This window comes from Psittacula echo, assembly GCF_963264785.1.
Source record: "Psittacula echo genome assembly, chromosome: 29".
Lineage (NCBI taxonomy): Eukaryota > Metazoa > Chordata > Aves > Psittaciformes > Psittacidae > Psittacula > Psittacula echo.
The window spans coordinates 202,733-338,653 of record NC_137764.1 but is presented as its reverse complement, the minus strand read 5'-3'; the positions used below and the strand labels follow the sequence as shown (position 1 = coordinate 338,653).

At 57.2% G+C, this 135,921-nt stretch overlaps 13 protein-coding genes across 27 annotated transcripts in view; 11 read left to right on the top strand and 2 right to left on the bottom strand.

Annotated features, from left to right (window-relative positions):
- Positions 1–1,061, top strand: part of COQ8B (coenzyme Q8B) — a 4,855-nt gene extending 3,794 nt beyond the window's left edge. The window contains exons 5-8 of one of the 4 annotated variants that reach the window (XR_013958598.1): positions 336–421; positions 508–644; positions 724–805; positions 967–1,023. Coding sequence is in view for 1 of the 4 variants with exons in the window: in XM_080636040.1 (XP_080492166.1) it covers positions 724–761 (38 nt within the window). In the remaining 3 variants the exon portion in view is untranslated. Of the gene's footprint in view, positions 1–266; positions 422–507; positions 645–723; positions 806–966 lie in introns of all 4 variants that reach the window. The other 3 variants (XR_013958599.1, XR_013958600.1, XM_080636040.1) reach the window with 3 other exon arrangements.
- A 1,623-nt stretch (positions 1,062–2,684) lies between these two features.
- On the top strand, positions 2,685–13,292 carry NAPA (NSF attachment protein alpha). Of its 3 annotated transcripts, XM_080636037.1 has the most exons (11): positions 2,688–3,667; positions 5,790–5,869; positions 5,953–6,069; positions 7,589–7,635; positions 7,713–7,790; positions 8,820–8,875; positions 9,471–9,555; positions 11,287–11,391; positions 12,681–12,749; positions 12,837–12,887; positions 12,962–13,292. In XM_080636037.1, the coding sequence occupies exons 1-11, from the start codon at positions 3,555–3,557 to the stop codon at positions 13,061–13,063; spliced, it is 903 nt and encodes a 300-aa protein (XP_080492163.1). In that variant the 5' UTR covers positions 2,688–3,554; the 3' UTR covers positions 13,064–13,292. The 3 variants fall into 3 exon arrangements, with proteins under 3 accessions (XP_080492162.1, XP_080492164.1, XP_080492163.1); XM_080636038.1 differs by lacking the exon at positions 8,820–8,875 and having other exon boundaries at positions 2,687–3,667; positions 12,962–13,103; XM_080636036.1 differs by lacking the exon at positions 8,820–8,875 and having other exon boundaries at positions 2,685–3,667; positions 12,837–13,292.
- A 252-nt stretch (positions 13,293–13,544) lies between these two features.
- Positions 13,545–22,548, top strand: KPTN (kaptin, actin binding protein). The gene is made up of 11 exons (XM_080636035.1): positions 13,545–14,141; positions 15,672–15,754; positions 16,358–16,442; positions 16,562–16,616; positions 17,525–17,600; positions 18,008–18,081; positions 18,549–18,661; positions 18,789–18,887; positions 18,968–19,037; positions 19,833–19,968; positions 20,723–22,548. Exons 1-11 carry the CDS (start codon positions 13,925–13,927, stop codon positions 21,479–21,481), a joined length of 1,767 nt encoding a protein of 588 aa, XP_080492161.1. The 5' UTR covers positions 13,545–13,924; the 3' UTR covers positions 21,482–22,548.
- Positions 22,549–27,787: 5,239 nt separating this feature from the next.
- On the top strand, positions 27,788–37,666 carry SLC8A2 (solute carrier family 8 member A2; the record flags this gene model as incomplete). Its single annotated transcript, XM_080636066.1, has 7 exons — positions 27,788–29,505; positions 32,104–32,207; positions 32,381–32,398; positions 33,800–33,924; positions 33,997–34,096; positions 35,509–35,784; positions 37,290–37,666. The coding sequence occupies 7 exons, from the start codon at positions 27,788–27,790 to the stop codon at positions 37,664–37,666; spliced, it is 2,718 nt and encodes a 905-aa protein (XP_080492192.1).
- A 2,131-nt stretch (positions 37,667–39,797) lies between these two features.
- PSMD8 (proteasome 26S subunit, non-ATPase 8) lies at positions 39,798–45,848 on the top strand. Its single transcript, XM_080636021.1, has 7 exons — positions 39,798–40,103; positions 41,086–41,158; positions 41,883–41,985; positions 42,060–42,225; positions 43,370–43,470; positions 44,270–44,381; positions 44,472–45,848. The coding sequence occupies exons 1-7, from the start codon at positions 39,957–39,959 to the stop codon at positions 44,607–44,609; spliced, it is 840 nt and encodes a 279-aa protein (XP_080492147.1). The 5' UTR covers positions 39,798–39,956; the 3' UTR covers positions 44,610–45,848.
- A 146-nt stretch (positions 45,849–45,994) lies between these two features.
- Positions 45,995–51,394, top strand: YIF1B (Yip1 interacting factor homolog B, membrane trafficking protein). Of its 5 annotated transcripts, XM_080636019.1 has the most exons (9): positions 45,995–46,846; positions 46,936–47,162; positions 47,231–47,335; positions 47,434–47,512; positions 47,608–47,665; positions 48,645–48,800; positions 49,162–49,255; positions 49,753–49,877; positions 51,165–51,394. In XM_080636019.1, the coding sequence occupies exons 1-9, from the start codon at positions 46,819–46,821 to the stop codon at positions 51,262–51,264; spliced, it is 972 nt and encodes a 323-aa protein (XP_080492145.1). In that variant the 5' UTR covers positions 45,995–46,818; the 3' UTR covers positions 51,265–51,394. The 5 variants fall into 5 exon arrangements, with proteins under 5 accessions (XP_080492145.1, XP_080492146.1, XP_080492144.1 ...); XM_080636020.1 differs by lacking the exon at positions 51,165–51,394 and having other exon boundaries at positions 49,753–50,041; XM_080636018.1 differs by having other exon boundaries at positions 45,995–47,162; positions 47,434–47,665; positions 51,165–51,338.
- A 4-nt stretch (positions 51,395–51,398) lies between these two features.
- On the bottom strand, positions 51,399–55,472 carry SPINT2 (serine peptidase inhibitor, Kunitz type 2; the record flags this gene model as incomplete). The annotated part of the gene is made up of 5 exons (XM_080636065.1): positions 51,399–51,569; positions 51,983–52,279; positions 52,947–52,994; positions 53,456–53,614; positions 55,223–55,472. The coding sequence occupies 5 exons, from the start codon at positions 55,470–55,472 to the stop codon at positions 51,406–51,408; spliced, it is 918 nt and encodes a 305-aa protein (XP_080492191.1). The 3' UTR covers positions 51,399–51,405.
- Positions 55,473–56,406: 934 nt separating this feature from the next.
- Positions 56,407–58,173, top strand: PPP1R14A (protein phosphatase 1 regulatory inhibitor subunit 14A). 2 transcript variants are annotated; one of them, XM_080636023.1, is made up of 4 exons: positions 56,407–56,658; positions 57,468–57,542; positions 57,658–57,690; positions 57,991–58,173. In XM_080636023.1, the coding sequence occupies exons 1-4, from the start codon at positions 56,431–56,433 to the stop codon at positions 58,078–58,080; spliced, it is 426 nt and encodes a 141-aa protein (XP_080492149.1). In that variant the 5' UTR covers positions 56,407–56,430; the 3' UTR covers positions 58,081–58,173. The 2 variants fall into 2 exon arrangements, with proteins under 2 accessions (XP_080492149.1, XP_080492148.1); XM_080636022.1 differs by having other exon boundaries at positions 57,462–57,542.
- Positions 58,174–59,573: 1,400 nt separating this feature from the next.
- Positions 59,574–73,829, bottom strand: ZC3H4 (zinc finger CCCH-type containing 4). Its single transcript, XM_080636025.1, has 14 exons — positions 73,335–73,829; positions 67,929–68,148; positions 67,275–67,385; positions 66,909–67,131; positions 66,349–66,491; positions 66,181–66,268; positions 65,220–65,365; positions 64,850–64,957; positions 64,647–64,758; positions 64,332–64,444; positions 63,885–64,231; positions 62,915–63,270; positions 62,563–62,811; positions 59,574–61,670 (listed from the first exon to the last, which is right to left on the bottom strand). The coding sequence occupies exons 1-14, from the start codon at positions 73,499–73,501 to the stop codon at positions 60,319–60,321; spliced, it is 3,735 nt and encodes a 1,244-aa protein (XP_080492151.1). The 5' UTR covers positions 73,502–73,829; the 3' UTR covers positions 59,574–60,318.
- A 170-nt stretch (positions 73,830–73,999) lies between these two features.
- SAE1 (SUMO1 activating enzyme subunit 1) lies at positions 74,000–79,406 on the top strand (the record flags this gene model as incomplete). Its single annotated transcript, XM_080636064.1, has 9 exons — positions 74,000–74,117; positions 75,241–75,352; positions 75,736–75,909; positions 76,311–76,453; positions 76,921–77,023; positions 78,209–78,314; positions 78,650–78,794; positions 79,122–79,191; positions 79,314–79,406. Exons 1-9 carry the CDS (start codon positions 74,017–74,019, stop codon positions 79,404–79,406), a joined length of 1,047 nt encoding a protein of 348 aa, XP_080492190.1. The 5' UTR covers positions 74,000–74,016.
- A 5,079-nt stretch (positions 79,407–84,485) lies between these two features.
- On the top strand, positions 84,486–91,025 carry CCDC9 (coiled-coil domain containing 9). Of its 3 annotated transcripts, XM_080636026.1 has the most exons (13): positions 84,486–84,549; positions 85,019–85,123; positions 85,560–85,649; positions 85,749–85,967; positions 86,334–86,414; positions 86,978–87,160; positions 87,238–87,410; positions 88,247–88,393; positions 88,466–88,529; positions 88,985–89,180; positions 89,272–89,349; positions 90,201–90,250; positions 90,876–91,025. In XM_080636026.1, the coding sequence occupies exons 1-13, from the start codon at positions 84,547–84,549 to the stop codon at positions 90,936–90,938; spliced, it is 1,452 nt and encodes a 483-aa protein (XP_080492152.1). In that variant the 5' UTR covers positions 84,486–84,546; the 3' UTR covers positions 90,939–91,025. The 3 variants fall into 3 exon arrangements, with proteins under 3 accessions (XP_080492152.1, XP_080492154.1, XP_080492153.1); XM_080636028.1 differs by lacking the exon at positions 85,749–85,967; XM_080636027.1 differs by lacking the exon at positions 89,272–89,349.
- Positions 91,026–94,301: 3,276 nt separating this feature from the next.
- Positions 94,302–96,847, top strand: C5AR1 (complement C5a receptor 1). Its single transcript, XM_080636029.1, has 2 exons — positions 94,302–94,363; positions 95,647–96,847. The coding sequence occupies exon 2, from the start codon at positions 95,657–95,659 to the stop codon at positions 96,713–96,715; it is 1,059 nt and encodes a 352-aa protein (XP_080492155.1). The 5' UTR covers positions 94,302–94,363; positions 95,647–95,656; the 3' UTR covers positions 96,716–96,847.
- An 825-nt stretch (positions 96,848–97,672) lies between these two features.
- On the top strand, positions 97,673–109,243 carry DHX34 (DExH-box helicase 34). Of its 3 annotated transcripts, XM_080636015.1 has the most exons (18): positions 97,673–97,758; positions 98,088–98,759; positions 99,974–100,285; positions 100,367–100,636; positions 101,137–101,239; positions 101,330–101,547; positions 101,673–101,847; positions 101,940–102,133; positions 102,235–102,336; positions 102,418–102,654; positions 102,734–102,901; positions 102,986–103,097; positions 103,223–103,329; positions 103,425–103,682; positions 104,062–104,238; positions 104,310–104,436; positions 105,079–105,322; positions 106,070–107,180. In XM_080636015.1, the coding sequence occupies exons 2-17, from the start codon at positions 98,112–98,114 to the stop codon at positions 105,210–105,212; spliced, it is 3,342 nt and encodes a 1,113-aa protein (XP_080492141.1). In that variant the 5' UTR covers positions 97,673–97,758; positions 98,088–98,111; the 3' UTR covers positions 105,213–105,322; positions 106,070–107,180. The 3 variants fall into 3 exon arrangements, with proteins under 3 accessions (XP_080492141.1, XP_080492139.1, XP_080492140.1); XM_080636013.1 differs by lacking the exon at positions 106,070–107,180 and adding an exon at positions 107,951–109,243 and having other exon boundaries at positions 104,062–104,436; XM_080636014.1 differs by having other exon boundaries at positions 104,062–104,436.
- Positions 109,244–135,921: the final 26,678 nt, after the last annotated feature.

Genomic DNA, 135,921 nt, shown 5'->3' with positions numbered 1-135,921 from the left:
CCCCATATCCCATAGAGCCCCCATAGAGCCCCCATATCCCATAGAGTCCCCATAGAGCCCCCATATCCCATAGAGCCCCCATAGAGCCCCCATATCCCATAGAGCCCCCATAGAGCCCCCATATCCCATAGAGCCCCCATATCCCATAGAGCCCCCATAGAGCCCCCATATCCCATAGAGCCCCCCATGTCCCATAGAGCCCCCCATATCCCATAGACCCCTCCTGGGGACCCTAAGCTGGGTTTGGGCCTGGATTGGGATCCCAGGGCCCGGATTTGGGATCCCAGGGCCCGGATTTGGGATCCCAGGGCCCGGATTTGGGATCCCCCCCTTAGATCCCGGTTTCCTGCCTCCGGAGCTGCTGCAGGCCCTGGAGCGCCTCCGGCAAGGCGCTGACTTCATGCCCCGTTGGCAAAGCACCGTGAGCTCCGACCCCATTCCCACCCCATTCCCTATGGAAAACCGGGATTCGAGGGATCCCTGACACCCCCCCCATCCCACAGCAAGTCCTGGACCAGGAGCTGGGCCCCAGCTGGCGGGAAAAGCTCCTGGAATTCCAGGATACTCCCTTTGCGGCTGCTTCCATTGGCCAAGTGCACCTTGGGATGCTGCTGGATGGCACCAGCGTGGCCATAAAGGTCCAGGTCCGAGGCGGGTTTTGGGGTGAAAAGGGGAGGATTTGGGGCTCTTTGAACCCACTTTTCCATCCCGCTTTGCCCACAGTATCCCGGGATCGCCCAGAGCATCCGCAGCGACGTTGAGAACCTCCTGGCTCTGCTGCGGCTGAGCTCAGCCCTGCCTAAGGGTGAGCTGGGAATCCCTATGGAGAACGGCGGGAAAAGGCTCCCAAACACCTTTTTCCCTCCCCAAATCCCCTTTTTCCCCCCCCAAATCCCCTTTTCCCCCTCCCAAACGCCTTTTCCCCCTCCCAAACGCCTTTTTTCCCTTCCCCAATCCCTTTTCCAGGCCTTTTTGCTGAGAAATCCCTGGAAGTGCTGCAGAAGGAGCTGGAATGGGAATGCGATTACCACCGGGAAGCCCAATGCGCCCGCACCTTCCGGTTGGGATACGATGGGGGGGATGGATTCCGGGATACCCAAGGGGGGTTGGGAGGATCCCGCGGGTGCCTTCACGCTTCCCATGCCATTCCCAAGGGATCTGCTGCGGGACGATCCCTTCTTCTCCGTGCCGCGGGTGGTGGAGGAGCTGTCGGCATCGCGCGTCCTCACCATGGAGCTGGGCAGCGGAATCCCATTGGATCAGTGTCAGGAGCTGGCCCAGGACGTGCGGGATGAGGCGAGTATGGGGGGGGGGGGGGGGGTTTATCCCTGAATCCCATCGAATTCCCGCCCCATTCCCATAGATCTGCACCCAGCTCCTGCGCCTCTGCCTGCGGGAGCTCTTCGAGTTCCGCCTCATGCAGACGGATCCCAACTGGGCCAATTTCCTCTATGAGCCCTCCCAGCACAAGGTGAGCTCCCCCCCCCCCCCCCCCCCCATTCCAGCCCCATTCCCGCTTGGATCCATTCCCATTCCCACAGGTGACGCTGTTGGATTTCGGAGCCACTCGTTCCTTCGATGCGGAGTTCACGGATCATTACATTGAGGTTTGGGAGGGAGGGGTTTGGCCTTCCTCCCCCCCCCCTTTTATTCCTAAGTATCCCCGAATATTCCCAGTTTTCCCCCCTTTTCCAGGTGATCCGGGCTGCGGCCGACGGGGATAAGGAAAAAGTGCTGCAGAAATCCCGGGACCTCAAGTTCCTGACAGGATTCGAGAGCAAGGTGAGGAACGATCCCACTAATTCCATCGCACCCCCCCCATTCCATGTGCTCCCCCCCAAATCCCAGGCCAGGGATACCCCTATTCCCGTTCCCCCGCCCCCCATGTCCCCATTGCCCCCATATCCCCCCTGATCCCCTTCATTCCCATGTTCCCCCATATTCCCATGGACCCCATGTCCCCATTGACCTCATATTTCCATTGATCCCCCCATATCCCATTCGATCCCATTCACCCCATCTTCATTGACCCCGTATCCCCATTGATTCCCCCATATCCCCACTGATCCCCCCATATCCCCATTGATCCCCCCATATCCCCACTGATCCCCCCATATCCCCACTGATCCCCCCATATCCCCACTGATCCCCCCATATTCCCATTGATCCCCCCATATCCCCACTGATCCCCCCATATCCCCATTGATCCCCCCATATTCCCATTGATCCCCCCATATCCCCACTGATCCCCCCATATCCCCACTGATCCCCCCATATCCCCACTGATCCCATTCACCCCCTTGCCCCCATTCATCCCGTTCCCCCATAGCCCCCATTCACCCCCACTGACCCCGCCCGCCGCCTCTCCCCGCGCAGGCGCAGGAGGCCGCTCACGCCGCCGCCGTTCTCCTCCTGGCCGAGCCCTTCTCCCGCCCGGCCCCGTTCGACTTCGGGACGCAGCGCACGGCGCGGGGGGTGCGGGCCCTGCTGCGGCCGCTGCTGCGGCACCGCCTGGCCCCGCCACCGGAGCCTTCCTATGCCCTGCACCGGAAACTCGCCGGGGCCTTCCTCTGCTGCGCCCGCCTCAGGGGCCGCGTCCGGTGCCGAGCCCTCTTCCTGCGCCTGCACCGGAGCTACTGGCAAGGCCGAACCCCCCCGCAATAAACAATGGGACCGGCCCGAGCGGGGCATGCGCAGAGGGCGGGGGTACCATGGGGAGGGGAAAGGGAGGGGTAGAGGCGGAGCGTACCATGGGGAGGGGAAGAGGGGGGGTTCAATTGGTGGGGTCTTAGTTAATTGGGGGTCCCCGTTTAATGGGGGGGGTCCTCGTTAATGGGGGGTCCCCACTTAATTGATGGGGTCTTGGTTAATTGGGGGGGTCTTGGTTAATTGGGATCCCTGTTTAATTGGGGGGGTCCTGATTTATTGGGGGGGTCGAAGGACTCCGACCGGAACCGAGGGGTTCCGAAGGACTCCGAACGAGCCCGACCTGTTCCGAAGGGCTCCGACCGGGACCGAGCGGTGCCGAAGGGCTCCAGCCGGGGCTATGGGGCTATAAGGAGGGACCGGGATGCAGGAGCAGGATTTGGGGATGTGCCATTGGGATGCTGAGGGGCTGGAGCCCGGCTGTTTCCTTATGAACCCCCTGGAGAAGGGGATGCGTCAGCACCGGAATTCCCAAGGATTTGGGGTTCTGCCTGGATCCAGGAGCCATTCCCAGAGGAAGCGATTCCAAGCTCGGGTCCCGGCGGCTTCAGCTCCTCCATTGCTGCATCCCTGGGGGGGTATCAGAACATCCAACCCCATTCCCGATGGGATCCTTTCCCAACCGGATGCCTTGGAGCTGCCATTGGAAGGGGGAAGGGATGGGACCGGGATAACGACGGGATAGGGATGGGATGCGGACGTGATTGGACCACGCCCCTCCCGCCCGCGTCACGTGGCACGGTGACGCCGGCGCGTCCCCCGTCACGTGGCGTGGCGGCGTCTTTCCCCTCCCGCGTCACGTGCCTCCGGGGTCGGCCAATGCGGCGCGGCGGGCGGTGTCACGTGACATGGGGAGCGCCAAGATGGCGCAGGCCGGGAAGGAGCAGGAGGCGCTGCAGCTCCTGGCCGAGGCCGACCGGAAGCTCCGTGGGTCCCGCTCGTTCCTGGCGGGGCTCTTCGGGTGCGAACCGGGCCCAATGGGGGCCTAATGGGGTGCAGGGGGGCTGTAATGGGAGTCTATGGGGGTCAACGGGGGCCAATGGGCTCTAATGGGGGTCTATAGGGGTGCAGGGGGGCTGTAATGGGAGTCTATGGGGGTCAATGGGGGCCAATGGGCTCTAATGGGGGTCTATAGGGGTGCAGGGGGGCTGTAATGGGAGTCTATGGGGGTCAGTGGGGGCCAATGGGCTCTAATGGGGGTCTATAGGGGTGCAGGGGGGCTGTAATGGGAGTCTATGGGGGTCAATGGGGGCCAATGGGCTCTAATGAGGGTCTATAGGGGTGCAGGGGGGCTGTAATGGGAGTCTATGGGGGTCAGTGGGGGCCAATGGGCTCTAATGGGGGTCTATAGGGGTGCAGGGGGGCTGTAATGGGAGTCTATGGGGGTCAGTGGGGGCCAATGGGCTCTAATGGGGGTCTATAGGGGTGCAGGGGGGCTGTAATGGGAGTCTATGGGGGTCAATGGGGGCCAATGGGCTCTAATGGGGGTCTATAGGGGTGCAGGGGGGCTGTAATGGGAGTCTATGGGGGTCAGTGGGGGCCAATGGGCTCTAATGGGGGTCTATAGGGGTGCAGGGGGGCTGTAATGGGAGTCTATGGGGGTCAACGGGGGCCAATGGGCTCTAATGGGGGTCTATAGGGGTGCAGGGGGGCTGTAATGGGAGTCTATGGGGGTCAACGGGGGCCAATGGGCTCTAATGAGGGTCTATAGGGGTGCAGGGGGGCTGTAATGGGAGTCTATGGGGGTCAACGGGGGCCAATGGGCTCTAATGGGGGTCTATAGGGGTGCAGGGGGGCTGTAATGGGAGTCTATGGGGGTCAGTGGGGGCCAATGGGCTCTAATGGGGGTCTATAGGGGTGCAGGGGGGCTGTAATGGGAGTCTATGGGGGTCAACGGGGGCCAATGGGCTCTAATGGGGGTCTACAGGGGTGCAGGGGGGCTGTAATGGGAGTCTGTGGGGGTCAATGGGGGCCAATGGGCTCTAATAGGGGTCTATAGGGGTGCAGGGGGCTGTTATGGGGGCCTGTGGGCTGTAATAAGGGTGTATAGGGGTTCAGGGGCCTGTAATGGGTGTCAATGGGGGCCTATGCGATCTAATAGGGGTCTATAGGGGTGCAGGGGACTGTAATGGGGGTCAATGGGGTCTAAAGGGTGTCAGTGGGGGTCTAATGGCCTCCAATGGGCTGTAATAGGGGTCTATAGGGGTGCAGGGGGCTGTAATGGGAGTCTATGGGGTCTAATGGGTGTCAGTGGGGGTCTAATGGGGGCCTATAGGGGTGGAGGGGGCTGTAACGGGGGTCAGTGGGGGTCTATGGGGGTGCAGGGCACTGTAATGGGTGTCAATGGGGGTCTGTGGGGCTCTAATGGGGACCTATAGGGGTGCAGGGGCCTTTAATGGGTGTCAATGGGGCTCTATAGGGGTTCAGTGGGGCTCTATAGGAGCTCAATTGGAATCTATGGCCTATAGGGGTCAATGAGGCTCTATAGAGATTCAATAGGGCCCTACAGGGGTTCAATGGGGCCCTGTAGGGGTGCACTGGGGCTCTATAGGGGCCCTATAGCGGGTCAGTGGGGTTCCATAGGAGCTGCAGAGCCCTCAACGCTTCCACGTTTAAGCCCATCTCCCCCCTGCTTTCCCATGGGATCCACTCCCCCCCCTCAATTCCCATTCCCATTGGATCCCCCCCCCTCAATTCCCATTCCCATTGGATCCCCCCCCCAATTCCCATTCCCATTGGATCCCCCCCCCAATTCCCATTCCCATTGGATCCCCCCCCCAATTCCCATTCCCATTGGATCCCCCCCCCCCAATTCCCATTCCCATTGGATCCCCCCCCCAATTCCCATCCCCATTCCCATTGGATCCCCTCCCCAATTCCCATCCCCATTCCCATTGGATCCCCCCCCCAATTCCCATCCCCATTCCCATTGGATCCCCCCCCCAATTCCCATCCCCATTCCCATTGGATCCCCTCCCCAATTCCCATCCCCATTCCCATTGGATCCCCTCCCCAATTCCCATCCCCATTCCCATTGGATCCCCATTCCCATTGGATCCCCCCTCCATTCCCTTCCCTTCCAGCGGCAATTCCCGGATCGAGGAAGCCTGCGACATCTACGCCCGCGCCGCCAACATGTTCAAGATGGCCAAGAACTGGAGCGGTGCGTCGGCATTCCCGAGCCCCGCGCCATTCCCAATGGGAATTCCCATTGGGAATAACCCCCCTCCCCCCCCGCTATTCCAGCCGCCGGGAATGCCTTCTGCCAAGCGGCCCAGCTCCACCTGCAGCTGCAGAGCAAGCACGACGCCGCCACCAGCTTCGTGGATGCCGGGAATGCCTTCAAAAAGGCAGATCCGCAAGGTAAAAACCGGGAATTCCGTCCCCTTTTCCATAGGGAGCTTTCCCATCCGGCCCCTTTTGTGCGGATCCAATGGGATTTGGCCCCTGGGCGTGAAGGTTTCTGCTTTCTGGGGTGTGATCCCTGCGTTCGGTGAGGGTTGGGAATGGGCCAATTCCAGGCGGGAATCCCGATGGAGAGCAGGTGGTTGGAGGCGGAGGGTTTGGGTTGTGATTCCGGCTTGGATCGCGCCTGGCTTGGCTCCCGGCTGGGAGCAGCTGTTGGGATGGAGGCATTCCAATGGGATGGAGGCATTCCAATGGGATGGAGGCATTCCGATTGGATGGAGGCATTCCGATGGGATGGAGGCATTCCAATGGGATGGAGGCATTCCGATGGGATGGAGGCATTCTGATTGGATGGAGGCATTCCGATTGGATGGAGGCATTCCGATGGGATGGAGGCATTCCAATGGGATGGAGGCATTCCAATGGGATGGAGGCATTCTGATTGGATGGAGGCATTCCAATGGGATGGAGACATTCCAATGGGATGGAGGCATTCTGATTGGATGGAGGCATTCCAATGGGATGGAGGCATTCCAATGGGATGGAGGCATTCTGATTGGATGGAGGCATTCTGATTGGATGGAGGCATTCCAACGGGATGAAGTCATTCCAACGGGATGAAGTCATTCCAATGGGATGGAGCCATTCCAATGGGATGGAGCTGTTCCGATTGGATGGAACCATTCTGATTGGACGGAGTCATTCCAAAGGGATAAAGTCATTCCAAAGGGATGGAGCCTTTCCAAAGGGATGAAGTCATTCCAATGGGATGTAGCTATTCCGATGGGATGAAGTCATTCCAATGGGATGGAGCCGTTCCGATTGGATGGAGCTATTCCAATTGGATGCAGTCTTTCCAAGAGGATGGAGCCATTCCAGGCTTATGGAGCAGCCTCTCGGCCTGGTGGCTCCGGTTCCAAGTTGGGGTATCCCAAAGTGGGGAATGGGATCTAAGCTTTGCCATTCCCACCAAGCTATCCCGGTATTCCCGCTCCCCAGGTCCCTTTGGGATAACCCATGGAATCCCAAGGGATCCTCGCTGGGATCTGGCATTTGGCTGCAGCAATTCCCAATGGGAATGGGAAGGCTGCGGCACCTTGGGATGCACATTCCCAGCCGGAGCCACGGATGGATGGGGAATCATGGAATGCTGCGGGATGAAGCTCCTCCACATCCAGCCCATTCCAATGGATTCCATTGGATGTCAGTGGCGCTGGAGCATCCCAAGCTTCTCCATTCATCCCAGTGTTCCATAGGGAAGAGCTTCCCATTATCCCCTCCATCCCTTCCCGTTTGGAAGCTCCTCCTCATCCCAACATTCCATGCCCATTCCCAAGCCCTTTTCCTGGTCTTTCCCCCATCCCAAGCCCTCAGCCCCCCCCTTCCCTCCCTTCCTTTTCCTTGTATCCCCAATGGACTTCCAGAAGCCGGGATAAGGGCTGGATCCATTGGGATCTGCTCTTGATCCCTACAGAGGCCATCAACTGCTTGCTGCGCGCCATTGAGATCTACACGGACATGGTGAGTGCTTTTCCAGGCCCGCATCCAGCGGGAATGCCGCTCCGGAGGCGGCATTCCCGGTATCCCGCTGCTTCCAGGGCCGCTTCACCATCGCTGCCAAGCACCACGTCTCCATAGCCGAGATCTACGAGGCGGAGCTGGTGGATATCGAGAAAGTAAGGAAAAGTTGGGAATGCTGCGGGATGGGCCCGAAATCCCGGCTTGGATTCCAAAGGGAAGCGCCCGCGAATCCCAGCTTTGGGCCCAAAAGGGAAGGTTGGGATTGGAGCCGGGTTGGGATTGGAATTCCAGGTCCATGGGGATGAGCCGGATCATCCCAAGCATTCCCGCTGTTGGGAATTCCGGCCCCGGGTGAAGTCAGGGCTCTTCTCCATGTTATTCCCAGTGAAATTCCAGCTCCCGGGAATAACCCTCAAGGGGGATCCCGCCATTCCCAGAGGAGCTGCTGGGAGAGTCAGGGCTGGGATTTGTCCTCAGGGAATAACATCGGGAATTGCTCTTAGGGATTAAATGGTGGGATTTATCCTTATGGGATAACAGTGTTGTTCCCTAAGGGCAGTTCCCGATGTTATTCCCTAAGGATAAATCCCAACCTTTAATTCCTAAGGGAATTCCTAATGTTATTCCAGAAGGAAAAATCCCAACATCATTCCCCAAGGGCAATTCCCAATGTTATTCCATAAGGGCAATTCCCATTAGGATTAAAGGATTAAATGTTGGGATTTGCTCTCCGGGAATAACGTTGGGAATTCCCTTAGGAATGAAAGGCTGGGATTTATCCTTAGGGAATAACATTGGGATTTTTCCTTCTGGAATAACATTGGGAATTCCCTTAGGAATGGAAGGTTGGGATTTATCTGTAGGGAATAACATTGGGATTTTTCCTTCTGGAATAACATTGGGAATTCCCTTAGGAATGGAAGGTTGGGATTTATCTGTAGGGAATAACATTGGGATTTTTCCTTCTGGAATAACATTGGGAATTCCCTTAGGAATGGAAGGTTGGGATTTATCCGTAGGGAATAACATTGGGAATTGCCCGCTCAATGTCAGCCTTTGCCCTTGGGAACGCCGCCGGAGCGGTGGCTCCCTTCCCATTCCCGCCCTGGCTCCGCATGGAGCTCCGGCGGCCGCTCCATAGGGAAGCGCTTGGGATTGCTCCAGCCCTTCCCGTGCTTTTCCAGGCCATCGCCCACTACGAGCAGGCAGCGGATTATTACCGGGGGGAGGAATCCAACAGGTGGGAATTGCGGGAATGCCGGAGCCGCGCGATTCCCGACGCGATTCCCAATGCGCAAGCGCCCTTTTTGGGGGGGGGGGGGGTTGGGAGTTGCTGCTCTCCTGCCATTCCCGTGGGATTCTGCACCGGGAAGGGGCTGGCGGCGTTCCCGAGGCCTGGAATCTCTGCCCCTGCTGTGGAGGGGGCTGGGAGGGGTCTGCAATGGGGCAGTGGGGGGTTCCTGGTGGAGAGCGGCATTCCCAGTATCCCTGGTATTCCCAGCGTTCCCGGTATTCCCAGTATTCCCAGCATCCCCCGCATTACCAGTATTCCCAGCATTCCTGGTATTTCAACATCCCTGGCATTCCCAGCATCCCCAGTATTCCCAGCATTCCCAGTATCCCTGGTATTCCCGGTATTCCCAGTATTCCCAGCATCCCGTGCATTGCCGGTATTCCCAGTATCTCTGGTATTCCCAGCATCCCCTACATTACCGGTATTCCCAGCATCCCCGGGATTCCCAGCATTCCCAGTATTCCCAGTATCCCTGGTATTCCCGGCATTCCCAGCGTTCCCGCTATTCCCAGTATTCCCGGCATTCCCGCTATTCCCGCAGCTCGGCCAACAAGTGCCTGCTGAAGGTGGCCACGTACGCGGCGCAGCTGGAGCAGTACCCGCGCGCCCTCGACATCTACGAGCAGGTGGGGACGGGAGCGGCCCCATTCCCGGCAATGGGAATGAGGCTCATCCCCTTCCTTCCCATCCCCATCCCATCCCCATCCCCATCCCCATCCCCATCCCCATCCCATCCCCATCCCCTTCCTTCCCATCCCCATCCCCATCCCCATCCCAATCCCATCCCCATCCCCTTCCTTCCCATCCCCATCCCATCCCCATCCCCATCCCCATCCCATCCCCATCCCCATCCCCATCCCCATCCCATCCCCATCCCCATCCCCATCCCATCCCATCCCCATCCCATCCCCATCCCATCCCCATCCCATCCCCATCCCATCCCCATCCCCTTCCTTCCCATCCCCATCCCATCCCCATCCCATCCCCATCCCATCCCCATCCCATCCCCATCCCCATCCCCATCCCATCCCCATCCCCATCCCATCCCCATCCCCATCCCAATCCCATCCCCATCCCCTTCCTTCCCATCCCCATCCCATCCCCATCCCATCCCCATCCCCATCCCATCCCCATCCCATCCCATCCCCATCCCCATCCCATCCCCTTCCATTCCCCTTCCCATCCCCTTCCCATCCCCTGCTCCATGACCTGTGCCCACACTGTCTCCATGGTATCGCATGGTATTCCTATGATATCCGGATGGTCTTCTTGTAATATCCCAATGGTATTCCCATGGTATTCCTATGATATCACTACGGTATTCCCATGGGATTCTTATGATATCCCTATGGTATTCCCATGGTATGTCGTGGTATTCCCATCATATTCCCATGGTATGCCTATGATATTCTCTATGGTATTCCCAGGTATTCCATGGTATCCCTATGGTATTTGTATGGTATTCCCATAGTATTGCTATGATATCCATATAATATCCCCATGGGATTCTTATGATATCCCTATAGTATTCCCTAGGTATTTCTTATGATATCCCTATAATATCCCTATGGTATTCCATGGTATTACTATGATATTCCTATGGTACCTCTATGATATTCCCATGGTATCTCTGTGATATTCCCATGGTATCCCCATGATATCCCCATGGTATCCCTATGGCATTCCCACAGCATTCCCTGCTATCCCTATGGCATTCCCATGGCATTCCCTGCTATGCCTACGGCATTCCCATGGCATTCCCTGCTATATCCCTATGGCATTCCTACGGCATTCCCTGCTATATCCCTATGGCATTCCCACGGCATTCCCTGCTATATCCCTATGGCATTCCCTGCTATATCCCTATGGCATTCCCACGGCATTCCCTGCTATATCCCTATGGCATTCCCTGCTATATCCCTACGGCATTCCCACGGCATTCCCTGCTATATCCCTACGGCATTCCCTGCTATATCCCTACGGCATTCCCACGGCATTCCCTGCTATATCCCTACGGCATTCCCACGGCATTCCCTGCTATATCCCTACGGCATTCCCACGGCATTCCCTGCTATATCCCTACGGCATTCCCACGCCATTCCCTGCTATATCCCTACGGCATTCCCACGGCATTCCCTGCTATATCCCTACGGCATTCCCACGCCATTCCCTGCTATATCCCTACGGCATTCCCACGGCATTCCCTGCTATATCCCTATGGCATTCCCTGCTATATCCCTACGGCATTCCCACGCCATTCCCTGCTATATCCCTACGGCATTCCCTGCTATATCCCTACGGCATTCCCACGCCATTCCCTGCTATATCCCTTCGGCATTCCCACGGCATTCCCGCAGGTGGCGGCCGCAGCCATGGACTCCCCCCTGCTCAAGTACAGCGCCAAGGAGCACTTCTTCAGGGCCGCGCTCTGCCACTTCTGCATCGATGCCCTCAACGCCAAGGTACCCCCCGGGGCACATCCGGCCTCATCCCGCTCCTTATCCCGGTCCTCATCCCGCTCCCACCCATCCCTTGTGCTCCTCATCCCGCTCCTTATCCCGGTCCTCATCCCGCTCCCACCCATCCCTTGTGCTCCTCATCCCGCTCCTCATCCCAGTCCTCATCCCGCTCCCACCCATCCCTTGTGCTCCTCATCCCGCTCCTTATCCCAGTCCTCATCCCGCTCCCACCCATCCCTTGTGCTCCTCATCCCGCTCCTCATCCCGGTCCTCATCCTGGTCCCCATCCATCCATTGTGCTCCTTATCCTCATCCTGGTCCTCACCCCCATCCATGCCTTGTGTTCCTCATCCCGGTCCCCATCCCGCTCCCCATCCATGCCTTGTGTTCCTCATCCCGGTCCCCATCCCGCTCCCCATCCATCCCTTGTGTTCCTCATCCCGGTCCCCATCCCGCTCCCCATCCATCCCTTGTGTTCCTCATCCCGGTCCCCATCCCGCTCCCCATCCATCCCTTGTGTTCCTCATCCCGGTCCCCATCCCGCTCCCCATCCATCCCTTGTGTTCCTCATCCCGGTCCCCATCCCGCTCCCCATCCATCCCTTGTGTTCCTCATCCCGGTCCCCATCCCACTCCCCATCCATCCCTTGTGTTCCTCATCCCGGTCCCCATCCCGCTCCCCATCCATGCCTTGTGTTCCTCATCCCGGTCCCCATCCCGCTCCCCATCCATGCCTTGTGTTCCTCATCCCAGTCCCCATCCCGCTCCCCATCCATGCCTTGTGTTCCTCATCCCGGTCCCCATCCATGCCTTGTGTTCCTCATCCCGCTCCCCATCCCGCTCCCCATCCATGCCTTGTGTTCCTCATCCCGGTCCCCATCCATGCCTTGTGTTCCTCATCCCGGTCCCCATCCCACTCCCCATCCATGCCTTGTGTTCCTCATCCCGCTCCCCATCCCGCTCCCCATCCATGCCTTGTGTTCCTCATCCCGCTCCCCATCCCACTCCCCATCCATGCCTTGTGTTCCTCATCCCGGTCCCCATCCCGCTCCCCATCCATGCCTTGTGTTCCTCATCCCGGTCCCCATCCCGCTCCCCATCCATGCCTTGTGTTCCTCATCCCAGTCCCCATCCCGCTCCCCATCCATGCCTTGTGTTCCTCATCCCGGTCCCCATCCATGCCTTGTGTTCCTCATCCCGCTCCCCATCCCGCTCCCCATCCATGCCTTGTGTGCATCATCCCGGTCCCCATCCATCCCTCCTCCATTCCCACTTTCCCTCCCTCTGCCCCAGCTCGCCGTGCAGAAGTACGAGGAGATGTTCCCAGCCTTTTCCGACTCCCGGGAATGCAAACTCCTCAAGGTGAGCCCCCCCCCATATCCCACCCTTCCCAATTCCAGCCTTTGGGAATACTGCCCCCACCCCTTCCCTTCCCCTCCTCTCTTGCAGAAGCTCCTGGAAGCCCACGAGGAGCAGAACGCGGACGGATACACGGACGCGGTGGGTCCATCGCCGGCATTCCCGCAGCCGGGAATCAGCCGCGGCCATTCCCACTTCCCGCTTCCCATTCCCAGGTTAAGGAATACGACTCCATCTCCCGCCTGGACCAGTGGCTCACCACCATGCTGCTCCGCATCAAGAAGAGCATCCAAGGCGAGGAGGAGGATCTGCGCTAGGACCCTCCCGGCATTCCCAGTATTCCCAATGCCATTCCCAATGCCTGGAATTCCCAGCCCCCCCCCCCCCAGCTGCACCTATTTAATGGGCTTCCCCTATTCCTGCCCTTTGGAATGGGCCCCTCTGGATCCAATGGGGGGGGAGGAAGAGGGATGCTGCTCCATGGGGCAGGGGCTCTCCTGCCTGTATCCCTCTTCCCAAAGGCAAATAAAGCGGAGCATGAGCGGATCCTGCCCCACACATGGGGGGGGGAAAGGAACCCCTCTGACCCCCAAGTCCCTGCCCCACACATGGGGGGGGAAAGGAACCCCTCTGACCCCCAAGTCCCTGCCCCACACATGGGGGGGGGAAAGGAACCCCTCTTGCCCCACACATGGCGGGGGGGCAGGGACCACGCTCCTGCCCCCCATCCCCATGGTCCCTGCTGGTCCCCATCGCGGCCCCTTAGCCCCGCCCCTTCCCTAAGGCCACGCCCACACGGGGCGGAGCTACCATTGAGTGGGCGTGGTCATAGCACGGCCTCGTCCAATGAGCGACGTAATATGCAAATGAACGTTGCCTCACTATAGACCTGCCCACAGGGGCCGCCAAAGCTCCGTCCACAATGGGGCGGAGTCACCACGCCCATACGTGGGCGGGGCCTCCCAGTCACCCAATCAGATTCTCTCCTAGAACGCCCCTCCCACAAGTGGGAGGAGCCTCTGTTCGCTCCTCCAATAGGCTGTGCCCTCACCGCTCCGCCCACAAGTGGGCGGTGCCTCCCCTCAGGCCGCTGCGCGGCGCAGGCCGCGGCCGGGCCTGGTCCCGGTGCCGGTGCCCCCGTTCCCCGTTCGTTCCACGTTACCGGTTCCCGGTGCCCGATGGCGCTGCCCGGGCGCTGCCCGCTGGCCGAGGACAGCTTCAGCCGCCTGAGCTCGCAGAGTAACGTGTACGGGCTGGCGGCGCTGCCGGCAGGGGAAGGCCCCGGCGGGCTGCTGGCGGCCGCGCTCAAGGGCAAGGTCATTCACTTCCGGTACCACGAGCTGCAGCGGCGCATGCGCCCGCTGGCCAGCGAGCTCCAGTTCACCTACATCCCGGGTCAGCGGGGGTCAGAGGTCACCTACAGGGGCCTATGGGTGTCTATAGGGTGGCTATGGGTGTCTATAGGTGTATAGGGTCTATAGGTCTATAGGGTATCTGGGGGGGGCTATGTGTGTCTATAGGGTGTCTATGGGTGTCTATGGGGGGGCTGTGGGTGTCTATAGGGTGTCTATGGGTGTCTATAGGGTGTCTGTGGGGGGCTATAGGGTACCTGGGGGGGTCTATGGGTGTCTATAGGGTGTCTGGGTGAGGCTATGGGTGTCTATAGGGCATCTATGGGTCTCTATTGGGTGTCGGGGGGGGGCTATGGGTGTCTATAGGGTGGCTATGGGTGTCTATAGGGTATGTGGGGGGGGCTATGTGTGTCTATAGGGTGTCTATGGGTGTCTATAGAGTGTCTATGGGTGTCTGGGGGGGGGCTATGGGTGTCTATAGGGCATCTATGGGTGTCTATTGGGTGTCGGGGGGGGCTATGGGTGTCTATAGGGTGGCTATGGGTGTCTATAGGGTGGCTATGGGTGTCTATAGGGCATCTATGGGTCTCTATTGGGTGTCGGGGGGGGGCTATGGGTGTCTATAGGGTGGCTATGGGTGTCTATAGGGTATCTGGGGGGGGCTATGTGTGTCTATAGGGTGTCTATGGGTGTCTATAGGGTGTCTATGGGTGTCTGTGGGGGGGGCTATGGGTGTCTATAGGGTGGCTATGGGTGTCTATAGGGTATCTGGGGGGGGCTATGTGTGTCTATAGGGTGTCTATGGGTGTCTATAGGGTGTCTATGGGTGTCTGGGGGGGGCTATGGGTGTCTATAGGGTGTCTATGGGTGTCTATTGGGTGTCGGGGGGGGCTATGGGTGTCTATAGGGTGGCTATGGGTGTCTATAGGGTATCTGGGGGGGGCTATGTGTGTCTATAGGGTGTCTATGGGTGTCTATAGGGTGTCTATGGGTGTCTGGGGGGGGGCTATGGGTGTCTATAGGGTGTCTATGGGTGTCTGTGGGGGGGGCTATGGGTGTCTATAGGGTGGCTATGGGTGTCTATAGGGTATCTGGGGGGGGCTATGTGTGTCTATAGGGTGTCTATGGGTGTCTATAGGGTGTCTATGGGTGTCTGGGGGGGGCTATGGGTGTCTATAGGGTGTCTATAGGGTGTCTATGGGTGTCTGTGGGGGGGGCTATGGGTGTCTATAGGGTGTCTATAGGGTGTCTATGGGTGTCTGGGGAGGGCTATGGGTGTCTCTGTGTTTCTATGGGGCATCTATGTGTCTCTATGGGGTCTCTATGGGGTGTCTGTGGGGTCTCTGTGGGGCTCTATGGGTTCTCTGTGGGTCTCTATGGGGTGTCTGTGGGGTCTCTATGGAGTGTATATGGGGCTCTATGGGTCTCTGTGTGTTTTTATGGGGTCCCTATGGGTCTCTGTGTGGTCCCTATTGGTCTCTATGGGGTCTCTATGGGTCTCTGTGGGTCTCTATGGTCTCTATGGGGTCCCTATGGGGTGGCTGCTCCCCGCTGACCCCCCCCATGCCTGCAGTGGATGCTGAGATCGTCTCCATCGATTCCTTCCCCAAGTCCCCCCCCCAGCGCGGGCTCGTCGTGGGCATCACCTTCATCAAGGTACCCCATAGAGCCCCATAGATCCCATAGACGCCATAGAGCCCCATAGACACCCCATAGAGCCCTAGAGAGCCCATAGACACCATAGAGCCCCGTAGACCCCCATAGATCTCATAGAGCCCTATAGATCCCATAGACGCCATAGAGCCCCATAGACACCCCATAGAGCCCTAGAGAGCCCATAGGCACCATAAAGCCCCGTAGACCCCCATAGATCTCATAGAGCCCTATAGATCCCATAGACGCCATAGAGCCCCATAGACACCCCATAGAGCCCTAGAGAGCCCATAGGCACCATAAAGCCCCGTAGACCCCCATAGATCTCATAGAGCCCTATAGATCCCATAGACGCCATAGAGCCCCATAGACACCCCATAGACACCCCATAGACCCCATAGAGCCCTATAGACCCCATAGATGCCATAGAGCCCCATAGAGCCCATAGACACCTGTAGACCCCATAGACCTGCATAGAGCGCTATAGACCACGTAGAGCACCACAGACACCCCATAGAGCCCCTAGAGACCCCATAGACGCCCATAGACCCCATAGACACCCCATAGAGCCCCATAGCCCCCCCCATGCTCACTGCACCCCCCCAGGACTCCGGGGACAAGCCCAGCCCCTTCCTCAACATCTACTGTGACTACGAGCCCGGCTCCGAGTACGACCTCGACTGTGTGGCCCGTGAGTGGGGTTAGGGGCTCAGTTTGGGTCATTTTGGGGGGTTTTGGGGTGATCTGGGGGGGGGGTTAGGGGGGTTTTGGGGTGCCCCCCCCCATCTTTCTCCTCTCTTCCCCCCCCAGAGAGTTGCCTCAACCTGGAGCTGCAGTTCACCCCCTTCCAGCTCTGCCACGCCGAGTGCGTCCCCCCATCCTGTATCCTATATCCCGTATTCCGTATCCTGTATTCTGTATTCCATAGCCTATATGCTATATCCCATATTCCATATTCCATATCCCATCTCTTGTGTTGCGTATTCTATATGCTATATCCCATATTCCATAGTCCATATCCCGTCTCTTGTGTTCTGTATTCTATATGCTATATCCCATATTACATATGTTGCATGCCATATCTTGTATTCCATATTCTATATCCCGTATCCCATATTCCATATCCTGTATCCCATATCCTGTATTCCGTATTCTAAATCCCATATTCAACATCCAATGTCCCATATCATATATCCCGTATTGCATACCCGCTATCCCATATGCTGTATTCTGTATCCCGTATCTTATATGCTATGTCCCGTATTCCATGTTTTATGTCTTATATCCCATATTCAGCGTTCCATATTCTATATCCCATATCCTGTATGCTATACTGCATATTTCGTATTCTGTATCTCGTATCCCATACTTTATGTCATATATCCCATATTCAATATCCGGTATCCCATATCCTGTATCTTATATCCCATATTTGATATCCGTTATCCCATATCACATATCTTATATCCCGTATTCCATATCCCATAATCCATATCATATGTTTCATACTGCATATCCAATATCCCATACACCATATCCAATATTCCATACATCATATTCGGTATCCAGTATTCCATATTTTATATCTGTTATCCCATATTCCATATCCTATATCCCATTTTTCATTATTCCTTATCCCATATTCTATATCCCCTTTTCTATATTCCATATCCCATATCTCATATCCCACATTGCGTATCCTATACCCCATGTCCCATATCCTATATCCGATCTTTATCATCCCATATCCCATACCCTATATCCCGTATCCAGGGTTCGGAGCGGTGACCGCCTCGAGACCGTTTTCCTGCTCAGTGGCAATGACCCGGCCGTGCACCTCTACAAGGAGGTGAGAGCATCCCTGCTCCTTCCCCTTCCCCTTCCTCTTCTCCTATTCCCCCCTTCCCCCCCCTTCCCCCCCCTTCCCCCCCCTTCCCCCCTTCCCCCCCTTTTCCCCCCCTTTTGCCCTCCTTTTCCCCCCCTTTCCCCCCCTTTCCCCCCTTTCCCCCCCTTTTCCCCTCCTTTTCCCCCCTTCCCCCCTTTCCCCCCCTTTTCCCCTCCTTTTCCCCCCCTTCCCCCCTTTCCCCCCCTTTCCCCCCCTTTCCCCCCTTTCCCCCCCTTTTCCCCTCCTTTCCCCCCCCTTTCCCCCCTTCCCCCCCTTTCCCCCCCTTTCCCCCCCTTTTCCCCCCCTTTTCCTCCCCTTTCCCCCCATTTTCTCCCCCTTTTCCCCCTCTTTTCTCACCCTTTCCCCCCCAGAATTCCAGCTCACACCAGTTTGAGGAGCAGCCCATCCAGCGCCTCTTCCCGGAGCTCCAGGACCTTCCCAGCAAGTACAGCAGGAACCGGGAATGGGGGGAATAATGGAAGCTTCCCTCCCCATTCCCCCCCATTCCCTCCCCATTCCCCCCCATTCCCTCCCTATTCCCCCCCATTCCACCCCCATTCCCTCCCCATTCCCCCCCATTCCCACCCCCATTCCCCCCCATTCCACCCCCATTCCCCCCCATTCCCCCCCCATTCCCTCCCCATTCCCCCCATTCCCCCCATTCCCCCCATTCCACCCCCGTTCCCTCCCCATTCCCCCCCATTCCCACCTCCATTCCCACCTCCATTTCCCCCCCCATTCCCCCTCCATTCCCACCCCCATTCCCCCTCCATTCCCACCTCCATTCCCCCCCCATTTCCCCCCCCATTCCCCCTCCATTCCCACCCCCATTCCCCCTCCATTCCCACCCCCATTTCCCCCCCCCATTTCCCACCCCTATTCCCCCCTCATTCCCACCCCATTCCCTTCCAGTGTCCTGTGGCTCCATGTCCTGACCCTTCCCGGTGCCGCTTCCCATCGGATCACGGCCTTTGGCTGCCAGAGCGGCCACGTCCGCGTCGCCCGCGTGGACCAGAGCGGCCCCAGTGAGTCCCAGTGGGAATTCCCACTGTTGGGAATCCTGCCGGCTCCATGGCACCCCCAGGGCTTGGCTTCCTGGTGTCATTCCCACCGCTGGGAATGCCGCCCTGGAGCCTGATCCCGGCTCCGCAGCGGTTCTGCAGAGCTGGAGCATCCAACAGGATGGGCCCATCTCCAAGGTCCTGGTGTTCCCGCTGCCGCCAGAGCCGGATCCCGACACTTCCGGACGGGGTAAGCCCCGTCCTGGCCATTCCCAGGCTTTTCCTGCCGATCCCGGCTCTTCCTCATCCTCCTCTTCCTCATTCCCATAGGAGATGCCACAGCGGAGCCGTGCTTCAGTGTCCTGGTGGCCAGTACCATGGAGCTCAGCGTGGTCTATAGGTACCAGCATCATTCCCATTCCAAATCCCATCATCCTTCCCTTTCCATCCCCATCATCCTCCTCCTCCCCATCCCATCCCCATCCTCTCCATCCCATCCCCATCCTCCCCATCCCATCCCCATCCTCTCCATCCCATCCCCATCCTCTCCATCCCATCCCCATCCTCTCCATCGCATTCCCTCCTCTCCATCGCATTCCCTCCTCTCCATCCCATTCCCTCCTCTCCATCCCATCCCCATCCTCTCCATCCCATCCCCATCCTCTCCATCCCATCCCCATCCTCTCCATCCCATTCCCTCCTCTCCATCCCATTCCCTCCTCTCCATCCCATTCCCTCCTCTCCATCCCATCCCCATCCTCTCCATCCCATCCCCATCCTCTCCATCCCATCCCCATCCTCTCCATCCCATCCCCATCCTCTCCATCCCATCCCCATCCTCTCCATCCCATTCCCTCCTCTCCATCCCATCCCCATCCTCTCCATCCCATCCCCATCCTCTCCATCGCATTCCCTCCTCTCCATCCCATTCCCTCCTCTCCATCCCATTCCCTCCTCTCCATCCCATCCCCATCCTCTCCATCCCATCCCCATCCTCTCCATCCCATCCCCATCCTCTCCATCCCATTCCCTCCTCTCCATCCCATTCCCTGTCCCCTGCATCCCATTCCCTCCTCTCCATCCCATCCTCATCCTCCCCATCCCATTCCCTCCTCCCCATCCCATCCCCATCCTCTCCATCCCATCCCCACCATCCCATTCCCATCTCTCCATCCCCATTCCCCCCTTTCCCTAGGGATGTGCTGAGCCGGGGCCTGACGGAGCAGTGCCCATTGCCAGGCAGTGACCTCCACGACAGCGTCCTCTGCGCCCTCACCCCGGACCTGGACTTCGATGGGCACCCAGAGGTGCTGCTGGGCACCTATGGCCAGGTCAGGATGGGATCGGGATGGGAACAGGGATGCTCCTCTTCCCGTTTGGTTTTCCGTTGTTTCCGGGTTGTTTCCCACTTGTTTCCTGCTGGTTTCCCAGTGGATTCCCAGGTTTTTCCTTGTTGATTCCCAGTTGCTTGTTTCCTGGATGTTTCCTGGTGGTTTCCCAATGGATTCCCCATTGTTTCCGGGTTGCTTCCCAGTCATTTCCTAGTGGTTTCCTAATGGCTTCCCAGTTGCTTCCCACTTGTTTCCTGGTTGCTTCCCAGTCATTTCCTCATTGTTTCCTGGTTGGTTCCTGGTCATTTTCCACTGGTTTCCCAGTCGTTTCCTTGTGGTTTCCCAATGGTTTTCCCAGTTGTTCCTTGTTATTTCCTGGACATCTCCTCATGGTTTCCCCATTGTATCCCTATTGTTTCCTGGTGGCTTCCCAATGGTTTCCCAGTTGTTTCCCAGTGGATTCCCCATTCCTTCTGGCTTGTTTCCGGGTTGTTTCCCATTGCTTTCCCAGTTGTTTCCCCATTGTTTCCCAGTGGATTCCCAGTTGTTTCCGGGTTGTTTCCCATTGCTTTCCCAGTTGTTTCCCCATTGTTTCCCAGTGGATTCCCAGTTGTTTCCAGGTTGTTTCCCATTGGTTTCCTGATTGTTTACCATTGGTTTCCCAGTTGCTTCCCATGGGTTTTCCAGTTGTTTCCCCATTGTTTCCCAGTGGTTTCCCCATTGTTTCCCATTGCTCTCCCGTTGCTTCCCGCAGGAGCTGCTCTGTTACAAGTATTCCAGAGGGGAATTCCGCCTGCTCTGGTCCCGGCGCTTCCCGAGCCCGCTCCTCTCCCTGCTCTACAGCGACCTCACTGGCGATGGCCTGGCCGAGCTCGCCGTGGTCTGCGTGCGGGGCCTGCATGTGCTGCAGGTCAGGCAGCCCCAAACCAGCCCCCAAACCAGCCCAAACCGGCCCCAAACTGCCCAAAACCGGCCCCAAACTGCCCAAACCCGGCCCCAAACTGCCCAAAACCGGCCCCAAACTGCCCAAACCCAGCCCCAAACTGCCCAAAACCGGCCCCAAACTGCCCAAACCCGGCCCCAAACTGCCCAAACCCGGCCCCAAACTGCCCAAAACCGGCCCCAAACTGCCCAAACCCGGCCCCAAACTGCCCAAACCCGGCCCCAAACTGCCCAAACCCAGCCCCAAACTGCCCAAACCAGCCCCAAACTGCCCAAAACCGGCCCCAAACACCCCAAAACCAGCCCCAAACTGCCCAAACCAGCCCCAAACTGCCCAAACCCGGCTCCAAACTGCCCAAACCAGCCCCAAACTGCCCAAACCAGCCCCAAACTGCCCAAACCAGCCCCAAACTGCCCAAAACCAGCCCCAAACTGCCCAAACCAGCCCCAAACACCCCAAAACCAGCCCCAAAACCAGCCCAAAATCACACAAAACCAGCCCAAAACACCCCAAAACCAGCCCAAAACAGCCCAAAACAGCCCGAACTGCCCCAAAACCAGCCCAAAATAGCCCAAAACACCCCAAAACCAGCCCAAAATAGCCCGAACTGCCCCAAAACCAGCCCAAAATAGCCCAAAACACCCCAAAACCAGCCCAAAATAGCCCAAAACACCCCAAAACCAGCCCAGACCACCCCAAAACCAGCCCAACATACCCCAAACAGCCCAAAACAGCCTAAACCAGCCCATAATAGCCCCAAACAGCCCCAAACCAGCCCGAAACACCCAAACCCCACCCAATCCCTCCCATAGGATCCATCCCATCCTTGGCCCCCGATCCCTCTTCCCTGTTTCTCATCCTGGTTCTTTATCCCATCCCTATCCCGCTCTGATGCTGATACCTGGATCCTGATGCCGTTATCCTGGATCCCGATGCCATTATCCCGGATCCTGATCCTGTTATCCTGTTCTGATGCCGTTATCCTGGATTCCAATGTCATTATCCCGCATCCTGATCCCATTATCCTGTTCTGATGCCATTATCCTGGATTCCGATGCCGTTATCCTGCTTCCTGATCCTTTTTATCCCGGTCCCTGATGCTGCTATCCTGGTTTCTGATGCTGTTATCCCTGTTCCTGCTCCCATTATCCCATTCTGATCCCGTTATCCCTGTTCCTTCTCCCATTATCCCATTCTGATCCCGTTATCCCGGTTCCTGATCCCATTATCCCATTCTGATCCCGTTATCCCTGTTCCTTCTCCCATTATCCCATTCTGATCCCGTTATCCCTCTTCCTTCTGCCATTATCCCATTCTGATCCCGTTATCCCGGTTCCTGATCCCATTATCCCATTCTGATCCCGTTATCTCTGTTCCTGCTCCCATTATCCCATTCTGATCCCGTTATCCCTGTTCCTGCTCCCATTATCCCATTCTGATCCCGTTATCCCTGTTCCTGCTCCCATTATCCCATTCTGATCCCGTTATCCCTGTTCCTGCTCCCATTATCCCGGTTCCTGATCCTGTTCTCCTGCTTCCATCCCCAGCACCGCCTGGAACCGGTCGCTCGCTGTGTCCTGGAGCGGCTCCGGGCGCTCGTGGGGGCCCCCCCCCAATAAACCTGGATCCGGCTCCTCCTGGGGACCCCCCCAAATCCTTTGGGATGGGGCTGGGATGATGGGGGTTGGGGTGGCACGGCCAGGATGGATCCATAGGGAGAATGGGGGGGGGGTCACAGGGGGTCAATGGGGGGGGCATAGGGGTCTATAGGGGGGGTCCATAGAGGGGTCTATGGGGGGGGGTATAGGAGGGTCCGGGAGGTCAAAGGGGTCTATAGGGGGGTCCGGGGGGGGTCTGTGTTGTGCATAGGGAAGGTCCATAGCAGGGTCTATGGGAGGGGGCTATGGGGAGTCCATGGGGGGCTCTATAGGGGAATTCATGGAGGGGGTCCATAGGGAGGTCCATAGAGGGGTATGGGGGGGTCTATAGGGGAGTGCATAGAGGGTTCTATGGGGGGGCGTCTATAGGGGGGTCTATAGAGGGGTATGGGGGGGGTCTATAGGGGTGGTCCATAAAGGGATTTGTAGGGGTGTCTATAGAGGAGTATGGGGGGGTCTATAGGGGGGTCCAGAGAGGGGTCTATGGGGGGGTCTATAGAGGGGTATGGGGGGGGGGTCTATAGGGGGGTCCATAGAGGGTTCTTTGGAGGGGTGGTCTATAGGGGGTCTATAGAGGGGTATAGGGGGGGTCTGTAGGGGGGTCTATAGAGGATTCTATGGGGGGGTCTATAGGGGGGTCTATAGAGGGGTATAGGGGGGGTCTGTAGGGGGGTCCATAGAGGATTCTATGGGGGGGGGTCTATAGAGGGGTATGGGGGGGGTCTATAGGGGGGTCCATAGAGGGTTCTATGGGGGGTGTCTATAGGGGGGTTCATAGAGGGTTCTATGGGGGGTGTCTATAGGGGGGTCCATAGAGGGTTCTATGGGGGGTGTCTATAGGGGGGTTCATAGAGGGTTCTATGGGGGGGGTCTATAGGGGGGTCTATAGAGGGGTATAGGGGGGGTCCATAGAGGGGTCATAGCAGGGTCCGCGGGGGGGTCCTGTGGGGTCACAGGGGTCACTGGGGGACTCCCGATGACGTCACGGGGGCTCCCCCGTTCTTCCCCCTCCCCCAGCCGCTCTTTGGGGGGGGCGGGGCCGGGTTCCCCCCCCCCAAATCCCGCCCCCCCCCAAGCTCCGCCCCCCCCCTCGTTCTCCCCCCCCCCCCCGCCCGGCATCGCCATGAAGTGACCGGTAACGGCGGCGGCGGCACCGGGGGGGGGCCGAGCGGAGCCGGAGCCAGGTACGAGGGGGGGGGTTAACGGAAGGGGGGGGGAAACGGGGATGGGGGAGAACGGAGCCGCCCCCCCCACCTGAGGATTGCGGGGGGGGGCACCGGGACCCAACCGGGATCAGTGGGGATCCCCCCGCATCAATGGGTCTGCCCCCAAGGGCCCCCCCCCATCAATGGGATCAATGGGGGGGGTGGGAACCGGGACTCAACCGGGATCAATGGGGACCCCCCCACATCAATGGGGCTGCCCCCAAGGGCCCCCCCCATCAATGGGATCAATGGGGGGGGGTGGGAACCGGGACCCAACCGGGATCAATGCGGACCCCCTCCATCAATGGGATTAATGGGGGGGGGTCTCGCTTCCCATTCCTGTATCCCAGGTAAGGAGCATCCCACCCCCCCCCCGCAATTCCCACCGAGCCGGGGGGGGAACGGACCCCAAATTTGCTCCAAATTCGCCCAAATTTCCCCTGAATTTCCCCAAATTTCTCCCAAATTTCCCTCAAATCTGCCCCCAAATCGCCCCCGATTTTCCTGAAATTTCCCTCAAATCCTCCCCCAAAATCTGCCCAGAATTTCTTCAAAATTCCCCGATTTTCCCTGAAATCTCCCCCAAATTTCCCTGAAATTTCCCTCAAATCCCCCAAAAAATTTCCCCTGAATTTCCTCTGAATCCCTCAAATTTTCCCAAAATTTCTCCACAAATTCCCGGGAATTTCCCTCAAATCCTCCCCAAATTTGGCCCAAATTTCCTCTAAATCCCCCCAAAATTTCCTCAAATTTCCCTCAAATCTCTCCCAAAATTTCCCCCCAAATTCCCTGAAATTCCCATCGAATCCTCCCCAAATTTCCCCCGAATTCCCAAAGAATTCTCCCGGAATTCCCTCTAAATCCCCCCAGGTTTTCCCTAAATTCCTCTGAAATCTCCCCAAATTTGGCCCAAATTTCCTCGGAATTTTCCTCAAATCTCCCCAAAATTTCCCCCAATTTTTCCCAAAATCCCCCCATTTTTTCCCAGATTCCCCCCAAATTCCCAATTCCCGACGCTGGGGACCCCCCCCCCCCCGCCTCCGCTCCCGTTTTCCTCCCTTGGCAACGGTGTTCCCAGCTCCCGGAGCCGGGATTTTTCCTCCCTTTTCTTTCCCATTTCCCCTCCATCCCCATCCTGGAATCGAAGCCGGGATTTGGGAAGCAGAAAACCGGGAATCTCGGTCCTTTGGAGCCCAATTTTCCTGGGAATCGGGGTCCTGGTGACCCCTCTGGCTCCATCCCATTGGGAATCTGCCGGGATTTGGGGTCTACGGATACCCCCATCCATCCCCATTGAGGCTTTTCCTCCTCAACCCCTTCATCCCAAGGAGCATCCCATGCGATTTGGGGCTTTTCCCATTTCATTCCCATTTCCGGGCTCCCCAGATCCTTTGGGAATGGCCCCGACCCTGTCCTGCCCCTGCCCTTGGAGCCCCTTGGGGGATATTCAGGATCTGGGAGCAGAATTCCCGCTTGGAACTGGGGCTTTTCCCACCCAGACACGGTCCTGGAGGCTTCCCCAGCCCATTGATCCCATTGGTCCCATTGATCCCACTGATCCCATTGATCCCATTGATCCCACTGATCCCATTGATTCCACTAATCCTACTGATCCCATTCATTCCATTGATCCCATTGATCCCACTGATCCAATTGATCCCATTGATTCCACCAATCCTACTGATCCCATTCATTCCATTGATCCCATTGGTCCCATTGATCCCACTGATCCCATTGATCCCATTAATCCTACCAATCCTATTGATCCCATTGGTCCCATTGATCCCACTGATCCCATTGATCCCATTAATCCTACCAATCCTATTGATCCCATTGGTCCCATTGATCCCACTGATCCCATTGATTCCATCCATGGCAGCCTGGGGTTGAGGGTCAATCCATGGGGCTGGAGCTGGGAATAGCTGGGAAGCGACGTCCGCATGGAGCAGGACGGGGAATGTGGAGTCATGCAGTGGGGTGTCGCCTATGGGGTGTCTATGGATGTCTATAGGGTGTCCATGGATGTCTATAAGTGTCTATAGAGTGTCTATGGGATGTCTATAGGGTGTCTATGGATGTCTGTAAGTGTCTATAGGGTGTCTATGGGATGTCTATAGGTGTCTATAGGTGGCTGTAGGGGGTCTGTAGGTGGCTATAGGGTGTCTATAGGTGTCTATGGGATGTCTGTTGGTGTCTATGTGGTGTCTATAGATGTCTATAGGGTGTCTTTGGGATGCCTATGGGGGCCTATAGGGTGTCTATGGGTGTCTGTAGCATTTGTATAGGTGTCTATAGGTGTCTATGGGGTGTCTATAGGGTGTCTATATGGTGTCTGTGGGTGTCTATAGGGTCTGTATAGGTGTCTATGTGTGCCTATGAGTGTCTCTGGGTGTCTACAGGATGGGTGTCTATAGGATGGGTGTCTATAGGGTGCCTGTAGGTGTCAATAGGTGTCTATGTCATGTCTATGGGTGTCTATAGGGTGCCTGTGGGTGTCTGTAGGGTGTGTATGGGTGTCTGTAGGTGTCTGTGGGTGTCTATGGGGTGTCCATAAGTGTCTATAAGTGTTCACTGGGTGCCTACGGGTGTCTGTCTATGGGTGTCTATAGGTGTCTATGGGTGTCTATAGGCGTCGACAGGTGTCTCTAGGTCTCTATGGATCCCTATAGGTGTCTGTGGGTCTCTATGGGGTCCCTATGGGGCTCTATGGGTCCCTATGGGGCTCTATGGGGTCTGTTTGTGGCTGTTCCTGGTCCGGGTCCCCCCCCCCGCACCTTTTTATAGCCGTTGCCATGGGAACCGCGCCGTTGCCAAGGAGGAGCTGGGATCGCCCACGCACTCCCCCCCCCCCCCCCGGAAAGCCACGTGACCCACAGCGTGGGGAAACACACCCCCCCCTTGCCCGGGACCACGTGACCCACGGGTGGGACCCCCCCCCTACCTGGACCCATAACTGAGCATTGACCCACGGCCGTGGGGCCAGCCCCACATTGAGCATCCCCCCATGGCCGTGGGCCCAGCCCCACAGCTCCATCCCTGCCCCACATTGAGCATCACCCACATTGAGCATCACCCCACGGCCATGGTCCCCATCCCCACACCTGCATCCGAGCCCCACATCTGAGCATCACCCCATGGCCCAGCATCACCCCATGGCCGTGGTCCTCATCCCCACACCTGCATCCCAGCCCCACAGCTGAGCATCACCCCATGGCCCAGCATCACCCCATGGCCGTGGTCCTCATCCCCACACCTGCATCCCAGCCCCACAGCTGAGCATCACCCCATGGCCCAGCATCACCCCATGGCCCAGCATCACCCCATGGCCCAGCATCACCCCACGGCCGTGGTCCTCATCCCCACACCTGCATCCCAGCCCCACAGCTGAGCATCACCCCATGGCCCAGCATCACCCCATGGCCGTGGTCCTCATCCCCACACCTGCATCCCAGCCCCACAGCTGAGCATCACCCCATGGCCCAGCATCACCCCATGGCCCAGCATCACCCCATGGCCGTGGTCCTCATCCCCACACCTGCATCCCAGCCCCACAGCTGAGCATCACCCCATGGCCCAGCATCACCCCATGGCCGTGGTCCTCATCCCCACACCTGCATCCCAGCCCCACAGCTGAGCATCACCCCATGGCCCAGCATCACCCCATGGCCGTGGTCCTCATCCCCACACCTGCATCCCAGCCCCACAGCTGAGCATCACCCCATGGCCCAGCATCACCCCATGGCCGTGGTCCTCATCCCCACACCTGCATCCCAGCCCCACAGCTGAGCATCACCCCATGGCCCAGCATCACCCCACGGCCCAGCATCACCCCACGGCCGTGGTCCTCATCCCCACACCTGCATCCCAGCCCCACAGCTGAGCATCACCCCATGGCCCAGCATCACCCCATGGCCCAGCATCACCCCATGGCCCAGCATCACCCCACGGCCCTGGTCCCCAGCCCCACACCTCGAGCACGCCCCCACCGCCCCTCTTCCCTCCCCGCAGGCGCCATGGCCGCTGCTCGCTCTCTTCCTCTCCTCCTCCCTCTCTTCCTCGCGGCGCTGAGCCCCGGCGCCGGCGCCGCGGTGCCCGACGCCAACGGCACGTGCCGGGGCTCGTCCCGCTGCCAGCCGGGGGTGCTGCTCCCGGTGTGGCAACCGCCGGACCCTTCGGCGGGCGACAAGGCCGCGCGCGCCGTCGTCTACTTCGTGGCCATGGTCTACCTGTTCCTGGGCGTCTCCATCATCGCCGACCGCTTCATGGCCTCCATCGAGGTCATCACGTCCAAGGAGAAGGAGATCACCATCACCAAAGCCAACGGCGAGACCAGCGTGGGCACGGTGCGCATCTGGAACGAGACCGTCTCCAACCTCACCCTGATGGCGCTGGGCTCCTCCGCGCCGGAGATCCTGCTGTCGGTCATCGAGGTTTGCGGCCACGACTTCCAAGCGGGCGAGCTGGGACCGGGCACCATCGTCGGCAGCGCCGCCTTCAACATGTTCGTGGTGATCGCCGTGTGCGTCTACGTGGTGCCGGCGGGCGAGAGCCGCCGCATCAAGCACCTGCGGGTGTTCTTCGTCACGGCGGCCTGGAGCATCTTCGCCTACGTTTGGTTGTACCTCATCTTGGCGGTGATCTCCCCCGGCGTGGTGCAGGTGTGGGAAGCGCTCCTCACCCTCGTCTTCTTCCCGGTGTGCGTGGTGGTGGCGTGGGCGGCCGACAAGCGCCTCTTGTTCTATAAGGACGTGTACAAGCGGTACCGCGCCGACCCGCGCAGCGGCATCATCATCGGCACCGAGGGCGACGCGCCGAAAGCCATCGAGATGGATGGGAGCGTCCCGGCGCCGCCGCCGCCGCCGGAGCAGCCCGAGGACAAGGAGCAGGATGAGGCCCGCCGGGAAGTGATCCAGATCCTGAAGGAGCTGAAGCAGAAGTACCCGGAGAAGGAGCTGGAGCAGCTCTTGGACATGGCCAACTACGCGGCGCTGCTGCACCAACAGAAGAGCCGCGCTTTCTACCGCATCCAAGCCACGCGCATGATGACCGGCGCCGGCAACGTGCTCCGGAAGCACGCGGCCGACCCTTCCCGGCGCATCCCAACGCATCCGGATGCGCCGTCGGATGCCGAGGACGAAGGCTGCGGGCGGATCTACTTCGAGCCGTGCCTGTACCATTGCCTGGAGAACTGCGGCGCGGTGACGCTGTCGGTGGCGTGCGAGCACGGCGCCGGCACCAACCGCACCTTCTACGTCGATTACCGCACCGAGGACGGCTCGGCCAAAGCCGGCTCCGATTACGAGTACAGCGAAGGGACTTTGGTGTTCAAACCGGGCGAGACGGTGAAGGAGCTGAGCATCGGCATCATCGATGATGACATCTTCGAGGAGGACGAGCGCTTCTTCGTGCGGCTCCTGAACCTCCGCGTCGGCGACGCCGAGGGGATGTTCGAGCCAGATTGCGCCGAGCATCCCAAAGGGAAGTTGGTGGCGCCGGCGCTGGCCACGGTCACCATCCTGGACGACGACCACGCCGGGATCTTCGCCTTCCAAGAGAGGATGCTGCGAGTGAGCGAGGGGCAGGGCTGGGTGGAGGTGAAGGTGACGCGCGGCTCCGGCGCCCGCGGCACCGTGCTGCTGCCGTACCGCACCGTGGAGGGGTCGGCCAAGGGAGGAGGAGTCCACTACGAGGACGCGGTGGGGGAGCTGGAGTTCCGCAACGATGAGACCATGTGAGGGGGGTGTGGGGTATAATGGGGTATGGGGTATGGGGTATGGGGTATGGGGTATGGGATATGGGATATGGGGTATGGGGTATGGGGTATGGGATATGGGGTATGGGATATGGGGTATGGGGTATGGGGTATGGGATATGGGGTATGGGATATGGGGTATGGGATATGGGATATGGGGTATGGGGTATGGGGTATGGGATATGGGGTATGGGGTATGGGATATGGGGTATGGGGTATGGGGTATGGGGTATGGGATATGGGGTATGGGGTATGGGGTATGGGATATGGGGTATGGGGTATGGGGTATGGGATATGGGGTATGGGGTATGGGATATGGGGTATGGGGTATGGGATATGGGGTATGGGATATGGGGTATGGGATATGGGGTATGGGGTATGGGGTATGGGATATGGGGTATGGGATATGGGATATGGGATATGGGGTATGGGGTATGGGATATGGGATATGGGGTATGGGATATGGGGTATGGGATATGGGATATGGGATATGGGGTATGGGATATGGGGTATGGGGTATGGGATATGGGGTATGGGATATGGGGTATATGAGGTATGGGGTATGGGATATGTGGGATGTGGGATATGGGGTATGGGATATATGGGATATGGGGTATGTGGTGTGGGATATGGGGTATGGGGTATGGGATATGGGGTATGGGATATGGGATATGGGATATGGGATATGGGATATGGGATATGGGATATGGGATATGGGGTATGGGATATGGGATGTGGGATACGGGGTATGGGATATATGGGGTATGGGATATGGGATGTGGGGTATAGGGTATGGAGTATGGGGGATATGGGATGTGGGATACAGGGTATGGGATATGGGGTATGGGGTATGCGATACATGGGGTATGGATATGGGATACGGGATGTATAGGGTGTGGGGTATGGGATATATGGGGTATGAGGTATATGGGATATATGGAGTATGATGTATATGGGGTGTGGGGTATGGGGTATGGGATATGGGGTATGGGATATGGGATATGGGGTATGGGATATGAGGTATGGGATATGGGGTATGGGATATGGGATATGGGATATGGGGTATGGGATATGAGGTATGGGATATGGGGTATGGGATATGGGATATGGGATATGGGGTATGGGATATGGGGTATGGGATATGGGGTATGGGATATGGGATATGGGATATGGGGTATGGGATATGAGGTATGGGATATGGGGTATGGGATATGGGATATGGGGTATGGGATATGAGGTATGGGATATGGGGTATATGAGGTATGGGGTATGGGATATGTGGGATGTGGGATATGGGGTATGGGATATATGGGATATGGGGTATGTGGTGTGGGATATGGGGTATGGGGAGCTGGAGTTCCGCAATGATGAGACCATGTAAGGGGATGGGGATGTGGGATGGGGGGATGTAGGGATATGGGACATGGGGAACTGTTGGGGTGTCACTGGGTGCAGAGGAGTGCTGTTGGGTGCCATTGGGATGCACTGGGATGCTATAGGGGTTCAATCAGGTGCCATAGGGTGCCATACAGGTGCAATGGGGTGCAATGGGGTGCCATAGGGGTGCAATGGGATGCACTGGGATGCCATAGGGGTGCAATGGGATGCACTGGGATGCCATAGGGGTGCCATAGGGGTGCAATGGGATGCACTGGGATGCCATAGGGGTGCAATGGGATGCAATGGGATGCCATAGGGGTGCAATGGGATGCAATGGGATGCCATAGGGGTGCCATAGGGGTGCAACGGGATGCCATAGGGGTGCCATAGGGGTGCAATGGGATGCCATAGGGGTGCAATGGGATGCACTGGGATGCCATAGGGGTGCCATAGGGGTGCAATGGGATGCACTGGGATGCCATAGGGGTGCAATGGGATGCACTGGGATGCCATAGGGGTGCCATAGGGGTGCAATGGGATGCACTGGGATGCCATAGGGGTGCAATGGGATGCACTGGGATGCCATAGGGGTGCAATGGGATGCAATGGGATGCCATAGGGGTGCAATGGGATGCACTGGGATGCCATAGGGGTGCAATGGGATGCACTGGGATGCCATAGGGGTGCAATGGGATGCACTGGGATGCCAAAGGGGTGCAATGGGATGCAATGGGATGCCATAGGGGTGCAATGGGATGCAATGGGATGCCATAGGGGTGCCATAGGGGTGCAACGGGATGCCATAGGGGTGCCATAGGGGTGCAATGGGATGCCATAGGGGTGCAATGGGATGCACTGGGATGCCATAGGGGTGCCATAGGGGTGCAATGGGATGCCATAGGGGTGCAATGGGATGCACTGGGATGCCATAGGGGTGCCATAGGGGTGCAATGGGATGCACTGGGATGCCATAGGGGTGCAATGGGATGCACTGGGATGCCATAGGGGTGCCATAGGGGTGCAATGGGATGCACTGGGATGCCATAGGGGTGCAATGGGATGCACTGGGATGCCATAGGGGTGCAATGGGATGCACTGGGATGCCATAGGGGTGCAATGGGATGCACTGGGATGCCATAGGGGTGCCATAGGGGTGCCCTGGGACGCGCTGTGGTGCAATGTCGCTGTCGGCCGCAGGAGGTCGCTGCGGGTGCGCTTGGTGGACGCGGCGCAGTACGAGAAGCGGGAGCGCTTCTACATCGAGCTGGGGCCGCCGCGCTGGATGAACCGCGGCATCTCCGGTGCGAGGGGCGGGGCCTGAGGGCGGAGGGGGCGGGGCTTGGGGGGCGAGGGGCTGGGATTGGCTGGGAAGAGGAGGGGCTTGGGTGGGAGGGGCGGGGCTTGGGTGAGGAGGGGGCGTGGTTTGCGCGCGGCTCCGCGGGGGTCTCACCGCCTGCCGCTCCCCCCCCCGCAGCTCTTCTGCTGGCCCAAGGTAGGAGCCAATGTCCCGATCCTGATCCCGATCTGATCCCAGTCCTGATCCTGATCCCGATCTGATCCCAGTCCTGATCCTGATCCCGATCTGATCCCAGTCCCGAGCCTGATCCTGATCTGATCCCAGTCCTGATCCTGATCCCGATCTGATCCCAGTCCTGATCCTGATCCCGATCTGATCCCAGTCCTGATTCTGATCCCGATCTGATCCCAGTCCTGATCCTGATCCCGATCTGATCCCAGTCCCGAGCCTGATCCTGATCTGATCCCAGTCCTGATCCCGATCTCATCCCAGTCCCAATCCTGATCCCGATCTCATCCCAGTCCTGATCCCGATCTGATCCCAGTCCCGATCCCGATCTGATCCCAGTCCTGATCCTGATCCCAATCTGATCCCAGTCCCGAGCCTGATCCTGATCTGATCCCGATCTGTTCCCAGTCCCGAGCCTCATCTGATCCCAGTCCCGATCCTGATCCCGATCTGATCCCAGTCCCGATCCTGATCTGATCCCAGTCCTGATCCTGATCCCAATCTGATCCCAGTCCCGATCCCGATCTGATCCCAGTCCTGATCCCGATCCCGATCTGATCCCAGTCCCGATCCTGATCTGATCCCAGTCCTGATCCTGATCCCGATCTGATCCCAGTCCCGATCCCGATCTGATCCCAGTCCTGATCCCGATCTGATCCCAGTCCCGATCCTGATCTGATCCCAGTCCCGAGCCTGATCCTGATCTGATCCCAGTCCCGATCCTGATCTGATCCCAGTCCCGATCCTGATCTGATCCCAGGCCTGAGCCCAAGCCCGGTCCTGATCTGATCCCAATCCTGATCCCGATCTGGTCCCAGTCCTGATCCCAATCACGATCCTGATCCCAGCCTTGATCCCAAGCCTGGTCCTGATCTGATCCCAATCCCAATCCTGATCCCAGTCCCGGTCTGATCCCAATCCTTATACTGATCCCAATTCTGATCCCAATCTGATCCTGATCCTATACTGATCCCGATTCCGATCTGGTCCCAATACGGATTTGATCCCAGTCCTGATCCTGCTCCCAGTCTGCTCCCGATCCTTATACTGATCCCAATCCTGATCCCAATCTGATCCTGACCCTTTCCTGATCCCGATCCCAATTCCGATCCCAATCCTGATCCCAATCCCGATCCTATCCTGATCCCACTCCTCCTCCTTCTCCCAATCCCAATCCCTCTCCTGCTCCCGTATCCCCATGCCCCACTTGTGTCCCTCGTGTGTCCCTGGCTGTCCCTAGGCCCCATGCCCCACATTGTGCCCCACACCATGCCCCACACTGTGCCCCACACATTGTACCCCACACCGTGCCCCACACCGTGCCCCACACATTGTACCCCACACCGTGCCCCACACCGTGCCCCACAGCGGAGGGCGAGCGGCAGCTCTCCGCGGAGGAGGAGGATGCTCGGCGCATCGCTGAGATGGGCAAACCCGTCCTGGGCGAGAACCGGCGCCTGGAGATCATCATCGAGGAGTCCTACGACTTCAAGGTAGGGGGGGCACCGTGGGGCAGGCCCCATAGCCCCATAGCCCCATGGCCCCATGGCCCTGCCCCACCACAGAACACAGTGGACAAGCTGATGAAGAAAACCAACCTGGCCACGGTGATCGGGACGCACTCGTGGAGGGAGCAGTTCCTGGAGGCCATCACTGTCAGTGCAGGTGGGGCCATGCCATGGGGACATCACCATGGGGCATCACCATTGGTTGCCACCACGGACCATCACCACCATTGGATACCATCACCATTGGGCACCATCATCACCACTGGGTACCAACATTAGGTACCACCCTGGAGCATCACCATGGGGCACCATCATCACCATTGGGTACCACCACCATTGAGTACCATCATCACCATTGGGTACCACCACCATTGGGTACCACCACCATTGAGCACCATCATCACCATTGGGTACCACCACCATTGGGCACCACCACCATTGGGCACCATCATCACCATTGGGTACCACCACCATTGGGCACCACCACCATTGGGCACCATCATCACCATTGGGTACCACCACCATTGGGTACCACCACCATTGAGCACCATCATCACCATTGGGTACCACCACCATTGGGCACCACCACCATTGAGCACCATCATCACCATTGGGTACCACCACCATTGGGCACCACCACCATTGAGCACCATCATCACCATTGGGTACCACCACCATTGGGCACCACCACCATTGGGCACCATCATCACCATTGCGTACCACCATGGACCATCACCATGGGACACCATCATCACCATTGGGTACTACCATTGGGTACCACCATTGGGCACCACCACCATTGGGCACCACCACCATTGGGCACCATAGTCACCACTGGGTACCACCACGGACTATCAGCATGGGGCACCATCATCACCATTGGGTACCAACATCGACCATCACCGTGGGACACCATCATCACCATTGGGTACCACCATTGGGTACCAATATGGAGCATCATTGTGGGGCACCATCATCACCATTGGGTACCACCATTGGGTACCAATATGGAGCATCATTGTGGGGCACCATCATCACCATTGGGTACCACCACTGGGTACCACCACCATTGGGTGCCATCATCACCATTGGGTACCACCATGGAGCATCACCATTGGGCACCATCATCACCATTAGGTACCACCATTGGGTACCACCACCATTGGGCACCATCATCACCACTGGGTACCACCACTGGGTACCACCACCATTGGGCACCATCATCACCACTGGGTACCACCACTGGGTACCACCACCATTGGGCACCATCATCACCACTGGGTACCACCACTGGGTACCACCACCATTGGGCACCATCATCACCACTGGGTACCACCATTGGGTACCACCACCACTGGGCACCATCATCACCACTGGGTACCACCATTGGGTACCACCACCATTGGGCACCATCATCACCACTGGGTACCACCATTGGGTACCACCACCATTGGGCACCATCATCACCACTGGGTACCACCACTGGGTACCACCACCACTGGGCACCATCATCACCGATGGGTACCACCATCGGGTACCACCATGGACCACGCGCGCCTCCCGCAGCAGGGGAGGAGGAGGAGGAGGAGGAAGGCCGCGAGGAGCGCCTGCCCTCGTGCTTCGACTACGTGATGCACTTCCTGACCGTGTTCTGGAAGGTTCTGTTCGCCTGCGTGCCCCCCACCGCCTACTGCAACGGCTGGGCCTGCTTCGGCGTCTCCATCGTGGTGCTGGGGCTGCTCACGGCGCTCATCGGTGACCTGGCCGCGCACTTCGGCTGCACCGTGGGCCTCAAGGACTCCGTCAATGCCGTCGTGTTCGTGGCGCTCGGCACCTCCATCCCTGGTGAGGAACAGGGATGGGGATGGGATGGGGATGGGATGGGGATGGGATGGGGATGGGATGGGATGGGAATGGGATGGGGATGGGATGGGGATGGGATGGGATGGGAATGGGATGGGGATGGGATGGGGATGGGATGGGATGGGAATGGGATGGGATGGGAATGGGATGGGATGGGGATGGGATGGGATGGAATGGGAATGGGATGGGATGGGGATGAGATGGGATGGGGATGGGGATGGGGATGGGATGGGGATGGGATGGGATGGGAATGGGATGGGGACGGGATGGGAATGGGATGGGATGGGGATGAGATGGGATGGGATGGGGATGGGGATGGGATGGGGATGGGATGGGGATAGGGATGGGGATGGGATGGGATGGGGATGGGGATGGGGATGGGATGGGGATGGGGATGGGGATGGGGATGGGATGGGGATGGGATGGGGATGGGATGGGGATGGGGATGGGATGGGAATGGGATGGGATGGGATGGGGATGGGATGGGAATGGGATGGGATGGGGATGGGATGGGGATGGGATGGGGATGGGATGGGAATGGGATGGGATGGGGATGGTATGGGGATGGGATGGGATGGGGATGAGAGCCAGGTGTGGATGGGGCAGTGGGTGTTGGGTGATGGTGCCGGGTCCATGTCCCCATGCCCATGGTGAATCCTCTGCCTGTGTCCCTGTGTCCTTGACCCCATCCCATATCCCATACCCCATCTCCCACATCCCATACCCATTCCTACACTCCATACCCTGTATACCCCATCCCATCCCCATCCCCATCCCATCCCCATCCCCATCCCCATCCCCATCCCCATCCCCATCCCCATCCCCATCCCCTCCCCATCCCATCCCCATCCCCATCCCCATCCCCATCCCATCTCATCCCATCCCCATCCCCATCCCCATCCCATCCCCATCCCCATCCCCATCCCCTCCCCATCCCATCCCCATCCCCATCCCCATCCCATCCCCATCCCATCCCCATCCCATCCCATCCCCATCCCATCCCCACCCCCATCCCCATCCCCATCCCCCTCCCATCCCCATCCCCATCCCCATCCCATCCCATCCCATCCCCATCCCCATCCCCATCCCATCCCCATCCCCATCCCATCCCCATCCCATCCCCACCCCCATCCCCATCCCCATCCCCCTCCCATCCCCATCCCATCCCCATCCCCATCCCATCCCCATCCCCATCCCATCCCCATCCCCATCCCATCCCCATCCCCATCCCCATCCCATCCCCATCCCCATCCCATCCCCATCCCCATCCCATCCCCATCCCATCCCCATCCCCATCCCCATCCCATCCCCATCCCATCCCCATCCCCATCCCCATCCCATCCCCATCCCCATCCCATCCCCATCCCATCCCCATCCCCATCCCCATCCCCATCCCCATCCCCATCCCATCCCCATCCCATCCCCATCCCATCCCCATCCCCATCCCATCCCACCCCCTTACCCCCCATCCATCCCCCCCCCTGCAGACACCTTCGCCAGCAAAGTGGCCGCCCTGCAGGACCCTTGCGCCGACGCCTCCATCGGCAACGTCACCGGTTCCAACGCCGTCAACGTCTTCCTGGGGCTGGGCCTGGCCTGGTCGGTGGCCGCCGTCTACTGGGCGGCGCGGGGCCGGCCCTTCGAGGTGCGCGCCGGCACCTTGGCCTTCTCCGTCACCCTCTTCACCGTCTTCGCCTTCGTGGCCATCGGCGTCCTCCTGCTGCGGCGCCGCGGCGCCATCGGCGGCGAGCTGGGCGGCCCCCGCGGGCCCAAGCTCCTCACCACCGGCCTCTTCCTCGCCCTCTGGCTCCTCTACGTGCTCTTCGCCAGCCTCGAGGCGTACTGCCACATCCGGGGCTTCTAGGGCGGGATACAGGGATGGGGGCGAGCGGGTCATGGGGGGCAATGGGGTCATGGGGGTGAGGGGGTGAGGGGGGAGATAGGATAATAGGGGTGATGGGGGTAATGGAGGCATTGGGGTAATGGGGGTGATGGGGGAGATAGGATAATAGGGGTGATGGGGGTAATGGAGGCATTGGGGTAATGGGGGTGATGGGGGAGATAGGATAATAGGGGTGATAGGGGTAATGGAGGCATTGGGGTAATGGGGGTGATGGGGGAGATAGGATAATAGGGGTGATGGGGGTAATGGAGGCATTGGGGTAATGGGGGTGATGGGGGAGGTAGGATAATAGGGGTGATGGGGGTAATGGAGGCATTGGGGTAATGGGGGTGATGGGGCGATGGGGGAGATAGAGCAATGGAGGTAATTGGGGTGATGCAGGGAGATAGGGTAATAGGGGCAATGGGGGTGATGGGGCAATGGAGGTAATGGGGGCAATGGGGTAATGGAATAATAGGGGTGATGGAGCAATAGGGGACATAGGGTAATAGGGGTAATGGAGGCAATGGGGGCGATGGGGGAGATAGAGCAATGGAGGTAATTGGGGTGATGCAGGGACATAGGGTAATAGGGGCAATGGGGGTGATGGGGCAATGGGGGCAATGGGGGCAATGGGGGCAGATAGGATAATAGGGGCAAGGCGGCTATGGGGCCATGGGGCGATGGGGGTAATGGGAGCAATGGGGGACACGGAGACATGGGGGTAATGGCAGTAATGGGGGCAATGGGAGTTATGGGGGCTATAGGGACAATGGGATCAATGAGGGCGATGGGGACAATGGGGGGCAATGGGGACACAGGGACATTGGTGGCAATGGGGTCCCCCCCATGTCCCCTTTGGGGTCCCCATGTGCCCCTGATGCCCCCCATGTCCAATGGCCCCCTTGGGACCCCCCCAATGTCCCTATGGGGTTCCATTGTCCCCGTGTCCCTGTGGGGTCCGCCTGTGCCCCAGGACCCCCAGATCCCAATGTGGGGCCCGTGGGACATGATCCATGGACGTGTGTTGGGATCCATGGACTCACATGTTGGGGGTCATGGGACATGTGTGTTGGGGGTCATGTGACACATGTTGGGGTCCATGGGACACACGTGTTGGGGGTCATGGGACACGTGTGGGGCTGTTGCTGTGGGTGCCACAGAAGAAACCCCCCCAAGAAACAGCCTCAGCTCCGAGTGTGGTTGTGACTGCGCCGCCCCATAGCACCCATAGCACCCATAGAGCCATAGCCCTATGGCACCCATAGCACCCATAGAGCCATAGCACCCATGGAACCATAGCCCCATAGCACCCATAGAGCCATAGCCCTATGGCACCCATAGCACCCATAGAGCCATAGCACCCATGGAACCATAGCCCCATAGCACCCATAGAGCCATAGCCCTATGGCACCCATAGCACCCATAGAGCCATAGCACCCATGGAACCATAGCCCCATAGCACCCATAGCCCCTATAGTAAGCCCTGAGTTGCCCCGCGATGAGGTCGCAGTGACATCACACCGCCCCTACAATAGCATCACAGTGACGTGATAGGTGACGTCACAAAGCCCCTCCTCTCACCCGTTGGGTGAGGTCACAGTGGCGTCACACCGCGCCCCTCCGTATATGGTCATAGTGACGTCACACCGGGGCTCCCTACCACGTGTTGCGGGCAGCGTGACGTCACACGGCCCCTCCGCGCGTTCCTGCCCGTGACATCGCCGCGCCGCTGCTGACGTCACCCCCCGGGAATTCCCGCCCCACCCCGCCGCTCGGAGCCGGGCTCTGCCGTAAAGCGCGGCGGGGAAGTGTCGCGCACTGGTGCCATGACGAGGCTGGTGCTGAACGGCGCCTAGGTGCCGTAAAGCGCGGCCGCAGGGTGTCGCGCACTGGTGCCATGCAGGGCTGGCGCTGAACAGTGCCGGTTTGCCGTAAAGCGCGGCGGCACGGTGTCGCGCACTGGTGCCATGACGAGGCTGGTGCTGAACAGTGCCGGTTTGCCGTAAAGCGCGGCGGCGGCGTGTCGCGCAGTGGTGTCATGACGGTGGAGTGACTGGTGCTGATCGGTGCCGGGCTGCCGTAAAGCGCGGCGGCACGGTGTCGCGCGCCGGTGTCATGACGGTGGAGTGACTGGTGCTGATCGGTGCCGGGCTGCCGTAAAGCGCGGCGGCACGGTGTCGCGCGCTGGTGTCATGACGGTGGAGTGACTGGTGCTGATCGGTGCCGGACTGCCGTAAAGCGCGGCGGTGGCGTGTCGCGCAGTGGTGTCATGGCGGCGGCGGGGCTGGTGCTGAACGGTGCGGAGGCCGCGGCCGGGCTCCAGGCCGCCGCCGGGGTCTATGAGCAACTCAAGGGCGAGTGGAGCCGCAAGAGCCCGAACCTCAGCAAGTGCGGGGAGGCCCTCGCCAGGCTCAAGGTACCGGGACCGGAACCGGGAGGGAACGGGGCCGGGCTGAGGGCAGCGGCAAGGCCGCGGCGGGAGGGAGGCCTAAAGGGGTCCGGGGGGGGGGGGTAACAGGCGAGGAGGGGGGGTTAAAAGGGGGGGTAAAAGCAAGGGGGATAAAAGGGGGGAGGTAGAAGGGGGGGTGAAAGGCGAGGAGGGAGGTAAAAAGGGGGAGCAAAGCTTAAGGGGGGTACAAGGGGGGGTAAGAGGAGGGTGTTAAAGGGGGGGCGAAAGGGAGGGGGGTAAAGGGAGGAGTAAAAGGAGGGGGGCAAAAGGGGGGTTAAGGCAAGGGGGGTAAAGACAAGGGGGTAAAAAGGGGGGTAAAAGGGAGGGGGGTAAAAGGGGCAGTAAAGGTTAAGGGGAGTAAAAGGGGTTGATAAGAGGAGGGTGTTAAAGGGGGGTAAAAGCGGGGGGGCAAAAGGAAAGGGGTAAAAGTGGGTTAAAAGGGGGGGTTATGGCAAGGGGGGTAACGGGGGGGTAAAGACATGGGGGTCAAAAGAGAGATAAAAGGGAAGGGGGTAAAAGGGGGTAAAGGTGAAGGGAGATAAAAGGCGGGATAAAAACAAGAGTAAAGGCAAAGGGGGGTCAAAAGGGGGGGTTAAAGCCAAGGGGGGTGCTTGGGCCTGGGGGGGGTCCCTGTGTCCACGGGGGGGCGCTGGCAATGGGGGAGGTTGGGTTGGGTTGTTCCTCATTCCCCAAAGGCTTTAATTGCCCCTTGCTCACCACTCATTAAGGGCAGGCCTGAGGGATGCGTCATGGGGGGGGGCTGGATGTGACCCCCCCCTTTGTATCTGCCCCCCCCTTGTATCTGCCCCCCCCTTGTATCTGCCCCCCCCTTGTATCTGCCCCCCCTTGTATCTGCCCCCCCCTTGTATCTGCCCCCCCCTTGTATCTGCCCCCCCTTGTATGTGCCCCCCCCTTGTATGTGCCCCCCCCTTGTATCTGCCCCCCCCAGCTGGCGCTGCTGGAGCTCAACTTCCTGCCCACCACCGGCACCAAACTGACCAAGCAGCAGCTGATCCTGGCGCGTGAGTGTGGCTTTGGGGGGGGGCAGCAGGCACCCCCACCCCCCTGTACCCCCCAAACCCCTCAGTGCCCCCCATTCCCTCTCCTTTCCCCCCCCCCTCCCTTTTCCTCCCTTCCCCCCATTTCTTCTTTTTCCCCCTATTTCCTCCCTTTTTCCCCCTTTTTCACTGTTGTTCCTATTTCTCCCCTTCATTTCTCTCCTTCCTCCCTTTTTCCCCTTCATTTTCCCCCCCTTTCTGCTCCATTCCCCTTTCATTCCCCCATTTCTCTGCTTTTCCTTCCTCTCTTTTTTCTCCTTTTTTGCCCCTTCCCCATCCTTTCCCCTTTCCTCTTCATTTCCCCCCCTTTTTCTCCCCGTTCCCACTCATTCCCCCTATTTCCTTCCATTTTCCCCTTCTCTTCACTTCTTTCTCTATTTCCTCATCCTCCTTTCCATTTTCTTCTCATTTTCCCCCTATTCCCCCCTTTTTTCCTCTTTTCTGCTCATTCTTGTCTTTTCCCTCTTTTTTCCCCACATTTCCCCTTTTTCTCCTTTATTCCCCCCTTTTCTCCCCATTTCCCTCTTTTTCCCTTTATTCCCTCCTTTTCCCCCCCATTTCCCCCTCATTTCTCCCTTCTCCTTCCCCTTTTCTCCATATTCCCTCCTTTCCCTTCCCTTTCCCCCTTTCCCTGCCCTTCCCCCCCCCATTCCCAGCATTCCCCCAACCCCATTCCCACCATTCCCAGGGGACATCCTGGAGATCGGGGCCCAGTGGAGCATCCTCCGCCGGGACATCCCCTCCTTCGAGCGCTACATGGCCCAGCTCAAGTGCTACTACTTCGACTACCAGTGAGCGCAACGGGAGCCAGCGGCGGGGTCGTTCCCATTCCCAACCTCATCCCATTCCCACCTTTATCCCGCAGGGAAGCGCTGCCGGAATCCGCCTCCAAGCACCAGCTCCTGGGCCTCAACCTCCTCTTCCTGCTCTCCCAGAACCGCGTGGCCGAGTTCCACACGGAGCTCGAGCGGCTCCCGGCGCCCGACATCCAGGGCAACGTCTACATCCGGCACCCCGTGTCCCTGGAGCAGGTTGGGGGGGGTCTCATTGGGGTTTGGGGGGGGGTTGAAGGGGTCTTGTTGGGTTTTGGGGGGGTCTAATTGCGTTTTGGGGGGGTTCTGTTGGGTTTTGGGGGGTTCTGTTGGGGTTTTGGGGGGGTCTTGTTGGGTTTTGGGGGGGTTCTGTTGGGTTTTGGGGGGGTTCTGTTGGGTTTTGGGGGGGTTCTGTTGGGTTTTGGGGGGTTCTGTTGGGGTTTTGGGGGGTTCTGTTGGGTTTTGGGGGGTTCTGTTGGGTTTTGGGGGGTTCTGTTGGGTTTTGGGGGGGTTCTGTTGGGGTTTTGGGGGGGTCTTGTTGGGGTTTTGGGGGGGTTCTGTTGGGGTTTTGGGGGGTTCTGTTGGGGTTTTGGGGGGTTCTGTTGGGTTTTGGGGGGGTTCTGTTGGGGTTTTGGGGGGGTCTTGTTGGGGTTTTGGGGGGGTTCTGTTGGGTTTTGGGGGGTTCTGTTGGGGTTTTGGGGGGGTTCTGTTGGGTTTTGGGGGGGTCTTGTTGGGTTTTGGGGGGTTCTGTTGGGTTTTGGGGGGGTCTTGTTGGGTTTTGGGGGGTTCTGTTGGGTTTTGGGGGGTTCTGTTGGGGTTTTGGGGGGGTCTTGTTGGGTTTTGGGGGGTTCTGTTGGGTTTTGGGGGGGTTCTGTTGGGTTTTGGGGGGATTTGAAGGGGTTTTGTTGGGATTTTGGGGGGAGCTGGTTGGCTTTTGCGGTGGTTTTGTTGTTTTGGGGGGGGTTCGTTGGGTTTTGGGGGGTTTGAAGGGGTTTTGTTGGGTTTTGGGTGGAGCTGGTTGGGTTTTGGGGGGATTTGATGAGTTTGGGTGGGTTTGGTTGGGTTTTGGGGGGGTTTGAAGGGTTTTGCTACGTTTTGGGGGGGTTTGGCTGGATCTAATTGGCTTTTGGGGGGGTCTTGTTGGGGTTTGGGTGGTTTTGGAGGAGCCTCGTTGAGCTCTGCGGGGATCTTGATGGGTTTTGGGGTCTCTCGATGGGATCATGCAGGGGTTTGCTGCCTTTCGGGGGGCTCCCGTTGGCTTGGAGGCCACCCTGAGGTGCTGCTGGGTGGCTTTGGCTCCGTTGTGGGGTTACTTTGGGCTGGTTTGGGTCACTTTGGCCTCCTCCCTCCCCTGTCCCCGCAGTACCTGATGGAGGGCAGCTACAACAAGGTCTTCCTGGCCAAGGGCAACATCCCAGCCGAGAGCTACACCTTCTTCATCGACATTCTCCTGGACACCATCCGGTGACACCCCCAGCCCAGCCTGGCCCCCCCTTCCTGCCCCCAAACCCCCTTTAGATGCCCTAAACCCCACTGTGATGTCCCCAAGCCCCTTTAGATGCCCCCAAAGCCCCTTTAGAAGCCCCAAAGCCCCTTTAGATGCCCCCAAAGCCCCTTTAGATGCCCCCAAAGCCCCTTTAGATGCCCCCAAAGCCCCTTTAGATGCCCCCAAAGCCCCTTTAGATGCCCCCAAAGCCCACAGTGGTGACCCCAAACCCCATTTTTGCTGCCCTCCAACCCCCTTTAGATGCCCCCAAACCCATTTTGCTGCCCCAAAACCCCAACTTGATGTCCCCAGCCCCCCTTTTGCTGCCCCAAACCGTATTTAGATGATTCCAAACCCCATTTAGATGCCTTCAACCTCTCTTTAGATGCCTCGAAACCCGTTGTGCTGCCCTCCAACCCTGTTTAGGTGCCCCCAAACCCCATTTAGATGCCCTCAACCCCCATTTTGCTGCCCCAACCCCCATTTTGCTGCCCCAACCCCCATTTTGCTGCCCCAAACCCCTTTTAGATGCCCCCAAACCCCTTTTAGATGCCCCCAAACCCCTTTTAGATGCCCCCAAACCCCTTTTAGATGTCCCCAACCCCCTCCAGATGTCCCCAACCCCCTCCAGATGTCCCCAACCCCCTCCAGATGCCCCCAACCCCCATTGTGCTGCCCTCCAACCCCCTTTTGATGCCCCCAAGCCCCCTTTTGATGCCCTCAACCCCCATTTTCCGGCCCCCAACCCCCCCCCTTGATACCCCCAACCCCCCCCAGGGACGAGATCGCCGGCTGCATCGAGAAGGCCTACGAGAAGATCCTCTTCAGCGAGGCCACGCGCATCCTCTTCTTCACCACGGCCAAGAAGATGACTGACTACGCCAAGAAGGTGCTTTTGGGGGGGGGTCCCACCACCCAAAAAGGGGGGGAGGTTGGTCCTGGACCCCCCCGTTGAGCCCCATTGTGCTGTTGCCTGCAGAGGGGCTGGGTGCTGGGCGCCAACAACTACTACAGCTTCAGCAGCCGGCAGCAGAAGGCCGAGGATGCCACCATCCCCTCCACCGAGCTGGCCAAGCAGGTCATCGAGTACGCGCGGCAGCTCGAGATGATCGTCTGAGGGCCTTGGGGGGCTCGGGGTCACCTATGGGGGGCTCGGGGTCACCTATGGGCGGTCCAGTGTCACCTATGGGGGGCTCAGTGTCACCTATGAGGAGCTCGGGGTCACCTATGGGGGGCTCGGTGCCACCTATGGGGGGTCCAGTGTCACCTATGGGGGGTCCAGTGTCACCTATGGGGGGTCCAGTGTCACCTATGGGGGGCTCGGGGTCACCTATGGGCGGTCCAGTGTCACCTATGGGGAGCTCGGGGTCACCTATGGGCGGTCCAGTGTCACCTATGGGGAGCTCGGGGTCACCTATGGGGGGTCCAGTGCCACCTATGGGCGGTCCAGTGTCACCTATGGGGGGCTCGGGGTCACCTATGGGCGGTCCAGTGTCACCTATGGGGAGCTCGGGGTCACCTATGGGCGGTCCAGTGCCACCTATGGGCGGTCCAGTGCCACCTATGGGCGGTCCAGTGTCACCTATGAGGAGCTCGGTGTCACCTATGGGCGGTCCAGTGCCACCTATGGGCGGTCCAGTGTCACCTATGAGGAGCTCGGTGCCACCTATGGGCGGTCCAGTGCCACCTATGGGCGGTCCAGTGTCACCTATGAGGAGCTCGGTGTCACCTATGGGGGGCTCAGTGTCACCTATGGGGGTCTGATGTCTCCTTTGGGGTGTTTAACGTCACCTATGAGGGGTCCAGGGGCACCTATGGGGGGGTTCAAGGTCACCTCTGGGGTGTCCAATGTCTCCTTGGGGGTGTTCAGCATTTCCTATGGGGTGTCCAATGTCACCTATGGGGAGCTCAACCTCACCTATAGGGGGTCCAGGGTCACCTCTGGGGTGTTCGATGTCTCCTTTGGGGTGTTCAGCGTCTCCTATGGGTGATCCAGTGTCAACCGTGGGGTGTCCAATGTCTCCTATGGACGTGCAACCTCACTTATGGGGTGTCCAATGTGCCCTGTGGACATCCAACATGACCTATGGGGCATCCAACCTCTCCTTTTGGGTTCCACCACCTCTTTTGGGTTGTTCGCCTCCCTTTCGGGCTGTGCTTCACCTCTTTTGGGGTTTTCCACCTCCTTTTTTGCCTTCCTCCCCCCATTTCATGGCGGTTCCGTGGCTTTTGGGTGCTTCAAAGGTTGCTTCAACCCCAAGGGAGCATTGTGGGGACCCCCCCCCGACCCCCGGGTATGGGTGACCCCCAGCCTTGTCCCCTCTGTCCACCTGCAATAAAGCCCAGGCTTCTTCTAGGCTGTGTGATGAGCATCTATGGGGCACCATGGGCACCCCAGTAACCCCTATGGGGCACCATGGCCACCCTATTAACCCCTATGGGGCACCATGGGCACCCCAGTAACCCCTATGGGGCACCATGGCTACCCTATTAACCCCTATGGGGCACCATGGGCACCCCAGTAGCACCTATGGGGCACCATGGCTACCCCAGTAACCCCTATGGGGCACCATGGCCACCCTATTAACCCCTATGGGGCACCATGGCCACCCTATTAACCCCTATGGGGCACCATGGCTACCCCAGTAACCCCTATGGGGCACCATGGCCACCCTATTAACCCCTATGGGGCACCATGGGCACCCCAGTAACCCCTATGGGGCACCATGGCCACCCTATTAACCCCTATGGAGCACCATGGGCACCCCAGTAACCCCTATGGGGCACCATGGGCACCCCAGTAACCCCTATGGGGCACCATGGGCACCCCAGTAGCACCTATGGGGCACCATGGCTACCCCAGTAACCCCTATGGGGCACCATGGCTACCCCAGTAACCCCTGTAGGGCACCATGGCTACCCCAGTAACCCCTATGGGGCACCATGGGCACCCCAGTAACCCCTGTGGGGCACCATGGGCACCCCTATGGCCATGACACCAGCAATGGGGCCACCATGGCCACCACAGCCCCGCCATGGCCACCATGGGCCCTTACGGCCATGGCATCAGGCCTGGGGGGGGATGCTCTGTTGCCGTGGCAACCCCAGCCCCAAGCGCCATGACAACGGGTCCCGCGCGCCTCCGTCGCCACGACAACGCCGCACTCCTGGGCGCCGCCATTTTTACTCCGTGACTCCTCCCCTGTATACGTCACTTCCGTTCCCTCTCCCACCGGTGCCAACCTGTTCCGCCGGGCGAACCAATCAGGCGCCGCCGTACGCCCGTACGTAAGCCTGCGTGTGACGCAACCGGAAGCAGACGGCGGATGGAGCCGGGACGGGCGGCACGGCACCGTGAGCGCTGCGGCCATAGCGGGGCTGGGGGCGAGGCCTCGGTACCGGGCCCGGGCCCTTCCCGGCCTCACCGCGGCCTCTCCCCGCAGCCCCCAAGCGCCGGGTCCCGCGCATGGCGGACCCGCACCCGCTCTTCGATGACACCAGCGCGGCGGGACCCGGCCCCCACCGGGCCTACGGGGCTCCGCCGCCGGCCTCCGCCGCTCCAGCGCCGTTCCCGCCGCCTTCCGCCTTCCTCAGCGAGCCCGTGTCCAGCCTGGCCGCCGCCTACGGCAGCAGCTTGGCCAGCCAAGGCCGCGACATCGTGGACCGCAACGTGAGTGAACGGGAGCCGGGTACCGGGGCCCGGTTACCGGCAGCCTCAACGCCTTCGTCCCCCTGCAGCTCGACCGCTTCATCCCGGTGGGGCGGCTCAAGTATTACTTCGCCGTCGACACGGTTTACGTGGGGAGGAAGCTGGGGCTGCTCGTGTTCCCCTTCGTGCATCAGGTACCGGGAGGGGGAGCCGGTACCGGGGCTATGGGGGGCGGCGGGGGGTGTGAACCGGTACCGGGGCCTCACCGCCCTTCCCCTCCCCTCCACCGCAGGACTGGCAGGTCCGGTACCAGCAGGACGCTCCGGTCGCCCCTCGCTTTGATGTCAATGCCCCCGATCTCTACATCCCGGGTACGGCCCTTGGGGGGTACCGAGCCCCTTGGGGGGTACCGAGCCCCTTGGGGGGTACCGAGCCCCGGTGACGTGTGTCCGTGTCCCCCCCGCAGTGATGGCTTTCATCACCTACATCCTCGTCGCTGGCCTGGCCCTGGGCACCCAGAGCAGGTGAGGCCCCCCCCGGGTGCCCCTGGCCCCGTACATCCCATCTCCTCCCTGTCCCCCGTAGCCCCATGGCCTGTGTTCCGCATCCCCGTATCCCTGCATCCCAAATTCCTGTCCCCATGGATCCCCTTGTCCCCATATCCCCCACGTCCTATATCCCGTGTACCCATGCTCTCAATCCCATGGCCCCCTGTATCCGATGTTCCCGTATATCCCCTATATTCTGTATATGCCCTGTATCCCCCTATATCCTCCTGTATCTCCTGTACCCGCTATATGCCCTATACCTACTATACCCCATATATAATTTCTACTGTCTGTATCACCTATACCTTCTATATCCTCTTATATCCGTATATGTTCTATATCCCCTGTATTGCTTATGTTCTCTGTATCCCCTATATCTTCTATACTCTCTATACACTCTATATCGCTTATGTCGCCTATGCTTGCTGTGTTCCCTATATCCTATACATCTCCTATACATCCCATACATCCTCTATATCTCCTTTATCCCCTTGACTCCCTATATCCCCTGTATCCCCATATATCTCAATATGTTCCTGTATCCCCTATACCCCGTATACATTCTATGTCCCATATACTCCTTGTATGCTCTATACCCGCTGTATCTCTCCATCTCTTCTATACTTCCTGTGCTCTTTATATCCCCTATGCCTCCTACACCCCCTATATCCCCTATACACCCTATATGTCTTATATCCCTTATACTTCCTACACCCCCTATATCCTCTATACACCCTATATGTCTTATACGCCTTATACTTCCTACACCCCCTATATCCCCTATACACCCTATATGTCTTATATCCCTTATACTGCCTACACCCCCTATATCCCCTATACACCCTATATGTCTTATATCCCTTATACTCCCTACACCCCCTATATCCCTCTGGATCCCCTGTACCCCTCGTACCCCCTATACTGGCTCTACTCCCTACACCCCATGTACCTGCAGGTTCTCCCCGGACAGCCTGGGCCTGCAGGCCAGCTCGGCGCTGGGCTGGCTCCTGCTCGAGGTCGTGGCCATCCTGCTCTGCCTCTACCTGCTCAGCGTCAGCACCGACCTCAGCACCATGGACCTGGTGGCCATGGCCGGATACAAATACGTGGGGTGCGGGGGGGTTGGGGGCTGATTTTGGGGGGGGGTTGGGTGGTTTTGGGGCTGGGGGGGGTTTAGGGGTGTTTTGAGGTGGTTTGGGGGGGTTTTGAGTGGATTTTGGGTGTTTCCGGGGGGGTTGGGGGTGGGTTTGGAGGTGTTCTTGGGTGCGTTTTGGGGTGCGTTTGGGTGGTTTAGGGGTGGTTTTTGAGGGGGGGGGGGGCTGTTTTGGAGAGGTGTTCATGGGGTCATTTTGGGGTGGTTTTGGGGGAGTTTTGGTGGGTTTGGGGTGGTTTCGATGTTTTTTGTGTGTTTCGGGGTGGATTTTGGGTGGATTTGAGGTGATTTTGGGTCCCTTTCCCCCCCCCCGCCATAGGATGATCATTGGCCTCCTCTCTGGGCTGCTCTTTGGCCGCCCCGGTTACTACTTGGTGCTGAGCTGGTGCTGCCTCAGCATCTTCATCTTCATGGTAACAACGGGGTTGCAATGGGGGGGCAAGGAGGGTAAAAGGGGGCAATGGGGGGGTAACAGGGGGGTAATGGGGGCAATGAGGGGGTAACGGGGGCTATGGGGGGGTATTGGGGGTAACGGGGGCTATGGGGTGTAATGGGGGGTAACAGGGTCAATAGGGGTAACGGGGTTATTGGGGTGTAATGGGGGCAATGGGGGGGTATTGGGGGGTAACGGGGGCAATGGGGGGGTAATGGGGCAATGGGGGGTAACAGGGAGGCAAGGGGGGGCAATGGGGGGATAAGGGGAGGAATGGAGGGGTATTGGGGTGTAACAGGAGCGATGGGGGGGTAATGGGGAGTATTGGGGGGATAATGGGAGTGATGGTGGGGTAACAGGGAGGCAATGGGGGGATAAGGGGGGGAATGGGGGGGTATTGGGGTGTAACAGGAGCAATGGGGGGGTAATGGGGGCAATGGGGGGGGGGCTCCCCCTTCTCCCTCTCCCCCCCCCCAGATCCGGACGCTGCGGCTGAAGCTGCTCTCGGAGGCGGCGGCCGAGGGGGTGCTGGTGCGGGGGGCCCGGAACCAGCTCCGCATGTACCTGACCATGGGCATCGCCGCCGCGCAGCCCCTCTGCATGTACGGCCTCACCCAGCACCTCCTGCCCTGACTGGGGGGGGGGGGGACCCGAAACAGACCCCCCTGCACCCCGAAACACCCCCTTTGTACCCCGAAACACCCCCCTTGCACCCCAAACCGCCCCCCCGTACCCCAAAACAGCCTCTGTGTACCCCAAACCACCCCCCTGGTACCCCCATACCCCCTCTGCACCCCCTTGGAGCCCCAAAACACGCCCCCCAGAACCCTCAAATCCCCCCCCCCCCACTGGACACCAAATGAGACCCCCCCTGTGCCCCCAAATACCCCCTTGGAACCCCAAAATGCCCCCCCTGTACCCCAAAAGAGCCCCCTGGTACCCCAGAATACCCCCCTGCAACCCAAACCCCCCTGACCCCAAAACCCCCCATGGCACCCCCAATCAGACCCCCCCATACCCCCATATCCTCCCTGCACCCCAAAATACCCCCCCCGAACCCTCAATTCCCCCCCCCCCCCCCGCACCCCCCAAACCCAGCCCTCAGCTGCTTCATTCAAGGCTGCCCAAGGAGTTTGGGGTAAGGGGGGGGCCGCTTATGGGGGGGACCCCACTTTTAGGGACAAAGCCCCCCCTTTTAATGGGTGAACCCCACTTTTAGGGGTGAATCTGACTTGGGGGGTCACCCACTTTTGGGGCCAAAATCCCCCCCTTTTTGATGGGATAAACCCCACTTTGGGGGGGGGGGCACCCATTTCTGACCCCCCCCTTTAATGGGTGCCCCCCCCATGCAACCCATTTTGGGGGGGGCTCCTCCTTTCTCCCCTCTCAAATGGATTTGGGGGTGCAGGAACCACGTAGGGGGGGCTGTTTCTTATTCTCTTTAGGCTGCTTCTTGTGCTTGGGGCTGGGGGGGGGCAATGGGGGGGGAGGCAGGGGAATTGGGGTGTCCCCCCCATCTTGGGGGGGATGTCCCCAATTGGGGGTGATTTGGGGGGGTCCTATGGGTATGGGGAGAGTCCAGAACCTCTCACCTTGTGTTTGCGGGGGGGTCGCAGCTCCTTGCGGGGGGCTTTGTCCATTGCAAGGCCGGGGGGGGGGGGGGGGAGGAGGTGAAGCTGCTCCTCACCCATCCAGGGCCATTCTAACGTACACACACCCCCCCCCAGTGGTACCTCCCACATCCATGGCATGAGGGGGTTTGGACACCCCATTTCCCCACCCCCCCCAAATAACATGGAGCCCCCCCCCAATGGATGAACGTATCCTTTATTTGGGAATCAAATCCCGGCTGGATCAAACCCATCCCCATTGATTGATCCCTGGATCAGGTTGATTCAATGCATGGATCACAAAGAGCCGCCCCCCCCCCCCCCCGATAAGGAATTGATGGGAGCTTCCACACCATCACCACCCTCCTTTGGGTACTGAATCCAGGTGGGAAAAGGAAGGGAAAGGGGAAAATCCCGCTACGGGGTGGGGAATATTCCATTATGGGAGTGGAATATCCCATTATGGGGCTATGGGGGGGGGGGAGGCCCCATGGGGGGGTTGCAGGTCCCGCCCCCCCCCTTATAGGGTGTAGGCCCCGCCCATCAGGCGCTCGGTGTCGTCCGTGCGCGCGCGTCCCGCCGGCGGGAACGGCTGCTTCCGCTTCCGGCACCGCCCCAGCGCCGAGGCCGCCCCGCAGCCAATCAGCGCTGAGGCCAGGGCCCCGGCCACGCCCAGCGCCAGAGCTGCGGGAACCGCGATGGGGGTGAATGAATGGGGGTGGGAACCGCGATGGGGGTGAATGGGGGAGACCACAAGAGGAGTGAATGGGGGGGGAGGAACCGCAATGGGGGGGACCCCGCAATGGGGGTGAATGAATGGGGGTGAATGGGGAGGGGGGGGAACCGGAATGGAGTGAATGGGGGGAAGACCACAATAGGGGTGAATGGGAGGGGGGGGCCGCAATGGGGTGAATGGGGGGAAGACCACAATAGGGGTGAATGGGAGGGGGGGGCCGCAATGGGGTGAATGGGGGGAAGACCACAATAGGGGTGAATGGGAGGGGGGGGCCGCAATGGGGTGAATGGGGGGAAGACCACAATAGGGGTGAACGGGGGGAAGACCACAATAGGGGTGAATGGGGGAATCCCCCCCCTACCTTTAATGGAGCTGACCCTGGTCCAGAACCCGCCGCCATCGTCACCTGCGGGAGCGAAGGGGGTGAGCGGCGGCGGGGGGGGAGCACGCACCCGGGAACAGCGCGGGGGGGGGGGGGTTGTGAAGCGCTCACCGCGGCCGCAGCGCTGCCAGCACTCCTCCGGGCTGCCGTAGTTGTTGCGGTTGCCCCGGCAACCGCCGTAAATGAAGCGGCGGCAGCTGCCGTCGTGCGGGCTGTAAAACCAGCGCGGGAAAGCGGCGCGGCACGGCCCGGTCTGCGCGGGAGCCAAGCACTGCTCTGGAGGGGGGGGCACAGAGAGGGCACGGGTATAGGGAACGTATAGGGCATTTATATAGGGCATGTATAGGGCACATATATGGCACATATAGAGAGAACATATAGGGCATATAATGGGAACATATATAGGGCACATAAAGGGACCACACACGGCACGTATAGGGCACATATAGAGCATATAAAGAGAATATATAAGGCATATAAAGGGGACATACAAGGCACATATAGGGCATGTACATAGCAAATATATAGGGCATATAAAGGGAACATATAGGGCAGGTACAGGGCATGTATATAAGGAACATATAGGGCACATAGAAATGTATATAGGGCATATAAAGGGAACATATAAGGCACATATAGGGCATGTATATAGGGAATATATAGGGTACATATAGGGCATATAAAGGGAATGTATAGGGCAGGTACAGGGCATGTATATAGGGAACATACAGGAAACATCAGGCATGTATAGAGAAAAGTATATAGGGAACATATAGGTCATATATAGAGGCATGTATATAGGAAACACATTGGGCACATACAGAGGCACATATATAGGGCATATAAAGGGAACATATAAGGCACATATAGGGCATGTATACAGGGCACCCATAGGGAGCACATGGGGCACGTATAGGGCACACGGGGGGGGGTAGGTGGTTACCGGCATAGCTGGAGGCAGTGCTGGGCCCGGGCGAGGAGCGGCGCGGAGCTGGTGGGGGGGAACAGCACCAAAGAAGCGTTATTTGGGGGCAAAAAGGGCAGAAACGGCTCATTTTGGGGTGGTTTTTTTTGGGGGGAAGAGGCCAAAGCGATGAATGAACCCAATTTGGTGGCTAAAAGCTTAACCCCCCCCCCCCCCGAAAATGACCCGATTTGGGGCGGATTTGGGGGTGTTTGCCATCACAAGCATCAAAAAGCACCTCAAATGCCCCATTTTGAGGTTGTTTTGGAGCATTTTTGAGGCCAAACCGTGACAAATTTCCGGGTTTGGGGGGGGTTGACCCCAAACTGCTCCAAAAGGCCCCAATCCCCCCATTTTAATGCGTTATTCCATGAGTTTTCCTCCCTAAACCAGGATTCGAGCCCACTTTGGGGCTGTTGGCCATGGAACCGAGTGGGAATGATCCCTGTGCCCCCCCTCCCCCCCCCAACGTTTCCCTATGGATTCACCGCAGCTCTCCCGGCATTCCCGCTCCGTTGGGAAGTTGTTGGCGTTCCCGTCGCAGCCTCCGTAGGTGAAGCCCTGGCAGGAGCCGCCGGTGCTGTTGAACCAGAAGCGCGGCACCGCGGCGCGGCACCGGCCCACGGCCATGGGCAGCGAGCAGAGCCCTGCGGGGACACAGCGCTCCCAGTGGGAATGGGATTGGGAATGGGATTGGGAATCATCATATTCCACCCCCCACTCCCCATTGGTTGGGGATGGTGAGGAGGGGATGGGCCTGGACCTGGGATGGGGAGAAGGGACCCAAGGGATGGGATCGGGATGGGATCAGGATGGGGTAATAAAGCAAGGAAGTGGGATCATGGAGCCGAGAATGGGAATAAAGGCAAAAAGGAAGGGAATAAAGGAAAAAATGAAGGAAATGATGGGAATAAAGGCAAGAATGAAGGGAATAATGGGAATGAAGGAAAAAAGGAAGGGAATAATGGGAATAAAGGCAAGAATGAAGGAAATAATGGGAATAAAGGCAAAAATTAAGGAAATGATGGGAATAAAGGAAAAATGAAGGGAATAATGGGAATAAAGGCAAAAATTAAGGAAATTATGGGAATAAAGGCAAAAATTAAGGAAATGATGGGAATACATCAAGAAATCAAGGGAACAATGGGAGTAAAGCCAAGAATGGACCCAAAAATAGAGGCAAGAATGGGAATAAAGCCAAAAATGAAGCAAATAATGGGAATAAAGCCAAGAATGGACAAAAAAAATGGACCAAATACTGGGAATAAAGCCAAAAATGAAGGAAATAATGGGAATAAAGCCAAGAATGGACCCAAAAATGGGAATAAAGGCAAAAATGAAGGAAATAATGGGAATAAAGCCAAGAATGGACCCAAAAATGGGAATAAAGGCAAAAATGAAGGAAATAATGGGAATAAAGCCAAGAATGGACCCAAAAATGGGAATAAAGGCAAAAATGAAGCGAATAATGGGAATAAAGACAAGAATGGACCCCAAAATGGGAAGAAACTCATTAATAAAAGTGAATAATGAACTCAATAATGAGAATGGACCAAATAGTGAGAATAACCCCAGTAATAAACCCAATAATAAGCCCAATAATGAGGATAAACCCAATAATAAACCAAATAATAAGCCAAATAATGAGAATGACTCCATTAATAAACCCAATAATAAGGCAAATAATGAGAATAACCCCAATAATGGGCCAAATGATGAGAATAAACCCATTAATAAGCCAAAATAATTGACCCCATAATGAGAATAAACCCAATAATGGCCCAAATAACGAGAATAACCCCATTAATAAACCCCATAATGAGCCGAATAATGAGAGTAACCCCAATAATAAGCCAAATAATGAGAATAACCCCATTAATAAGCCAAATAATTGACCCAATAATTATAATAACCCCAATAATGAGAATAACCCCATTAATAAACCCAGTAATAAGCCATATAATAATAACCCCAATAATGGGAATAAACCCGTTAATAAGCTAAATAATTGACCCAATAATGAGAATAACCCCAATAATGAGAATAACCCCAATAATAACCCCAATAATGAGAATAACCCCAATAATAACCCCAGTAACGACCCCAAGGCACCAATGGGACCCCCCCAAGGGCCGGGCCTCCTCAAGGCCCTCATAGGCCGCACCCCCCACTTTCCCCCTTCAGGTCCCTCCTCCACAGCCCCCGTTGAGGCCGGGGGAGCCGCGGCCGGGCCCGGCTCCGGGCGCTGCCGTTACCGGGCACGGGGAGGCCGCTGGGGCCGGGCCGGGGCTCGGGGGAGGCCGCGGGGAGGAGGAGCAGCAGCAGCGGCAGGAGCCGCCCCGCCGCCCCGGGCGCCGCCATTGCTGTTGCGTCACTCAGGTGCGCCCGCGCCCCGCCGCTAAGCCACGCCCCCTGCCCGGCGGGCCGCGCACAGGTGAGAGCGAGACCACGCCCACCTCGAAGCCACGCCCGCCTGAGCGCGGGCTGCTGGCTCCGCCCCCTCATTTGCGTGCGGAGCGGGAAACAGCGCTGCAGCGCGGCTGGGGGCTATAAGGGAATATAGGGGTCTATGGGGGATATAGGGGTCTATGGGGGATATAGGGGACGTTAGGGGCTATGGGGGATGCAGGGGCTATGGGTGTTAAAGGGGCTATATGCGCTATGGGTGCTATTGGGCACTATAGGAGCTATAGGCTCTATGGAGGCTATAAGGTGCTTTAGGGGCTATAGGGGGATATGGGTTTAGGCGAGCTGTAAGCGCTATAGGGCGCTACGGGGCTGTAGGGTCTCCCAGCAGCTATAGGGTGCTGTAGGAGCTATAGGGACTGGAGGGCCTATAGAGTTAGAACTTTGGGGGCTATAGGAGAGCTGTGGGCACAATTAGGCGCTAGAGGGACTAGAATTAGGAGCGCTGTGGGCGCTATGGCGCTATAGGGCTCTATGGGCGCTATGAGGAACTATGGGTGCTCTAGGGCTTCATGAGTGCTATAGGTCTCTATGGGCGCTATAGGTCTCTACGGGCACTATAGGGCTCTATGGGTGCTCTAGGGTGCTATGGGCGCTATAGGGTGCAATGGGTGCTCTAGGGTGCTATGGGCGCTACAGGTCTCTATGGGATCTATAAGTCTTTATGGGCGCTATAGGTCTCTATGAGCGTTATAGGGCTCCATGGGTGCTCTAGGGCTCTATGAGCGCTACAGGTCTCTATGGGTGCTACAGGTCTCTATGGGTTCTAGAGGTCTCCATGGCCACTGTATGTCTCTACGGGCACTCTAGGGCGCTGTGGGCGCTATAGGGCTCTATGGGTGCTCTAGGTTTCTATGGGCTCTATAGGTTTCTATGGGCGCTCTTGGGCACTATGGGTTCTATAGGGCTCTATGGGGGTCTCCCTTTGGCTCCGCCCCTTTGTCCCCGCCCCCTGGTCCCGCCCCCTTGGTCCCCGCCCCATTCCCGGCGCCGAGCGATGGCCGCGCACCGCGTGGGGCGGCGGCAGGGCCGGGGCGGGGGCTCCCCGGGGGGGGGGTCCCTCGGGGGGGGCTCCCCGGGGCGCCCCCCGCCCTCCGCCCGCAGCCCCGCGCTGCAGCGGCGCCCGGCCCGGGCCACGGTCAAGTACAACCGGAGGGAGCTGCAGCGGCGGCTCGATACCGAGAGCTGGATCGACCGCGGGCTGCAGGAGCTCTACCGGGGACGGGTACGGGAACGGGAACGGGAGAGAGAACGGGACCGGAACCAGGGGTGGGAGCGATAACGGGACCGGGAGAGAGAACGGGATCGGGACCGGGAGCGATAACGGGACTGGGAACATGGGTGGGAGCGATAACGGGACCGGGAGAGAGAACGGGATCGGGGAGAGAACGGGACCGGGAGCAATAACGGGACCGGGAACATGGGTGGGAGCGAGAACAGGATAGGGAGAGAGAACGGGAACGGAACCGGGAGCGGGATCGGGACCGGGAACGGGATCGGGACCAGGGAGAGAACGCGATCGGGAGCGGGAATGAGAATGGGACCGGGAGCAAGAACGGGACCGGGAACTGGGATGGGAGCGAGAACGGGACCGGAGGCAAGAACGAGACCGGAACCAGGGGTGGGAGCGATAACGGGACCGGGAGAAAGAACGGGATCGGGAACGAGACCGGGGATGGAAAGGGGACCCAACGATAACGGGACCGGGAACAAGGATGAGAGCGGCAACGGGACAGGGAGAGATAACGGGACCAGGGGCGAGAACGGGAACGGGACCGGGGGTGAAAAGGGGAGCCAACGATAACGGGACCCAGACGGGAGCAACAACGGGACCGGGACCAGGGGCGGGATAGAGAACAGGACCGGGGGCTATAACGGGACCAGGACCGGGATGCTCGGCACCGGGTCCCGGCTGGAGAGGGATGTTCGGGACCGGGACCGGTTGGACCGGACCATGGCGGGGGGGGGGGACGACAGACCGATGGGGATGGGGGCACCATTGGGGACACCGGGGCCCCCCCGCGGCAGGAGCAGGAGATACCGGATGAGGTGAACATCGACGAGCTCCTGGAGCTGGAGACTGACGAGGAGCGAGCCCAAAAGCTGCAGGTTTGGGGGGGGGGCTTCACGGGGGGGGAACACGCGTGTTTTGGGGGGGGGCACACGTGTAACCCCCCCCTCCATCCATGGTTGCATCCATCCCTGCATCCATCCCTGCATCCAGCTCATCCTCAAGTCCTGCAGCGCCGACCCCGAGGTATGCACCTATGGGGGGGGGGTGTTTTAAGGGGGGGGCGCAGACAGAAGCAATGGGGAGGGGGCACACACGTTGGACCCCCCCCCCCCTTTGAACCCCCCTCTTTTTGGTATCTCCCCTTTGGCTGCGGTGGCTCCAAACAGGGCTTTAAAAGGCAAAAACATTCATTGAGGGTTGTGCCGGGGGGGTGGGGGGGGGCCTCTTCCTTTTCCGGGGGCGGGGGTAATTAAAGGGGGGGTAATTAAAGGGGGGGTGTTAATTAATGGGGGGGGGGCCTAATTTATCCCTTACCCCCCAAAGGACTTCATCCAACAGCTCCTGGTGCAGCTCAAGGGGCTCCCGAAGCAGCAGCTCCTGCAAAGACCCAGCCCCGAGGACCCCCCCCCATAACCGCGGAGGGGGGGCACCCAAAGGGGGGGACCCCCCCCCAGCACCCACTGGGCTTGTATTTAACCACCCCCCCCAATAAATCCTCATTGTGCTGCATGGGTACGGTGTGACTGGGAGGCCCCCCCATAATATGGGGACCCCCCCAAAATGGGACCCCCCAAAATGGGGACCCCCCAAAAATGGGACTTCCACAATATATGGGACCACCCCCCAAAATATTTGGGACCCCCCCAAGAAAGGGAACCCCCCCAAAAGTGGGGACCACCCCCAAGAAATGGGACCCCCCCAGAATGTGAGACCCCCCCAAAAGTGGGGGCCCCCAAAAATGGACCCCCCCAAAATGTGGGACCCCCCCAAAATGTGGGGAAGACCCCCCCAAAAATGGGACCCCCCCGAAAAACTTGGGATGCTCCAAATAAATTGGGGACCCCCTCAAAATAGGCCTCCCCAAATTTATGACCCCCCCAAAAATTCCCCCTCCCCCCCCAAATTTGGGGGTCCCCCCCAACCCCTTTCAGCTCCATATTTTGTAGGGGGGGCACACACAGGCGGGCCCCCCCCTTTGTCCCCAGGGTCCCCCCATTCACGTCATGAGCCCCCCCCCAAAGCTGTTGATGGAAGAATCCAGATGTTGGGAACAGCTGGCAGGAAGTGCCCCCCCCCCCCCCCCCCCCCCGCGGCTCCATTACATTCCCGGGGGGGCCATACAGGGATCTTCCCCCCCCCCTTCCCAACTCACTTCTATGGGGCTAAACTGAGGGGGGGCACCCCAGAACTGCCCCCCCCGGGGCTGAATGCAATGGGGGGTCCCCCAAACCAGCTGGGGGGGGGAATTGTGTATGCACCGCATACACTCCCCCATATGCACCCCATGCACTCTCCATATGCACCCCAACCCACCCCATATGCACCCTAACCCCCCCAACCCCCCCCATATGCACCCCATGCATCCCTATATGCACCCCATACATCCCTATACACACCCCAAACCCCCCATATGCACCCCATACACCCCTATATGCACCCCATACATCCCTATATGCACCCCATACATCCCTATATGCACCCCATACATCTCTATACACACCCCAAACCCCCTATATGCACCCCATATATCCCTATATGCACCCAAGCCCCCCATATGCATCCCATCCACCCCTATATGCACCCCATACATCCCTATATGCACCCAAGCCCCCCATATGCACCCCATACACCCCTATATGCACCCCATACATCCCTATATGCACCCAAGCCCCCCATATGCACCCCATACATCCCTATATGCACCCAAGCCCCCCCATATGAACCCCAACCCCCCTCATACGCACCCCTATACGCACCCCATCCACCCCTATATGCACCCATCCTCCGGGCACCATTCCCGGTTTTCCAGCCTCGACTCCCGCTGGTATTTACACCTTTATTACAATGGCTCCGGAACACCCCCGGACCCCCCCCAAACCCCCCTGGTCCGAGGATCCATAGGGAAAACACCACTTTAGACCCGAATTCCTTCTCCGGCCTCCTTTTGGGGGGGACACCCCCTCCCCTTCCCCCCGAAATCCCACTTTTCCAGCTGCAAATCCCGCCGGAGCAAAGGAATGGGAGCGGAATAATTTAATGTCAAGAATAGAACCTTTTCCTTCTTTTTCCCTGCTTTTTGGCTCGGTGTTGGGGAAGGGGGGGGAGGGGTGTGTGGAAAGATCCCGAGAATCCCAAAGTGTAAAAATCATGGAATTCCGCTAAAAAAAAACCCCAGGAAACCCAGATGCAACCGGGAAGCGAGGGACACAAAGCCTGGTTCCCACCTTTTGAGGCAGGTTTTGATCCTTAGTGCCCACATTAGGATGGTAGAAAAAGGTGGGAATGGTGGGATTTGGGGCTGAAACATGGCTTTGGGAAGGTGGAGGTGGAACATTCCCGCTTTTCCCCCCCCCCCGGGATGACTTTGATCAGGGATGATTTGGGAAGGGGGGAGGGAAAAGCAGGAAAACGATGGGAATGCCGCTTTGTAGCACGGAGGAAACGCTGATTTCTCTTGGAAAACATGGTTTTGGGAGGGGGGGAAAACTCGGGAATTCCATCGGGAATTCCGTCGGGAATGGGGGGGGGGTGTTATATACAGGCTCTACGGCTAAAGTGAGCGCTAATGGGCTTAAAATAAATGGCCAAGAACCAAAAGAACACCCCAAATCCCAGCACGGCGCTGGGAATAGTTGGGAATCGCTGGGAATCCTACTGGCAGAAGGGTGATGCCGTGGGATCAAAGCCCTTGAAGACATCCTTGAGGGAAGCAGCATCCTGCTGCTCGCTGTCCTGGGCCGGGCTATTCCCAGCAAAGGGGCTCCCGGCTCCGGATTTGGAGCTCTGTTTCACCATCCCATAGACAGGGGGGACCGGGAGGTTATGGACACCGGGATGGGGAGCGCCGGGATCGGCGGCATTCCCAGCGGCTTTGGGACGAGGGCGGTTGTAGCTGTTGTACCTGTCCGTAGCGGATTCGCCGCATCCCTTCTCGGCATCGGGATGCTCCAGAGCGGAGCGCCGGACAAAGAGCGGTTCCTTGGCTTTGGCGGGGGGTTTCCCGCATTCCGAAGCCTTGGAAGATCCCTCGGGAAGGGGCTCGGAGGCTTTGCCGCCCGAGTTGGGAGTTCTGGGATCGTAGAGGCTGATGGCGCTGAGGACGCTGCTCTGCCCGGTGCCCGTCAGCAGCCGCGGGTCATAGGGAGCAATGGCCGGAGCCGCCTCTCCCGCTCCCGGCGCCGGATCCGTAGGTTTGGAAGCTCGGGATGCGGCTGGATCCATGGTTTTGTGCAGCCTGGGATCGGCGGGGGCTTTGCGCACGCGCGGGTCGCTGGGTTTGTCGCTCTGGGGGCTCCCCCCCGCTGACACCGTCTTTAGGATCCGGGAAAGGAGCTCGAAATCCGGGAGCCCCGATGATGCCGAGCCCGACGCGCTGGTGTCTCCCGGCGCGCTTCCCGCTCGCTGCCTGGGATCCGAGAGGGATGCTTGGGATCTGTTGAGGCGAGGATCCAGGGCGGGCATGGATTGGAGGGCGGCCGGGACAGGGATGAATTCCTGCTTTGGGATGGGGAGCGGGATCAGATCCTCGGGGCTCCATAGGATCATCCGGGCAAAGTTGGGCTTGTGGAGGACGACGTCCTTCTTAATGTGGCTGAACTGCTGGAGCTGGGAGCGCGGATCCCGCAGGGAATGGCCGGGAAGAGCATCCAATGGGATACTGATGGGCTTGTCCCGGAGAGCCCGTTCCCCTTCCTCCTCGTCGGGAAGCAGAGGGGGCTTCTGCCCACTGCTGGCGCTGGAATGAGGCTCGGGTTTGGGAATGGCGGAGGGAATGTGGCGAGCGAGGCGGGGGTCGGAGGGTCCCGGCTCTCCGGAGGGATCGGCATTCCGGGATAGGCGCGGATCCCGTAGGCGCGGATCAGCCGGGCGGGCGCTGCTTCCGGCCTGGCCCTTGTGCGGGCGGGCGGCATTCCCGGAGCTCTGCTGCCGGAGGGATTTGAGGATGGAGGTGACGCTGCTCCCGCCCTCGTCCTCGTCGCTGGAATACCAGTTCCCGGGATCGCCTGGTGGGAGGAGGAGGAAGGAGGAGATGAAGGGAGATGGGAAGCACAAGCCAGGTCCCCTCTCCCTGGTCTCAAATCCCCTTCCCAACCGCTCCCGTGTTTTGGTGCGTGACAGCCTCGGCATTCCCTGCTCCTGCCACTGGAATGCTGAGCACATCCCTCTGCCTTTCCCTCTCCCTCTTCCTTTCCCTCTCCTTTTCCCTTTCCCTTTCCCTCTTCCTTTCCCTCTCCTTTTCCCTTTCCCTTTCCTTTTCCCTCTCTTCCTCTCCCTTTCCCTCTCTTCCTCTCCCTTTCCCTCTCCTTTTCCCCTTCCCTCTTTCTTTCCCTTTTCCTCTTCCTTTCACCTTTCCCTCTCCTTTTCCCTTTCTCTCTTCCTCTCCCTTTCCCTTTCCCTTTTTTCCCTTTCCCTCTTTTCCCTTTCCCTCTTCCTTTCCCTCTTTTCCCTTTCCCTCTCCTTTTCCCTTTCCGCCTTCCTCTCCCTTTCCCTTTCCCTCTTCCTTTTCCCTTCCCTCTTCTTTTCCCTTCCCTCTTCCTTTCCCTTTCCCTCTTCCTCTCCCTTTCCCTTCCCCTCTCCTTTTCCCTTTCCCTCTCCCTTTCCCTTCTCCTCTTCCTTTTCCCTCTCCTTTTCCCTCTTTCTTTCCCTCTCCCTCTCCCTCCTTCCCACAGCACACTCCATTCCCATTCCAGCCAGTGCTTCCCACTTTTCCAGCTCCTCTCCCTCCCCTTGGGACACTGGGGATGCTCTCCAAGGCACTCAGCATGCCCTGATCCCTATGCAATTCCTCCTAGTCCTCCTCTTTTCCAACCTCCCACCTGCACAGCTGAAGCAGATCCACGTTACCCCCCCGGCACGCATGGATCTGCCTGGAAAACCTTGGCTTTTCCCACTTGCCTTCCTCGTTCTCCCGCTCCTGTTTGCTGCTCTCCAGCCTCCGAGCCCTCTCCTCCTCCTCCTGCTGCTTCTGCTGGATCCGTAGGTAAAGAGCCCTCTGTGCCGAGGGCAGGAAGTCGGGAATGCTGCCCGGAGGCTTGGCCAGGCCGGGGGGCCCTCCTTCACACAGGGCATCGTGATCCAAGTTGGGATCAGGGAACATGTGCTCCGCCGGGGGCCCTTCCAGGTCCTCGTAGCCTCCGTAGTCATCTGCCAAGGAAAAAGAGAATCCCGGGAGAAGCAAATCCCATTCATAACCCCCTTTCCTGCTCAGCATGCCGGGAATATCCCATCTCCGCTCCTCGGGATGTACCTGGGTCTCCCATCATTCCATGATCCATCTCCAGCCCTTCCTGCTGCTGGTAGAAGTTATCATAGAAGCCTTGGCCGGGTGGACCAGGCGGCATCATTCCGGAATGTGGGGAATCATCCGGCCCATAGGGCATCATGGGGGGGCCAGGACCCATGGGGGGGCCAGGATTCATCCCGGGGCCCATCGGCATGTCCGGGTGCATGTCCGGGTGCATGTCCGGGTGCATATCCGGGTGCATGTCGGGATGCATGTCGGGATGCATGTCCGGGTGCATGTCGGGGTGCATGGGTCCAGGCCCCATCGGTCCCGGGGGTCCTCCTGGTCCAGGGAATCTCGGGGGGGGTGGACCTGGGTGCCTGGAAGAGAAAACAAAGGAAAACGTGGAGGGATGGACTCCGATGTGCTGGGATGATCCCCATGGGAATCTCGGGGGTGGTGGGACACAGCCTGGATGGAGAAGGTTTGGTACCCAAGGCCACATTCCCTATGGAAGCTGTCCCCTCACTATGAGGATGGAGAAGGTTTGGTACCCAAGGCCACGTTCCCTATGGAAGCTGTCCCCTCACTATGAGGATGGAGAAGGTTTGGTACCCAAGGCCACATTCCCTATGGAAGCTGTCCCCTCACTATGAGGATGGAGAAGGTTTGGTATCCAAGGCCACGTTCCCTATGGAAGCTGTCCCCTCACTATGAGGATGGAGAAGGTTTGGTACCCAAGGCCACGTTCCCTATGGAAGCTGTCCCCTCACTATGAGGATGGAGAAGGTTTGGTACCCAAGGCCACGTTCCCTATGGAATATGTCCCACCACAATGAGGGTGATGGGACACAGCTTGGATGGAGGAGGTTTGGTACCCAAGGCCATGTTCCCTATGGAAGATGCGCTTGCCCATGGAACTGGAGGAGCTTTCCCTTCCTCCCAAGCCTCCCGCATGGATCCAAGCCCCTGGGAGGGGGGGCTCAGCACCAACCTGACTCCCAGCTTCTCTGCCAGCTGCCCCGTGGGCCTCACCACGATCTCAAACAGCGACGGGATCTTCTTGTACATGTCCTGCTGCTGCGGGGACAGCGGCTCGTGCATGGGAGGGGGCAGCTGCGGCCCCGGGGGGGGCAATGGAGGTGGAGGAGGCGGAGGGGGCCCCCCAGGCATCGGCCTCCCATTGGGAGATGTTGGGGCCGGGGGGCCAGGGGGCCGGGGGGGGGTCGGGAGCAGCCCGACCCCCGGGGGGGGCTTGGGGAGGGGGTTAATTCCTTGTTTCTTGAGCTCTTCCACCTCCTTCTCGTCCTCGGCGCCCGCTTCCGCGTCATCCGCCAGCATCTGGGATGGGGAGAGGAGGAAGCGGTGACTCCCGGGAGCTTTTCCCTGTATTCCCAAGGTTGGGAAGCAGAGGGGAAGGTGCAGCAGCGTCGCCCTGTACCTTATCCAGCAGCTCCCGGGTCTCCTCGGTGAGGGGCTCGTGGGAGAACATGCAGTCATCCCCATTGATGCAGTTGCCCGTGGTGTGGAAGAGCTTACACGGGAAGTCCCGTGCTGGGAGTTAAGGAAAACAAATCCCAATGGATGCTCCTGCTACGCGTGGATTAAAACCAGCACAACCCCCATCCCGTTTCCCTTCTTTTCCTTCCAAACCCCCCCTTTTCCCCCACGAGGAGCTGCGCATCCGGGTTCCCCGCTCCCTGCGCATCCCTGCACTTGGTAGCAGGGATGCTCCAAGCCGAATCCCATAGGATATCGTGCATGTAGGGGCAGTTCTCAGCCCGGGCGCAGTAGCCGGTGATGTAGAACTTGCAGAGCTCCCGTTTCTTTGGCAGTTCAATGTCGTGGCTGAAGTTGCAGTGGTCGCCCTGAGGAGGAACAGGAGCAGGAGGTGGTGCCGGAGCTGGAGCTCGGGATCCAGGGCCGCATCCCTAGGGATGCTCCGGGCTTCCTCCTTACCCAGGTACACCGGCCCTCCACGAAGTACTTGCAGATCACTTTGCCCTTCTTGTCTGCCTGCTGGTGGGGTTTGTCATGGTCGTTGCGGCGGTAATTCCCACCGCCGTCCTATGGGAAGCATGGAATTCCATAGGGAATTGGAAACGGGAAGCACCACATCGCAGGGGAAGAAGGGACAATATCCCACGTGGATGTCTCCCAGAGGGAACACCACTGGGATTTGGGATGAAAAAGGGAGGATAATAACAGTTCCCTGAGGAACCTGTTGGAGATGCTTCGTGGCTGCTGGGAAGACCCCTTGGGGATTTCCTTGGGAATGTGGCTGGATTTAGAGCATCCCGATGGAGGGAGCAGGAAACCAGGCACTCACCCCCATGTCCTCGTCGTAGTAATCATCATTGTCGTTCATGCCACCACCTTTCCCCATCCCGCTCCTGTTCCCGCCTCGGCCCCGGCCTCGGCCCATCCCTTTGTTCCCTCTTCCTCTGGGACCACGGCCACGGCCTCGGTTCAAACCTGCAACACATCCGCTGGGATCTCATTCCAATCCTTGTGGAGAGGGGAGATGATTGGGAAAGGGAAGGGAATGGGGAAGGGAAGGGAAGGGAAAGGAAAGGGAAGGGGAAGGGGAGGGAAGGGAAGGGAGGGAAAGGGAAAGGGAAAGGGGAAGGGAAGGGAAGGGGAAGGGGAGGGAAGGGAAGGGAGGGAAAGGGAAAGGGAAAGGGGAAGGGAAGGGAAGGGAAAGGGAAAAGGAAAGGGAAAGGGGAAGGGGAAGGAAGGGAATGGAAGGGAAGGGGAAAGGAAAGTGAAGGGAAAAGGGAAGGGAAGGGAGGGAAGGGGAAAGGGGAAAGGAAAGGAAAAGGTGAAAGGGAGAAGGGAGAAGGGAGAAGGAGAAGGGAGAAGGGAGAAGGAGAAGGGAGAAGGGAGAAGGGAGAAGGGAGAAGGGAGGGAAAGGAAAGGAAAAGGTGAAAGGGAGAAGGGAGAAGGGAGAAGGGAGAAGGGAGGGAAAGGAAAGGAAAGGAAAGGAAAGGAAGGGAAGGGAAGGGAAGGGAAGGGAAGGGAAGGGAAGGGAAGGGAAGGGAAGGGAAGGGAAGGGAAGGGAAGGGAAGGGAAGGGAAGGGAAGGGAAGGGAAGGGAAAGAAAAGGGAAAGGGAAGGAAAGGGAAGGAAAGGAAAGGAAAGGAAAGGGAAGGAAAGGGAAGGAAAGGAAAGGAAAGGAAAGGAAAGGAAAGGAAAGGAAAGGGGAGAGGAAAAGGAAACGGTGAAACGGAGAAGGGAGAAGAAGGCAGAAGGGAGCAGGGGGAAAGGAAGGGAAGGGAGGGCTCCCCTCACCCCGGCCGCGGCTCTCCTTGCTCCTGCGGTACTGGTTGAGCTCTTTCATGTAGTCATCCTCATCCATGGGCTCCTCGGCATCACAGTACTGCAGGGCAGGAAGGTGGGAGCGTGAAGAGCAGGGCCCATTCCCAGGCTCCCATCGATCCCACGGGAAGTCGAGCTCACCTCCATCTCCTCCTCGTACATCTCCTCCTCCTCCTCCGGGTGCTCACCCCGGCCCCGGCCCCGGCTGCCCCGGCCCAGGCCCCGGCCTCGCATCCCACCACGGCCGCCTCGGCCCCGGTACCCGCGGCCCCGGCCCCGGCCTCCTGCGGATACAGGGATGGGTCAGGCTGGGATGGGCTTCAGCCCATCGGGAAGCACAACAAGAGGCCATGGGAAACCAGGAATGGGATCCGCCAGCCCCGGTTCTGAGGGCATCACGTTTGAGGCTGCCCAAAGGATGGATGTGGGAGAAGCCAAATGGATTTGAAACCCCCCCATCCCATCAATGCTATCCAGGGATATCACAATGGGACCGGAGTCCATCTCCATCCCAAATGGTTCTCATAGGATCATGGAATGGTTTGGGTTGGAAAAGATCTCAAAAGCTCATCCAAGCAGGGATGCTCCAATCTGGCCCTCGATGGGGATGAGGCATCCAAACCTCCTCCATTTACCCACATCCCAGCATGCCACCACCTCCATAGGGAAGAGCTTCCCGATATCCCATCACAGGGACGCACCTCGGCCTCGGTGGGAGCCCTCCTTGACCCTCCGGTACTGGTTGAGCTCCTTAACGAAGTCATCGTAGTCCTCCTTGCCCAGGTCTTCATCCTCCTCTCCCTCGTACTGAGCATATTCCTCGTTCTCATAGTCCTCATACATGCCGTAGCTCTTGCTTTCCAGCTTGGAATAACTCTTCTTTGGCATGGAAGCGCTGTGAGAGGACGGATACTGCTGGTGGGACTTTGGGAAAGGCAAAGAGTTAGTGAGGAAAAGAGGGAATGCTCCATCACTTCATGCTGCAAACTAAACCCAGGGAAAAGGAAGCAGGAGGGCCGGAGGCATGGTCCGGATGGATGGGCAGCAGCTTCCCATGGGATACTCACGGATGCATAGGGCGGGCTGTATTCCCGGTACTTCCTATGGCCTTTCTCCCCAGGGCTGAAGTCCGAGTCCTCGCTGTAGTCCGAGAAGTCATCGCTGGAAGACGCGTGGCGCTGCAGGATGGGACATAGGGAAGTTCATCCCGGATCAGCTCCGGGATCCGGCCTCGTCTCCCATCTTCTGGGGGGTCTTTGGGATGCTCATGTGGTCATGGAATGATTTGGGGTGGAAGGGACCTTAAAGCTCATCCTGTTCCTGCCGCGGATGGGGTATCCAAACCTTCTCCATCAACCCATCCCAGTACCCCACCACCCTCACAGGGAACAGCTTCCCAATATCCCATCTCAATGTCCCCTCTGGCAGCTTAAAGCCATTCCCCCTTGTCCCATCCCGTGGCCAAAGCCCCTCTCCAGGTTTCCTGTAGCCCCTTCAAGCACTGGGAGCTGCTCCAGCATTCCCAGCCTTTCCTTAACACACCCCTCGTGCTTCCCAAGTTCCAAACCGGGAGCCTGGGATAGGGAATTCCTTGTTTTCCCCAGGCTCCGTGTCCTTGGAGGGCCAAAGGAATGCCGCGGCATCGTTATCCCCCAAAGCTGACTCCCAACAATGTAACGTCAGGGGAGGCATTCCCGGGAGATTCCCAAGGTTCTGCTCACCTTGTGCTTGGATTTCCTTTTCTTCTTGGATCTCCTCTTCTCCTTCTCCCTCTCTTTCCGGCGCTTCCGCTTCATGCGCCGGTGGGATTTCTCCTCCTCCGAGTCGCTGTGGTGCTTCTCCCCCTTCTCCTTCCGACCCCGTTCCTGGGATTCGCTGGGATCCTGCACTTCCTCCCCTCCATCGTCCTCCAGCTCCCCTTCCTCCAGCTCCCCATCCTCCCTGGAGAGCGGGAACAGGGACAATGAGCAGGGAAACCACCACAAACCTCGCTCCGTGCTCGGCTCCCGCATTCCTGGTTTTCCATAGCCAAGTGATTCCGGCACCGGGATCTGCTACGGCTCTCTCCAATGCTCAACATCCAAGGGGAACGAGTTCCGAGGCTGGGAATGGGGTTGGAAGGGAAGGGGAGACCCATTCCCAGGATGGATGCTGGTGGTCCAGGACAAGGACAGCACCACCATGTTGATTGCCCTGTTATTCCTTAGGGAAGAGGGGGAAATAATCAATCCCAGACTTCCTCAAGAGAATTCCCTGAGCCCCATCCATGAATTTCCAACTCAAAAGGCCTCTGGAACAGGCCCCAAGAGACTCTGCATGGCCTTGGCATGGATTAAGCATGGAATATGCAGGAATTCTGTCCGCTCCGGGGGATTTTCCTTCTCTCCCACCAGGACCCACGTTGTTGCAGTGGGACTGAAACCCTGAGGGGGGGGATCCTCATCCTTTTCCTTCTCCTCTTCCTTCTCCTTTTCCTATTCCTTCTCCTTTTCCTATTAATTTCCCTTTTCCTTCTCCTTTTCCTTCCCCTTCTCATCCTCCTCCCTTCCCTAAAACCCAAACTCCAGCTTATATCCATCACTGCTATTCCCAAACATCACTTAGGGAGTGGATCCCTGAACACTTCCACCCCCTTCGAAGCATCCCGGGAATGTTACAGGCTCCTGGAGAGGAAATCCCTGTTACTAACAGCCCAGCTCCACACTGAAGCTCACTCAGGAATTACCCACAAAGCCGAGGCGGAATTCCCAGCTTTAAAGGTATCCATGGGCATGATTCCCATCCCAGCAATGCAGCATCCTGCAGGCGTTTGGATAGGGAATGAAGCCACACAAAGCTCAGCAGAGCAGAAGGAAAGCAAGCTCATGGAGACCACCTCGTTCATCCCTGGCTGTGGATTGGGAATGCTGGGAATACCGGTGCAGTTACAGAACCGAGCGCTGGGATCCTGCAGCTACTGCAAAGGGGATTGGGAAGTGCCAGGAGCTGGGATGCTCTGAACCCTCAAAGCCATCATTGAGCCCATTAATATCCATGAACTAATCCATGAGGGGATCCCGGTCATCCCAACACCTTGGGATGGGTTCTAACCCTGCTTTTCCTGCTGGATTCCTGCTGGGAAAAGCTTTAGGCCGGGATTTAAAGTGGCAGCATCCAGAGGGAGGATGCTGGGAAGGAACTGGGTAATTCCAAAGCCGGATACTAATGGAAAGCCATTGTGGCCACTGAGGAGTCAAAGCCCTGTCCCAGCCATCCCTGCTCCTTCCTCCTGGAATACACCCGGTTGGAAACAGCTCCCATCCCTGGAAAACAAATGGGAATGGGCTGGATTTCAGGAAGACAAAGCAGGAACCCGCCTTGCATGGTGTAAACTGGGCACGACTGGAGCCAGCTTGAAATTCCCGGCTTTGAATCCCAGGAATGCAAAGCACAAGGGGAGAGGCAGTGGGAAGCCTATGGAAAAGCCTCTGCAGTTGCAGATGGAGCTGGATAAGGAGGGATTGGGGGGGGGGGGGGGGAAGCACCTGGATTTGATGGGATCAAAGAGCATCAGGGGGGGAAAACCCAAGTATTGGCCATAAGTGCCTGACCTCAAGGCGATAGGGAGCATTCCCAACTCTCCGCTCCCTATCCCAGGGCCGGGAATTGGGCTGCTCTGAGTGGAATTGGCCTGGTTCCTGCTCTGTATTCCCAGTTTTCCTTAGGCTTGGTTGAACACCAGCACAAGTTCACCCTCACAAACCCCTGGATTATCCCAACCTGATCCCAAAGGGCCTGAGCTCTCCTCCTTAGGTTTCATTCCCATTGGGAAGCAAGCGGGAAGTAATGGATAAGGGAGACGCCTTTTGCCCACTCCTCAGGGCCAATCCTCCTCCTGCCATCCCTAATTCCAAGCCCCATTTATCCTTAGGGAAGCTTCCCAGCTCTCTCTCCTCCCAGTTGGAGCTTCCTTAGGGAATGTGCTTCCAGGTTGGCTCCTTCCCATTGCTCCTATGAAATCCTAACGCGGAACCGGATACATTGGCACCGGGATGCATCCCAGTTCCTGGAATACCAACACAATTCCAGGGGCTGGGCTTTGCTTTAACCTGGTCCTACAAAGCTTCGGCCCGACAACCCTTGGAAAAGGAATTCCAGGGAATGGAAGGATCCGGATGGGCCTGGGATACAGGAGCGGCTCCATAGGGATCCTGAGCATCAGGAGGAGCTGGGAATGGCACCACGAAAAGGCCTGGAGAAGTTTTGCCTCCTCCTGCTCTCGTTTAACCATATAGAAGCATCCAACAATCCCTAAGAATTCCCAATGACAACAATTCCTGCTTTGCCATCCCTCCAAAAAGGGGAAAAAGAATCCCAATTCCATGGCAAAGTTCAGGCACGGAAGGACCAGGGCCCATGAAAGCAGGGACAAAAAGGCAGGGAAGTCATCCCTGGCTGTTGTTTGATACGGAAATCCCTCTGGAATGCCACGGGATCCGCTTTGAGTATTTGCAAGGGATGGAGCCACCTTTTCCCATCTTTTCTTAGGGAGCAAAGCCAACAGGGAGCAAACCATCACCGTGTGCTTACAGGGAACACTGGGAATTGCCCCCCCGCCACCAGTGGGAAAGGCGGAAGCGGGGCAGGAACGTGTGCTTTGGGTGCCCAGGGAATCCCAAATCCCATGAAGTGGAAGGAAAAAAGAGGGAATTCCCGGCCCTGGGAGTGGTGTTCAACCTGGAATGGTGTGAGGGGACCGCCTTGGAGCTGGGCACGAGGCACCTGGTGGGCAAAGGGGGGAAGACAAGGGCAAGGTGAGGAATGCTGCCGGGATGCTCCCGGTTTTCCTCTGATCCCATACGATCCATAGGGATGGGGGGGGGAGGGGGGATGTGTGATGACTTTCGGGAACAGTGCTTGCTTTGCCACCTTTTTGTTGTTGTTGTTGTTGCTTTTTGACACTTTTTGGCGTGATTTTAACCCAACGTTGTGACTTTGCGCTGCTTTCTTTCCAGGCCAAAAGCCGGCGCCGGGAGCAGGCTCTTTCCGCTCAGTGCAATGGGAGGAGGATGGAGCGCGCTGCCAAAGCGAAGGAATCGCATCCCGCAAGGAGCCGAGGTGGGAATGTCACACCAGGCACGATTTGGGGGGAAAAAGTGTGCTTTTGGTCACTTTGGGGCCTTGAAACAGTCACATTGAAGCTCTAAGGATGGGGGGGGGCGGGCGGGACCAATGCGGTGCTTCCACACTGGGGGCCTGCGGAGGAGCTCGGGGGTTACTCATGGATCACTTATAGGATACTCATGGATCACTCATGGATTACTCATGGATCACTCACAGGTTACTCATGGGTTACTCATAGGATACTCATGGATCACTCATAGGTTATTCATGGATTACTCAGGTTCCTCATGGATCACTCATAGGTTCCTCATGGATCACTCATGGGTTACTTATGGGTTACTCATTGATTGCTCATTACACATGGATCACTCATAGGTTATTTGTGGATCACTCATGGACTACCCATAGGTTACTCATAGGTTCCTCATGGATCACTCATGGATTATTCATGGATTACTAACAGGTTACTAATGGGTTACTCACTCATGGATTACTCAGTGCTGGGAAGAGGCAGGAAAAGGTCCCATTCAAGCCAAAGCACTCACTTTGCTTTCACATAGGAACAAACCACTCTGTGCTGCTCCGGGGGCGGGGGGGGGGGAAGGCAGAAACTTCCCTCTCTGCTTCCCTATGGATCTACCTCTTCCCACCCCCCCGGCCATGTTTGTGCCTGCCCAGACTTCCTGCTGAGGGGGTTGAACTGGGAAAGGGAAGTGCTGGGAACAGGAAAGGGCTCAAGTTAATGGGGGGGGGAGGGTGCTTTCCATACATCCCAGAGGAAACAGGGGGGGTCTGGGACACAGATATGGATATATAGGGATATATAGGGATATATATGGATGTATCAAGCTTTTTAAGGCCTGGGAGCACTGGACATGAGCCTTTCCCTACCAAAGGGACCCCCCTGTACCAAGCTAGGGCACCCCCCATGGCAGCTAGGGCAGCCCTAAGGAGGCTAAGACCCCCCTAAAGAGACTAAAACCCCCCTAAAGAAGCTATAGGGCACCCTTAAAGAAACCAAGATCCCCGGAAAGCACCTAAAACCCCCCTAAAGCACCTAAGACCCCCCTAAAGAAGCTACAGGGCACCCCTAAAGAAGCTAAGAGCCCCCTAAAGCAGCTAAAACACCCCTAAAGCAGCTAAGACCCTCCTAAAGCAGCTAAGACACCCCTAAAGAAGCAAAGAGCCCCCTAAAGAGGCTATAGGGCACCCTTAAAGCAGCTAAAACACCCTCAAAGCAGCTAACCCCCCCCAAAACACACCTAAAGAAGCTAAAACCCCCCTAAAGCAGCTATAAGGCACCCCTAAAGCAGCTAAAACACCCCTAAAGAAGTTCAAACCCCCCTAAAGCACCTAAACCACCCCTAAAACAGCTAACCCCCCCTAAATTAGCTAAAACGCCCCTAAAGAAGCTAAGACCCCCCTAAAGAGGCTATAAGGCACCCCTAAAGCAGCTAAAACCCCCCTAAAGTACCTAAAACACCCAAAACCCCTTTAAAGCAGCTAAAACCCCATTAAAGCACCTAACCCCCCCCCTAAAACACACCTAAAGCAGCTAAAACCCCCTTAAAGAAGCTAAACCAGCCCCTTAAGGACCTACCCCCCCCCCCCCCCGCGGCCTGTCCCTGGCCTCCTCCATTGCCCCCCTCAGGGCCCGGCTCTCCGCAGGCCGCGGCCTCCTGCTCCCTCCAACCCCCCCCGCCCCCCCGCTAAACCCCCTCTATCGCTGCCTCTTCCTCCTCCTCCTCTCACCCCCCCCCCCAGGCCCCACTTCCCCCCCCCCCATAAAGCCAGGCCTAACCCCCCCCCCCCCAAATCACCTCAGGCCTTGCCCCCCCCACCCCACCTCAGGCTCCGGCCTTAACCCCCCCCTCCCGGATCCAACCATTACCGGTCCCCCGTCCCCCTTTTCCTCCCGCAACCCCCTCCCCGCGGCTCCCACCCCCCCCAAACCTGGTCCGGGGAGCCGGACAGACAGACACAGACAGACAGAGAAGGCTCTCGGGTAGAGGCGGTTACTGGACCTTTCGTCCGGGCCGTGGTGGTGTTGGAGCGGCGGCGGCCGGGGGAGGCTGCTGCTGCCGCTGTCGTGGTGGTGGTGGTGGTGGCAGGACGGAGAAGGGGGGGTGGAATGCGGGCTTGGGGGGGAAGCGGCGGCGGAAGGGGGGACACTCGGGCTCTCCACGGCCATGGGCACAAGGGGTGGCGGGGGGAAGAACCGGGGGCACAGTCACTCTACAGCGGGGGGGCGGCCCAGGCCCGGCCCGGCCCCGCGGCCCACGGGCAGGCACACAAAATGGCGCCGAGGCAGCGCCCCGCACGGCGGCCGGAAAGGGCCGAGCGGTGACGGAAAGAGCCGACCGCGGACGGAAACAACCGAGCACCACCCCCCGCCCCCGCTTCCGCACGAAAAGGGGCCGAGGACGAATCCATTTGATTCGGTACATAGGGGGGTGCTGCTTGTTTGAGTGCTTCCTCAAGCGGAGAAACGCGGCTTCACGCCTTGTCGCGCGGTTATAACGGCGGGAGAGGCCTCCTGAGGTGGTTTCAAGTGCGGTTGAGGATAAGAGGCCTCCAGCACCGGGAGGTGAATCCCGCCGTTCCCCCCCCCTCCGGTGAACGTGGAAGGTGCTGGGTACCGGCGCGGTGTTTGCGCGGGCCGCCAGGGGGCGTTGTGGTGGTCGTGAGGTGAAGGCGGCGGCGGCGATGGTGGAGAAGGAGGAGGGAGGCCCCGGCGGCATCAGCGAGGAGGAGGCGGCCCAATATGACCGGCAGATCCGGCTCTGGGGGCTGGAGGCCCAGAAGCGGTCAGTGGGGCTGGAGGCTGCGGGACGAGTCGGACGGGAGAGGGGTTTGAGGCCTGGGGGGGACCCTGCGGCCTGTGCGAGCCCCTGGGAGAGCTTGGGGAGGGGGTCCTAAAGGGGCCTGTGAGAGATCCTTAAGAGCTTGAGGGGGGGGCCTGGAGGGGATGTGCAATGAGAGAAGGGCCTTAAAGAGGCTTTTAGAGGGTCCTGTATGGGCCTAGAAGGGGGTCTTATAGGGGTTTCACAGCCTGTGAGAGACCCTTAAGAGCTTATGGAGGCCTGGAGGGGATGTGCAATATGAGGAGAGGCTTGGAAGGGTTTTCGGAGGGGCCTGGAGGGGCTTCTGGGGGGCCTGGAGGGGCCTGGAGGGGCTTCTGGGGGTCCTGTAGGGGCCTGGAGGGGCTTCTGGGGGTCCTATAGGAGCCTGGAGGGGCCCTGCAATATGGGGGGGTGCCCTGGAGGGTCTTATGGGGGCCCCACAGCCTGTGACAGACCCTGTAGGAGCTTACAGGGGCCTTGTAGGAGCTTATGAGGGTCTTGGAGGCCTCTATGGGGGTCTATAGGAGCTTGTTGCGTGCTCTATAGGGATCAAGAGGGGGGGTGTGCAATGTGAAGGGAGTCTATAGGTGCTGGGGGGAACGCCTGTGGTGTGAGTGGACACTATAGAAGCTTGTAGAGGTGACTGGGGGGAGTTATGGGGGCCTGTAGGAACCTGTGGGGACCCTGAGGGCTGTGTAGGAGTTCAATAGGGCTTGAAAATGGGGGGTGTGGTGGGGGAGGAGAAACAGCTCCTGCTTCATTCCCAGCTGGACTTGCCAATGCCTGCCTGTTTCCTGCTGGAACCGCTCTTCCTGAGCCCCTGTTCCCTCTATAAGGGTTCAGTTCCCAGCTGGAATTGCCAATGCCTGCCTATTCCCTGCTGGAACCCCTCTTCCTCAACCTGTTCCCTCTATAAGGGTTCACTTCCCAGCTTTCAAGGCTCCTTCCTGCAGCCTCTCCCCATTCCCGCTCCTTCAAGGCAAAGCATCCCTATTCCCAAGCAGGGATGCTGAGGATCATGCCTTTCCCACCCCATTGTATCCCTGCTCCCTCTTTTCCCTCTCCCTAAGGGCTCTTTGTGCTGCAGGTTACGAGCATCCCGGGTGCTGCTGGTGGGGATGAAGGGGCTGGGAGCGGAGGTGGCCAAGAACCTCATCCTGGCTGGAGTCAAAGGCTTGACCATGCTGGACCATCAGCAGGTGAGCTGCTTTTTGGGGTGGAATTGTTGCTTTTTGGGGCAGAATGAGTCTGGTTTGGGACGGGACGGTTGCGTTTTAGAATGGGGTGGCTGCGTTTTGGGATGGGATTGTCCGTTTTGGGGCCCCATGGGTGGGATGGAATTCCTAAGCCCTGTGGCAAACGTGTTCCTTACATGAACGTGGGCTCTAGGTCATGGCCTGGCTTCTCCTCGGGCACAAGAGGGAGCTGTGAGCCCAGCATCCAGCTCCGCATCCATAGGGATTGAGGACTCAGAGCTTGATTCCTTCGTCTGCTTTTCTCTATCCCACGTTGAGCTCTCGGGGGCTTCTCCCACTTCCCTGCTCCTATGGAAAGCTCATCCCACTGTTTCCTCCCATTCCAGGTCTCCCAAGAGGATACCCGGGCTCAATTCCTCATCCCGGGGGGATCCTTGGGCCGGAATCGCGCTGAGGCCTCCTTGGAGCGGGCCCAGAACCTCAACCCCATGGTGGACGTCAAAGCTGATGCCGGGAATGTGGATGCCAAAGCCGAGGAATTCTTCACCCAGTTTGATGCGGTGCGATGGGATGGGGTCTTCTTCATGACCCTGGTGTTCATTGTGCCGGGGCTTTGCTGCTCCTGCCTTTGCCTGCTTCCCTTGGGATGGGACGTGGAGGATTCCAGGCTGGTTGGAGGAGGAACAGCAGCACATCCAAGTGTGGAGCTCCTGTGGATCCGCAGTGGCGGGAGCTGTGGAGGGGGATATGGATAACGTGGAGGAGCTCCCCCTATCCATGCATCCCAGGTTTAAAACCATCCTTATTTAGCTCCATCCCAAAATTGGCTGCTGTATTCCCAAATCCCTGGAGCAAAGCTGCTGTGACAAGAGGGGAAACCAAATCCTTCGCATGGCATCACCTCCCACCCGGCGTTGAAGGATCCGGGAGGGAATAACGTCATTCCCATTGCCATTCCCAGGTCTGCCTGACCTGCTGCTCCCGGGATGTGATGGTGAAGATCAACCACATCTGCCACAAGAACAGCATCAAGTTCTTCGCCGGGGATGTGTTTGGTTACCATGGTTACATGTTTGCCGACCTGGGGGACCACGAGTTCGTGGAGTGAGTATGGAAGGGGCAGGAATTCCCCCTTGGAAATGGTGGGAAAGGAGAAGCTCAATGTGATCCATAAAAAAACCCTTCCATGTGCTGGTCCTGCGGGATCAAGGGTGGGATTCGCCCACCTTAGAGCAGCTCCGGAGCCTAAAGGGAATACAGGAAACCTGGAAAGGGGCTTTGGATAAGGAAGGGATGGGGTGAGGAGGACCAGCTTCCAATTGGAAGAGGTGGATGGGATGTTGGGATGAAGCTCTTCACTCTGAGGATGAAGGGACACTGGGATGGGTTGATGGAGAAGGTTGGGATGCTCCTGGAGCAACCTGGTCTAGTGGAAGGTGTCCCTGCCCCTTGGCTGGAACTGGATGAGCTTTAAGCTCCTTTCCAACCCAAACCATTCCATGAATCCGGGATCGTTTGCTGTGGAGCAGCACAAACAAGGATTGGGGTTTCTCCGTGGTTGACTTCCATAGGGAGAAAACCAAAGTAGTGCCCAAAGCCAGCCCGGGTGTGGAGGATGGGCCGGACACCAAGAAAGCCAGAGTGGATCCCTCTGAGACCACCATGGTGAAGAAGGTGAGTGGGAAAATCCCACTGGAGATCTCTGGGATCCAGCCCAGCCTTGGGAATCTCGGCTCCGGTATTCGCAGCAGCTCCAGGGTGAGGTTTAGTTGCTCACAATGATCCTTTGGGCCAGGTTATCCCAGAGAGGGGGGTGCTTGTAGGGGAACCCCCCCTCCCCCAAGCTGCTTCCCATACTGGAGGGAGGCAATTCCATACTGGTTTTGATGGGGAAGGGGTGGGGGGATGCAACCGCTTTTCCAGGCTGTGAAAGCTGCCTTGTTGCTGAGCTCCCTCCTAGGAGGTTTTCCATGGCTTGGGGGTGGAATCTGCTCCAAAGGCAAACCTTTTCACATTGAAATGCCTCCGGCCGGGCATTGTTTCCCTCTCCCAGCTGGAATTTGGAGGGAGGAGTGGAAATCCCCCCCCCCCCCAGCTATGAGGAGAAGCAGCTGAGCCACCCTTTGTGTCCCTCTGCATCACTTGGGGGGATGCAGCTTCCCCTTGGAAGGGCTGGGAATATTCCCGGGATGCCAATGGAAGCAGCTGTCACCCTCCTGCCATTTGGGGGGGGGGGGGGAGGAATTGTGATTCCAAGCCTGGAATTCTTCCGGATCCGTTTCGGAGATGCCAAAGCCCCGCGTGCCCTGAGCTGTTCCCTGTGTCCCTATGGGAGACCTTCAGCTCATTGAACACTTCCAGCTCCAGAGCTGGTTTTCCCAAAGATTGCAGAGTTTGTGCTTGGTAAATCCCATCCAATCCCATCCGATTCCAAGGGATATGGAGTGGAGCTGGGCTGGTCCAGCCTGGAGAAGAGAAGCTCCAGGGAGACCTCAGAGCAGCTCTGGAGCCTAAAGGGTCTACAGGAAATCTGGAGAGGGGCTTTGGATAAGGGATGGGATGAGGAGGACCAGCTTCCAATGGGAAGAGGTAGATTGGGATATTGGGATGGAGCTCTTCACTCTGAGGATGAAGGGATACTGGGATGGGTTGATGGAGAAGGTATGGATGCTCCATCCCTGGAAGTGTTCAAGGGTGGAAGGTGTCCCTGCCCCTTGCTTGGAACTGGATGAGCTTTAAGGTCCCTTGTACCCAAACCGTTCCATGGTTCCCTGATGAAGTTGAGGATGATCCTGGGCTCATCCGTTGGGAAGAGCCAGTGCCTTTTCCATGCATCCTGCTCATCCCATGCCCTGCCAGCGCCTCGTCTTCTGCCCGCTGAAGGAGGCTCTGTCTGTGGATTGGAGGGGGGAGAAGGCAGCAGCGGCCCTGAAACGCATGGCTCCGGATTACTTCCTGCTCCAAGGTAAGCTCCTGCTTCCCATTCCCTGCTTCCTGCTCCCCATTCCTGCTGCTCTTCCCGGCCAGCACCGGGAACTGAGATCCGTTAGTGAATCCCGGTGGTTTTTGGTTGGATTCGAGGGGTTTTGGGGGCCCTCGCTGTCAGCTTTCGGTGGCAGCATCCAGGGAATGCCAAAGCATTCCAGAGCCTGCCCTCTTCCCTTGGGAAGAGCTGGGAGCACCGGAAGCTTTCCCAAACGCACCAAGCGGAAGGCTTGACCAAAGGCTTCTCCCAGTGCCGGCCGAGCCATTGGGAATGCTCCCAACCAGGGGAGTGACTTCGCTCCTTCCCTATCCCAGTGCTGCTGAAATTCCGGACGGATAACGGCCGGGATCCATCCCCCCAGAGCTACGCTGAGGACTCGGAGCTGCTGCTCCAGATCCGCACCGATGTGCTGGAGGCGCTGGGGGTGAGCACCGAGGTGCTTCCCGATGACTTTGTCAGGTGAGCCGGGAATGCCGATGATGATTCCCATGGGATCATCCTGACCCACAGAGGAATCCCCACCACGTGTGGCCTTGTGGTGACACCAAGGCCTGGCCTCAACCCTGGCACTGGGGGGGGGGGGCACTGAGACCTCCCATCCCTCCCTGCATGTCCCCACACGCTTCCCATTGGGAATGGTGGGAATGTGCCGTGCATTCGGAAGGGCTTATTTTTGGCAGGGTGGAGCCACCAAACTCCTGTTTCCGGGGGGGGTCCTCAGTGGTTTGGGGGGGGGGGGGCATGTTGCCATTCCAGGCTTTTCCCATTGGATCCTTCCCATTCCAGTTACTGCTTCTCCGAGATGGCTCCGGTTTGCGCTGTGGTTGGAGGCATCCTGGGCCAGGAGGTGGTCAAGGTATGGGCTGGTTATGGGGGGCGGGGGGTCTGCAAGGCAGAGACACTCCCCCCCTTGCTCCCCAAAACCCTCCCTTTTGGGGGGGGGGGGGCCCCAGTCCTGACCCCCAACCACCCCCCCAGGCCCTGTCCCAGCGTGACCCCCCCCACAACAACTTCTTCTTCTTCGATGGCATCAAAGGCAATGGCACCGTGGAGTGTCTGGGCCCTCCCTGAGCAATGGGGGGGGGGGGGGTGAGGGGGTCAATGGGGGGGCCCCCCCATGCACCCCAGGTTTTGGGGGGGGGGTGGGGTGTGTGTGGTTTGGGTTAATAAAAGCTGGTTTGTAGAAAGTGGTTTAGTGGGGGCTGTAATTGGGGGGGGGGGGAGGCTAATGGTGGGCCCCCCCCCAAATCTCATGGACTCCCCCAGTCCTATGCCCCCCCCCCCCAAACCCCATGGTCCCCAATGCTGCAGCCTCAACCCAGCCCTTATGGAGCCCCTAAATCTCACCCCCCTCCCCCCAAACCTCATGGTCCTGCACATTCCCAACCCCCAAACTCTGTGTACCCCCAAAGTGCCCCCCCCAACCCCTGTGCACCCCCAGATTACATCACCCCCCCCATCTCCTTCAAATCAGTTTATTGGAAACAAAGGTACAAACCCAGGAATAGCCCCAATGCCCACCCCACAGGTACCCCTATAGGTACCCCCCTATATACACCCCCCACATCCCCCCCTATGTACACCCCATATATACACTCCCTATGTACACCTGTATGTACACCCCTTATATACAGTCGTCATGTACACCCCTATATACACCCCCCCATACATACACCCCTATATACACTGTACACCCTATATACAACCCCATATACACTATATACAGCACCTGCAGCCTCACGGGGGGGGAGGATCCCCCCCATGTGTGTCATTCCCCCCGCCCCATTCCCTACAGTGCACCCCAATAAATAGGAATGGGGGGGATGCAATGACACCCCTTGGGGTGCAGGCAGGGTGCAGGCAGGGTCCAGGCTCTGTTTTGGGGTGCAGGCAGCACCCAGGCTCTGTTTTGGGGTGCAGGCAGGGTCCAGGCCCTGTTTTGGGGTGCAAGCAGCACCCAGGCTCTGTTTTGGGGTGCAAGCAGCACCCAGGCCCTGTGTTGGGGTGCAGGCAGGGCCCTATTCGTGCAGGTTGTAGATGGCTCCCAACAACTGCGAGAGCAGGCGGCAGAGGGGACCCCAAAACACGCCTCCGCCGGCACCGCGCTGCTCCCGCTGCAATGGAGGGGGGGGCAACGTTAATATGGGGGTGCCCCCCCAAAACCTAAACCCTCCCCCCCCAAATCCACCCCCCCCCCTTTCCCTGTGGTGTGTGGGACATTGGGAATGGGGGATTTTGGGGTGCCCACCCCCCCAATAACAGCCCCCCCAATAGGAACCCCATAACAGCCCCCCTAAATAACAGCACCCCCCAATTTGGGGTCGTCCCCCTCCAGATAATCCCCCCCCCTCCATCATCCCATTCTCTGTGGTGACCAGATGGGGAATTAGGGCATGGATGGAGGGGGGGGATTTTGGGGTGCGCCCCCCCTTGCTCTTTCCCTATAGTGAGAAAAAAGGAGGGGGAATAGTACTGGGAATAAGGGGGATACCATTGGCGACAATGGGACGGGGGGGTGCAGGGTTTTGGGGTGCCCCCCCCTCACCTGCAGCTCGTGCTGGCGCTGGAAGGCGTCCCCCAGGCGACGCAGGCGGGCACCCACCTCCCGCCCATTGGGGACCCCCCCCTGGACCCCAGCGCTGGGGGGGGGGGGCCCCGTGGGCTCCCTAGCAGCTGGGGGGGGGAACTCGTCTGGAGGGGGGGGAAAGAAGGAATAAAGGGGGGGTCAGCGTGGGGGGTGCAACAGGAACCCCCAAATACATTGATGGGGGGGGCATGTTCTGACTTGTGGGCAGAGGGACCCCCCCCGATAATGGGACCCCCCATAGGTAAAGGGCCCCCCCAGATAATGGGACCCCCCTGATAATGGGATGCCCCCATAGGTAAAGGGACCCCCCCCAATGGATAATGGGACCCTCCCACGGATAAATGGAACCCCCTGATAATGGGACACCCCCCCCCCATGGATAATGGGACCCTCCCATAGGTAAAGGGCCCCCCCAGAAAATGGGACCCCCCTGATAATGGGACCCCCCATAGGTAAAGGGACCCCCCCCCATGGATAATGGGACCCTCCCATAGGTAAGGGCCCCCCCAGATAATGGGACCCCCCGATAATGGGGCCCCCCCACAGTTATATGCCCCCCCCCGCATGCAGCAGCCCCCGGTCCTCACCGTGCCCGCTGTGGGTAGCGCCGGGGGGGGTGGGGGGATGCGGCTCCCCCCGTGCCCCGCAATGGAAGAGGCCGCAGGCGGGGGGGGGCTCCCCGGGACAGGCGCAGCTCAGGGGCGGGGCGCGGCGCGGGGGGGGCGCGGGGGGGCTCGGTTCCCGCAAGGCTCTGGCCATGGCTGCCGGGGGGGTCTGCGGGGAGGGGGGGGGGGTCAATGAAGGGGGGGGCACCCCAAAAACCTCCCCCCCTTTTAACGCGAATTCCGCCCCCCCCCCCCCGAGACACGCGGGTGCGGGGTGCGCCGCGCCCGCCAGGGGGCGCTACAATGAGCGGGCGTGTTTGTAAACAAACCGGGCACGGCCCGAGGCGGCAGGACCGGGAATGGGATGAGATGGGAATGGGATGGGAATGGGGATGGGAACGGGATGGGGATGGGAACGGGATGGGGATGGGAACGGGATGGGAATGCGGATGGGAACGGGATGGGGATGGGATGGAAATGGAGATGGGAGCGCGACCGGGGATGTGAATGGGAACGGGGATAGGGGAAAGGGACCCGAGCTGGGAGTGGGGGGACAGGGAGCGGGGATGGATCCGGGAATGGGAATGGGTACGGGAGCGGGAACAGGAAGAGGGAAGTAGGAACGGGAATGGGAACGGGACCGGGAACGCGAAAGGGGGAAGCAAGGGAAAGGGAACGGGAATGGGACCACAGGAACGGGACTGGGAACAGGGTAAACGGGATAGGGGGGAACGAGGAGACCGGGGGACCCCCCCGATCCCCGCCGCGCCCTCCCGCCCCCCCCCACGTGCTGCCCCATGGGCGGTTATGGGGTTGTTATAGGGGGTGGTTATGGGCTGGTTACGAGGTGTTTATGGGGTGCTGTAGGGCGATTACGGGGTGTCTGTGGAGTTCTATGGGGTGCTATAGGGTGGTTATGGGGTTCTATAGGGTGTCTATGGGGCGCCCCGTCCCTCACTCACCGCAGCCGCATGAACCGCGCGATCGGCGCCGGCACCGGCTCGCTCTGTGCTGCCCGCTCGGGGCGCGGCCCCGCCCCCCTGTGACGTCACCGACACGCCCCCTCCTCCCCCCCCCCCGCCGCCGCGAACAAGTTCGGGCTTGTGGCAGCGACCAACGAGGACCCCGGAGGGGGGGGGGTTGGGGGGGGTGTGGGAAGCCCCTCCCCCCCCATACCCCCCCCCTTCTTCCTTCCCCCCCTCCCCCGTTTCCAGGGAAGGTTTCGCCGCCGCCGCCGCCCGGTAACAGCGGGAAGGGTCCAAAAGTCCCCGCCCCCCCCCCCCCCGAACCCCCCCCCCCGAAGACCCCCAAATGGGACCGACCCGAAACCCCCCCCTCCATTCCGCCGGTGACACCGGGACCCCTAATCCTGACCTTTGACCTTTGACCTCGGACACTGCTACCCCCGCCCCCCCCCCGCATCCCGCGCGCGCCCTCCGGCCCCCCCCCCCCCCTTCCTTTTCCCTCCCCGCGCGCCGCTGCCGCCGCCGCGCTCTGATTGGACGGAGCCGCCTCCGCCGCAGCCAATCAGAGCCCGCGGCGGCGCCTGTATCCAGCGGAGCGCGCGACAGTGCGGGAACCCCATGGATAAACCTATGGAAAACCCTACGGATAGCCCTATGGATAGCCCTATAGTGACCCTATAGATAGCCTTATGGCGACCCTATAGATTATGCTATAGATAACCGTGTAGTGACCCTATAGGTTGCTCTATATAGTGCTACAGATAGCCCTATAGCAACCGTATGAATAACCCTATAGGTAACCCTGTAGTGACCCTATGGATAGCCCTATAGATAACCTTACAGGTATGCTACAGATAGCCCTGTAGATAGCTCTATAGGTGACTTTATAGTGATACTATAGATACTTCTGTAGATAGTCCTATAAGTAACCATATAGTGACCCTATAGATAACTCTATAGTGACTCTATGAATAATACTATAAACAACCGTACAGTGACCCTATGCATAAGCCTATAGTGACCCTATGTGTAACCCTATAGATAACCCTATGTACAACCCTATGGAAACCCTACGGATAATCCTATGGAAAACCCTGTGGATGACCCTATGGAAAACCCTATGGGTGACCCCCCATAGCAGCTGACCCTACGGGTAACCCCATTCATGGGTGACCCTGTCCATGGGTGACCCTATGGGCAGCCCTATGGACACTGCTATAGGGAAGGGTTATAGGGACCAGCCATAGGGAACAGCCATAGGCACCTCCGTAGGTACCGCTGTGGGTGTAGGCACTCTGTGGGCACTTCTATAGGCTTGGCTATAGGTATGGCTATAGGTACAGCTGTAGCTACTGCTACGGGTGCTGCTGCAGGTACCACTATAGGTACTGCCCTAGGTGCGGCTGTAGTTATCACTATAGGTACAGCTGCAGGTGCCACCATAGGTCCCTCTGTGGGTCTCTATAGGCCACTCTATGGGTCTCTATAGGTCCCTCTATGGGTCCCTATGGGTCTCTATAGGTCCCTCTATAGGTCCCTCCACGGGCTCCCCCCCCCCTCGCATGTCCCTGCCTCGCTCCCGCCGCCCCTTGGCCCCGCCCCCCGGCGCCACGCGCCGGGCCCGGCTCAGCCAATCGCGTGGCGCGGCCGCGGCCAGAGCCGCAGCTGCCATGGAGACAGGCGGGGGGCGTGGCCAAAGGGGCGTGGCCACGCCCACCGCGGCGGGAAAAGGGGAGGGGGTGGGCGGGGATATGGCGGGAGACGGAGGAACACGTGGGGAGACAGGGGACATGGGGGGCCACAGGGGACATGGGGGGCACATGGGGATATGGGGGCACATTGGCGGACATGGGGGGCACATGGGGGTATGGGGCGCGACACATGGACCCCATGGTGGGCCCCACCGCGTCCCCCCCATCGCCCTTTTAATGCCCTCTCCCAGCCCGTACCGGAAGCGGAAGTCGCTCTGAGGCGAAGGACAGAGGGGCGGGTACACCCGGTACGAGCGGATCGCGGCCCGCTCCCGTCCCGCCGCCGTTACCGACACTGGCACCATGGTGAGGCCGGGCCGCGATCGGGGGGCTTCGGGTGGCCCCGGTCTGGGCTCGGGTGGCGCCGGATTGAGCTCGCGTGGCTCCGGTCTGGGCTCGGGTGGCCCCGGTCTGGGCTCGGGTGGCCCCGGTTTGAGCTCGGGTGGCTCCGGTCTGGGCTCGGGTGGCCCCGGTCTGGGCTCGGGTGGCGCCGGTCTGGGCTCGGGTGGCGCCGGTCTGGGCTCGGGTGGCCCCGGTCTGGGCTCGGGTGGCCCCGGTTTGAGCTCGGGTGGCTCCGGTCTGGGCTCGGGTGGCCCCGGTTTGAGCTCGGGTGGCCCCGGTTTGAGCTCGGGTGGCCCCGGTTTGAGCTCGGGTGGCTCCGGTCTGGCCTCGGGTGGCCCCGGTCTGGCCTCGGGTGGCCCCGGTCTGGCCTCGGGTGTTTCCGGCCGGCCTCGGTGCCTCCGTTCCCGCTCTCACCCCGCTCCGTTGCCGTCAGTCGGCGGCGCTGGACCTGCGCTCCAAGGAGGAGAAGGATGCGGAGCTGGACCGGCGCATCGCGGCGCTGCGCAGGAAGAACGAGGCCATCATCCGGCGCTACCAGGTGCGGGTGGTACCCGGCCCCAGGTGCGGTACCCGCTTGGGAAGGGTTTATCCCCCCCCGCCCCCCCCAATGAGGCCTTTTCCAGCCTCCTTGAGCCCGTGATTCCGTGGATCCCTGGCTCCAGGTGAGCGGGGGTCCGGTGATGCAAGGAGGGAATCGATTGGCTTGGTTCCATGCTGCACCTCCACAAAATCCACATGGGAATGTGGTTGGGCTGGGGGGGTTATCCCGCCTCATCCCTGCATCCCGCCTGTGCCCCACCTTGATCCCTGCATCCCACCTGCATCTTGCCTCATCCCTGCATCCCAAATCATCCTTGCATCGTGCCTCATCCCTGCCTCCCACCTGCATCCCGCCTCATCTCTGCATCCCACCTTCATCCCTGCCTCCCGCCTCATCCCTGCATCCCACCTGCATCCCACCTGCATCCCACCAGGAGATCGAGGAGGACCGGAAGAAGGCCGAGCAGGAGGGGGTGGCCGTGACCACCCTGCGCCGAGCACGGGACCCCCCCACTACCCCCCAGGTCAGTTGAGGTCATTGGGGACCCCCAAAAGGGGGGGGGGCACGGGGTGGGGGGGGTGCTGTTGAGGTTCCTCTGACCCCCCCCATGCCCCCGGTGCAGGAGCAGCACCCGGGCAAGGACAAGAAGGCACCGGGGGGGCCCCGGCTCGGCCGCGGCTCCGGGCCCCGTCCCAGCGCCCGCGCCTCCCCCCGGGGGGACCCCCCCGGGGACCCCGCTTTGGAAGGGGCCGGTCCCAGCCCCAGGGACTGGAGGCAGCGGGGCCGGGGCCTGGGCAAAGGGGGCGCAAGGGGGGGCCCCGGCCCCAGCCAGGCCTCCAAGGTGGGTGCTGGGGGGGGGGGTTGGGGTAAAAAGAGGGGGGGTTGGGTGCTTCTGGATGGGTTTTGGGGTAAAAAATGGGGTTTTTTTCTGGTGCTTTTAGATGGGGTTTGGGTGGAAAGGAGGGGGCTTTGGGGGTAAAAAAGGGGTTTTTGGGGTGCTTCTGGATAAGTTTTGGGGTGCAAAGGGGTGTTTTGGGGTAAAAAGGGGGTTTTTGGTTGTTTCTGGATGCAAAGGGGAGTTTTTGGGGTGGTTTCGGGATGCAAAGAGAGGTTTTGGGTGTTTCTGGATGGGTTTCTGGGTGCAAAGGGGGGTTTTTGGGGTGGTTTTGGGGTACGAAGGCGGTTTTGTACCCCCCCCCCCCCGCAGTGGGAGCTGCGCCGGCGCCAGAACATCGAGCGCATGAACGAGGAGATGGAGAAGATCGCGGAGTACGAGCGGAGCCAGAGGGTGAGGGGGGGGCCCCTTCCCCCCCCTCTTTCCCCCCCCTCTTTCCCCCCCCTCCTTCCCCCCCCTCCTTCCCCCCCCTCCTTCCCCCCCTCCTTCCCCCCCTCCTTTCCCCCCTCCTTCCCCCCCTCCTTCCCCCCCTCCTGCCCCCCCTCCTGCCCCCCCTCCTGCCCCCCCTCCTGCCCCCCCTCCTGCCCCCCCTCCTGCCCCCCCTCCTTCCCCCCCCTCCTTCCCCCCCTCCTTCCCCCCCTCCTTCCCCCCCCTCCTTCCCCCCCTCCTTCCCCCCCTCCTTCCCCCCCTCCTTCCCCCCCTCCTTCCCCCCCTCCTTCCCCCCCTCCTTCCCCCCCTCCTTCCCCCCCTCCTTCCCCCCCTCCTTCCCCCCCTCCTTCCCCCCCTTCTTCCCCCCCTCCGTCCCCCCCTCCGTCCCCCCCTCCGTCCCCCCCCTCCGTCCCCCCCCTCCGTCCCCCCCCTCCGTCCCCCCCCTCCTTCCCCCCCCTCCTTCCCCCCTTTCAGCCCCCCCCTTCAGCCCCCCCCTTCCTTCCCCTTCTCTTCCCTTTCCCCCCCAGGACGGGCTCCCAGAGAAGAACCCGGTCCGGAATTTCCTGGACGATCCACGCCGCTCGGGCCCATCCCAAGATTCCGATCGCCGGGACGGGAGCCGCCGCCACGGCCGCAACTGGGGGGGGCCGGACTTCGACAAGGTCAAAACCGGGATGGAGCGGGAACGGGAGCGGACGTGGCCGAGCCCCGTACGTGGATCCCCCCCCCCCCCATTCCCATTCTATGGGCTCTTCCCATGGGATCCGAGCCCATTCCCGCTCCCCAGGGCCGCCACGGTGGGGCCGGGGACATGACGCTGTCCATGACGGGCCGGGAACGCGCCGAGTACCTGCGCTGGAAGCAGGAGCGGGAGCGCATCGACCGGGAGCGGGTGGCGCGGCACCGGAAGCCTGGCGGGCAGTGGCGGCGGGAGTGGGATGCCGAGAAGTCCGAGAGCATGTAGGGAATGGCGCGGGATACCCATGGCCATTGGCATCCATCTCCCGTCGGCACCCATGGCCATTGGCACCCATCTCCCGTCGGCACCCATGGCCATTGGCACCCATCTCCCGTCGGCACCCATGGCCGTTGGCATCCATCTCCCGTCGGCACCCATGGCCATTGGCACCCATCTCCCGTCGGCACCCATGGCCATTGGCACCCATCTCCCGTCGGCACCCATGGCCATTGGCACCCATCTCCCGTCGGCACCCATGGCCATTGGCACCCATCTCCCGTCGGCACCCATGGCCATTGGCACCCATCTCCCGTCGGCACCCATGGCCATTGGCACCCATCTCCCGTCGGCACCCATGGCCATTGGCACCCATCTCCCGTCGGCACCCATGGCCATCTGCACCCATCTCCCATTGACACCCGTGTCCCATTGACACCCATCTCCCATTGGCACCCCTGTCCCATTGACACCCATGGCCATCAGCACCCATCTCCCATCGGTACCTGTGTCCCCTTGACACCCATGGCCATTTGCACCCATCTCCTGTCGGCACCCATGGCCATTGGCACCTGTGTCCTATTGGCACCCATGGCCATCTGCACCCATCTCCTGTCGGCACCCATGGCCATTGGCACCTGTGTCCTATTGACACCCATGGCCATCAGCACCCATCTCCCATTGGCACCCATCTCCCATTGTCACCTGTGTCCTGGCATCACCCATGTCCCATTGTCACTCGTGTCCCGTTGTCACCCCTCTCCCATTGTCTCCCATTCCCCATTGTCACCTTTGCCCTGCTCACCTTTCCCATTGTCCCTGTATCCCGGCTCAATTCCAGGTTCCTGGAAGGCTCTGCAGCCGCCCCATCCTGGGATTCGGGCTCTAGGGATGAGCTCCAGCGCCCGGCTCCCAAACCCCCCACCCTGGCTGAATTCCTGCCCCAGCAGAAGCCACGGGGCCGGGGACTGGGGGCCAAGTCCTACAGGTCCGTTGTGTTGGGGGGGGGGGAGCTCTGTTCCCTATGGAGTCTCCCAGCGGCTGGAATCTCACCCTGCAGCATGCACGACAACCGATGGGAGGAGAAGGAGCCGGCAGAAGCGCCTGAGACCGAGAGCTGGGAGGTGAAGCAATGGGGCTCAGAGCATCCCAGTGCCCCCCATCCCTGTATCCCAGTGCCTGGTACCCCCCATCCTGGTACCCTGAAACCCCTGATCCCAGTGTCCCCAATACTCCACCATCCCGATGCCCTGGTACCCCCCATCCCTGCATCTTGATGCCCTGGTACCTCCATCCCTGCATCCTGATGCCCTTGTACCCCTCATTCCGGTACCCAGAAAGCCCCAGTCCCAGTGCCCCCCATCCTGGTACCCCGGTGCCCCACATCCCACTATCCTGGTACCCTCCATCCTGGTGTCCCAAACCCCTTATCCTAGTACCCCTATCCCTGTATCCCAGTGTCCCAGCATCCCCCATCCCTGTATCCTGGTACCCCCCCATCCCCGTACCCCCTCACTAATACCCTCGTGGTACCCCCCACCCCGATACCCCTCTGATACCCCCCCTTTGATGCCCATAGACAGAGGAAGCACCGAGCAGGACCCCCCTGGACCCCCCCCATTCCCTGAGCCAGGAGGACGAGGAGGAGGAAGAGCAATGGGAGGATGTCAGTGAAGAGGATGAGGATGAAGATGAGGAGGAAGATGGCAGCGAGGAGGAAGAGGAGGAGGATGCAGGCAGCGCAGAGTCACTGAGCAAGGAGGAGCCCCCCCCCAGTGCGTCCCTATCCCTAAGGAGGGGGGTACCAGAACTCGGACAAGGGGGAACAAGGGAGCTTCACCCTCTTCTCTCCCCCACCTTCTATAGGGCTGAGCCCCCCGGAGCCCCCCCAGAGGGATGAAGCAAGGCCTAATGAGGAGCAGGAGGCGGAGGATGGGATGAGAGGTGCTGGAGGGGGTCCCCAGAGCTAAAGGGGGACCCTGAAGCTAAAGGGGGTCCTGGAGCTAAAGGGGAGCCCAGGAGCTAAAGGGGGTCCTGGAGCTAAAGGGGGTCCTGGAGCTTAAGGGGGTCCTGGAGCTAAAGGGGGGCCCAGGAGCTAAAGGGGGTCCTGGAGCTAAAGGGGGGCCCAGGAGCTAAAGGGGGCCCTGGAGCTAAAGGGGGGCCCAGGAGCTAAAGGGGGTCCTGGAGCTAAAGGGGGGCCCAGGAGCTAAAGGGGGCCCTGGAGCTAAAGGGGGTCCTGGAGCTAAAGGGGGGCCCAGGAGCTAAAGGGGGTCCTGGAGCTAAAGGGGGGCCCAGGAGCTAAAGGGGGCCCTGGAGCTAAAGGGGGGTCCTGGAGCTAAAGGGGGTCCTGGAGCTAAAGGGGGGCCCAGGAGCTAAAGGGGGTCCTGGAGCTAAAGGGGGGCCCAGGAGCTAAAGGGGGCCCTGGAGCTAAAGGGGGCACCCGGAGCTAAAGGGGGTCCTGGAGCTTAAGGGGGACCTGGAGCTAAAGGGGGGCCCAGGAGCTAAAGGGGGTCCTGGAGCTTAAGGGGGACCTGGAGCTAAAGGGGGGACCTGGAGCTTAAGGGGGGCCCTGGAGCTAAAGGGGGGCCCTGGAGCTTAAGGGGGGTCCTGGAGCTAAAGGGGGGCCCTGGAGCTAAAGGGGGTCCTGGAGCTAAAGGGGGGACCTGGAGCTAAAGGGGGGCCCTGGAGCTAAAGGAGGACCTGGATCTAAAGGAGGGGGACCCGGAGCTCAAGGGGGCTCCATTGACGGGATGGGGAGGATCCGATCCCGGTTCCTTCCCTGTTTCCCTGCCCAGGCTCCCTGGATGCAGCTCCCGGCTCCGTGGAGATCACGGACTTCCACCGGGTGCGTTTCCGTAGGCGCTCGTAGCGGGGCCGGGGCTCGCTCTGGTCTCTCCCTCCTCCGCTTCCCGGCGCTGCCGCCTCCGGCTCCCGGTATTTCCCTGCCTTCCCGTGCTGCTTCCCAACGGGCGGCCCCGTGTCCGCACCGGGGGGGGGGGGGGGGGTGTCGGGATGAGGCTTGGGAAAGCGGGGATGAAGTGTGAGCTTCCCATGGGAAAACAGCGGGATCCGGATCGCACCGCGCGGCCCCGCAGCGCCCATGGGCATGGGGACAGCAGCGCCTTCTCATGCTCTTTCTCCTTCTCTTTCCCCTCTTTCCCTTTCTTCTTCTCCTTCCCTTTCCCCTTCCCCTATTTCCCTTTCCCTTTCTCCTTCCCCTCTTTCCCTTCCTCCTCCTCTTTCCCATTCGCCATTCCCATTCCCGTTCCCATTCCCCGTTCCCTTTCTCATTCCCTCTCTTACTCCTTTCTCCTCATTCCCTTGCCCTCATTCCCGCTCTCATTCACTTCCTCTCCCTCTTTCCCTTTCTCCTTCCCCTCTTTCCCGTTCCCATTCCCGTTCCCATTCCCGTTCCCATTCCCGTTCCCATTCCCGTTCCCATGCCCCCCTCACTCCCGCTCTCCCCCCAGGACCACCGCTCTCTCCGCCCGTTCCAAGCGGCCGCTCCAGCCCCCGCCTCCCTCCCACCCTGATCCCGGCCGCGCCAGGACCCTGGGAGGCGCTGGAAGCACCGGGAGGGAGGAAAGAGCCCTCCCCCCCCCCCCCCCCCAATCCCTTGGGAAGCGCCGGCGCTCACTGAAGGTTCCAAAGGGCTCTGGGGGCTGAGATGGACCCGAGACGGGGGGGGGGGGGGGGGCCGATCCTGGCCCCTGCCCTGGAGCTGGGTCCGGGGGGGGGGACCCCGGGTCCTTGTTAATAAAGGTCTGCAACAGCTCCAGGCTGGAGCCGGGATCCCGGCACTGATCTGGGATCCTGACACTGATCCCGGGATCCTGACACTGATCCAGGGATCCTGACACTGATCCAGGGATCCTGACACTGATCCAGGATCCTGACACTGATCCCGGGATCCTGACACTGATCTGGGATCCTGACACTGATCCCGGGATCCTGACACTGATCCGGGATCCTGACACTGATCCGGGATCCTGACACTGATCCGGGGATCCTGACACTGATCTGGGATCCTGACACTGATCCGGGGATCCTGACACTGATCCGGGGATCCTGACACTGATCTGGGATCCTGACACTGATCGGGGATCCTGACACTGATCCAGGGATCCTGACACTGATCTGGGATCCTGACACTGATCCGGGGATCCTGACACTGATCCGGGATCCTGACACTGATCCGGGGATCCTGACACTGATCCGGGATCCTGACACTGATCGGGGATCCTGACACTGATCGGGGATCCTGACACTGATCCGGGATCCTGACACTGATCCGGGATCCTGACACTGATCCGGGATCCTGACACTGATCCGGGGATCCTGACACTGATCCGGGGATCCTGGCACTGATCGGGGATCCTGACACTGATCGGGGATCCTGACACTGATCCGGGATCCTGACACTGATCCGGGGATCCTGACACTGATCCGGGATCCTGACACTGATCCGGGGATCCTGACACTGATCCGGGGATCCTGGCACTGATCCGGGGATCCTGACACTGATCCGGGATCCTGACACTGATCGGGGATCCTGACACTGATCCGGGATCCTGACACTGATCGGGGATCCTGACACTGATCCGGGATCCTGACACTGATCCGGGATCCTGACACTGATCCCGGGATCCTGACACTGATCGGGGATCCTGACACTGATCGGGGATCCTGACACTGATCGGGGATCCTGACACTGATCCGGGGATCCTGACACTGATCCGGGGATCCTGACACTGATCCGGGATCCTGACACTGATCCGGGGATCCTGACACTGATCCAGGGATCCTGACACTGATCCCGGGATCCTGACACTGATCCGGGGATCCTGACACTGATCCAGGGATCCTGACACTGATCCGGGATCCTGACACTGATCCGGGGATCCTGACACTGATCCGGGATCCTGGCACTGATCCGGGGATCCTGGCACTGATCCAGGGATCCTGACACTGATCGGGGATCCTGACACTGATCGGGGATCCTGACACTGATCGGGGATCCTGACACTGATCCGGGGATCCTGACACTGATCCCGGGATCCTGACACTGATCGGGGATCCTGACACTGATCGGGGATCCTGACACTGATCCGGGGATCCTGACACTGATCCGGGGATCCTGACACTGATCCGGGATCCTGACACTGATCCGGGGATCCTGACACTGATCCGGGGATCCTGACACTGATCCGGGATCCTGACACTGATCCAGGGATCCTGACACTGATCCAGGGATCCTGACACTGATCCGGGGATCCTGACACTGATCCCGGGATCCTGACACTGATCCAGGGATCCTGACACTGATCGGGGATCCTGACACTGATCCGGGGATCCTGGCACTGATCCGGGGATCCTGGCACTGATCCGGGGATCCTGGCACTGATCCGGGATCCTGACACTGATCCGGGGATCCTGACACTGATCCAGGGATCCTGACACTGATCGGGGATCCTGGCACTGATCCGGGATCCTGACACTGATCGGGGATCCTGACACTGATCCGGGGATCCTGACACTGATCCGGGATCCTGACACTGATCGGGGATCCTGACACTGATCCGGGATCCTGGCACTGATCCAGGGATCCTGGCACTGATCCGGGGATCCTGACACTGATCCGGGATCCTGACACTGATTCTGGGATCCTGACACTGATCCGGGATCCTGACACTGATCCGGGATCCTGACACTGATCCGGGATCCTGACACTGATCTGGGGATCCTGACACTGATCGGGGATCCTGACACTGATCCGGGATCCTGACACTGATCGGGGATCCTGACACTGATCCAGGGATCCTGACACTGATCGGGGATCCTGACACTGATCCGGGGATCCTGACACTGATCGGGGATCCTGACACTGATCGGGGATCCTGACACTGATCCGGGATCCTGACACTGATCCAGGGATCCTGACACTGATCGGGGATCCTGACACTGATCCAGGGATCCTGACACTGATCGGGGATCCTGACACTGATCCGGGGATCCTGACACTGATCGGGGATCCTGACACTGATCGGGGATCCTGACACTGATCCGGGATCCTGACACTGATCCGGGATCCTGACACTGATCCGGGGATCCTGACACTGATCCAGGGATCCTGACACTGATCCAGGGATCCTGACACTGATCCGGGGATCCTGACACTGATCCAGGGATCCTGACACTGATCGGGGATCCTGACACTGATCCGGGGATCCTGACACTGATCGGGGATCCTGACACTGATCCAGGGATCCTGACACTGATCCGGGATCCTGACACTGATCCGGGGATCCTGACACTGATTCTGGGATCCTGACACTGATCCGGGATCCTGACACTGATCCGGGATCCTGACACTGATCTGGGATCCTGGCACTGATCTGGGATCCTGACACTGATCCGGGGATCCTGACACTGATCCGGGCATCCCGACGTTGATCCAAGGTCCCCATCACAGCCCTGGGGACCCCCTTTAGCCCCGGGGTCACCCTTAACCCCAGGGTCCCCCCTTTAGCCCCTGGGGTCCCCGTTGTGTCCATGCCTGGGAAACCGGGGGGGGATCCCCCTAACAGGAAGTTCCCTGCTGGGGGGGCTCCTGCTTTTTGGGGTGAAACGAGGCGGTTTGGGGCTCTAAGAGGAGGGTTTGGGGTGTTGGAGCCCTCCCGCTCCTCCCTGCTCATGGAGCCGTTGGGAAGCAGCATTCCCTGGTGCTATCCACAGGGATCATCCCCCTCCATTGTCCGGCTTTGGGGGGGTCCATTCGGGATCCCCCCCCCTTATCCCATCGGGAGCCGGAGCCTTCCCAGCCCCTTTCCCCCTCCCATAACAGGGGTTTTGGGGCCGAGCTCTTCCTCTTCCTCCTCCTTTTCCTTCCCCTTGGCCGGGCCCATATAAAAGCCGGTCGGGACCGCGCCGGGCACGGGGCTGCAGCGCCGGGCCGCAGGTAAGGGAATGCGATGGGTTTGGTGGGATGGAATAGCGGGAAAAGGCGGGATTCAGGGCTCTCCATCCGCCCCATTCCCATTGGGATCACCTAGGGTAGCTCTTACCCATGGAGGGCAGGAGGGAGGTGGTGGCGGCTCCTGTGCCAGGTGATGATGATGATGGTGGGTGATGGATGATGATGGTGATGGATGATGATGGAGATGGGTGATGATGGCCTCTTCCCATGCTCCGGATCACTGGATCCTTCCCAAACCTTCCCTGGAGTTTCCTCCTCCTCCTTCATCATTCCCCCATTCCCACTTAGCCGCATTGAGGGGGGTTCCTCTTTATCCCTTGGGATCCAATCCCGGCTCATCCCCATGGTCCCCTCCCTGGTGCTGGAGAAGCCTCTGGAGCTGCAGCTCCTTTGGTGTTTCCTCATCCGAGCTCTTGCACCATGGCCACGGCTATGGGGGGAAGTGGGGTGAGGAAGTGGGGCAATGCCGGCTTCCTGGTGGCCATGGGGACAACGGAGGGGGGGGGCATGCATGGAGGAGCATCCCATGGGGCTGCTTTGGAGGGGCAGGGATGTGGTGGATGGAGGGGTGGATGCTGGTGGACATAAGGAAGAGCTGGTTTATGGGGAGAGGCTGGCATAGGTTGGGGGGGGGGGGGGAAGCTCCATCTCCAGGTTGGGTTGGGTGGTCATTGAGGGTGCTTCCAACCCAAAACCCATTGTGGGGCTTTAAGCACCTTGGTCTGGTGGAGATACCCTTGCCCACGGCACCTTGGACGGTCATTGAAAGGCCTTCCAACCCAAAACCTATGTGGGACATGATATATGGGGCTTTGAGGGCCTTGCTTTAGTGGAGATGCCCTTGCCCCATGGCACCTTGGGTGATCATTGAGGGTCCTTCCAGCCCAAACCCATCACGGGCCTTTGAGCACCTTGGTTTGGTGAAGATGCCCTTGCCCACAATGCATAGAGTAGGTGCCAATGAAGGTCCCTTCAACCCAAACCCATCACGGGCCTTTGAGCACCTTGGTTTGGTGAAGATGCCCTTGCCCACAATGCATAGAGTAGGTGCCAATGAAGGTCCCTTCAACCCAAACCCATCACGGGCCTTTGAGCACCTTGGTTTGGTGAAGATGCCCTTGCCCACAATGCATAGAGTAGGTGCCAATGAAGGTCCCTTCAACCCAAACCCATCACGGGCCTTTGAGCACCTTGGTTTGGTGAAGATGCCCATGGCACATAGCGTAGGTACCAATGAAGGCCCCTTCAACCCCTCCCTACCCCAGGAGCTCCAGGATGGACTTGGACTTCTCCTTCCCCAACACCACCTCCAACGACTCCATGTGGGACGCCTACGACATCTACGAGCTGGACACGTCCTGGGTGCCGCCGGGCCACCGCGCCGTGCTGGCCCTTTACACCCTCATCTTCCTCCTCGGCGTCGTCGGCAACGCCGCCGTCATCTGGGTGACGGCCTTCGAGCTGCGCCGCACCGTCAACGGCGTCTGGTTCCTCAACCTCTCGGTGGCCGACCTCTTGTGCTGCCTCGCCTTGCCCTTCTTGGCTCTCCCGCTGGCCTGGGACCACCACTGGCCCTTGGGGCGCTTCGCCTGCAAGCTCCTGCCGTCGCTCACCGTCCTCAACATGTTCGCCAGCGTCCTCCTCCTCACCGCCATCAGCGCCGACCGCTGCGCCCTGGTCGCCCGCCCCGTCTGGTGCCACAACCACCGGCGCCCGGCCCTGGCGTGCGGGGTGAGCGCCGGTGCCTGGGGCTTGGCGGCGGCGCTGACCGTGCCCTCCGTCGCCTTCCGCACCGTGCGCCGCGACGCCTTCGCCCTCAAGACCACGTGCGTCTTGGACTACGCGGCCCTGGGCCGCCACCAGCGCCTGGCCGAGCTGCTCACCGCCGGCGCCCGCTTCGTCTTCGGCTTCCTGGTGCCCTTCGCCGTCATCACCGCCTGCTACGGCGCGCTCCTGGCGCGCATCCGGACCAAGGGCTTCGCCCGCTCGCAAAGGGCCACCAAGCTCATCCTGGTGGTCATCGTCAGCTTCTTCGTGTGCTGGCTGCCCTACCACGTCGTGGGCCTCATCCTGGCCTCGTCCCATCCGCGCAGCGCCTTGTACAAGGGTGCCGCCGACGCCGATGCCGCCGTGGCCGGCGTCGCCTACATCAACAGTTGCCTCAACCCCATCATCTACGTGGTGATGGGGCAGGACTTCAAGGCCAGGTTGTGGCGGTCGTGGCGGGTGGTGCTGCGCGGGGCGCTCAGCGATGACCCCACCAGCACCGTGGGGGACAGCAGGATGAAGACCAAGTCCACCGTGGAGGACAACAGCATCGGCACCGTGGTGTGAGCGCCGGCGGGGGGGGGGGGGCACGCAGGATGAGGCCCCATAGAAGATGATGTCCCCTTCGTCCCCCTTTACCTGAGTGCCCCAAGGACCTTCCTTAGGGGGGCTGAGGACCTTGCCCCCAGCACCGTGTTCTCCTGCTTCTCCAACCTCCCTGTATCCAGCTGTGAGCCCCATAGGAGCTGCTCATCTCCACCACCCGCCATGGACTAAACCCCTCTCCATCACCCTACTAATGGGGTCCTGCCTCTCCTTCCCCGCCCTTTGGCATCACCATAGCCACAACCACCGGCACCAATAAACCCTGGAGCTCCACCAAGCCCCCGGGGCCCTGGTTCTGCTTTTTGGGGGGTTATTGAGCAACGTTCCCGCTGCTTTGGTTGCCACAGAGCTCGCGGTGATGCAAGCGGGACCGCGGCGCTTCCGTCCCCGTTCCTTGTCGTGGGTGCTGGGAGCTGCCCCATGGGGTGGTGTGGGCTCAATGGGGGTGGTTGGGGATGGAGGGGGCAGTCGGGCATCGATGGGGATGGAGGGGGCAGTTGGCATCGATGGGGATGGAGGGGGCAGTTGGCATCGATGGGGATGGAGGGGGCAGTCGGGCATCGATGGGGATGGAGGGGGCAGTTGGCATCGATGGGGATGGAGGGGGCAGTTGGCATCGATGGGGATGGAGGGGACATGGGAATATTGGGCACATTGGGACATAAGGACATTGGGAACATGGAAGGACATGGAATTATGGGATATAGGGGGACATGGGGACACTGGGAACATGGGAATGAGGAAGACATGGGTGGGATATGGGTGGGACATGGAGGGACATGGAGGGACAAGGGGGGACACGGGGGCACGTGGGGACACGCAGGGACGAGGAGCGGGCAGCTCCCGGAAGCCCCGCCAAGCCCCGCCCCTCGCACGCTGCTACCCTTGAGCGCCCCCTGGCGGCCCTGTGGTGCTTCCTGTCGGTGCGCTGCGAGCGCGGAGCGGGCCCGGCTCTGCCGGAGCGGCCTCAGGGCTGGAGCGGAACCGGATCGGAACCGGATCGGGTGAGGAACCGGGTCCGGAGAGGGTGGGGGACTGGGGTCGGAGCGGGGCTTGGAGCGAGTGAGGGACCGGGTCTGGAGCCGGTGAGGGGCTGGGACCGGAGCGGGGCCTGCAGCGGGTGCGGGACCGGGAGCGGAGCAGGGCCTGGAGCGGGTGCGGGACCGAGTCCGGAGCGGGGCCTGGAGCGGGTGAAGAACCGGGGCCGGAGCGAGACCGGAGCGGGTCCGGGTCCGGCGGTGGTGGCGAGCGGGCTCTGGCTGTGTTGGTGGTGATGGTGGGGGGGTGGCTCTGAGAGGCCCCCCCGTTCACCCCGTTCATTCCCTTGGCACAGGAGGCTCCGGCTGCGCCCTCAGCGATGCCTCGGGACAAGGAGAGCAGATCCCGGCGTCGGGAGCGGGATCCTTCCCCTTCCCATTGGGATTGGGACTGCCCCGGCACACGGCGCCGGCTGGAGGAGCTCTACTTCCACGGGCAGGCTCCCATCAGCTCCCAGGAGATTCCCAACTTCTGGACTTTCTTCCAACGCCTCCGACGCTTCCAGAGCCAGAAACCGGACCGGGATCCAGCCCCGGAGCCCGCCACAACCACCGCTCCCCTCCTGCTGCCCCCCCGCTACGACCCCCGGTACCGCATCAACCTCTCGGTGCTGAGCCCCGCCGTGGAGGCCGGGATCCCTATGGAACGCCGCTGGGAATTCCGCTGCGCTCTGCTGCATTACCTGGACTTCAACCAGAAGCAAAGCTTCGCCAAGCTGCTCAAAGTGCAACGGGAACGGGCTGCGCTTCCCATAGCCCAATACCGGGACCGGCTCCTGGCCGCCGTGGCGCAGCACCAAGTGGTGCTGGTGGCGGGGGACACCGGCTGCGGGAAGTCCACCCAGGTGCCCCAGTTCTTGCTGGGCGCCGGTTACAGCCACGTGGCTTGCACCCAACCCCGGCGCATCGCCTGCGTCTCGCTGGCCAAGAGGGTGGCCTTTGAGAGCCTGCACCAGTACGGGAGCCAGGTGAGCTTTGCCGTGCAACTGGGAGGCACTGGGGGCTTCCCCGTGGGGGTGCTGGGTGGAGGAAGGGCTGTTTCTTCAAACGGAGGCAAGATTTATCCGGCTGTCTTCAGGTTTGTCCGAGTTTTATCTAGATTGTCTTCAAGTTTCCCCAAATTCCTCAAAATTTCACCAGATTTTATCAAAATTGTCTTCAAATTTCTGTAAAATTCTTCAAATTTATACAAATTTTACCCCAATTCCTTCAATTTTATCAAAATTTTATCATTTTTTTTGATTTTACCAAAATTTTAGCCGAATTGTCTTCGAATTTGTCCAAACTGTCTTCAAATTGCTTCAAATTTACCAAATTTTATCCAGTTGCCTTCAGTTTTATCCAAATTTTACCCAATTTGTCTTCAAATTTGTATAAAATTCTCAATTTTATACAATAATTAATTAATAAATATTAATAAATTATTAAAAATATTAAAAATTTAATAAATAAATAATTAATATAATTAATGTTACCCAAATTTGTTCAATTTACAAAGATTTTGTCTTTTTTTTTCAATTTTACCCAAATTTTAGCCGAGTTGTCTTCAAGTTTCTCCAAGTTTCTCAAAATTTCTCCAAATTTAACCAAATTTTATCAAAATTAGACAGATTTTATACAAATTCCTTCATTTTTGTCCAAATTTTATCAAAATTCCTTCAATTTTATCAAAATTCTATCTAAATTTCTTCAATTTTATCCAAATTTTATCCAAATTCCTTCAGTTTTGTCAAAATTTTATCCAAATTTTTTCCATTTTCTACAGATTTTATACAATTTCTTCAATTTTATACAAATTTTTTCGATTTCATACACATTTCATCCAAAATTCTTCAATTTTATCCAAAATTGTTCAGTTTTATCCGAATTTTATACAAATCCCTTCAATTTTATCTGAATTTTGTCCAAATTTCTTCAATTTTATCCAAATTCCTTCAACTTTATACGAATTTTATACAAAAGTCTTCATTTTTATCCACATTTCTTCAATTTTATCCAAATGTTGCCCAAATTTGTTCAATTTTATCAAAATCCCTTTAATTTTATGCAGATTTTATCCAAATTCCTTCCATTTTATCCTAATGCCTTCACCTTTATCCAAATTCTGTCCTTATTCCTTCGATTCCACCCAACTTTTCTCCCCCCCGTCTCCGCTTGCCCCCTCCTCCTGCTCCGGCTGCAGGTCGGGTACCAGATCCGCTTCGAGAGCACGCGCTCGCCCGCCACCCGCCTGCTCTTCCTGACCGAGGGGCTGCTGCTGCGGCAGGCGCAGCGGGATCCGGCGCTGCGGGGCTACCGCGTCCTCCTCGCCGACGAGGTCCACGAGCGGCACCTCTACGGGGACGTCCTCCTGGGGGTCCTGCGCCGCCTCCTGCCCGCCCGGCCCGACCTGAAGCTGGTGCTGATGTCGGCCACCATCAACATCCCCCTCTTCTCGAGGTACTTCGGGGATGCTCCGGTGCTGCAGGTGCCTGGGAGGAGCTTTTCCATCTCGGTGAGGCTGGGGCGGGATGTCTGGGATCAATCCCATTGCGGTCCAGGCACAGAGCTCACCTCCTGCTCCCTTCTCCTGCAGGTCATCTACCAGCCCATCCCTAAGGAAGAAGCGCCGGCAACAGCGAAGGCAGGGAAATGGGAGCGCCTGGATCCGATGCCCTACCTGAGGGTGATGCAGGCCATCGACCACAAGTACCCAGCCGAGGAGCGGGGGGACCTGCTGGTGTTCCTGAGCGGGGTGGCCGAGATTGGGGCTGTGCTGGAGGCAGCCCAGACTTACGCTGCCTGTACCCAGCGCTGGATCGTGCTCCCGCTGCACAGCACCCTCTCGGTGGCGGAGCAGGATAAGGTGGGTAAAACGGGGGGGGGTATCAGGGAACCATGGGTTTGGGTGGGAAGGGAGCTTAAAGCTCACCCAGTTGCAAGCCCCTGCCATGGGATTCCGTCCACTGGAGGAGGTGGCTCCAAGCCCCGTCCAACCTGGCCTTGATGGGGCATCCAAACCTTCTCCGTTCAACCCATCCCAGTGTCCCACCATCCTCATAGGGAAGAGTTTCTGCCTCAGATCCCATCTCAATCTCCCCTCTGGCAGCTTAAACCCATTCCCCCTTGTCCCATCCCTTCATCCCACGTCCAGGTTTCCCGCAGCCCCTTTAGGCACTGGAATTGCTCTAAGGTCTCTCCTTATGGAGCCTTCTCTCCTCCAGGCTCACCCAGCCTGGCTCCAAGCAGAGCTGCTCCATCCCTTGCAGCGTCCCCATGGGCTCCCAGAGCTCAAGCCGGGTTATGGGGGGGCTCTTGGGGTGCCCCTTCCTGCTCCTTGGAGCTCCATGGTTTCTCCTTCCCCAGGTCTTTGATGTTCCCCCTCCCGGGGTCCGTAAGTGCATCCTCTCCACCAACATCGCCGAGACCTCGGTGACCATCGATGGGGTGCGCTTCGTCCTGGATTCAGGTTAAAACCCCCCCCTCCCCATCCCAATGAGTGGGAAAACTCCTTCCTCCTGCTTCCCATGAGCTTCTCCATGCATCCTGCTCCCTGCAGGGAAGGTGAAAGAGATGAGCTACGACCCTCAGGGCAAGCTCCAGCGCCTGCAGGAGTTCTGGATCAGCCAAGCCAGCGCCGAGCAGCGCAAGGGCCGCGCCGGCAGGACCGGCCCCGGGGTCTGCTACCGGCTCTATGCTAAAGCCGACTACGATGCCTTTCCTCCCTATCCAGTGCCTGAGATCCAGAGAGTGGCTCTGGATGCTCTGGTGCTGCAGGTAATGGGGGTGATGGGGTCTCCTTGGTGGAGATTTGGGGGGATCAGGGCTGCGGCTCAAGCACCAGAGTGTGATGTCTCTTGGGGGGGGCTCTTCCCGTCATCATTGGGCTCGTTCTTTTCCAGTTGAAGAGCATGGGGCTGGGGGACCCCCGCACCTTCCCCTTCCTGGAGCCTCCTCCCTCTTCCAGCCTGGAGACAGCCGTGAGGTACCTGAAGGACCAAGGAGCCCTGGATGAGGCCGAGCAATTGACGCCCATTGGGAACATTCTGGCCCAGCTGCCCGTGGATGTGGTGGTGGGTGAGTAACCCAGGGGTACCCTTTTGACGGTGTGAGGAGCATGGAGAGGGGGCTCCCCACCCCTCGCTGCCCATCCTGCCCTCACCCCGCAGGCAAGATGCTGGTGCTGGGCGCCCTGTTTGGCCTGGCCGAGCCCACGCTGACGGTGGCAGCGGTGCTGAGCGTCCCGTCCCCCTTCCTGCGCCCCACGCACCCCAATCCGGAGTGCGCCGTGGCCCGGCAGCCCCTCGAGAGCCCCCACGGGGACCCCTTGACGCTGCTCAACATCTTCAATGAGTGGGTCCAGGTGGGATTCCTGCTTCGGGATGGGGCTGATTCCCTTGGGATTTGGGGGGGTTGGGGATGCTGTGCCCCTGCCCGGTGCTGAGCGGGGCTGTCCCGGTGCAGGTGAAGTCGGAGCGTGGGAGCAGCTCTCGGAAGTGGTGCCGGCGGCGGGGTTTGGAGGAGAATCGCCTCTATGAGGCTGCCAACCTGCGGCGCCAATTCCAGGTAGGACCCGATCCAAGGCTGGGATTTGCCTTTGGAATCCGGCCCCAACCCATCCATCCCTCTCCCTCCGCCCCATCCCAGGAGCTGCTTCGGGACCACCAACTGCTGGAGGATGCTCCCGACCAGCCCAGCGACAGCTACAGCCGGCAGAGCCGGCACCGGGAACGCCGGGAGCTGCACCGGCTCTGGCATTCCCATACGGAGACCGAGGGCCGGAAGCGCAAGATGCTGCGGCTGCAGGATGGAGCAGACGCCTCCTCCGGTGAGGAAGAGGATGGTGGCTCCCATGAGAAGGGCGAGCGCAGCATCGATATCCAGGTGATCCCTGCCTCCGGCTCCTCTCCGGGATGAGGGATGCGGGCGGCCCAGGTCCATGACGCCCATTCCCTGCCTGCAGGACGTCAAGTTCAAGCTCCGGCACGACGTGAGTGAGCTCCAGGCCGCATCCAGCTTGGTGCTGTCCTCCTCCCAGCTCACCCTGCTCAAGCTGGTGCTGTGCCGGGGGCTGTACCCGCAGCTGGCTCTGCCCGACCAGTTCAACGGCAGCCGCAAGGACTCGGAGCAGGTCCTGAGCCCTTGCTCCATCCCCATCCCTTGGTCCCCAGCAGCCTCTTGCTGTCCCTCAACGCTCGCTTGCCTCTTGCTGCAGATCTTCCACACCAGGAGCAAGGCGGGCGTTGTGCCTCATCCCACCTCTGTCTTTGCCACCAGCCCGGAGCTGCTCCACGACAAGGAGAAAGCAGAACGTGGTGGGGCCAGAGGTGAGGACAACCCCAATCCCAGAGGAACTGGCTCTGCCTCGTCCGCTGAAGGCGTTGCTGAGCCTCGGGGGGGACGGGGATGGGGAGAGCTTGGGGATGCTTCTGACACCTCTGATCCCTTGCAGACCCTGAGGAGGGGCTGAGCCACCGCCACCAGCTCCTCGCCTTCGTCTCGCTGCTCGAGACCAACAAGCCCTACCTGGTGAACTGCGTGCGGGTGCCAGCCTTACAGGTGAGCCCTTCACCCTCCTCTTCCTCCTCCTCTGCCAACCCCCCCTTGGAAGCCTTCCTCACCCCCCCCAGCGCTTGGCTTTGCTCCTCCTCCAGGCTCTCCTGCTCTTCTCCCGGTCCCTGGACACCAGTGCCGACTGTGCCCGGCTGGTGGCCGATGGCTGGTTGGAGGTCACCATTCCCCATGCGGACGATGCCGTGCGCCTGCTCTCCGTGGCCCTGCAGCTCCGCTCTGCCTGGGAAAAGCTCCTCCATCAGCTGCTGGGAAACGGGGAAGAGGAGCTGGGCCGACGGCCGAGCAACCGGGATGTGTCCGTGCTGAGCCGGGGGCTGCTGGACTTCCTGCAGGAGAAGGTGATGGCAATCCCTGCGTCATAGACTCATAGCAAAGCCCTTTAAGCTCATGCAGTCCAATCCTTACCCCGGGCAGCCTATTCCAATGCCCAAGCACCCTTTGGAGAAGGAATCGTTCCCAATATCTATCTCGACCTCCCCTATCCTATCCATTGGGAGCAGAGACCAACCCCACGTCACTACAACCTCCTTTTAGTGAGAAGGTCCCCCCGAGCCTCCTCTTCTCCACACTAAACCCCATCATTCCCTCCGCCATCCCTTCACCAGCTTTGATTCCCTTTGTGACCACAGTGCAGATGGCTCTGCCCCCATCTCCAGCACCTTGGAGGCTGGGAAAGGGGAGCAGGAGCATCCCTGATGTCCCTGTATCCCCTCGCAGGTCCCGTACCGCCTGCACCAGCTCACGGGGCTGGAGAAGCAGAACCTCTACATTGGTCCTCAGCTGGTGGCTGCAGCTCCCCACCTCCCAGGCCTCTTCCAGGGCATGGAGATGAGACCCGACGAGGTGAAAGGCGGCCACAGGGTCACTGATTTCCTCACCTACAACTGCCTGGCTGTGAGTACCTCCCTTTGCCATCCCCCTTGCTCCTCCTGCATCCCTCTGAGCATCCCCTCTGCGCCCCACAGATGGACACAGACCTCTACAGCAACTGCCTGCGGAGCTTCTGGACCTGTCCCCACTGCCAGCTGCACATGCCCTTCACCCCCCTGGAGCGCATGTGCCATGAGAGCTCCTGTCGGCCCCCCGCCGAGGGTGAGCTTCCCCCCTGGCTTGGATTGGAATTGGGGTTGGAACGGGTTGGAAAGGACCTGCTATGAGCAGGGATGTCTCACGCTAAACTGTGTCACCCAAGGCTCTGGACACCGCCAGGGATGGGGCATCCAAACCTTCTCCATCCAACTCATGCCAGCGTCCTCACTTCCTTATGTCCAACCTGAACAACCCCTGTTCCAGTTGGAACCCATCACCCCTTGTCCTATGGCTCCAATCCCTGATGAAGGTCCCATCTCCAGCATCCTTGTGCCCCCTTCAGACCCTGGGAGCTGCTCTGAGCTCCCCACGCAGCTTCTCTCCCCCAGCCCCAATGTTCTCATCCTGGCTCCTTATGGGAGCTGCTCCAGCCCCAGAGCATCCTCAAGGCCTCCTGGCCTTGCTCCAGCATCTCCACGTCCTCCTGATGCTGAGGCCACCACAAGTGCACCCAGGGCTGCAGGTGGGGTCTCAGCAGAGCAGGGTAGAGCGGCAGCATCATCTTGGACCTGCTCATGCTCCTACTGATGCAGCCCAGCACATAGAGGGGGTTCTGGGCTCAAGCACACCCCAAAGCAGCAGCACCCCAAGTCCTTCTCCTCAGGAGTGCCCTGATCCCTTCCTGATCCCTCTTTTTCCCCACAGCCCCCCCAGAAGAAGCAGCCGAGAGCTCATCCAAAGCCTCAGCCCTCCACCGGCCCTACCACTGTGACATCTGCCAGCAGGACTTCACCTTCACCCCCACCGAGATCCTGCGCCACAAGAAGCAACACCTCTGACCGGGCTGGTGCCACCGGGATCCCCCCCCTTATCCCAAAGGAAAAGCCAGGAGACCCCCCCCGAACAGCAGGAACACCCCCCCCAGCACTGCCAACCCTATGGCTGTTGGGTGAGTGTGGCTGGATTTGGTGCTTTAGGGGTGTTCTGGTGGCTCCTGTGGCTCAGCATGGATGCTCTTGGGTGTCCTCAGCTGGGGGGGGCACCCCAATTTCACCCCCTGGTAAATGAATAGAGTTGGGGGAACTCTGGTTTGGAGGTTGGGGCTCCCCTTAGGTGTCTGCAGGCCGGGGGGGGGGGGGTTGGGTGGTCTTGGGGCTGTTTTCTGCCTGTGATGCTGCCTGGTGCAGCATAGCCAGTGGGTGGCACTCCAATACCAGACTCATCCCTCCCTCATCTCCTTTCCTTCCTGTATGCTATGGGAAGAGCATCAGAGGGGTCTGTGCCACGACTTTACCACCACCAAGCCTCAGAACCAGTCCCAACTCCCCCCCCAGATCTTACTAACAAGTGACCTGAGCATCCCTTGGGATGCACAGTGAGGGGATGCCGCCTTGATGTCGGAAAGCCTCAGGAGTTGGGGCTGGCTCCGATGGTTTTGGGGCTGGAAAAGCCTGGAGAAAGGCAAATCCCCCCCCTTGTGCCCTGTGGAAGCAAATCCCACAAGGACAGGGATGTGCAGAGGCATTTAAAATGCATTGATTATTGTGCTGTGTCGGGCTCAAGCAGGGTCAGGAGCAGGGTCTTGGCTGTAAAAGAGGGGGAAGAGATGCAAGTGGAAGGATGCTGAGTGCTTCCTGTCCCCTTTTCTCCTTTCTAAATGGGTTTTCTTCCCTTTCTTCCCCTTTTTCCCTCCCAGTGACTCCAGGGTGCCCTCCCCTTCGTGCTGGCCTTTATCTGTCCTGAATCCCTGCTGGGTGCAGGGAGTTCCACTGGCAGCAATTCCTTTGAGGTGATTGCCTGAGCACATCCATTGAGTCGGGGTCTTAATTCAGTCCTTTAGCTGCCTGGGCCTTAGCTCAGCACCGTCCCAGCCCACTTTGGGGGTACGGGGAGAGCTGTGCCCCCCAGTTTAGTGGTGTTGATAGGGGGATGATGGTCCGAGTGAGTCCCTGTTGCTATGGCAGCGAGGTGGGATGGAGATGCTCGTGCCATGGCAACAGCCATCAGCTGGCTCTGGCTTCGCTGTTGTAGGCTACAGGAGCCCCAACTCTTTGCCATGCCCTTTAGGAGGGTGGATTATCATAGGGTCTCATAGGATGGGGTGGGGTGGAAAGGACCTTAAGATGATCTAGTTCCAGCTCCCTGCATGACCCAAGTGTGTCCGAGGAAGCTGCAATGGTTTTGCTTTGGGCTGGGCTCAGGAAGTCACCTACAGGATGGTGCTGGCCTCTCACTTAAAGGGAGGTGCAGGGTAGAGCCTCATTTCAGCCCTCTGTGCCCTCTGGATATGGGAGGAAAAGGTGGTGGAAAAAGGCTGGATTTGGCTTGGATTTGGTGCTGGCAGAGGAGCAAACCCCTCCGCCCTCCCCATCTTCAGAGCCCATCTGGAACCGTGCTTGCAATGAAAGCTCAATAAAGAATTCACTGGGGTTTTCCCCTCTCCTCCTTTTTTCTCTCTCTGATTCCATTCGATTGAATTCTCTTTCTTCCTTGAGCTGAGCACAGATTAAGAAAGGTGGAAAGAAGGAAAAGGGGAAAGGCATCCCCTGCTTTTGCCCAGGAATATCCCTGTTTTCAGGCTCTTCTTCCCTACTGCTTTGGGAGCATCTTTTCTATCTATCTATCTATCTATCTATCTATCTATCTATCTATCTCAGCATCTTTTCTATCTATCTGTCTGTCTATATCTATCTCTGTATCTATATTTATCTATATGTATCTCTATATCTATCTACCCTTCTCTATCTATATCTATCTACCTATCTCTATATATCTACCTCTATATCTATCTATATATCTATCTATCTACACCCAGAACTCCAGGTAAATTCCATCTATAAATATATACCATAAATATAAAAAAGTAATATATACTATGTGATATAAAATTACACAATAGATGTAAAAATATACATATGAAATCGAAATAAAAATCTATGAATATAATAATATAAAATATAAAGATAATATAAATATATCAATATAAAAATACACTAGAAATCTAAAAGCTATGCTATCAAAAAGATAAGCAATACGTCTGAGCTGAGCCATCCTGCCCTCGTGCCCCTTTCTGCCACAGCAAGGCCGAGAGGGAGGGCTCTGTTGCCCACAGTTAACCCAGCATCCTCCTGTGCATCCCGATGGTACCCAGCCAGGCGGCAGCATCCCGGCGCCTTAGGGATGCAGCCCAAACGGGACGGCTCAGCTGCGCAGTGCCCTGTTAAGGGGTAAACCCCAAGCCCGTGCAATTCCAACCCACGGGGGAGCCCCGAGCTTCCCAGGGGGATTTGTTCCTCCTCTTCTCCTCCACGGGAAAGTGGGAATGTGGGAAAATCCCATTTATGTGGCTTTTAGTAGGGAGGAGCAGCGATGGATGGGAATTGCTCCGAGCTCATTAAATCACTGCAGGCAATTTACTGCCTCAGCAGGGGTATGGAAGCACAGTTCAGTGTTCTCAGGCCTTCACATCCACCCTTTGCTTTGCACTTAGCCTCGTGCAACCATGAGCTTGAGCACTGCCTGTTGCACAGGGCTCTGTACCAGCGCTGTGATAGCTCCATAAAAGCTTCTTCTCCAGGGCAAACTGCTTTGGAGCAAGGAAGCTCCCAAAACCCCCTCCATAAACGTGGATGTGCCGCATAGACGTGGATCCATTCCCTGCTCCTTCGCCTGGGAGCTGCAAGCAGCCCTTGGGCCTACACAGAGTAAATATGTGCTTTGATAAAGGAAGAAGCTTTGGATGTTGCCTCCAGTGCTTGGATCTGGCTCCTCGTCATCCCTGATCCAAAGCATCCAACTCATCCCGTGTAATTCCCATGTTTGGATGGATTGCTTCCGTTCTGCATCGTTAGTGATGGTACTTAACAGGAGAGACAATGGGGCTCATTGCTCAAAACAGCCTTTTGCTTGCTCCTGGGATATCGGCATCCATTGAAACGCAGCATCCGAGGGGATTCCTCAAAGCTGGAAATGAGGGAGACGCCTCTCACCCCAGCTCCATCCTCTAGGCCATCACTTCCTGCATGGAAAGTGCAAGCTGCAGGCGACGAGGATCCGGGTGTAAAGGGATGGAAGTGAATTCGCATCCATGCTGCTGGCCCCTGGACTAGAGCATAGGGAAGCAGGGCATGGCAATGGATCCCTGTGGCTGTTTAACATGGTTTAACGTGGCACTAGGTCCAGTGTGAGGCATCCTTGCCCATGGATGATGTTCAGGTCCTTTCCATTCTGTGATTGGATGATCCTATAGGACATCTATGGGGAGATAAGCACCTGTATCCCTTCTCCCCACCTGGAAGAGCAGGAGCATCCCTTGGGTAAGACAACCCCATTCCCGTTTATCCCTGCTCATCCCTCAGTGCATCCAGAGCACTCTTAACAGGGCAGGGGGTTGGGAAGGCAGGAGAGAGCCTCAAACCTGCCTTGCCAAGCACTCAGCATCCCCCTTCCCATCTTCCCCCCTGCTTCCAAAGGACCCGTTTCCACATATGCTGCGGGCTGGCAGCCTCCCAACTGCTCTCATTAAGCAGGAGCTGCTGCTCCCATAAATCAAGGAGCTGGCAGCTCGGTTGATGCAGGGAGCTGGGCTATGTTTAGCTGCCGAGCTCCCAGAAATAGCATCTGTTCCCAGGTATGGAGAGGAGGGCTCGAGGCTGCCTCCATGGGAGATGCCCATGGGGCTGGCAGCATCCTTTTGGGCTGGGTTCTTACCTGCTGCTGCCCTCAGGGAGAGGTGGGGACCGTGCAGAGGTGGGGACCGTGCAGAGATGAAGACCACGCAGAGATGGGGACCATGCAGAGGTGGGGACCATGGAGAGATGGGGACCATGCAGATGTGGGGACCATGCAGATGTGGGGACCATGCAGATGTGGGGACCATACAGAGGTGGGGACCATGCAGATGTGGGGACCATGCAGAGGTGGGGACCATGCAGAGGTGGGGACCATGCAGAGGTGGGGACTGTGCAGAGATGGGGACCATGCAGAGGTGGGGACCATGCAGAGATGAAGACCATGCAGAGATGGGGACCATGCAGAGGTGGGGACCATGCAGAGGTGGGGACCATGCAGAGGTGGGGACTGTGCAGAGATGGGGACCATACAGAGGTGGGGACCATGCAGAGGTGGGGACCATGCAGAGGTGGGGACTGTGCAGAGATGGGGACCATGCAGAGGTGGGGACCATGCAGAGATGAAGACCATGCAGAGATGGGGACCATGCAGAGGTGGGGACCACGCAGAGATGGGGACCATGCAGAGGTGGGGACCATGCAGAGATGAAGACCACGCTGAGGTGGGTACCATGCAGAGGCAGATACCATGCAGAGGTGGGTACCATGCAGAGATGAAGACCATGCAGAGGTGGGTACCATGCAGAGGCAGATACCATGCAGAGGTGGGTACCATGCAGAGATGGAAACCATGCAGAGATGGAAACCATACGCGAAAGCAGTTGGTGCATCCTTGGCATTGCAATTGCTGCTCCTACTGATGCTTGTAGCACAGCTCCAGAGACTGGGAGCAGTGTGAGCCTTTGGCACATCCCGAGTACAGGGATGCAGGAAAGGCCGGGAGATGCTTCCAATGCACTGAACCCCCCCTGCACTCCTGCATCCAGCTCTGGAGCAGCTCCAGTGCCTAAAGGGGCTATAGGAAACCCGGAGAGGGGCTTTGGATAAGGGATGGGATCAGCTTCCAGCTGGAAAAGGAAAAGTTGGGGACCTTCTTGATGCTATAGGACATGACATTGGATTTCAATCTGAGCCTTAAAGCCCTTCCTTTCCTGCCTGTTCTTCAGTGAACAGTGAAGGGGATGCTGCTGAGTTGGCTGCTGTTATCCCTATGGATTTGGCTCCTCTGTTCTCCCCACAGCTCCTGTCACCTCCTCCAGGCAGGACAAACGTGCTGCAGCACAACCCAGTGATGAGGCCGAGCTGCCAAGCAAAGAGGAGCAAGGCGCCAACTCCTCAGCGTGCAAACAGCATCCAGCACCAGCCCCACGTTGGCACCGCACCACGGAAGCTTGGGATGCTGCTTCGCATCCCTGGATCCGCCTCCCTGCTCCCATGCACAGGACCCTTGGGCCTTGCTCTGAGCATCGCTGGGAAAGGTCCTCCAGGCATTAAGCTCCCCTCTTCCATCATCCCGAGCTCTTCCAAGAGCATCAGCTGCTGGCAAGGAAGGAGCTTGGGAAGAGCACGGAGAGGCCACTTAAAGGCAAGGAATAAACCAGATGCCGGGGTGATGAGCATCAGTCGTGCATGTCCCAACTCCATGCACACCGTGTTCCACAGCCTGCCCCGGAGCGTCCTGCGTGGCCGTGAGGAGGGCAAGGGGTGCAGGTTCAGCTCACAAAGGGGGGTCAATCACTGCTCACGTGCACCCTGAGAACAAGAACACAACTGGAGCAGAAACGGGCCTGATTCCGGGCAGGGAATGGAAAATTCACAGAGCGATGCCTCCGTTTAGGCTCGCACTTGAGGGTTTAATACACAGGAGTGGCAAATTAGGTGCTGTGATGGGAAATAGGCTTATAGCAACACGCTGCAGCCTGAATTCCTCCCTAAACAGGGGTGATGGACTCAGGTATTTCTCTATAGGAAGCCTGCCTGTACCTGAGCCCCCTTCCTATATTGAGGGGGTGATGAGCATTAAGACATAATAGGTGATTCATTGCTCTGATAACCCATCTCCCCCATAAGACAGCCCTATTCAACCTACCAGGTCCATATAAGCAAGTCTGGAGGTAAGATTCCTGCTTTCCTTGCCCCCAAACCTCTTACACCACGTTTTCCCCTTGACTCCAAGCCCTATTCCTCCTCCTTTGTGTTGCTGTTGGTGAAACAGATGGCGTTTCCCCCCCTCCCATCCATCTCCCCAGCCATTTCCATGCGCTTCCTTCTAAAAACACCATTCCTGTGCCAACCCCAGCGCTCGGGCTGCAAACTCACCCCCCTCTTCTCATCCTCCCCTGCCAATCCCAAGCAAGGGACGCTCTTGTTCAGCTTTCCGGGATGTTTCCCTCATCCGTAGGGGGAAAAGTGTGGAAAAAGCTGGGTTTGGGGGAGAAATCAGTGCTATTCACTACCAGGCACGCGGGGCACGGTCATAAATCACTGCTTAATTACTCACAAATGTCTATAGACGCTTCCTATTAACTCACTGTGTGATTTAGCCAAAGGCAAGACCTGGATCTCTTCCGATTGAGCCCTTTGGTAAAGCCTTTGTGGTTTGGCTGTTGCCAACATAGGTGGGGAAAAGAGGGAGGAAATGAAATGCCCCTTTCTGATGGGCACGGCGTGAGCAGAGCCCACAGTTCTCCCTCCTTCACCCATGGTTTGCTGACGAAACAGCCTTAGCAGGGGGGCTATTGCCCAAGGGCATCTCATTGACCGCATCCAAGCCAAAGCCCCACTCAAACTAAACCAGCCCAAACCTTAGAGACCCAGAGGGCTGAATACACCTAAATCATGCTCCGAGCCCCATTGGGTTCGCTGCTCTACGTTGCTACGTTCCCTTCCTAAGCCCATTTGTCCCATCCGCACTGGCAAAGGGATGCAAGTCAATAGGAGCAAGTCTACCAAGCCAGAGATTCCCATTCTCCACGGCTGATTTCGTTCTACTCTGATCCCAATTGGGTCCAGGAAGTTGATGTCCATCAGAAGAGTGGCTTCTGGTGGGGTTTCATCCTGAAGGACCCTTTCTTCTGTGGCGTAAAGGGGCACAAACCCAAGGCACCTTTGATTCCTCAGGCTTTCCCTATTCCCCTCTTAAAAGAGGACCAGAAGCAGCTCTTGGCTTGACCAAGGCATCACTGCTGTGCCTCTCAAAGTCATGACCACAGCGATATTAACTGCTGCTGGAAATTGAGGCTCTTCCTGCCCCAAAACAGTGGGTTCCTGCCCCAAAATGGTGAGTCCTTCCCCAAATGAGGGTCCAGATAGCGAGTCTTTACCAACGATAGAGGGTCTTCATGTTGCCTACCTGCTGCCCCATCCTTAGGGGGCACTTTATGGCTTCTGTTGCTTAGCAACCCCCATCTTGAAGGTCTCTTGTCAATGTGCCAAGAGCGTCCTCATCTTCACAGCCCTTCTGGCTTGGGGGGGCAAAGGGGCTTGAAGCATCCGAGTGATGGGACACGGTGGCACTGGGGACACCACCAGATCCATAAGAAGAAGGCATGGATTTAGCGCCGTTGGAAGCAGTTCAGTCGGGGGGATGAGATGCTGAAGGACGGAATTAATTGCTTGGAGATCAAAGGGAAAGGAGCTCGCTGGGGGGGTGAAGCATCAAATGCATCCCAATGAGCTGGAGCTCAGCTTTGTGTGCCAAGAGCAGACCCGAAAGCAGCCTCCGCCTGCCATTATCCCAGGGGATGGAGGCAGCGCCGCAATGGGAAGGTGGGGAAAGGCTCTGGTAAGCATCGCCTCATGCATAAAGCAGCTCAAAGGGAGAACCGGCCACCGGGTCGCTGGGATGAAGGCACTGAGCATCACAAAGCTTCCCAAGGGAGACTGGAAGCAAGCGCTTGATAAAGGCAAAGAGCAGGGAAATCAGAGCACAGATGCACATCCAGCAAGGAAGAATCCATCCCAAAGCCATCCCAGAGCAGAGAACAGCTCCTGGCATCCTTTCCCAAGCCTGGGGCACCCTCCTGAACTCAGCCAACCTCTGATGCATCCATAGAGGGTGGGGGAGCAGAGATGCTCGAACGCCCACGTTGGGTGATGTGGGGTGAGTTTTCCACCTGGAATTCCACCACGGCTCTACCTAAAGCGTGGGAATAGGCTCCAAATGCAAAGGTCTGTGGCTCCCTTGAAGGAAGAAGAGAAGCGATGGCATCCAAGGCGTAGCTTAGATCCAGGGGAGAGAAAGCTCCTCTAAGACGCGCCAAAGGATGCTTGCTGCACCTTCCTCCTGTTGTGTCTTCTTAGCATGGCTTCATCTTGGCCCCTCGAGGGACCATGAGATCAGACAATGAATGACAAGAAGCTTAAAACAGCCACAGAAATAGGGATTAATCCCATTTCTGGCTTCATTTTACGTATTCCTGGCTGCTTTCAAGCTGAAAGGGAGCATCAGTGAGGACCACCACGGGATGCTGCAGCAGGGAACTATATTTGCATCTATACAGTTATATAACTTCATATAACTATATATAGTGATTTAACTTGATATATGTACAAATATACATTTATATATCTATATATATGTATTATATAACTTTATATAGACAGAGCTCTAAAACCCTTGCACGTTTAAGAGCCCCTGCGTAGACTTTGTTTGTTGGGAGGCAGTTTCAAGCAGGGGCAGTGCTGGATTAACACTTGGCTTCCATGATCCTAAAGGTCTCCCCCAGCCTAAAGGATTCCATGATCAGAGTTCTGCATAAGCACACCCAGAACTTGCTGGAAGTCCCCAGGGACGGTTTCCAGCGGGATTGAAAGCAAAATGCGTTTGCATAGAACGCATTTGCATTCCCCTCCTGTAAATCAGAGCTCCCGTCCAATGCAGGTGAACGATGCGCGGTGGAAATGAAGCCCACTTAAAGCAGGGCAGAAAGCGGGATGATCCCACCAGGAGTGAGAAACTGAGGGCTTTTTCCCACTTCCATTTGAATCCCACGTTCCCTTTCGCAGAGCGGGAGCAGTGTCGGTTTATGACTGTGACGCAGTGATTTAATGGATTGATGCTGTTTGCCCCGCGCTGCTTCTCACGTCTCCCTATTAGATGCCCTTTGAGCTGAGTCAGGTAAACTCCTTGCCAACGGGTGCCAAGATCCCTTTGGGTTTAATGCTGCTGTCTTTAACAGGGAGGTCAAGAGAGGAAAGGTGGGGAAGGGCAAGGACTGGAGTCGCTGCTTTCCGAGGGATGCAAAAGGCATCGGTGCTATTCAGCAAGCACTTGGCAGGGACAGCAGTGAGCCGTGGGGCATGCTTTGCCCCTCTCCTTTCTGCTGGTAGCCTGGTGCCTCAGCAATAAGCAACCACATGGAGCTGTTAACAGTGAAAAGCCCATTACCTGCTCTATCGGTGGCAGCTAGAATCAGCAGCTCCAGATCCATGGCAACCAAACCCCCAAACCCCCCTCCGTGTCATGCACATCAGCAAGCAGCGTGATTCAGGTGCAAATCGATGCCATCCTCAAGGTGACCACACACAAAGAGCCTCAACTTGGCCAAAAGCATCCCGAAACCCTGGTACCCTCCCATCCATCCATCCAATCTCAGCCACTTTATTCCAGCCTCTCATGGTTCACTTTGTCCCAGCCACATTGCAGCTCTGTAGACCTCGTAGAGGCCTCAAAACCAAACCAACCCCAAACCCTCCTGAATTCTTCTCAGAAGAAGTTTTTGGGGGGTTAAAAGTTCTTATTTTTTTGAGTTCTTTTTGGGTTTTTTAAGGTCAAAACTAAGTTGAGGAGGCTTCTGGTGGGGGTTGGAACGAGATGATCTTAAGGTCTTTTCCAACCCAAACCGTTCTATGGCGTCCCTGGTTCAATCATACCAGCTCTGAAGTCCATAGGGACCAAGACACGACAGCAACCCCCATCCCATAGAAGAGAAGAGCTTTGGGTAGCTCAAATTCTTGACCCTCTAAAGCCATTTTTCCCATTGGATCTCCAGGCACAAAGACTTGCACCATGGATTTAGACAACGAAAGGTGAGGGCAAGCATTAAGAGCTGTGTAAAGTACAAGTGTGAAGGCAATTCCCAGTCTTGGGAGCTGGGAAGGGTGAGTGTCCTATGGAATCCAGATGGGGAAAGCCAGCTCTGCACTCAGTGAAGACAAATGACAGTATTCATTCCAAGTTCAACCACTGTCTACCACGCTGAATGCAACAGCTCAAGCTGCCCCAAAGGCAACCCCTCCTGTTTAGACTACATAGACCAAGGCTAGAAGATCATAGACCACACTAGACCATACTAGAAGACTACATAGACCAAGGCTAGAAGACCATAGACCATACTAGACCATACTAGAAGACTACATAGACCAAGGCTAGAAGACCATAGACCACACTAGACCATACTAGAAGACTACATAGACCAAGGCTAGAAGATCATAGACCGTATTAGACCATACTAGAAGACTACATAGACCAAGGCTAGAAGATCATAGACCATACTAGAAGACTACATAGACCAAGGCTAGAAGATCATAGACCGTATTAGACCATACTAGAAGACTACATAGACCAAGGCTAGAAGATCATAGACCGTATTAGACCATACTAGAAGACTACATAGACCAAGGCTAGAAGATCATAGACCGTATTAGACCATACTAGAAGACTACATAGACCAAGGCTAGAAGATCATAGACCGTATTAGACCATACTAGAAGACTACACAGACCAAGGCTAGAAGACCATAGACCACACTAGACCATACTAGAAGACTACATAGACCAAGGCTAGAAGACCGTAGACCACACTAGACCATACTAGAAGACTACATAGACCAAGGCTAGAAGATCATAGACCATACTAGACCATACTAGAAGACTACATAGACCAAGGCTAGAAGACCATAGACCATACTAGAAGACTACATAGACCAAGCATAACCCTCATAGCCAAAGGACAGCTCTTCCACCTCCTTTATGACACAGCCACACCATAGCAGGGTGAGCAGGTTTAGACGTGAGGGGTGCATAGGGATGTCTATCACCTGATGGAGAAGTCACCATCCATCCTGGAACACAAATGGGGAACAGGGGCCACTGTTTCCCTTGGCCCCCATCACCAAGAGAGCGCGTGGTCACCAAAGGGCACAAGCAAAGAGACAACCTCCGCTCAGCTTCGTTAGTATTCCAGCTGCACGCTCGCCCTGTTTATACCACGCACTAATTGCTTCATTTACTCAGGGAATGAGTGTGTAATTAACAGGGATAGAATAGGCTCAAGAGGAGAGCAACAGTGAGAGCCGGCAGATGACAAGATGAAGAAGAAGCAGCAGGCACCGACCCCAACCTCTTCCCCCCCTCAAAGAGCAAGAAGAGCAGCCCATGAGCGCATCACCCCGGGCTAACGGCAAAAGGGAACACATGGAATGGTTTGGGTTGGAGAGAACCTGGAGAGCATCCGGTTCCAACCCAATGCCATGGGCAGGGACACCTCACACTAGGCCAACCTGGCCAGGGATGGGGCACCCTTGGGCAACCCATTCCAGTGCCTCAGCACCCTCATGATAAAGAACTTCCTCCTTAGATCTAACCTGAATCTCCTCTGTTTCAGCTTGAACTCATCACCCCTTGTCCCATCGCTCCATCCCCTGACGAAGATCCCATCTCCAGCATCCTTGTAGCCCCCTTTGGATGCTGGAAGCAATCTGATGTCCATGCTTCTCCTGTGCTGACGCAGAACCCAATCTACTGCCCTTGTACCACTTGCTGCTGGGATGGTGAAGGCTCCCATCACCAAGCCCACAGGGCAAAGCTATGGCCGGCTTAATCTCAGTTCTTCTTGGTCTTGCGCTGCGGCACGTTGCTTTATTGTGGGTTTAATGGGGAGGGGATGGTGCTGCTCTGCCTGCATTCTCTTTTGGAACCAAGAATGGGTGGAAAAGGAGAAAGTGGCCCAAAAGTAGGTGGTGGTGGTGGGGGGAACCCCCATCAAGCAGCAAAAAATGCCTATGGGATAACGCAACCCCCTTTATTGCCCCCCCTTTCTGCATCTCGCGCACTGCATCCATCACCTCACCCACGAGCGCTCCTGCTGCGGCAGATGTGGCTGCCTTGAAGACGTGCAGGCGGAGGGGAAAGTAGGTCAGCGTTCCTCGGATCCATCCCCAGCTGCATCCCTCGGGATCGCCGGGCTTCCTTAGTATTCCTGCCTTCGCATCCCTGCCTTCCGCCTCCGAAACACCGAAGCCTGGTGCTGCGCGGAGCGAGGCGGAGGCTGATGCCCCACGTTCCCAATGGGGATAAACTCCACTCTAGTGCTGCAAGCGATAGGAATAATGGGATAAAATCCCTCTTAACATCGGTCTGAGTGGACACTGCCTTTGGTCTTGATGTTTCCTATTGGCAGCATCCAAGTTCTTGACCCCCAAAGCCTGATTTACTCCACAGCAAGAATACAGGGTTTCAAGGCAGCAATAAAGAGGCAAACACCACCCAGGAGCCTTGAAGCTTAGATCAGCTCTTTCCTTATGTTTAAGGATGTGCTGGGATCATGGGATGAGGAATCTTCCTTACATCCCTATGTAGGAAACTACAGAGCGCGACCGTGGTGCTCGTTACGGCTCTTCCTAACAAGAACTCCGGTCCAAGCTCTACCCAGGTCAAAGATGATGCTTTGGTGCAGATTCCCTCATTCCCAAGGCACTGCTGCTGCTTTCTCCCCCTTTTTCCCATCTGCATCCAAGTGTTTGCTCCCTTTTCCTCCTTTAATCCTCCTTTTTGCCTGCGGCAAAAAAAACCCCATTCTCTGCATTTTGAGGCAGAAAAAAGGTAAAAGAGCACCTGAAAAGGACGTGATTTATATCCGTGTTTATCAGACCGGAAGGTGCAGCCAGCTGGAAAACTGAAGGTAAAAGGAAAACCGCTTGGCAAAGCAGGGTCGGGAAGCCCTCAACTTCCTTACCATGAAATTAAGTGGGAAAGGCTCTGATTGTGCCCAGCAAACAGAGGGACCAAGAGCCCCATTGCACGCTGAAATAGGCCAGGAATGACCTCAAAGATAACTCCTTTAATTCCCGGCTTTCTCCAGCACGTCGGTTTTCCATGACATTCCCGATCCAATCAAGTCCCTTGTGAAAGGGAGAAGGGCAAAGGAAGGGAAGGGAAGCGGAAAGGAAAAAAGGAAGGGAAGGGAAGGGAAGGGAAGGGAAGGGAAGGGAAGGGAAGGGAAGGGAAGAGAAGGGAAGGAATTGGAAGGAAAGCGGCTGCGCGGTGGCCGAGCATCTCCCGCTTCACCCCAAGGCGCTGATTGAGGAGTGGGCACCCAATGAGCACCAATGAAGCAGAAGTGCAAGCGTAAGGATGCTCCCCTCTTGTCTTTGAAGAGGGCAGGGCGTAAGCAAAGCTGCTGCCTCGCATCACCATCAAGTGTGCATCGCCGCTGCGAGGACCTCGACGAGCTCCAGCACGGGGCTCGCAAACCTCAGTTCTTCATCCCCTATTGAGCTGCTTGTGGTCCATGCTATGGCAATCACCCTGTACCTTTGATGCCAGAGCAGCAGCACACTGAGGTTTGATTCCCAGCATCTCTTTAGGCTCAATGCAGAGGCAAATCCCTACCTTTGAGCCTTTTAAGCCTCTATTTCAGGGGAGGAGAGGGGAATGGAGCAGCACCGTGGCCATGTCCCATCCGCAGGGAGATGAAGGGGGAGCACACACAGACTTCAAGGTACCCACAAGGTGACCAACAGCTTGCTGCAAGCACAGCCCTGGAGATGGCTGTTGGTCAGGCTTGGATGGTGGGTGGTGGGTGGTGGATGGTGGATGGTGGATGGTGGGTGGTGGGTGGTGGATGGTGGATGGTGGATGGTGGGTGGTGGATGGTGGGTGGTGGGTGGTGGATGGTGGGTGGTGGATGGTGGATGGTGGGTGGTGGGTGGTGGGTGGTGGGTGGTGGGTGGTGGGTGGTGGATGGTGGGTGGTGGGTGGTGGGTGGTGGGTGGTGGGTGGTGGATGGTAGGTGGTGGGTGGTGGATGGTGGGTGGTGGATGGTGGGTGGTGGATGGTGGATGGTGGGTGGTGGATGGTGGGTGGTGGGTGGTGGATGGTGGATGGTGGATGGTGGGTGGTGGATGGTGGATGGTGGGTGGTGGATGGTGGATGGTGGATGGTGGGTGGTGGGTGGTGGATGGTGGATGGTGGATGGTGGATGGTGGGTGGTGGGTGGTGGGTGGTGGGTGGTGGATGGTGGGTGGTGGATGGTGGATGGTGGGTGGTGGATGGTGGGTGGTGGGTGGTGGGTGGTGGGTGGTGGGTGGTGGGTGGTGGATGGTGGGTGGTGGGTGGTGGGTGGTGGGTGGTGGGTGGTGGATGGTGGGTGGTGGGTGGTGGATGGTGGATGGTGGGTGGTGGATGGTGGGTGGTGGATGGTGGGTGGTGGATGGTGGATGGTGGGTGGTGGATGGTGGGTGGTGGGTGGTGGGTGGTGGGTGGTGGGTGGTGGATGGTGGGTGGTGGGTGGTGGGTGGTGGGTGGTGGGTGGTGGATGGTGGGTGGGTGGGTGGTGGGTGGTGGGTGGTGGATGGTGGGTGGTGGGTGGTGGGTGGTGGGTGGTGGGTGGTGGGTGGTGGGTGGTGGGTGGTGGGTGGTGGATGGTGGATGGTGGGTGGTGGGTGGTGGGTGGTGGATGGTGGGTGGGTGGGTGGTGGGTGGTGGGTGGTGGATGGTGGGTGGTGGATGGTGATCTGCCTTCCCTCAGCTTTGCCACCGACTCAGCGTTGGCCAAAAGGCTTGAAGTAGGAGGAGCAAAGCCCATCTCCGGAAGGGCTCAAGGTGAGGTTGGATGGGGATGTGAGCGCGCTGATCCAGTTCCAGATACCCGTGCTCATTGGATCAGGCATTTCGAGGGCCCTTCAAAGCCAAACCATGGCATGATTCTGTGCTCAAGGCATCACCTCCAGGTTATACCTCAAGTGTGTGGATTGGAACAACTAAAAGCTGAGAAGCAGCAAACGAAATGGAGGATGCAGGAGGGAGAAAAGGGGGCAAGACACAGCGAGAGGCAATAGTGAAGAACACATTGTTAGTTAGGAGTGACAGGGCCACGGGGGGATCCTCATAGCATAGAATCATGGAATGGGTTGGGTTGGAGAGCACCTGGAGATCACCCAGTTCCAACCCGATGCCATGGGCAGGGATGTCTCGTGCTGGACCAAGCCACCCAAGGCTTCATCCAAGCTGGCCTTGAACACCGCCAGGGATGGGGCATCCAAACCTTCTCCATCCAACCCATTCCAGTGTCCCAGTGCCCTCACTTCCTTATGTCCAACCTGAACAACCCCTGTTCCAGTTGGAACCCATCACCCCTTGTCCTATGGCTCCAATCCCTGATGAAGGTCCCATCTCCAGCATCCTTGTGCCCCCTTCAGACCCTGGGAGCTGCTCTGAGCTCCCCACGCAGCTTCTCTCCCCCAGCCCCAATGTGCTCAGCCTGGCTCCAATGGGAGCTGCTCCAGCCCCAGAGCATCCTCAAGGCCTCCTCTGGACCCGCTCCAGCATCTCCATATCCTTACGCTGAGGATCTTGCTGCTGCCACCCTGAAATCGAGCCCAGAGTCACAAACACTGCTTGGTTTTCCTGGTCTCCTTCCTTCTGGTCCCCCCATCTCCATGTGTGCAGCAGCTGAGCCCATTGCCCTGCTGCAACCCATCCCGAGCAGCTCCGCCTGCAATTCCCTCCTCCAAGAAGAGGGAAAAATCCCTTCCTTGCCAAGGAGAATGATCCCTCAAGCGCGGTGCAGGCTGGCAGGGAGCAGCTGAATCATGAGCAATAACAGCAGGAGCCAGCTTGTGCTTCAGAAGAGGCAGCCCCAGGGCCCTGGCCATGGCACAGCGAGTGCCTCTCACATCAGTCTAGTGCTGGGGCCTTCTCTTGACGAAAAAGGAGGCTTTTCACCCCAAAATAACACTTTGAAACCTGAAGGATCCGATGGGGAAGCTTCTCTGCACCAGGGGAGTGTTGTAGTGAAAACTCGCTCGCTCCAGAAGATGCTATGTTATAAAAGCACCATCTGTTTCTTTACGTTTTCCTCCCATCTGAGTATTTTCTGGAGGGATTTTATGGCTTCTTTTTTTTTTGCACTTTTCTATACCTAATTCCAAAAAAAAAAAAAAAAAAACCACAACAACAAGGGCAGGAATTCCATTGGGAGCGACTGGGAAGGGAGAAAAGAACGCGAAGGGCATCCTTGAGGCATTACGGCCCGGCAGTGCTGGATTTGATTTGCCAATGCAGGTGATTCCAATGCAATGGAATCCCTTCCTTCTGTGTAATAAACTGCCTCCCTCCAGCTGGGAGAGGGCGAAAGAGGCTGTTTGGAGTTTAAAGGGGTATTTGAAGCTTAAACCCAGCTGGAGAGAGGGCAAAGAGGGGCTCTCATTGCATGGTGCAGCGCGACGCGGCGTTCTTCCCACCCTCGGACCATAGGATTCAATGAGAGCCAAGCCAAAAGGACAGCAGGTCTCCTTTGTATGCCCGAGGAGCTGATGGGCCCACAACACCGTTATCCTCATGGTTTTCCCTCTGTTTTCCTCTCTTCCTGGACCTGCGGGAGGAGAAGAAACCCCCCAAATCACTGCATCCCATTGGAACCCCAGTGCCCCAGGGCAGGATGAGACCCGGAGGAAAGCATCCTCTTGCTCTTCCCGATGTGCCAAATCGAAGCCTCACGTAAATACCTAAAGGCTGACCCCCCCTTAAGCTCACACAAGCATTTCCTTAAGAGAACTCGGCCCTTTGGTGAGCTACAAAGGGGGTATCATTAAAGCTGATGCTGTAACAAGCCCGTCTCCTCCATCCTCATGTTCATAGGCGTTTATTGATGGACACATGCAGAGAATAAGACCTGAAATCTCTGTTCCAACAGCGCAGCCATAACAGACCCAGCCATAAACGCGCTCGAGCTCTCCCAGCATCTCTAGGCTTCATTGCCCCAACAAAAGCAAGCAACCCCCTGTTGCTCCAAGCCTTTAGTTCCTGGTCTCCACAATAGGGAGGGTGCTTTGCTCCTCTTCCATGCTTTGTCATGCAGAGGAAGCTGCGATTGGAATCAGAACCAGCTGAAAACACAGGGCAATGGTGGAAGATAAGGGTCAAGGGCTGATCATAGGGGTCAAGAGATGGAAAGAGCAGCGCTTGAAGAGCAAGGCCAAGAAGTCCCCAAGCTCTTGGCCCACCTAAAGGATGCTCCCAGTTATCCCGCTCCCCATTCGTTTCAGTTGGTGAGGACCAGGAAGCGATGCGATCCCATTTCCCTGCAGGAATAAGGAGGGATACAGATGTTTGGCAGCGAGCATCTGCAGTTGCTGCTCAGCAGAAGATGCTCCTGCAGCAAGTTAAGCACAAACACGCCAGGGATGCTTCCTTTACTCCCCCATCACATCTGGTCCTGAGAAGATGAGAGCTTTTAGGGCTCAAATCCAATGCCTTGTGAGAGGCAGGATCACCCCATTTTCCTTGGGATAAGCCTTCTGACCCCCTTTTTAAGTGGATATAATCCTTTATCAGAGCCCCAGGGTTGTACTTGGGGTCCTTTTCTACAGCACACCCCTACGCAAGCAAAGCCAACACCAAGGTAGAGCATCCCACTTTTAGCGCATGGAGAAAGAGGCTGAAGAGGCAGAATAAAGCCCCAAGCTTCCACAAAGCAGGAAGAACGCCACCAGCACCATTTATCACACAGACAACCTGGAGATGCCGTGATTACAGAGCATCCTATCCTAAAGGAGGAGAAAATACCTGGTATTAAGGGCTCTTTAAGAGCAGAGGAAGGAGCTGTATCACAAATCAATGGCTGGAAGCCTGCAGTCAGTGCTTCAGATCAGTACCAAAGGATGCTCTTAAGGATAAGTAGGGTTGAGTATGGGTACGAGGTACCCATCTCGTTTAGATAAAGGATGGTAGGATGAGGTACCATTGAAATGCAAGGGAATACCACATCAAGTGAAGCCAGTTCAGGTGGGTGCTGGAGCATCTTGCTTGTGAGGTTCATGGTAAGTAAGTTAGGAGGGAGAACACTTAGATTTGGGCAGTTAATACGCAGATCCATCCTTTGGTTTGAATTATCCTTGGGAAAAGTGAAATCTGCCTATAATAAGGAAGACCATATGGTCTTCCCTTGTGCTGTAAATACACCCCATTAAACCCCATCGCAGTCAGGGTGAGGGTTTACAGATGCTTAAATCCAGCATAGCACACAGGCAAACCCATGCGCAACCCTAATGGCTGGGTTATTGCTGTGAAGCTGCCTCTGAAACGTCCCTTTTTGAATGAGAAATAAGGGGGTTTGGGGGTTATCTTCAGTCTGTGCTGAACTTCAACTGAGATGCGAACAAAAGGGGCTTTGCCCTGCAGCAGGATGCGCTGAGCGGGCGTCTTGTGCGCATGGGAGAAAGCCACATTAACAGAAACCCCCTCTTTTCGACCCCTTCTTGCTGCAGTTCAGTTCGGTTCGGGGCATTTTCACAGAGCAAAGGATGCTCCTTCCTATCCAAACCCTACCTAAAACCCCATGGAGACGGAAAGGCGCTCTGCGAAAGGATGTGGGTGTAGTGGGGAGGTGGTTTGGGATGCTCGGCGCAGGAAGCCCCGTTCTGACCACGACAGCACAAAACAACGGCAAAACCCCAACCCTTTCCTGGTTATCGACAGGGGTTTGACATAGGTTGGGCCGCTCGGTGCTCAGGACGAGCAGGATGAGGATGCAGGCTGGCAGCGCGAGCATCTTCCCGACTAGGCTGGGCTATATAAGATACAGAGGGAAAATAGAGATTCTGCTCACACACGCCCGTGCCAGTGTCTCCAACAGCTCCGAAGCCAACGCTGCATGCTTCGAGCTGGGATATGCACTTGCTATGCTTGCCCTAGTTTTCATTCCCTTTACATTCCGGAGCTGTGAACAACACCAAGTCTTTTGCTGTTCTCCATAAGCCAGCAAGCAGAGTCCCTTGACTCCATCCTCCCCAGGCAGAGCATCACTATCTCTTAGCAAGAGCATCATTAAAGCCCTCATCAGCAGGGAAAACAAAGGGCAAGGGGTTATTCCCTATGCTTCCCCAGCAAAAGCATCCTTCCTCCTCCTCGCTGTGGTTCTCCTGGATGATGGAAACACGAAGTAAAGCCCTTACAAGGAGCTTTTTGGATGGAGATGACAGCATAAGTGCACAGAAAAGGGCTGTAAGTGCTGTCAGCATCACGTATGTCAAGAAACAGAGCCCGGGCTGGGGTTTGGATTGCTCCTGTTTTGGTGCTGGCTTTAAAGGCTTCCTTTCAATCGCGATTGGGAAGCAAGTGGTTGGTAGTGGATGGATCTTACCTCCTCTTATTAAGAAGTGCAGCAGCAGGGTGTTAAAAATAGAATAACCTTCAGCATCGCAGCGAATGCTTCCTGCATACAAATAGAGTCAGAAGAGACAGATCCAGAGATGCTTTGCGTAGGCTTCATTTATCAGGGTCTCTTCCTTCATCTACGGCCTTTGCAAGGGCCCTAAATCGCCTTGGAGACTCCAAACCTCCGTGTTTTCCCTCTTGGCAATGAAAACCAAACCTCACACACGACTCATGATTGGCTTTAATCGGCCTGATTTCCTGCTCGCCGGAATTAACCTGGAAGGAAGAGGCTGGGGGCTGAATGGCATCCCTTGGGAATCCTGCGAAGTCAGCAAAAGGAGTTCTTGCTTCCCATGTGACATGGGGAAAAACCCCAGGATTTGAGCCATGGGCAACTTCAGTGTCGCAGGGTTATTGTGGTTTTGATTAATATCGCTGTTTTAACTATTATTAAAGTGATTAATTGCATTTTTCGTTCATAAAACTGCTTTAAACCAAGAGATTCCAGCGGGATGCTCCTTCGAGCTTTGCGTGCGGATGCAGCCATTCCAAGGTCTCCTACATCCCATTCCCTCAAGAGCTCTATAGACACAAACCTGCTTTGCCAAAACCGGGGGGAAAAGGGAAAAGCCAGGAAAAGAGGGGCAAAAAAGAGGTTTCTTCCCACCCTGAGCTTCCTACGGGATGCTTTCTTCCACTCATTTAATGGGTGCCTTTCACACGTTGCCTCCACGCGCGCACCATGAGGTGACCGTCAATGGATGTCCCTGCCATGGAATGAATGCAGGCATCTGCATATATTAGAATATATTATTCTATATAGACATAGAATAATATAATATATAAAACATAATATATATTATAATTATATAAAAATATATGTAAACATGCAATATATTATATATAATATGGGGGGTTGGAACTAGATGATCTTAAGGTCCTTTCCAACCCTAACTATTCTATGATTCTCTATATAATATTATCATAATAATATATAATATAATATAATATAATATAATATAATATAATATAATATAATATAATATATATTTTTATCTAGAGATAGATTTATATTTAATTTATATTATAATTATATATATAAATATGCAATATATTATATTATATATAATATGGGGGGGGTGGAAGTAGATGATCATATGGTCCTTTCCAATCCTCACTATTTTATGATTCTCAATATCCTATGATAACAATAATATCTAATATAATGATAATATATATTTTTATCTAGAGATAGATCTATATTTATCTCTCTATGTATTTTCCTAAACTGCTTGAATAAAAGCACATTTCCACCCCATTTTCAGGTTCAGAGGGGAACATCCGGTACCCAGCTCGAAGCATCCTCTCTTCCGTGTGCTCACAAGGAATACACCAGCTTTTCAGGGCTGCTCTTCCACCTCTCCCATTGTGAAGTGAGTCTTTCCCTTCTTCTCATCCATATGGGAATACTGGAGGTTCGTAGTCATGCCACAGACCTTTTCCCTGTCTGGATCCCCTTCTCCTTGGGTTATCTTGGGGACAATTCCTTTGTGTTTGCCTTCACTGGGATGGGCAGCCCATTATCCCTCTTTGCATAAGCTGCTGTTACCACCCATTATACAAATGACTTAAGCTGCAGCTATTAGACTAAAAATACCAGCTGATCCTCACTATCATGATAAAAGAGCAAGGAAAATAGCTCCAGGGCATCAAGCAGGCTTGTGAAAGGGGAGCTTTACAACTCGATTTGCCATTGCTCCTTCAACTAATGCTCATAATGAAGTGAAAAGGGGGGAAATCTGCATTTCTCTCTCCCCCCTCCCATTAAACTGGTCCATTAATCAAGTTCCTTTCCAAGCCAATCTACAACAAGCAGCATCCTCTAGGAAACGCATGACCCACCGTAGGCCTTGAGTTGACCGGTACCCAACTGAAAAGCAGCGCCCAAAGTCTGCTTGAGGTCAAGTTGGTTGCGGATTAAGCCTGGTCCTCGTTGATACAAGGACCCTGCTGAGGAAAAGCACAGCAGCCCCATATCCAGATGCAAAAGGAGCAAGGGTCCACTTTGGGTCAATTATGGCCTTTTGCATCATTCCAGCAGCATCAGGATGAATGGGACCATTGTGTGTTCCTTAGGGACACAAAGACATCCTCACAACCGGAGTCGAGCATCCTTGTTCTCACCAGAAATCCAAGGAAGAGGCACAGTTTCTTGCTGTAAATCACTCCTCAAGGGCTTCCCTTGGGCTTCCCACTTGCAGCTGAGACAACCACAAGCAGCATTTCATGTGCAAGTCAGGGCTCGCAGTCTTTCCGACTGAATCATCTGCCACAGCAAGCTAATTTTGTCAAGAACATGATCATTTCCATTCCCATTTCATTCCCATTTCATTCCCATTTCATTCCTGTTTCATTCCCATTTCATTCCCATTTCCATTCCCATTTCATTCCTGTTTCATTCCCATTTCATTCCCATTTTCATTCCCATTTCATTCCTGTTTCATTCCCATTTCATTCCCATTTTCATTCCCATTTCATTCCTGTTTCATTCCCATTTCATTCCCATTTTCATTCCCATTTCATTCCTGTTTCATTCCCATTTCATTCCTGTTTCATTCCCATTTCATTCCCATTTTCATTCCCATTTCATTCCTGTTTCATTCCCATTTCATTCCTGTTTCCATTCCCATTTCATTCCCATTTCATTCCTGTTTCATTCCCATTTCATTCCCATTTTCATTCCCATTTCATTCCTGTTTCATTCCCATTTCATTCCTGTTTCCATTCCCATTTCATTCCCATTTCATTCCTGTTTCATTCCCATTTCATTCCCATTTTCATTCCCATTTCATTCCTGTTTCATTCCCATTTCATTCCTGTTTCCATTCCCATTTTCATTCCCATTTCATTCCGATTTCACTCCCATTTCATTCCTGTTTCCATTCCCATTTCATTCCTGTTTTCATTCCTATTTCATTCCTGTTTCATTCCCATTTCATTCCTGTTTTCATTCCCATTTTCATTCCAATTTCATTCCCGTTTCATTCCCATTTCATTCCTGTTTTCATTCCCATTTCATTCCCATTTCATTCCCATTTTCATTCCCATTTTCATTCCGATTTCACTCCCATTTCATTCCTGTTTTCATTCCCATTTCATTCCCATTTCATTCCCGTTTTCATTCCCATTTTCATTCCGATTTCACTCCCATTTCATTCCTGTTTTCATTCCCATTTCATTCCCGTTTTCATTCCCATTTCATTCCTGTTTTCATTCCCATTTCATTCCCATTTTCATTCCCATTTTCATTCCCATTTCATTCCCATTTTCATTCCCATTTCATTCCTGTTTTCATTCCCATTTCATTCCTGTTTCATTCCCATTTCATTCCCGTTTTCACTCCCATTTCATTCCCACACGTCATTGCCGCCCTTGCAATTGCTTTCCCTATTTTATTTCCTATTTATTTATGTTTATTTATTATTTATTAATTTTTTATTTTATTATTTATCATTATTTCCCCATTTTATTCCTATATTGCTTTTTCCTCTTTTACTTAAATACCAATGGCACAGCGTGCCACCGTTGGGCCCCCAACCTTGCTGTCTGAAAGCCAAATTCAACCAGCTTGCACTGAGAGGGGAGATTATCCCTTCCAAATCCCATTTAGAGACAATCTCGCCTCCTCTAGGCTTGACGCATGAGCCTGTAAATCCTTTCTGACCGCTCCAGGGCAGCGTTAGGGAGGAATTCCAGCACACAACTGCATTGAGGTTGAGCAGTGCAGCTGATAATGAAGACAAACGCCCTGATATGGCAAATCAAAGCCATGAAAGCCAGTGAAAACAGGGCTGCCCGAGCAATTCCTGCCATCAGCTTCAAGCAGTGACTCGCATCCATAGGGGAACAGGCTGCTTATCTTGACTGATGGTGGTTGCAATGGGATGCTCCACAGAGGGAAGCATCCCGGTGGGGTTGGTACCCAAAGAGCAGAGCCTGATGCTCCACGACTTGGCCTTGAGCATCACATTGAGCTCTATGGGGCAAAACATTAGAGGAGTTTCTGCTGTCATTTGAGCAGAGCAGAGCTCCCAAACATCGTGTTTGCTGCTCCCTTTGAGCTAAAGGTCTTACTGCCAGCCACGATGCTCCAACAGCTACCGGGTCCTTTGAGGCCACCGCAGCATGAAGCAATGCCGAGCATCTTTAGGGGTTGCTGTGTCCAAAGGGCTTCATGGGGGTTGCAGGTTCAAGTGTTGAGGTTAGGGATATAAATGCTGGTGCTCTGTACTACTGCATCCCTTTAGTGCAGCCTGGGGAGAAGAAACCTGCTCGTAGCAATACAGCTCAGGTATTTTGGGGTGTACTCATAGCCTGCATGAGCAGGATGGAGCAACAGTCAGCAAAGCACCACCGAGAGCCCAATCCAGAAGTGATTCAGTCCTGTTAAAGGTAATCCTGCGTGACAGCAGGTATGATGCTATCACTAGTGCAGAATTCAGGCGAGCAGCTCATTGAGGGCTTGCAAGGGAGTTGGAAACTCAATGGAAGAGCAGCCAAACCCCTTTGCTGCTGCCCAGGCTCAACCCATAACTTCCTATTGCCTTTCAACAGCAGAAGGGCAGAGAACTTGGTGCCATTGCATGGAGAAGGGTTATGGAGCAGAGGCAGCCTTCATTGCTGTGTGCTGGGCCATAAGCAATAAGGCAAGATTCATCTTGATACTGCTTGGTTGGGCACTGGGAGAATTGGATAGGAAAAGGTTCAGTCTATTAAATGTCTACCTATTAGTCTATTCTATCTATGTCTATCTATTCTGTATCTATTAGTCTGTCTATTCCATCTATGTCTATCTGTTAGTCTATCTATTCTATGTCTATCTATTCTATATCTATTAGTCTATCTGTTAGTCTATCTATTCTATATCTATTAGTCTATCTATTCTATCTATGTCTATCTATGTCTTTCTATTAGTCCATCTAGTCTATGTCTATCTATCTGTCTATCTATTCTATGTCTGTCTATGTCTATCTATGAGTCTATCTATTCTATGTCTATTAGTCTATCTATTCTATCTATGTCATCTATTCTACGTCTATCTATGTCTATCTATTCTATCTATGTCTATCTATTAGTCTATCTATTCTATGTCTATTAGTCTATCTGTGTCTATCTATGTCTACCTATTAGTCTATCTAATCTATCTATTAAATGATTCCCTGACTTCAATAGCAACGTTCCATCTGTGGAATCCCTGTCAATGGCATTGCAGATGTTTGCTTTCATGCTGAAGCCCAGGGCCACAGCAAGAGGAAGGGAAAGATGCAGGGTATTTACCCTTTAGTTTCCATGGACAGTGGAAATGCATCTTCCCAATGGGGAGCTAGAACAAGGCCAGGACACAAAGGGATATTTCATTCGGAGGCTTACCCAGGTCTTCCCCACCTCCAATATTTGCCTTCCTCCTTTGGTTTGTTTGCTTCTCCAATATTAAACACATTGGGTCACATTGGGATGCTAAAGAGCCAAGTATTTGGTAGTGCTTGCGCATCCTGCTCAACCCATCCAACTGAGAGCAGTGATGAATGCATCGAGTTCAATGGCCCTAACAAAGCAAGTCAGGCTCCTCCTGGCTTTGCCATCATCTCGGTGCCGGTTACGTGGTGGAAGTCTTTGCCATCAAGGGACGGGGCAAACGAACCAGACCTGACAAATGGGCTTTGATATGGGGACATCGTAGACTGAGCACTCAGCCCATTGCTGTAAAGAGTACCCAGATGAGTCTAAGAGACCCGATGTGATTTATGGACCAAACCCAGAGCCTGATCTTTCCCCTACAAGTCTCCTCCCCCTTGTCCCAGCAATGCACAGTGAAGAGCAAAGATGCAAGTAAAGACGTGCATCACTGTTGGCTCACAGCTCAAATGCTTCCAGGTAATAGACAAAACAGCATCCGAATGAGGATCCAACTTGAGGATGGAAGCATTGGGTCTCCTCAGGAGACCCTACTGGCAGTAACAGCTTTACAAACCAATCCAAGTCTCATCTAACCCATATTAGGCTGTTTTCAGCTCCTTGGGTCCATCCTAGGCCCTATTTACCTACATTGCTCCCAGCAACAGCTTCTGTAGAAGAGGAGCACACGTGCATTACCCACTTTGGCCTCCATATGCCACTGCTTTCCCTTCTGATGTGCTGCAGGTCCCTGTGGAGAACCAGAGCAAATACAATTCCCAGGCTGGCTCTGGCAGCACTCCTCCATCAGCATCCGAGCATCCCTAGGAAGATGCAGAGGCGGTGCAAGGAAAGAGGGGTGGCGAAGGGAGATCAATGGGCTTCGTGTACCTGCCTTCAGTCCTCTCCAAGAAGAAAGGATCCTTCAGAGGTTGACATGGCAACCAGCTGCACTTCACAACGGTACAGCCCCTATTGAGGCAAAGATGCGCTGGAGCCCGCAATGCAGCCCTATGTAACGCCTCGGAAGGTGAACAAGAAGAGGAATTATGGTGCAAGAACCTTATCCTGCAGAAAATTAACCCATGTAATAGGAAAGACCACGTTCAAATGAATGGGAACCCTGTGACCAAGCCCAATATGAGATAAGAATAGGCAAAGAATGATGGTTAAAGAAGAACATCCCAATAGCATGGGACAGGTTGGAGAGCAGCAAAGCAAGGACCACAGAGGAGGTCAGGCCAACACGAGCAGTTGAGGGGAACTCGAGTGCCCTCACAGGGACCAGTTCTCAGGTGCAAGAGCTGCCTCCTAAGAGGGGTTTGCATCTAACCCTAACATGGAGCAGGCATCTCTACCCTTCCAACCTATTCCGTTTGCTGAGGAGGCCTCCGATGCTGATGTCACCCAGCACAGGAGCCTTTTGGAAGCAAGTTATTCCTTCCAGTGCACAGAGAACCTTTAACAAGGTCTTCTTGGGCACCAACAATGAAGAAGAATGGCTCGCTATGGGAAAGGCTTCTCCAGACCAAGAGAGCAATTGAACGATTGGGCTGAGCTGAAAGCAGTCGACGCTTCTACAAGCAAAGACTTGCCCGTGCTTCAATGAGAAGCTGAGCATCCTGAACCAGCCCCACATCAACCCCTGCTCCTGCAGGGTCAGCTGAGAAGCCCCCTCATCTGCAAGCAGAGGGGAGCTTTATGGAGGCCAGGAGACGAGGATGCGATCGCAAAGGAGGACCAAGGGGTATTTCTCCACTTCCTTATATCCATAAAGAGCCACCGAAGGGAAAACCATGGACTCATGGAATGGGTTGAAAAGGAGCTTAAGATCATCCCGTTCCAACCCTGCAACGTGAGCGTGGCAACCAACTCCTCCAATATCATTCCTTCTTGGTAACCCAGCATGAAGATGCTGGGACTCAAGCTAAGCAAAGATGAACCAGAAACAAAGGAAACTAAGACAAGGGGCAGATGGCAAGATAAAGATAAAGATAAGATGAAGATGATAAGAGAAAAGACATTAGAGAATCTTAACATCTAAATCTTGAAAGGCCTAAGCAGAGAAGGGTGCGCGGATGGGCGATGATTCATAGCACAAAGGAGCATCTCTGGCCATCTCTCCAAGGAGCTGCCACAATGCACTCAGCCTGTTATTAGCTCAAGGAGACAGCCCTGAAGGCATGGCAACAGGTACTGAGAAGCCCAAATTGGCTTCAATTGGTTATCACAGTGATGCTCCCTGCTTGATGGGGAGTGGGTACCAAGGGGATGACTTCAAGCTGTTATCCAGACCTGGCTCTTCAATGGAAGAGGGGCATCAGAAGAAGCAATGAGGTGCTAATGGCCCTTCATTAACTCATTAAAGCCATGTTGTGCTAATTGCAGGTATTCTGCACTGCAGAAGTCGCCTTTTCCTATTGAGGTGCTTCTACCCCCTCAGGTCTCTTTATAGCCTGAATGCCTTGCATGGGTCCTTCACCCATCGAAGGATCGTTTCCTCCCCCAAAGGGCTTTATTTGCTGTTTTCCACAAGCAAGAACCAAGCGGGTGAGTATTTAAGGTTCAGATGGGATGCTTTTCCTATACTAACGCCAATGGAATGGTTTGGATTGGGAATCCTGCCCTGCTTTCCTTCTGTGCAGCCCAAAAAGCCACCTTCTCCACTACCATAGCCATTCCCATTGAGGAGTGAATTCTGCATCCTCTGCTCTCCTCCACCAAGCCAGACACCAATAACAGCTTCTAATTTGGAAGTCATCAGGGATGCAAATGAATTCAGATTGCAGCAACACGGCTCTTCCCCATTTCCAATGCCTCCAGCCTCCAGACACCGACAGGCAGGGATGCGCTTCTAGGCCAACGCGCAGCCGGAGGGGGGGAATAGGTGGTGGTGTTCCCATTGGAAAGCTGAATCCTAAGGACACCGGCTCCCAAAGAGGTCAATGGGGCTGAAAGGGCCACAAGCCTGACTCCAAAAGCGACCTGAGCATCTCAAAGATGCCGTTGGACTTTGGTCCTTTTGGCTCCGATGGCAAGGAAAGGACCTTAGCATCATCCGGTTATCACCAGAGGCCATTGGTGCCTTGAACGCTGCCAGGGATGGAGCGTTCACAACATCCTTGGGCAACCCATTCCAATGCCTCAGCACCCTCACTTCCTTATCTCCAAGCTGAACTTCCCCTCTTCCAGTTGGAACCCATCACCCCTTGTCCCATGGCTCCAATCCCTGATGATGGTCCCATCTCCAGCATCCTTGTGCCCCCTTCAGGTACCAGAAGATGCTTTGAGGTCTAAAGTGATAAATAGTAAGCAAAGGTCCCCCAAAAGGGCTAAATAATGCAAAGAAAGGTAAAAAGCAGGAGCTTTAAGGTGCACTCAGGCTGGTGAAGCTCCTAGGGAGCAGTGGGCAGGCTGGTAAAGGCAATCACAAGCAGCTCGTGGTACTCACACAGCACCGTCCTGTGTTATCCCAGGAGTCAGATGAGGGGATGCTGTTTCTTGCCCTGCAATTGCATGCACATCAGCCTGGACATAAAATAAAGTGAAATGAAGTAAAATTAAATAAAATGCAATTAAAAAAATAAAATAAAAATAAAGTTAAATGAATAAATAAAGTAAAATAAAAATAAAATTAAAAATAAAGTAAAATTAAATTAAATTAAAAAATAAAAATAAAATAAAATAAAATAAGATAAATAAATAAAATAAAATAAAGTAAAATAAAACAAATAAAGTAAAATAAATACATAAAATAAAATAAATAAAATAAAGTAAAATATAAAATGAAATAAAGTAAAATAAAAATGAAATAAAGTAAAATAAAATAAAAATAAAATAAAATAAAGTAAAATAAATACGAAATAAAGTAAAATAAAATAAAATAAAACCTTAACTAAACTAAACTAAAATACAATAAATACAATAAAATACAATAAAATGCAATGAAATACAACAAAATACCATAAAATACCATAAAATACAATAAACCACAATAAACTACAATAAACCACAACAAAACAATGGCTAAACCCAGCCCATTGAGTGGCACAAAGCTCACTGCCAACCCCTGGATGGAGAGGACCAGCGGAAGGGTCCCTCAAGCAGGAGCAGGCGGAGGTGAGGCCCCTTTGGGCTCGGTGTTAGGGCGCTGGGTCAGTGCTGGGTCTGCAGCCTGCGGTCCGGGTTGGACTCGATGCTCTCCGAGCTGTTGCCGGATGGGTCGCTGACTTTGGGATTCCACATCCCACATTCCTCATCCTGGAGCCACAGCTGCCTCGGATGCAGTCAACGCTGGAGGAGGATTCCACACGGAAGAGGATCCCGGACCAATTCCCCTCATCTCAGCCCCTCCATGCACCCATTAGAGCCATTAGCATCCCTCTGTGGAGAACACTGACGTGCAAGCATCCCTCTCATCACCAAGGGGAAGATGCTCCTCGGATGCATCTCTTACAGCCTGCCCCATCCTGGCCTTCGGATTCATCCTTCGGAGCATGAATCACGTCTCCAGATATTGCTTGTGCTTGGTATTACCAAGATGTGACTCATTCCCTTGCCCCAAGCCTTCCACAAGGTGGGAATTGTGCCACTGCCTCTAATGAAGCTATGCAGGAGACGAGGATGCTCTGTGAGCCATTATCCCTATCAACACACAAGGGATTGTTGTAAAACAAAGGAAACCCCCCTTTAAATCCCTTCCGTTTAAAAATCCCAGGATTTGCCTTTGCTTTGGCTGAAGCACAGCCAAAAAAAAAGAGGATTTTGGAGGGGTTTTTCCTTCCTTTGCTTCCATGGATTTCAACCCCTCCGTTTCCCATCTAACACAAGGCAGTTTCCCCCTACAAGAGGCCCTAAGCAAAAGCACAGTGTTCACGTGCAGGGCCATGGCTCAGCATCGCATCCCTCCCATCGGCATCCCTGCTCCATGCTTGTGCTCTTCACATTCCCTAAACCAGGATCATACACAGGGAATAACTGTCCCAAGCTGACCCAATACAAGGGGTGGCCCAAGACCCTTTGAAGACCTTGAGATGCTCTTTGGCTGTGGACCAGGATGGAATTATTCGGGTTGGAAAAGACCCTTTGAAGGCCTTGAGATGCTCTTTGGCTGTGGACCAGGATGGAGTCATTTGGGTTGGAAAAGACCCTTTAGATTGAGTCCAATCCTAAACCCATCACTGCCAAGTCCACCATTGAATCTTGTCTCTTGGTGCCTAAAGGTCTAAGTACCCCCAGGGATAATGACTTGAGCACTGGGCAGCCTGTTCTGAAGCTCCACAACGCTTTTGGTGCAGAATGGCTTCCTAATATCCAATCTAAACCTTCCCTGGTGCTGGTTACTTGGGATCCCATGGGAAGAGACCACCCCGCTCCCCTCACCAGCAACTTAACCCCACTAGAACAGGATGCTCCAAGCCCCTGTGTCCAACCTGGCTCCCTGTGCCTCAGCATCCTCACAGGGGAGAACTTCCCTATATTGAACCCGAGCTTCCCCTCTTTCAGCCTGGCTCCAGCCCCTGCTCATCCTTGTGGCCTCACTCCATGTCCTAAAATCCCTTTTCAGCCTCCAGTGCCTTGTAATTAATGGAACAACCTCAATTCCCCCATTAACAGGGAATCCCCAGCACAAACCCAGGCTGGGAGGGACTGGATGGGGAGCAAGGGGAAGGACTTGGGGGTGTCGGGTGATGAGAAGCCCCCCATGACCCGGCTTTAAATGCATGCATCTCCATAAGGTCATGGAGGGGATTCTCCCCCTCTATCCCCCTCGCAGGGGGCTGGAACCGGATGCTCTTTAAGCTCCCTTCCCACCCAGACCACTCTGCGGTGTCGGGATTAATTCCTCCCTTCTCAATGGGGGATGCTGCACCCTGCATCCCAACACTGGGCCACTGAGATGCTCCGTGGGTACCACTCAGGACCTCATCTCTCTCCCCGGTCTCTGCGTCACCGGGGGATGCTGCTCCCTGCATCCCAACACCGGACCGCGGGGATGCTCCGTGGGTACCATTCGGGCAAGGACCGCATCTCTCTCCCCGGTCTCTGCATCACCGGGGGATGCTGCTTTCTGCATCCCAACACC

Coding starts and splice junctions, on each gene's coding strand:
- NAPA (XM_080636036.1), top strand. CDS start 3,555: ATGGGGAGCGCCAAGATGGCGCAGGCCGGGAAGGAGCAGGAGGCGCTG. Junction 7,636..7,712: donor TTGAGATCTACACGGACATG/GTGAGTGCTTTT, acceptor CGCTGCTTCCAG/GGCCGCTTCACCATCGCTGC. Junction 11,392..12,680: donor TCGATGCCCTCAACGCCAAG/GTACCCCCCGGG, acceptor CCTCTGCCCCAG/CTCGCCGTGCAGAAGTACGA.
- KPTN (XM_080636035.1), top strand. CDS start 13,925: ATGGCGCTGCCCGGGCGCTGCCCGCTGGCCGAGGACAGCTTCAGCCGC. Junction 16,617..17,524: donor TTCCAGCTCTGCCACGCCGA/GTGCGTCCCCCC, acceptor TCCCGTATCCAG/GGTTCGGAGCGGTGACCGCC. Junction 18,662..18,788: donor CGTGGACCAGAGCGGCCCCA/GTGAGTCCCAGT, acceptor CCGGCTCCGCAG/CGGTTCTGCAGAGCTGGAGC.
- PSMD8 (XM_080636021.1), top strand. CDS start 39,957: ATGGCGGCGGCGGGGCTGGTGCTGAACGGTGCGGAGGCCGCGGCCGGG. Junction 42,226..43,369: donor ACCCCGTGTCCCTGGAGCAG/GTTGGGGGGGGT, acceptor CTGTCCCCGCAG/TACCTGATGGAGGGCAGCTA. Junction 43,471..44,269: donor ATTCTCCTGGACACCATCCG/GTGACACCCCCA, acceptor AACCCCCCCCAG/GGACGAGATCGCCGGCTGCA.
- YIF1B (XM_080636016.1), top strand. CDS start 46,819: ATGGAGCCGGGACGGGCGGCACGGCACCGTGAGCGCTGCGGCCATAGC. Junction 47,666..48,644: donor GCCCTGGGCACCCAGAGCAG/GTGAGGCCCCCC, acceptor ATGTACCTGCAG/GTTCTCCCCGGACAGCCTGG. Junction 48,801..49,161: donor GCCGGATACAAATACGTGGG/GTGCGGGGGGGT, acceptor CCCCCGCCATAG/GATGATCATTGGCCTCCTCT.
- PPP1R14A (XM_080636022.1), top strand. CDS start 56,431: ATGGCCGCGCACCGCGTGGGGCGGCGGCAGGGCCGGGGCGGGGGCTCC. Junction 56,659..57,461: donor AGGAGCTCTACCGGGGACGG/GTACGGGAACGG, acceptor CCCCCGCGGCAG/GAGCAGGAGATACCGGATGA. Junction 57,691..57,990: donor CCTGCAGCGCCGACCCCGAG/GTATGCACCTAT, acceptor TACCCCCCAAAG/GACTTCATCCAACAGCTCCT.
- ZC3H4 (XM_080636025.1), bottom strand. CDS start 73,501: ATGGCCGTGGAGAGCCCGAGTGTCCCCCCTTCCGCCGCCGCTTCCCCC. Junction 68,149..73,334: donor CACCACGGCCCGGACGAAAG/GTCCAGTAACCG, acceptor CCCGCTCTCCAG/GGAGGATGGGGAGCTGGAGG. Junction 63,271..63,884: donor GCAGAGAAGCTGGGAGTCAG/GTTGGTGCTGAG, acceptor TTTCTCTTCCAG/GCACCCAGGTCCACCCCCCC.
- CCDC9 (XM_080636026.1), top strand. Junction 85,124..85,559: donor CCATCATCCGGCGCTACCAG/GTGCGGGTGGTA, acceptor GCATCCCACCAG/GAGATCGAGGAGGACCGGAA. Junction 85,968..86,333: donor GCCCCAGCCAGGCCTCCAAG/GTGGGTGCTGGG, acceptor CCCCCCCCGCAG/TGGGAGCTGCGCCGGCGCCA.
- C5AR1 (XM_080636029.1), top strand. CDS start 95,657: ATGGACTTGGACTTCTCCTTCCCCAACACCACCTCCAACGACTCCATG.
- DHX34 (XM_080636013.1), top strand. CDS start 98,112: ATGCCTCGGGACAAGGAGAGCAGATCCCGGCGTCGGGAGCGGGATCCT. Junction 100,286..100,366: donor GGAGGAGCTTTTCCATCTCG/GTGAGGCTGGGG, acceptor CTTCTCCTGCAG/GTCATCTACCAGCCCATCCC. Junction 101,548..101,672: donor TGGATGCTCTGGTGCTGCAG/GTAATGGGGGTG, acceptor GTTCTTTTCCAG/TTGAAGAGCATGGGGCTGGG.